Genomic DNA, 144179 nt, shown 5'->3' with positions numbered 1-144179 from the left:
ATGGGTGAATGAGGGGGGGTTTTTTTGTGTTATTTGATGTAATTTGATATTCGGTAATTTCTGTGGTTTTGATAAGGTCCGCGACAAGAAAAAATGAAGTTTATTCAGGAAAGTGGGGTCAATGTTGCACATTCTGTCATTGTTTCTGGTGCCACAAACACTGAGAAAGATGAGGAAATTCTTGATTATTTGACACAATACGGTCGTATAAAAACTGTTATATTCGTGGATGACGCAAATAGTGTTTTTTACAAAAACCTGATCGTTGAATATTGTGATAGTTCTGCGATAACTGCTCTTAATACGTTTTTCCCATATACTCATCAGTCAAAGAATCACTCGGCTTTGACTTTTTGTGTAAGATCGCTTGCCGCAGAATGCACAGCCACAGGAGGAGTCAGGACCCCTGCAGATTACCTCGGCGAGCTCAAGCAACTTGCACGCCGCAGCGGCAGGGATTTTCCAGATATTCTGCGGGAAATGATGGGACAAATCAGTGAGCATCTGGAAGGAATCGAACAAGACAGTGACTTAGAGGGAGCCTCAGTCCAAATTGTGGAGCCTGCATCATCTCTGCCTGGCCAGCAGGGGTCGTTGTCTGGACACTCCGCAATCTCTGAGACAGCTACCAGCAATCCCTCACCTGACCAACAGGGGTCACTGCCACATCCACAAAGATTTTCACTGTCACAGACTGAAATGAACCCCCCGGAAATACAAAAGTTAGTGGTGGAGCATGTTGTAAAAACAGACACCGTATCTGCATTCAGACTTCGTCCTTTCTCTGGGAAGATCCCCAAACCAGCTAACGAAACAGATTATGAGACCTGGAGATCTCACATTGAACTGCTGTTAGCAGATCCAAATTTGGCACCTCTACAGATCACTCGTCGCATCCTTGAAAGTTTGCTACCTCCGGCAGCAGATGTTGTGAAAGGGCTGGGCTCAAACACAATTCCATCCATCTATTTGAAAGTGTTGGATTCTGCTTTTGCTTTAGTACAAGATGGTGAAGAGTTGTTTGCTCAATTCCTGAATACGTTACAGGATCCGGGTGAGAAACCCTCTGCTTTTTTGCAACGTTTACAACTCACATTAAACACTGTGATGAAAAGAGGTGGTATCTTGTCTTCAGACTTCAACAAACATTTACTCAAGCAGTTTTGTCGAGGATGCTGGGATAGCGATATCCTAAACAAACTACAGTTGGAGAACTTGAGGAGCGATCCCCCATATTTTGCAGAGCTCCTCCTACTGCTTCGAACTGAGGAGGGTAGACAGCTGGCCAAGGAGAATCTCATGAAGAAGCACCTAACTGCATCCAAGCCTCGTGCCGCTGTTCATTCCCAGAGCACATGTGCTTGTAGCCATTCAGACACCAAGGCTATTAATGAGCTGAAGCAACAGATGCAGAAACTGCAGAGTCAAATGGCTGCTCTTCTCTCACAGAAATCTCAATTCTCCAAGCCAGCACCACCTCAACTCAGATCAGCACAACCAAGACCCAGCAGCAGTGCAACCAGTTCCCGGCCTAGAGCAGGCTACTGCTTTAAATGTGGAGAGGATGGGCACATGTCAGCAGGATGCGCCAACCCTCCGAACCCGACACTGGTTCTGAAAAAGAAGAAACAACTTGAAAAAAGACAGCAGGCTTGGGACAGCAATAACAAATCGTCAAACTAGAGGCAGTCTCTGTGGAGGGACAGACGGAGGCTGCAATCGACCCATGTCCCAGTTACAAGCAGGATGGACGTTCCATCACATTGCCTAAAGGAGTCATTGGAACCAGAAGCACAGCACAGGTCACGATTGGAGGAACTGTATTCAACTGCCTGTTAGACACTGGGTCTCAGGTAACCACCATCTCTCACTCCTTCCACCATGATTATCTTTCTGACCATGAGATACAACCTCTGAAAAATCTACTGGAGATAGAAGGAGCAAATGGCCAAGCTGTTCCATACCTTGGTTATGTGGAGCTGAACGTCACTTTCCCTCCCGACTTCTTGGGTTCCACCACAGCTGTTGACACACTTGCCCTGGTAGTTCCTGATGTCCAATCAGCTCAACAGCCGTCAATACTGATTGGTACAAACACTCTGGACTTGGCATATGAGAGAGCATTCTCAGACCAACAACCCTCCATTCCAGCCCCACATGGATACAGAACGGTGCTGAAAATCCTTGAGCAACGATACAGACTGGCCAACAGTAACCATCATGGAATCATCAAGCTGCACACTGACGGACCACAGACCATCCCAGCTGGAAAAACTGTTGCCTTGGAGGGGTTAATTTGCGGACGCTGCCTCCAGGCCGAGAAGGCTGTGTTGGTGGAACATCCAACTTCGTCGCCTCTGCCAGGTGGCTTAATGGTCCCGTCTTGTGTCATGGATTTCCCTTCTCACCAGCCATACCACTTACCTGTGGTAATCTGCAACCAGTCTGATCATGACGTAACCCTCCCAGCCAAAGCCATCATTGCGGAGATCAGTGCCATTCAGTCTATTCAGTGTCAGGAAAGGAGTCATGACAGTATGCCTCCTAACCCTGTGACCTCTGGGTTCAACTTCAACTTTGGTAACTCCCCCTTAACACCGGAATGGAAGAGTCGTATTACTGAGAAGTTAAACGCCCTCCATGATGTCTTTGCAAAACACGACCTTGACTTTGGGAAAACCGACAAAGTGAAACATCAGATAAAGCTCTCTGACCCTACTCCCTTCAAACAGCGCCCAAGACCAATCCATCCTCAAGATTTGGATGCTGTGCGCCAACACCTGAAGGAGCTGGTTGACTCTGGGGTCATCAGAGAGTCAGAGTCACCTTTTGCATCACCCATTGTCGTGGTGCGAAAGAAGAATGGGAGTGTGCGGCTCTGCATTGATTACCGGAAACTAAATCTGCAGACCATCAAAGATGCATATGCATTGCCAAAGTTGGAGGATACTTTTACAGCTCTCTCTGGATCAGAATGGTTTTCAGTCCTTGACCTTAAATCTGGTTATTATCAGATTGAAATGGAGGAGGAAGACAAGAGCAAAACAGCATTTGTATGTCCACTTGGATTCTATGAGTTCAACAGAATGCCCCAGGGAGTCACGAACGCACCCAGTACCTTCCAACGACTAATGGAAAAGTGCATGGGAGAAATGAACTTGAAAGAAGTCTTGGTCTTCATTGACGACTTGATTATTTTTGCACCAACACTTGAAGAGCATGAGAGGAGACTACTGAAAGTCCTTCACCGTTTGAAGGAGAGGGAGAGAATTCTCCGATTTGCCCAACAACATCTGGATCAGTCTTCCTCAATTTCCATCGATCAACACACAGTCAAGGCCCTTTGTGACCGGCAGCTCGTTTATAGTATGGCTGAAAAGATGTCCACCACCGCACTCATCCAGTCACTAACTGCCCATGCCGACAGTTTGCCTGACAGCTTCGTCAACGACACTCAGTTTGCACCTCCTGTTGTTCCTCAGCTGACAAATGCTGAAATCGCTGAGAGACAGAGGGAAGACCAGACCCTGAGGCATGTCATATTGCTGCTAGAGACTGGGGAAAGCCCACCTCCCGTCTTGCGGGATGAACTCCCAGAACTGCCCCTTCTACTCCGAGACCAACATCGCCTGGAGCTCCAAAACGCCATTCTCGTGAGGAGGAGGCAAGTTGGGGACCAGCTCTATCACCAGTTAGTGTTACCTCAGAAATTTCGGGCTGAAGTACTGTCAGAACTGCATGACAAGATGGGTCATTTGGGCATCGAACGTACTCTTGACCTCGTACGTCGAAGATTCTAGTGATGTTTGTACTTTCAGCGTTAACTTGGTTTTGAAAGCGCGCATATATATATATATATATATATATATATATATATATATATATATATATATATATATATATATATATATATATGCATAAAAGCAGCTGGATAGCGTAGTGGTTAGACTACACGCCTTTGGAACAGAGGATCGCAAGTTCGATTCCTGCCTGGGGCGTCTGTATCCAGTAAAGGTCCTAAGGCTAGACCCCCTATGCTAAGCAAGCCTACCGCAGACATGAGCGAGACAGATAAATATGAAGGCATGCCGGCTCGGACGTCGCCCGGATCAACAAGGTCCGCGTCAGGTGTTGAGGAACCAGGGCACCCTGACGAAAAGTGGGCTACTGGAACAAGAAGGCATCGGTGGGCAAGAGACGAAAACAGGGCGTTGTTGGAATGCTACTACGCAAGTAACCCCGGCGGAAGGGGCTACATGAATAGGATGAGGGACCTATGGATTCTTCGATACCCAACATCCACAATGACGGCGAAACAACTAGTAGCTCAGTGTTCCAACATTCGAAAGAAGGGACTGCTCTCACAGCTAGAGATTGACGAGGTACAACACAAATGCTACGGCAAGGAGGAGTCAGGACGCCAGATCAGGGGGGCGATATCATCACCCCCACCCGAGATTGGGTACATAGCCCCAAGTGCGATAGGAGAAGGATCGTTGAGTGCGAGAGGAACTGACCTGAAAAATAGGATCATGGCCAAGCTTGAAACCTGGATCCCCCGTAGCCGGTTCCCAAGATTACGTGAAGTACCCTCAGAAGGTCTGCTAGATGATGTTAATGCAGCACTATAATACCGACACTAACAAGCTGATCTACAATACGGCAGCAGTGATCAGTGAGATGCTTGGCTACAAGTTGAACAGCCACAAGGGGCAGTACCCTCCATGGAGAAGGAGGCTAGAGGGCAAGATCAAAGTAGCATGGAGGGAGGTTAGCAACTAACGGAGTTGCAGAAAGGTGCGACAGAGAAGGTGCCTAAGAAATACAGCAAGCTGCCCATACCTGAGGCCTTGGAAACTGCCAAGCAAAGACTCACAGCCTTGGCCAGCCGCTTGAGGAGGTACACCAGAGAGATAGAAGGCAGGAGAATAAACCAGCTGTTCTCCACAGAACCAGCAACGGTGTACTCTCAGTGGCAAGGGAACAATAAGAGAACAGCACCACCAAGGCTGGAGACGGAGCAATACTGGAAGAGCATATGGGAGAAGGACGCAACCCATAACGACAATGCTCAGTGGCTAGTGGATCTGAGGGCAGACCATAGCGACCTCCCTGAACAGGGTCCAGTAACCATCACAGTGGCAGATATCCCAGAAAGGGTCTCCAGTATGAAGAGTTGGACAGCACCAGGGCCCGACATGGTTCACGCCTACTGGCTAAAGAAGCTGACTGCACTCCACGAGCGTCTGGCAGCACAAATGAACCAGCTGCTAGTTAACGAGAGACACCCGGAATGGCTAACCGGATACTGGCTACGGATACCGACTACGGAACGGAGCAGTTGTCAGCCACCTCCTGTACATGGATGACATCAAGCTGTATGCCAAGAGTGAACGAGACATCGATTCACTGATCCACACTACCAGGCTATACAGCAATGACATTGGAATGTCGTTCGGACTGGAGAAGTGTAGTCAGATGGTAACAAAGAGAGGGAAGGTAGTCAGAACTGAGGGGATTGAACTACCAGAAGGCAACATTGCAGACATAGAGGACAGTTACAAGTACCTGGGGATCCCGCAGGCGAATGGGAACCATGAAGAGGCCGCTAGAAAAGCTGCAACCACCAAGTACCTGCAGAGGGTCAGGCAAGTCCTGAGGAGTCAGCTGAATGGTAAGAACAAGATCAGGGCCATCATCACGTACGCCCTGCCCGTGATCAGGTACCCTGCTGGGGTAATAGGCTGGCCAAAGGAGGAGATAGAAGCCACTGACATAAAGACAAGAAAGCTCCTTACCATGCATGGAGGGTTTCACCCCTAAGTCCAGCACCCTGAGGCTGTACGCTAAGCGGAAGGAAGGGGGCCGGGGACTGGTGAGTGTCAGCACCACAGTCCAGGATGAGACAACGAACATCCAAGAATACATTGGGAAGATGGCCCCAACTGACTGAGTGCTCAGTGAATACCTCAGGCAGCAGAAACCCAAGAAAGAGGAGGGAGACGAGGAACCATCATGGAAGGACAGGCCCCTGCACGGTATGTACCACCAGCAGATAGCAGAGGAAGTGGCTGATATCCAGAAATCCTACCAGTGGCTGGACAAAGCTGGACTGAAAGACAGCACAGAGGCACTAATGATGGCAGCACAAGAACAAGCTCTGAGTACAAGATCCATAGAGGCTGGGGTCTATCACACCAGGCAAGACCCCAGGTGCAGGCTGTGTAAAGATGCCCCAGAGACAATCCAGCACATAACAGCAGGGTGCAAGATGCTAGCAGGCAAGGCATACATGGAACGCCATAGCCAAGTGGCCGGCATAGTGTACAGGAACATCTGTGCCGAGTATAACCTGGAAGTCCCGAGGTCAAAATGGGAGATGCCCCCAAGGGTGGTGGAGAATGACCGAGCTAAGATCCTGTGGGACTTCCAGATACAGACGGACAAAATGGTGGTGGCTAACCAACCGGACATAGTGGTGGTAGACAAACAGAAGAAGACGGCCGTAGTGATCGATGTAGCGGTTCCGAATGACAGCAACATCAGGAAGAAGGAACACGAGAAGCTGGAGAAATACCAAGGGCTCAGAGAAGAGCTCGAGAGGATGTGGAGGGTGAAGGTAACGGTGGTCCCCATGGTAATCGGAGCACTAGGTGCGGTGACTCCCAAGCTAGGCGAGTGGCTCCAGCAGATCCCGGGAACAACATCGGAGATCTCTGTCCAGAAGAGCGCAGTCCTGGGAACAGCTAAGATACTGCGCAGGACCCTCAAGCTCCCAGGCCTCTGGTAGAGGACCCGAGCTTGAAGGATAAACCGCCTGCAGGGGCGTGCTGGGTGTTTTTTTTATTTTTATATACATATATATATATAAACCTATATTAATTCTGATTGTAAGGCTGTTACATTACTAGTTCAAGTTGGAGTTATGATCTTATGAACTATGAAATTGAATCAATCAAGTTAGACCTGGCTGAACTGAATTTGGAACCAGATCTCTTTAGGAATGAACTAGCACAGCACTTAAAGTTAACTGACTAAAATCTTTTAATCAACACAATGACAATAAGGGAACTTCACTGGGATTGATAAATTATCTAATGTTTATTTGAAGACTGTAAAATAAAAACAATGTTCATGGAACAAGTCTAGTTTCATACTTGTAAGGGATGATAGCTGACTTCGTAGAAAATCTCTCTCTCCTTCCAGTTCTTCAATTCTCTTCTTTTGCCACTCCAGTTTCTCCTTAACCCTTTAAGACCTACCATAGAACCAAGTCCGCCAGAGCTTATAGTATATTTTTACATGCTGTGGAGCCATTTCAAGTTGCTATACATCAATACAACCATTATAGCCCAAATTTTAATAATATGTCTGCATTAAGTCCATATTAATTACATAAATTGCAAAAAAGTGCAATAAACTACAAAAAAATTTAAAATCGTTTTTGTTTTTTTGTTTTTTGCTTGTAACTTATATCACCAATTATGTTATGAAAAATATATACCAATGAAGTCAGTTATGGCAACTCACCTTTGATTAAATGGTAAATGGCGCTTTTCTAGTCCCTAAGGACCCCAATGCGCTTTACACTACATTCAGTCATTCACCCATTCACACACACATTCACACACTGGCGATGGCAAGCTACATTGTAGCCACAGCTGCCCTGGGGCGCACTGACAGAGGCGAGGCTGCCGGACACTGGCGCCACCGGGCCCTCTGACCACCACCAGTAGGCAAACACGGGGTTAGTATCTTGCCCAAGGATATTTGGCATGCAGCGAGGAGGCAGCCTGGGATCGAACCACCGACCTTTTGATTAGTGGCTGACCTGCTCTGCCACCTGAGCTACAGCCACCCTAGATTACTGACTTGCATTCACTTCATCAATGAATCCAAGTAAACATTTGTTAAATTACATTATTAATAATCTTACCAGTGTAGTCAGTTACCCACCAAATTAGTCTATGCTGGTCAGTCAGCTAAAAGTCTTTACTTTAGCTTACATCTAAGCTAACATTAGCATTTGTTAGCATCAACCAAGAAGATCTGAGGCTAAAACTAGGGTTAGTGTAACTTTGCCTAAAACCCTTAAGTTTACAGTAGTGGTAACTGTGAAATATAAGTATTATTTTAGAACTTATTAAAGTCCTCAAATGATCCCTTTCTATCTCTACATCAATAGAACCATGAGGTTTTTATTTTTCCCTGTTACTTACATCACTGGCTTTAGCTTATTAGCTAGCAGTCACAGCTGTTTAAAACCCAGAGAGAAACAGACATTTAAGTGTAATATTTATGAAAACTGGTCCAGCTACTGGAGGGGAAATCTGGTGATATCATAGCAAAAAATGATTTTATATTAACTCAGATGGAAAGCGTCTGTCATGTTAAACCTAAATAAAGTTGCGTTTTAAAAGAGTCAGTAAAATATTCCTAAATTAACTGGTATTTGCTGTAACCAGATATCAAATAAATTAACAATTCTTTCTTAATTAAAACACTCTTTCACTTTCCCGCCTTTTGGGGTCGTGCTTCCACAATGCATTTTAGTAATTAAGAAAATTTTGAAAAATACTTGTAAATGACTATCACGAAAAATCCCTTCACATTTATACAGTGCATTATATTGTATTTTTTTACAGAGTTTTCCTACAGTATTTATTAAAAAAATCTTTAAACTTGACACATCTCAAGTGTAAAAAAGTACAGACTTTGCTCAAATAAGTAGAAGTACAGATAGTTGTGTTAAAATACTCTGCTTAACAAACTACACGAGGTCGCAAAAAACTAAGCAAAATGGTAGCTGGTACGACAGCAGTCTGTGTCATATTTGTTGAATTATCGTTCAGAATCAAATAATCCCATTTATTATAAGAGATTATACCATTATAACAAATGTCAACATTGCTCATCAGAGTTGTTACATTATTGCAGGAATAGTGTTAACAACATGTAAAATCTCACAAAATGTGTCTATCAAGTAGAACAATCTATTTATTTCAGCTGTGGCCGAGTGTGTGTGTGGCCAGTTTTAATCCAAAGCTGAGATGTGCTTCATGTTTGGGACTAATTTAGAACCATGCACAGCTCACATGGAGCCAGTCCACAAATTACATCTGTACAGCTGTGTAATAAATACAGTTAAACAGCATCTGTTTAGGGGACACAGCGACGTGCCAAATGGAAAACAAAAACACTAAATTTATCTCTTACTACACAGACGACAACAATAGAGCTTTGTGCTGAAGCTTGGAGCCAGTTGGCCAGTCCACAACAGATGTCTCAGGCCTCAAGGTTCTTACTGTAGGACTGGAAACAAGCGGCTCTCTCTTCCACACTGTCCACTACTGTTCTCTTTAAGACCTGTGTTATGACCCAGGTCATATCTTTTGTATTGTGTTCTGTGTTCACTCTCGCCTGCCTCAGGGTGGTGGTGCTTCTGTGTTTTCAATTAAGTGCACTAGATGGCATATGGCCATTTTGAAGACTGGAGGCGTCAACTTTGAGACAAGACCATCTGGGCTCTGCCTACTTCCTGAATCCAACCAGCCTGTGTTCTATGTGAGTACCAGGGAGTGCAGTGTTGTGGGGGGGCATCAAAAGAAGCCCATTAGATAACCTTTCGGTCTATCGGTCCCTGTGTGCTTACAATTATCAATACCTTACTGATTTCTGGTCAGGTCCCTGTTTATTGTAAGACTGCTGTTATTCACCGTTGTTAAAAAAAATCTATGCTTGATGCTTCTCTTCTCAGTAGCTACAGACCAATTTCAAAATTTAGAAAAGGTAGTGGTTAAGGTAAGTCAGACAAAGCAGAGTTGTTCCTAAGAGTTTGCGTCTTGGATCCACTATCAGGGGATACAGAGCAGACTTGATTCTACGGAGAGCACAAAATCAGCTTCTAAGTGAAAGGATAAGACAGGTCCATTTCACTATAAATGCCCTACAGAGCAAGAATAGCCAGACTCTGCAGGAACTGAAAACCCTCTCCTATTTTAGAAGAGGTTTACAAGTTTGTGGACAAGGCTCAGCGGGCCCAACACTCTAAAGGAAAAGAAAGACAATGCAGGAAATGCCACACCTTGCTTTCAAAAACATACACTCCTCAGTCTGAACCGTCACAACTCAGAGAAGAGCACACAGCTGAGGACAGTCAGGAGAAATAGGTGAAGAACTTTTCAGACCGAAATCTCCCTGAACCTGAAAAGAGAGTATTAGCCAAAGGACTCAATTTTGCCATTTCTCCACAACAGTTGCCCATAGTGGACCTCATCACAGCCACAGAATCAGCCATACGGATTAATAAATTATCACAGACAGAAGCAGAGCAAATCAGGATGAAAGTCTCAGCCACCCTCTCCAGTGCCAAAGTCCCTCCATCCAACCTCACAATACAAGAAAAGAAGGCCGTCGCTTCCCTGAGCAAAGACCACAACATCACTGTTTTACCAGCTGATAAGGGAAGGTGCACCGTGGTCCTAAACACTACAGATTACCACACAAAGATCACTACTCTCCTCAGTGACAACAATACTTACGAAGCCTTAAAGCGAGACCCCACAAGCAGCTACAAAAAGAAAGTTATAGTTTACCTTCAAGACCTTGAAAAGGACAAAATCATTGACCGCCTTACATATCACTTTATCCAGGGGATGCCATACCCTGCATTTACGGACTTCCTAAGATCCACAAGGAAGGGGTCCCACTCAGACCCATAGTCAGTAGCATAAACTCAGCCACTTACAACATCTCGAAACACCTTGCTACCGTCCTAGCACCTCTTGTGGGGAACACCCCACATCACATCAAGAACTCCACCGACTTAACCCAAAAATATGGTTTGATAAGAGAATGTAATTTTTGGAAATATTTACAAATAAGGGATTGTGTTACCAAAGGAAAATTTACTCAAAGCTCAAATATGGTGGTGGAGTTTTTAGAATTGTCCAGTACAGCACATAGAGCAGCTGTTTTCTACAAACTGTTTAACAATCCAAAAAAAGAGATATGTGAAAACTTGAGGGTTATATGGCAGAGAGATCTGAGTTGTGCAATTTCTAAAGAAAACTTTATAGAATGGGAATCAGTCCCAGTAATATATGCTGGAAATGTAGTTCAGATCCAGGGACATTTATGCATGCTTTTTGGGAATGTGAGAAAGTTTATCCCTTTTGGCAAAAAGTATTGGACAAAATAGGAAGGTGGATTGGTTTGATGATACCCTTGTCACCAAGACTGTGCTTATTAGGGGATCGGTCGGTGTTACCTGGGGTTTCAAAATATGACTTTGTGGTTATAAAGGTGGGGGTGATCGCAGCGGCTCGAGTTATTCTCAATGTATGGAAGGAACCATCTCCTCCAGAATATAATAGGTGGAAAGAAAATATGCTGAAAATGGTGTCGTATGAAAAATTCTTGGCTAGGATTAATGATGATAGTGTCACAGGCTGGGTCTCCGACCCAGCACTTTGAGTTTTCTTTGTATTGTTCTTATTTTTTGAGATGTTGTTAGTTTTGTGTTATTTCCTATTTGCCTTTAGTTTAGGCAGTTATTGCTCCTGGGTTTTCTGTTTGAGTTCTTGCATTATTCATCACATATTTGGTATGTTAAGTTTGTATTGTCATGTCTAGTTTTAGTGTTTCCTGTTTTATTCTGACAGTGTCATGTGTTCTTTGGTCATTGTATTTAGTTTCACTCCTCCTGGTCCTGTCATTAGATTCATGTCAGTCAGCTGTTTCCTCATGTGTCGCCACTTCCCCTGATCACCTCATGTCTGTATTTAAGCCTTTTGTTTTCTTCATGCCATTGTCAGTTCGTCTGTTTATTCTCACCAGAGTTACAGTCATAGTCATAGTCTTAGCCTGTTTATTTTCCACCTCGGTCATAGTTATAGTTTTTGGTCTTAGTACCTTCAGTGTTTTGTTTCTTAGTGTTTTGCCTGTTTGCTTTGGTCTCTTGGTTCATTTCCTGCCGTCATCGCAATAAAGGTTCACTTTTCTGTTAATCATTACTATTCCTCGTCATCATCTGCTTTTGGGTCCTGTTTCCGCACACATCGGCGCACCCCGCCGTGACAGATAGGGAGGGTTTTGACAAATCATGGGGACGTGTTTTTGGCTGAGATGGTTAGAATTTATTTGGTCAGGGCAATTATCTTTAGTTAAATATTATGCTTGCTGTATTGTATGTTTGTGTAGGCACTCAGTAATGGAATAACTTAAGAATTTGATTTTATTGTCCTTTTTTTTGCGGGTGTACCGATAGTAAGTATTGAAAATAGACCCAAAATACAAAGGTGAATTAACCATGGGATTGGAAGCTGTCTTTTCTTTTCTTTTTTTGTTTCTTTTCTGTTGTTGTTTTGTTTGTTGTTTTGTTTATGTTTTCATGTTGTTAAATGTTAAAAACAAATAAAGACTTCAATTACAAAAAAAAAAGAAAAAAAAAGAACTCCACCGACTTCACCGACAAGGTCCAGAAACTTACCCTGGATCCAGATGAAAGCATGGTGTCCTTTGATGTAGTCTCTCTCTTCACTTGCATACCCACCACGGAGGCCATGGAGACTGTCAGAAAACGACTACAAGAAGACAGCTCCTTGGAGGACAGGACCAACTTCACACCCGATCAGATCTGCACACTGTTAGACCTCTGCCTCACCACTACATACTTCAAATACAACGAAGGCTTTTACAGACAAAAACATGGCTGTGCCATGGGCTCCCCCGTGTCACCTATTGTAGCCAACCTTTACATGGAGGAAGTGGAAAGGAAGGCTCTTGGCTCTTTCAAAGGAAGAGTACCCAGCCACTGGTACAGATATGTAGACGACACCTGGGTCAAAATCAAGACACAAGAAGTGGAATCCTTCACTGCGCACATTAACGCTGTGGATAAAAACATCAAGTTCACCAGGGAAGACACAAAGGACGACTGTTTGCCTTTCCTGGACTGCGCTGTGCACATTGAAGAGAACGGCAAACTCAACATCGAAGTTTACCGGAAGCCCACACACACGGACCAGTACCTCCTCTTTGACTCCCATCACCCTCTGAACACAAACTTGGAGTAATCAGGACCCTACACCACCGGGCAGAACATGTTCCCTCTAAGCCTGAAGGAAAAAAGAAGGAACACACACATGTAAAGGAAGCACTCAAAACGTGCGGCTATCCTAAATGGGCGTTCTTAAAGTCAGCAAAGAGGCACAGAAAAGAAGATCAGACACCAGCGAGGGAGGATAAGAAGGACAGACGCAACAACATTGTCACCCCCTATGTAGCCGGTGTATCAGAGAAACCCGGTGTATTTCAGACCCAGCAACACGCTCAGACACAAACTGGTTCACCCGAAAGACAAAACGCCAAAACACAGACTTAACAATGTGGTGTATGCTGTACAGTGCAGCGAGGAATGCTCAGACCTCTACATTGGAGAGACCAAACAGCCACTTCACAAGCACATGGCACAACACAGAAGAGCCACCTCCACAGGACAAGACTCAGCAGTCCATCTGCATCTAAAGGATAAAGGACACTCTTTCGAGGATGCCAATGTTCACATTTTGGACAGAGAGCCATTAATGAGCGTGGACATAAATGAAGCCATTTATGTCCACTGTGAGCGACCATCTTTGAACAGAGTGAACACAGTAGCTTACAACACCAACTGTCTGCTATCTATAATCCCGTTTTGAGATGCTTCCACTCACATCCTGGGCCATCTGACCTCAGGAAATCACACGATAGGTTGGGGCCAGGTTTCACAATGAGCTCACCCGAAACCCTGGCTGATTGTGACCCACACCCGATTTCACACCTTTGCTCATGTGATTAGGTAGAGGATCATCAGGGGTCCTTTGTCCCTCTTTGGGGGAAACTCCCACTGGGTTTAAATCTGGGACTCTCCACCAACTGAAGAAGCTTCTTGGATGAGAGGTGAAACGTCTTCAAGTAACTTAAAGAAGTCCAGATGCTTTTCTTTCCAAGATCCTTAGACTATGATGATCTGGATGACTGAGAACCTTCACAGACAGTGGCTAAGCAGCTTATAGCTGTTTTAGATGAATACAACATTCTGGATAAATTCCAATCTGGCTTTCGTAGAGCTCACTTTACTGAAACTGCACTTCTTAGAGTCTCCAACGGCATTTTGATGAGATGTAATGCAGGAGAATGCTCCGTTTTGTTGATGTTGGACCTGACCTCTGCCTTTGATACTGTGGACCATCATATTCTGCTAGATAGGCTGAGACACTGGGTGGGCATATCAGGGTCTGCTTTGGACTCATTCAAATCTTATTTGCATGAACGATCCTTTTCTGTGGCTACCTCTAAGTACAGTTCTTCTTCTACTTTTCTTGCCTATGGTGTGCCACAAGGTTCAGTTTTGGGGCCTTTATTGTTTTTGTTGTATTTACTTCCTCTTCAGTACTTATTGAGCACTTTTAAGGACATTTCGTATCACTACTATGCAGATGATATTCAGTTATATATTTCCTTTAAGCCCCCAAGATGTTTCCAAAAAAAAAAAAAAAACAGCTAAAAACTCATCTTTTTAAAACTGCTTCGGTTGATTTTTATTTTTATGTTTTAGCTTCTATGTAGCACTTTGTGATTTTTATCTTGAAAGGTGCTACAGTATATAAATAAATTTTTACTTTTTTACTTCTATACATTGTATGCATAATATGTCTGAAAAGCAGTCCCAGTACCTGCAGGGATAGGAATCCTTTTTCCTTTAACAGCTTTTCATGTGTTGAGTTTAGGCACGTGAGAGACTTTTTGTTTATTTGTTTATTTGTTTATTTAATTGTTGTTTTTTTGGTGCACCTGTCCCAATGTTGTTCTACCTTTAAATGATAACATCTGTTTGAACTACAAAATCTCACAATAGTACTGGTCTTTGCTTGGGAACAGGAGAGTCACATTTGTGTTCCACTCTGTAGTGGTTGGGGAGTACTGCTGCCTTGAACTTTGACCTCAGAGTGATGTGACATTTGTTCACACAACCAATAGAAATGCAGAATGTCCCAGGTTGGGCATAACGACATAAATAAACCGGTGGGGGTCCATGAGTCTTTTGGTACCAGGCCGCGAGAGTTGAGGCTCCTGTGTGAAATTTATGGTTTTCAGGGTTTTTATCACAGTTTAACATAATTTTTTTAATTGTTTTTTTCATTAACTCTGTTTCCCTGGTTCTTTTTCTGTGTGTTATGAATAAATCTTTGTTTTTGGTACTGGTACTGGTTTTATTTTGTTGTATTTATCCACAACACCTTAAAGGCAGGTCCATGAAAATATTGTCAAACATAAACCAGTCCATGATGCAAAAAAGGTTACAATAATGGAAGAAGCTCGCTTCTGCAAAAAGTTCACCTCTCAAAGTGAGAGAAACGGTGCCTGAAATGAAAATCAGACTGTTCTTCAAACTTTCTTTCGGTAACAAAGTAATATTTCTAACTTTAGCACATATTAATCAGACTATTAGAAGTGTTCGAACTCTAAAGAGAATTTGTAAAAAACTTGGGCTGTTTAGAAGGAAGATTCAGTCAGACTAGCCTTTGTCCAACAAGAGATCATGACCAATGCACAGATGCAGCGATGTATTCGTTTCCAGAGGATGGACTGAACCCTATTTTTGTGGATGAGATCACTGTGTGTGGATGAGATCACTGTGTATGGAAGAGTGCACGCCAAAAGGTCAATATTCCTGCAATGAAACAGTCTTTGTTGTCTGCTTATGGTAGAAAATGAACGAGATGCCCCAGGAGATCCACTTGTTGCTGCTGATCTGTATATTAGGTTAAGAGGAGAAATACTGCAAAGTATTTAAGAAATTTCAGTGTCTAAAAGTCCAAATAAAATAAAAAAATTACTCTTTATCTTGACCATGTGATTTTATATAGATACCCTATATGCAGGTATTTCTTCATTGCATTTAATGAAAGACATCTTTTGGGTGCAAGCAAACCATTTTTTTCATGTCATTCTGTCAGAATATGGCCATTCATTACTGCTATAATATAAATTCAGAGTGCTGATAGGAGGTCAGATTAGTCTTCCAACTAGTATCAGTTTATGTTGACCATAGTAGAAAAGTACATTTTCTATTTTCCCCCAGTTCAATTGTTTTTCTACCTGCACACTGCAATTAAAGCATAAATGCTGACGTTGCTTGACGAAGCTGAATATTGTGACTATATTGAAACAAAGCTCTTATAATCATTTACCCATGTGAATATCCAGTTCAGTTTCAGAGTACCAAAGTAATAACCACTTAATATCAAAGTAATATCATGGTAACAACCATGGTTACAGTTGAGTAAGATTACACTGAAATTTATGTAATTGCATAATAAGGGTCCCAAAGCTGGGACCTGTATTAAGTGCTAATAGCAGGATAATGAGGAAGAGGGTCAGGGTTAGTTAGGTAGTTTCTGTGTAATAAGCAGGAAACAGTTGCAAAATGCAAAACTGTCTCTATTTAATAACATATTAATAACCTATTAAAGCAAACTTAAATTATTACCTGGAAACACCTGTGGTAGTTTCTGTGTAATAAGCATAAACAGAAACAGCCTGTAAAGAGCTGGCTGCCAGTAGGTGGCAGACTGGTGCCTACTGTGAGTCTGAACTTTCTATTTTATCCCTGGATAAAGACAAAGAAGAAGTGGGGTGCCAACAGCTAACTTTAAGCACTTTTCCCTTCATTTTTGGCTTGCCTCGTAGAGTCATGGTTGCATAAACGAGAGGGTTATAAAAATACATTTGGAATCAATGAATATTCTAGCTACTGTTCCTTAAGTTATATTTAGGATCACTTGCACACATCTTGCAGGCGGTCTGTCCTACAAGCTCGGGTCCTCTACCAGAGGCCTGGGAGCATGAGGGTCCTGCGCAGTATCTTAGCTGTTCCTAGGACTGCGCTGTTGTTCCTGGGATCTGCTGGAGCCACTCGTCAAGCTTGGGAGTCATTGCACCGAGTGCTCTGATTACCACTGGGACCACTGTTACATTCACCCTCCCCATCTTCTCGAGCTCTTCTCTGAGCCTTTGGTATTTCTCATGTTCCTCCTTCCTGATGTTACTGTCATTCGGGACCACTGCGGCTGTCTTTCTTCTGCTTGTCTACCACCACTATGTCCAGTTAGTTGGCCACCACCATTTTGTCCGTCTGTATCTGGAAGTCCCACAGGATCTTAGCTCGGTCATTCTCCACCACCCTTGGGGGCATCTCCCATTTTGACCTCGGGACTTCCAGATTATACTCGGCACAGATGTTCCTGTACACTATGCCGGCCACTTGGTTATGGCGTTCCATGTATGCCCTGCCTGCTAGCATTTTACACCCTGCAGTTATGTGCTGGATTGTCTCTGGGGCATCTTTACACAGCCTGCACCTGGGGTCATGCCTGGAGTGATAGACCCCAGCCTCTATGGATCTTGTGCTCAGAGCTTGTTCCTGTGCTGACATGATTAGTGCCGCTGTACTGTCTTTCAGTCCAGCTAATCACATGAGCCACTGGTAGGATTTCTGGATGTCAGCCACCTCTGCTATCTGCCGTGGTACTTACTGTGCAGGGACCTGTCCTTCCATGATGGTTCCTCCTCTTCCTCCTCATTCTTGGGTTTCTGCTGCCTGAGGTATTCACTGAGCATGCAGTCGGTTGTGGCCATCTTCCTGATGTATTCATGGATGTTTGTTATCTCATCCTGGATTTTGGTGCTGACACTCACCAGTCCCCGGCCTCCTTCCTTCTGCTTAGCTTACAGCCTCAGAATGCTGGACTTAGGGGGGAAACCCGTCATGTATCCAGATTTATTTACCTTTGAAATCCGATGTGACTGCTTCTTTGCAACCTCTGTTCAACTGTTTGCATGAAGTTAAAATTTGGTTATCACATAATTTTCTTACATTGAACGAGAATAAGACCGAAATCATAGTCTTTGGTAGTCACACTCCGCTAGACCAGTTAGCTGACGCCCTAGGCCCTCTCGCTAGCCATCTTTCGTCCACTGTAAGAAACCTCGGAGTGTTCCTGGATGGCTCTTTTAAACTCGAGAAACAGGTGTCCACTGTGGTAAAAAACAGCTTTTACCAGTTGCGTCAGATTTCCAAAGCAAAGCCGTTCCTTCCTTTAAAAGATCTTGAAAAGCTTATCCACGCATTTATTACATCCAGATTGGACTACTGTAACTCCCTCTACTCGGGCCTCTTTGCCGGCTCCAGTTAATTCAAAATGCAGCTGCGCGTCTTTTAACAGGTACGAGAATTCATGAACACATAACTCCAATTTTAGCCAAATTACATTGGCTCCCTGTTAAATATCGTATAGATTTTAAAATTCTTTTGTTCACTTTTAATATTTTGAATAATTTAGCGCCCAGTTATCTTTCTGATTTACTCCATTCATACAATCCCAACAGGGCACTTAGATCGTCCAACCACAGGCTCCTAGCACAACCTAGGACTCGAATGAAGTCGAGAGGCGACCGGGCCTTTGCATCCGTGGCACCCAGACTCTGGAATAACCTCCCCGTTCATATTCGCACTGCCGAGTCTATCCAGTCTTTTAAATTACGTCTTAAAACTTATTTTTTTACTTTGGCTTTTGATTCTGTCTAGTTGGCTGTTTTAGCTTGTTGCGTTGTTACCTATTGTTTGTCGTCCTCCTCTATTGTTTGTTTTAACTGTCTCATGTTTTTATTGACTGTGAAGCACTATGGTCAACACTGTTGTTTTTAATATGTGCTATATAAATAAATTTTGATTTGATTTGATTTGATGTATGGTCAGGAGCTTCCTTGTCTTGTCAGCAGTGGCTTCTATCTCCTCCTTTTTCCAGCTTATATATCCCAGCAGGGTACCTGATCATAGGCAGGGCGTAGGTGTTGGTAGCCTGGATTTTGTTCTTACTGTTCATCTGATTCCTCGGGACTTGCCAGACCTTCTGCAGGTACTTAGTGTTTGCAGCTTTCATAGCAGCTTCTTCATTGTTGCCATTTTCCTACGGTGCATGTGTGTGTGAGTGTGTGTGTGTGCAGCGGCTCTACTCTGAGCCCCTCCTGGATGGCTGAACTTCTCACCCTATCTCTAAGGGAGAGGCCAGCCACCCTTCAGAGGAAGCTCATTTCCACCGCTTGTATCCGCGATCTCGTTCTTTCGGTCTCTACCCACAGCTCGTGACCATAGGTGAAGGTAGGGACGTAGACCCACCAGTAAATTGAGATCTTCGCTTTTATATTCAACTCTCTCTTCACCACGACGGACCGGTACAGCGTCCGCATTACTGCAGCCACAGCACCCCGCCCCTTTCTCCCATCACTCGTGAACAAGACCCCGAGATGCTTAAACTCCTCCACTCTGGGGCAGGAACTCGTCCCTGACCTGGAGTGGGCACTCCACCCTTTTCCGGCTGAGGACCATGGCCTCAGATTTAGAGGTGCTGATTCTAATGTCCACCGCCTCACACTTGGCTGCAAAGCCTTCCAGTGCAAGCTGGAGGCCACCACCCGATGAAGCCAACAGAACCACATCATCCACGAAAAGCAGAGATGAGATTCTGAGACCACCCAAGTGAAAGCCTTCCACCACTTGGCTATGCCTAGAAATTCTGTCCATAAAATTATTACAAGATTCGGTGATAAAGGGCAGCCCTGGCAGGGTCCTTCACCCACTAGGAACAAGTCTGACTTTTTGCTGGCTATAGGGACCAAGCTCTTGGGCCAGACACCCCATACTTCCACAGCACCTCGCACAGGACACCCTGAGGGACATGGTCGAATACCTTCTCCATGTCCACAAAAAACATGTAGACTGGTTGGGCAAATCCCATGTATCCTTAAGTATCCTTGAGAGGATAAAGAGCTGGTCCAGGGTTCCACAACCAGGACGAAAACCGCATTGTTCTTCCTGTATCCGAGATTTGACTAACGGGTGGACTCCCCTTTCCAGCACCCCGGCATAGACTTTCCCAGGAAGGATGAAGAGTGTGATCCCCCTGCCACAGATGTTTCTGTGGTGTATTTTGCAACTCTTTTTCCTGCTTATTACACAGAATCAACTAATTGGGTGGTAATAACTAAGAAATTACCATATTATTTCATTCTTGTTTGGACCTTGTTTTAGCTGTGGTAGCTACCTGGGTTATGTGCAACTTCAGTATCTCAATGGGGCGATCGTGGCTCAAGAGTTGGGAGTTCGCCTTGTAATCGGAAGGTTGCCGGTTCGAGCCCCGGCTCGGACAGTCTCGGTCGTTGTGTCCTTGGCCAAGACACTTCACCCGTTGCCTACTGGTGGTGGTCAGAGGGCCCGGTGGCGCCAGTGTCCGGCAGCCTCGCCTCTGTCAGTGCGCCCCAGGGTGGCTGTGGCTACAATGTAGCTGCCATCACCAGTGTGTGTGAATGGGTGGATGACTGGATGTGTAAAGCGCTTTGGGGTCCTTAGGGACTAGTAAAGCGCTATACAAATACAGGTCATTTACCATTTACTATTGCTGTGTGATTTATTAGTATTACTAAAGGCTACTCGCCACCGAGCTAACATTGTTAGCTGAGGTTAGTTCATAGACTGCGGACTGTTAGACTTGATGGACAGCATTAACAACCTGCTAGCTGTAAATAATCATGTGCAGTTCTGAAAACAGACAAAAAGAAAAAATATTACTGATACAGAAATAGTTTTCTGAAAGCTGCAACAAGTGCAGTCTTACCTAATATCCACCCTACTGATACTCATTTTATATTAAGATTTAAAAATGTAGTTGGTGGCAGATGGCCAGAGGTTTCTTCCTGTTAAAAGGGAGTTTTTCCTTCCCACTATCACCAAAGTGCTTGCTCATAGGGGGTCATATCATTGTTGGGTTTTTCTCCATATGTATTATTGTAGGGTCTACATTACACTATAAAGCAGCTTGAGGTGACTGTTGTTGTGATTTGATGCTGTATAAATAAAATTGAATTTAATTTAATTATTGGTATGGAGAGTAACCTTCAGTAATAGTAATAAATCACACAGCAATAGGACATTCATGTAGTTGTAAAAAGCATGACAATATATCAAGTAATCCAAAGTATTCAGAAAACGTTACTCACATTGAGTAACTTAATGTAAAATGTTACAAACTACATTTTGGGCCATGTAAACTGTAATCTGTAGTGGAAATACATTTTAAAAGTAACCTTCCCAACACTGGTTATGGATTTCAGGCCTATTCAAATGGATAAGGAGCTTCATAAACATACTCAAAACCACAATAGAAATGCAGTGTGAAAAGTAACATTTTACCGGCATCTTCTTCAGGATCTTTTGGCTTTGTTGCAGTGTAGAAGCATAACATTGTCAGCCTCGCTGCCTCTGGGATTCAGAGATTCTTTTATTGCTACCATTTAATTTGCCTTATGAAGAATGTATTAATAACATGTTTCACAGTATCATTTATCAGTAATACTTCCTGCAGGGTTTATAAAATTGCATTGAATATGTCTGTCATCACATTGACCTTTCTATTTTTACAGGTTGAGTTCATTTTATACACAATGCATAAATGTTCTTGGTTAAGAGTTGATGTTCCATTCTAGAAGGTTTTAAGCTTCACTGGTGAGAGTGTCCAGATGATACATGCTGAGGGGAGATGAGAACATAGCAGGTTAATTGCATGCACGCTTACAATACACATATTAATCTAGTAGCAGGTCTGAGCGAAGGCCTAAGCGTCTTCTGCTTCAGTTTGAGACTGGCTGCAAAGTACTCTACTTAGTGATTAATGACGAGGGTCCATTATTAGCTCTCAGAGATGCTAAGACCTGAAGTTATTACCCTAAAAGGCAAGTAATGTAGAAAAGGGAAGTTAAATGTCGGTTTCACACTCCAGGATAGGTTTCCCTCTATGCTTCTTGGGAGTCAGCATAGAGGGAAACCTATCCTGGAGTGTGAATACCTCTGAGCTACTGAAAAAGACACAACAGAGACTGTACTTTCTGAGAGTGCTTAGGAAGAACAACATCACACAGAGACTGCTGGTGTCTTTCTACAGAGCCTCCATCGAAAGCATACTAACGTACTGCATAGGCATATGGTACGCTAGCTGCACAGTGGCTCAGAGGAAAGCACTCCAGGGAGTAATCAACGCTGCCCAAAGGACAATCGGCTGCCCTCTCCTCAAACTGAAAGACCTACACAGTTCCCGCTGCCTCAAAAGAGCCCATAACATCATAAAGGACACCTCACACCCTGGACACTCCATGTTCGAACTGCTGCCTTCAGGTAAACGGTATAGAACAACATACACAAGGACTAACAGACTCAAACACAGTTTCTACCCAATTGCAATATCATGTCTCAATGCTACTAAAAGTAGATGACTTTCATTGCCCCTGTTGTCATTTGTGCCCTTGATGTTGGAATGCGTTCAGACATGTTTTGTTGGATGCGCTAACAAATTGACTGAGTGATTGATTGTTTGAGTGATATATCAACTAGGTCGTATGTTGAGTGTCTGTATGGGGCCTTAGGCCTGGATTGCTTGGGTGTATTTACTGTATGAGAACACTGTATTTTATATGTATTTCTATCTTTTATATCATATCTATTATAGTTTTTAAGTATTTATCTTTCGTGATGTTGCACTGACCGGAGACATCTTTCAATTTCATTGTACTTGTGACAATGACAATAAAGAATATTCTATTCTATTTATGGTTATTAGAAGTGTACGTGATGTACCCTTGTCTGCACGGGTTGAACTTTTGCCCGTCTGTCACCATGTATTTTTGAACTGTATTGACGTAGGTGTGATATTTTATCCTATAAAACCAGAACCCAATGTATTCTTGTCAGAGCAAAACAATCCGTATGCTGACGGTTGGTTGTTCTCCTGTGTTAATAAAACTCATCGTTTGATTGCACTTTTCCGGAGCCTCCGTCGTTTGTTGTCTGGTCTGAAGTTGATCGATCTCGCAGCATCAGTAAGGTGGTTCTGTTTAAAGTCGCAAACGTCAAACTATTTCAGATACCTTAGGAGATATGCCATCAGGAAAAAAAAATTCCTTCCTGAAAAATATCTTTTAATCTATTAAGTGGCAATTTGAATTTTTCTAGGTCCACCTCCCTGCTTTGCTCTCACCTGTTTGGCTATTTTTCCATCACTGTGTATCCATCCTATCTCAACATTTCATGCTGCTTTTTGCTTCTTTGTCTGCCTTATTCTTGCATGTGCATGTGAGGTGCTCTCCTTTGAACTTTCATTTCTGTTTTTCATTTTCTCACAAAGTTTCTGCAGAAGTCCTAAAGTCCTAGTTTTCTTTTTGTAAGTGGTTGTTTGCTTTTGCAGAAACTGGGGAAGGCAATTTGGTCTCTTTAGGAGATGTAATTTGCCAAAGTTGCATCGCCATCAATCTGCACAAAAGAAGAAAGAAAAGACAGTCATTTTCTTTAATGTCTACACTGCTAAGCAATGTTAAGGTTAAGCTTCTTAGGTCACCACTAATGCCAGTAGGAAAGTACTGACTGTAGTTAGCAGAAAAGCTATTTTATGCGGAGAGAAATACAGTAATGGAAGAAGCGAGCTAAGGCATAGCCTTTCAGTAAATGCGTAAAAGCGCTATATAAATACAGGCCATCTACCATAAATCTGTTAGCTAATATGGTGTGATATTATATATATATATATATATATATATATATATATATATATATATATATATATATATATATATATATATATATATATATATATATATGTGTGTGTGTGTGTGTGTGTGTGTGTGTGTGTGTGTGTGCGTGTTATTGTAAACATTCATTAAAGTCTTTCACTGTACTAAGAGTAACTTATATTATATTATATTATATTATATTATAATATATTATATTATATTATAATATATTATAATATATTATATTATATTATATTATATTATATTATATTATATTATATTATATTACTCATATGGGTAGGCAGCCAGCGTCTGTAATACAAAAACTGCTCATCTGCCGGGACCACTCAGCTCGGAAACGCCAAAAACTCACTGAAATCCGACATTTTTCTTCAGTGAGTTCATTCTGAGATTAAAGTCTTTTATGTCAGATTTCTGCCTTTTTCTCTGACTCGTGTTTGATGACCTCAGTAGTTCTAAAGTCCAAAGCTGATTAGGAGTACTGACTGCTAACAGACTGTGCCTGGGAGGGACTAGTATAGACCTTTATGTGTTTTTCGCTGAGAAACATAATAACAGTGACAGTAAACATGAGGGTTAAACTGCAGCATACACTGAACAGACGTGGAACATCTACTTAACCGGACTCCGGCTTCAATCTGCGCATGCTCTCTGCGGTCGCCAAACCTGGGGTTGTGGACACAGGGAGGGATAGAGAGGGCAGCGAGAGAGCGAGCGGCGACCCAATGAGCAACATGTTGCATTTTCTATGTCTTCTTTTCCACGATGCACTTTAGGATTTCAATAAGATGCGTGTGTGTTTCCAGATAACCAGTTTCCTTCTCGCCGTAAACTTTTACAGCCGGCCAGTGCGAGCTCAGGGTGAGTGTGTGCCTTATATTCTTAAACTCGACTAACTCAGATGTTCGTCTGCTTTAATGTTGTGCTGAAAAAACACTGACTGTGTTTATTCAGTGACAACTGGCACAACTGAGATGTACTAAGACTCCACTTTCTTCATATTCTTACAGCCGGATACTTTAATGTGGGTAAATTTAGATACCACACAAAGTCGTCATTAGGTTTTATTCTGAAACTTTAAAGTGTTTGTGTAAACGTCCAAACGTATGATTACGGTTCACTGTTGATAAATAACAAAGGTTGTACTGCAAGCTACCGCCCACCGAGGAATGTGTAAGTGTGGAAATAACGGTTTAAACACTCACACACACACACACACGCATTTGGAAAGTTGGAGCTCCACAGTGATTGGAGATTTTCCTACGCGACAGGATTTAGTGGTAAATGTTGGGCGTGCGGCTTTTCCGATCATCTGAATAACTTTAATATTAGTGAAAGCATTCAGGCGGGCGTTAGCTTTACCCTCCTGCGAAACGCGACGCATTGAGTTGACGTCCTGTTTTAAATACACAGAAGCCTTCGAGCTTTTAAGGACAAAGATCAAAGTTAATCTAAACTCCTCCCAAAATGTATCCTTCTGTCATTTATGGATATATGCTTTCAAAAGAGCAGATTTGTTCCTTGTGCGACAAATTACAGGAAGGAAACGGGGCGGACATAGCGGGTCGGGTGGGCGAGTTAAAAGCGAATGTGACGAGCAGTTTAACGTGTATATACAGAGCTGTCTGTGCTTTATTTATCAGCAAAATCACTGTTCAGCTCGGCTCCTATAAATGTTCCCCAACACATGTGTACTTTAAATAAACAAAATGAAAATGTAGTCCTGAGTTAGGTCTCTGTCTGTGGTGAGAAGGGCACCACAGATGCTGTTTGAATAAAAGAAAGAGCCCATGTAAACATGAATGAAGAGCCAGTCATTAATGCTTTTCATCAACTCTGTGGAAGTTAGTGTCTTATCTAAAGGGACTCAACTAGCAGTGTGTGAACTGGCGAGCGCTTTGATGTTCAGTGCACATGGGTGCAGGATGTGGATTTGCTCTGGCTAAATATCTGTTTTTTCACCGCTTGCACATCTGTCCTCAACATGAAAGAAACAAAAGACTTAGATCCTCATTCGGGGTGCATATTGTTGGCAGGCTGGCGACAGGAATAAGGCTCTCGCCATGTGTTATAGTGATGACCGGCCTTTAGTTGATACTGTTTTCTTCACACTTTGTGTAGAAATTCCACACATTATACTTGCTCTGCTGAGTTTTTTGCAAAATTTCTCTCGTCTGCTTGCTTGATGTGATTCAGTTGTGGAGGCTGGCCAAGAGAGAACGCATCTGGAACCAATTTGACTCCACGGAGCCCGAGGGGGAGAGGAGGGATGTAAATGGCAGCCCTTTTCTTTCCATGTCCACTGTGAGCAGACATGGGCCTGAGTCTCCGAAGCTTAATTATAGTTTGGTGAACAGCAGATTAAAGTGGAGCACACAGAGTTGCATTTCTTGGCCGGGGTTTGGAATATTGCTGGATTGACTCAGAAATAGATGGTTTCACCCAAACAGAAAAACATTTTTTGCTTTTTGTCAGACTAAAAAATCAAAGTTTAAAAAAATGAGAAAGAAATCCAAAGAAATGATAAAAGTAAACAAGGTTTGATTTGAGTTTAACAGGGCAACGATCTGTTCTCAAAACATGTAGCAGGAATTATCATTTTATGTTGTATCAATCCTTTCCCTGCCGCTTATCCTTTTAAAGGATTGTGGGGGGTCTGGAGCCTTTCCCAGTCAGGTGAGAGGGTGGGTACACCCTGGACCCTGTCTGTGTGTGCTTGTTTGTCTGTGTCTATATGTCAGGTCGGGTCTTACACTCCACCTCTCTGGGTACATCTCAGGCCTTCCAAAGTATGGAGGCCTATCTCCCCTCACCACACTCCCTGCCGGTGACTGATGCCCTCAGGGGTCGGTGCGTTGGTGGTTCTTGGTGTCCGGGGCTGGGCGCTCAGGTGTGTACCAGCTCACTCCCGGTGGCTACTTGGCGGGGCCTGGTGCCTGTTGCTCGGTCAGGCCTCCTCCGGGGTGCGGGGGGCCCTCGGGCCTCCGGCCTCTGGGCCTGCGGCTCGGTTCACTCTGGCACAGCTGGCTGCCGGCAGAGCCGGCGGGCACACCACTGCAGCCCCCTCTGGCTTCTGCTCCATGGCTACTGGGTGCCTCCTCATCTGGGGATCTCCTCAGCTCCTCCCAGGAGGGTGGCATGGATGCCCCTCCAGTGGTCCTCCTTGGGCTCTTGTACTCTGGGGCCTCTGGATGTCTGGGGCCTGGATCTCCTCCATGCCTGCTTCATGCCCTGGGGGGCGGGGCTATGGCTCTCTACACCCTCTAGCAGACCGTTACATGTGGAAACCATTTGAATACAAGCGCGCTGATCCACACAGGTGTGCACACGGGTGTTCACTGTCCATAGACACAAACTACACCTCTATTGGCTGCTATTTCCAAGCACATTGTGCGCTGTCGGTCCTGCTTGCTGCACAACAACATTCAATATTTAGTATTTACTGCTGTTTACACTCAGCTAGATTAACGTGATGGTGTTGTGTTTAGTATGTTGCTCTGTTTTTTGCTTGTTTTCTCTTAAGTTTCCTTTCTCACTGTCCCTCTTCCCTTCTGTTTTTCTTTTCCTTCCTCTTTCTCTCTCCCTTTCCTATCCCTCACTCATGTCTGTCCCGTCTGTAACAACTGAAAATAAAATAAACAATAACAACAAAGGTCGATCAAATGGACCAATACGGCAATGCCATGATGCTCCATTTGGCAAAGTAAATCCATTGGGTCTCCTTGTTGGTCTTCAGACAGCAATTCTGACGGCTAAAGAACCAAATGGGACAGGCAAAAAAGAAAAAGGTGACACTCTGCACTGGTTGCCAGTGTGTCACAGGGCTTTGGATTACTTTATATATTATCATGCTTTTTACAACTACATGAACGTACTATTGCTGTGTGATTCATTACTGAAGGTTACTCTCCACACCAACACCAACTAGATTTAAATCTTAATATAAATGAGTAACAGTAGGTGGACATTAGGTAAGGCTGCACTTTTTGCAGCGATCTCGTATAGAAAACTATTCTGTGTGTATCTAAAACAGGTCCGCAGCTCCGAACTGTAGTAAAGGGACCTCTGGCTGATACGTTGGGTTCGTGTCGGCTCGTAGCTGAAAACTAGCTTTACTTTGTTGTGTGGGTCAATTTTGCTAGCAGAGACAGAGAGAGGTGTTGAAAGGCTGCTCCAACAGAACTTATTGTTTCAGAGGAAAACACGAACACAGCGTACAGTCGAGTCTTAACAGCTTACTCACAGCTGGGCCACACTGCCCATCAGGCTACATTCTTTAGGGCGATGCCTGTAACTCTCTGCCTATTGCCTTCTTATTAAATAATTTTTTGAACAATAATTTTTAAAAATATTTCTTCACATCATTATGCGGCTGCAAGCAGAGGTGAGACAATGGCCGCGAGATTGAGACACGGGCATTTGAGCCTCTTAATGCGTGTTCTGTTTTAGTTTGTACTGGCATGGAATTACCAAAAACAGAGAGGGGACAGCCGAACATATGAAACAGGAAAAGACCGCCGTGTAATCCCTTTATTTCAACAAAGTAACTGTACTCTGAATACCACCTTTTTAAACTGTAACAGAATACAGTTACTCGTATTTTGAATACATAACAGCGGTACATGTATTCCATTACTCCCCAACACTGCAGATAGTTACCCTAGCCTCACTAACTTCATGTCTTTGGGAGGAAGTAGTACACAAACACAAGGAGAACCTGGCCTGATGAGGGAATTGAACCCATAACCTTGACACTGTGAGGTAACAGTGTGAACCACCATGCCATCCGTTATAATTCATGCCATCATACATTTTTTCTTAAAACCCTCACTTTGATAGTTCCAGCATTCCCAGTGTTTTGCTTGGACAGAGACTTAGTTGAAAACACATTGCTATCAAAGGCAGCAGCAGCATAGCTGTAGATTGTAAACACACATTTTCAGAACAAGAGAATGAATCTCAGAGTAACACATTATGACATTCATATGTAGGGTGTCATTAAATACCATTTGGTTAGCAGCTGTATCGCAGATCTACTTCCTGTGCACCTACAACCAATTTCTAAACTCTTTAAAAGTTGTATTAATGACTTTCAAATCATTTTGTGTAGTGACTTTGCACCAGTGCAGGCAGGAGGATTTTGTGGTTGATTCACTTGCAGACAAAGAATCCAGCTTCAAGGTGCAGCTCCATTTGTGCATCTTTATGCTTCAGTAATCAGGCTAAACAGCAGTCAAGTCTAAAGACAAGCAAGCTACTCCAAGGCAACCTAAACAATTCAAAACAACTGACATGCACACAAAGTGAAGCGGCCAACCAAAAGTACACACTACACCCTATTTATGTTACCTTAACGTTTCCTCTTTATTAGCTGAAAGATATCCCACACGACATGCATGCCAGCTGTAACTCCAGGAACAGACATGCAGTTATCCTTTTACATTAAGTCATGATTTCTGCCTCCAGCTGGAAACACACTTTAGTACGGGGCCTTTCTTCGTCAGCAACTCTTCCCATTCCCGTCTTGTCAATGAAAAGAGTCATAAAGTTGTGCTTTATGTCAGACCACTTAGGTCTTTCCTACAATATTTGCTGAAGCAGGTATTCCTTGGAAAACCTCCATGAGAGATCAGCCATAGACTGGACCTATACTCAGCAGTGACGTGCAGATGTGATCCTTTTGAACTTCCCTTAGGAAGCAGGCAGGAAGGGAGATGTCTTTAATAAGAAGAGATGATTGGGAGCAATGTTCCCTGTAATGTTTCATGTGTCTGAGCGAACACACAAACTGAGCGTCCCTTGGACCGCTGTGAGCAACATCAGACGTGTGCACTGTGGTCACGCCAGCATCCAAGTTACATGTTTATTAAAGTAATCAAATTACAGCATTTACATTTATGTTAGACTACTTTTAATTAATGCTTTAGCCCACTTACAATGAAAATGAAAACAATCTTCTTCATGACCTGTGCAGCATGTTAACACTATTGGAAGGAAAAATAACTTGAACTCCAATTTTGAAAGCACAACTTTATTTAAAAAAAAAATAAAGCTCTGACTTGTATTATGAGTCTGTGGTCTGGGAGAGAGTCTGTAACTCTGTCTTCAAATACAGTAAATACTGACCAACGTTGGGCAATTAATTATATAGTTACTTCTTCAAAAAAGTAACTGAGTTATGCAAACAAAGTTTTTTGCAGCTGTTTACCTAAAAATGCAGCCAAGGCTTTTTTAAACAAACATTTCAAACTATTTACAGAACAATCAGCTGTTCTGCATCAAATCTGATGCCACACAAATTATTTGTGTCGCTCCAAAAATAATTTGTGTCCACTATGAGATGAAGGAGAACAACAGCCTGATACCTGCAGGCCTGACAGCAGCAGATGTGTCACTGCTGTAACACCTGTAACACTCAGCAGGCGCCTCATTGTTCTGACACACAACAACACTACTGACTACACTACACACTAACTACACACTCACTACACACTAACTACACAAGATTAGCTTTGTCCGTCAGTTGTTCCGTCTGTCCTGCTCACGTCTCCAATGGTTGTACACGTTGTCATTAACGTGGCTTCACTCCACATCAGCCGCTTTGCTAAAACACCGGTGTCGCACATAAGGACGCTGTCAGAGCCTGTCAGCGACGTTGATTAGCTGCGTATATACGAATGTGAATTGCATCAATGGCTGGACTGTGGGATAAGGTGGCATCGTTGTAATCCCATACTTGAGCAGCCAGTCACTGACTAACACTGCAAAAAAGAATTGTTAACGTATTTATTTTAATTTCAAATCAGGTTAGATTTGTTTTGTGCGCAATGCAGATTTTCTGTGCGCAGAGACGTGCCAGCAGTGCGCAGCTTAGAGGGAACACTGATTGGGGGTTAATGCTTCTAAATCATTGGGGTCTTTACATGGCTTAGTGGTTGTTGTTGGCCCAGACAGGCATTAACCCTTCCACTGCTGCTCTGCTTTTTGCCACTTTCAGTTTGCTCCATGTCTCTTCTGACTGTTTCTCCTCATATTTAGAAGAGTTAAGTTCCAGCTTTTATTCTTCCTGTCAAATCATCCTGGACTCTGTGGCTCCATTAAGAACTAGGCAGCCTAAAGCTGAGCCTAATGACAGAACCTTTGCTGTCAGAAGGCAACGTCACCGAGCAGAACATCGGTGGAAAAAAAGATGAACTGCAGGTGTCATTTCAAAGTTTAAACCACTGCTGGCATCACAACCAAACATGTTGCAAACAGGATTTCTGCCGACAGTCATAACTGTTCTCGTGTGTTATTTAACACTTTTGTTCTTAATACTCCACATAATGTCTGTTTGTACGCCTCTCCAGTCATCTTCAGTGCTTCCTTATTGAACATGTTTCCACCACCAGGGCTGGTATCACAGCTCCATCTGTCTCTGTCCCTGGCACTGCTGCTTTCACTCAGTTTAAGCCTTTGATGCTCTCACTTTTAGAGGAAATGGTTCACCATATTAAGCCCTCAGGTTCGTCCTGTGATCCTGTCCCTAACGATTTTTTAAAATAAATTTAGCGTAGTATAGGGCAGTCTGTTCTTACCATTATTAGCAGCAGTCTGTTCTCTGGTGAGGTTCCTGCAAAATGCAAATGTGCAGCAGAGCAGCCACTGCTTAAGAAGCCTGGCCTTGATCACGCTGTCCTGGCTAATTACAGACCTATTATAAGCTGCATTTGCTTTATAATGTTTTCTAAATATTTATTTGAAAAATATTTTCTAGATGAGCACCAAATCTGCATCAGTAAGGGTCTCTGACAACATCCTTCTTGCATGTGATTCTGGTAACCACGTTGTTCTGGTTCTGCTTGATTTAACCGCTGTCTTTTTTAAAATCTCGATTACATTACTCAGTGGGCACTTAAATGCTTTAGGTCTTTCTCTATTCTCTACCTTCTCTATTCTGAATCATCTGCTGCTTCTCTGGCATCCCAAAGGGCTCAATTTTAGGGCCACTGCTCTTTCCGTTATACCTGCTTTAAACTTTTTACATTTTAATGAAAATAAAATAGAGGTGGTGGTGTTTAGAGCCAGTGGTCCCTGTCAGTCCTCCTCTGTTGATTTGGGACCCCAAACCAACAGAAGTATATTCTAAACCTGTTATTACTGAGCTTGGTTATAAGTTGAAAAGTCAAATCAGAGCTGTGTTCAGTTTTTATCATTTAAAGCGATTGGCAAGGATGAAATCGCTTCTTTTTAGGCAACACTGGCAAACAGTGATGCATACTTTTATGGATTACAGTAATTCACTTTGTGTGACAGTCAATCAATCGTTATTCTTGCGTCTGCAGCTGGTTCAAAATGCAGCTGCATGACTTTAACAGGAAACAGGAACTCGTGAAAGAGAGCACATAAGCCCTGTTCACTGCACTGGCTGCCTGAGTTCATTTTAAAAGTCTTATATTTGTTTTAAAATGTTCTCACAGTCTTGCTGCAGCTTACCTCTCTGAGCATCTTCATCGCTACATGGATGTCAGATTCTAAGGTCAGCTGACCAGCTGCTCCTAGAAGTACCAAGATCCAGGAGAAAGCTCAGAGGGGGCGGGGCTTTCTCTACTGTTGCACGTTAGCCAGGCCACTTTTTAAAACGCATCTTAAAACCCATTTTTATTTGTTGGCTTTTGACCTTAGCAAGACTTCACTTTTTTTTTTTTTTTTTACCTTTTTAATTGGTTTGTTTTATATCTTATGCATTTTTATTTTGTAGTTCCAATGTACAGCACTTTGTGTCAGTTGAGTTCATTTTAAAGCACTTTATATGGTATGGTGTTGTATGGTATGGCATTATTGGATGTGTTAACATCTGTTAACTATAGCTTCCACTTAACAGAGAGCATTTTGCAGTTCCTCTTCATTAAGACTCTAAGCTTTAACAATCGAATTAAGGAGTTTTTGTGTATTTCCAACTACATAGTTTTTACAGCTCTCATATTCACACTCCTATTCAACACTTTTATTTTAGCTGTAGAAGCAGCAATAGCTGTCTCGATCTCAAGCTGTTCCCTTCTTGCCTTTAACTTACATTTTTCAGTGCCTAAGGCTTTTCTTTGTGTCAAGGATGCTGCATATGCAAGCAGAACAGCACACTCTGCTTCCTCTTTCTGCTGTACAAACAATATGGATGAAATTTGATGAGCAGCCACCAGCTGAGCTTCTTGCAAAACTGAGACCTGATTTCTTTTCAGCTGGTGTAGCTGTCAGTGACACGCTGTCATCTGGGCTCAAATCTTCTTGATGCTGTTTTCAGCTTCAGTTATAAAGCCACTGAACTGCTCCTCTTTTAGAATAGAATAGAATAGAATTCAACTTTATTGTCATTGCACATGCACAGGTACAGGGCAACGAAATGCAGTTTGCATCCATCCAGAAGTGCTTTAGTGATATAGATATATTACAATATATATTAGCAATAATATAGATATGTGAGTATATTACAGAAATGGGTCTATTATGGTATGTTATAATGTACACGGTATGAAGTATGTTGTGAATATTCTATAACTATAAGTATGTACAGGCTGTAGTGAGTACAAGCTATGTACAGGATATGAACAGGATATAAATATGAAAAACTATACAGAATATGAAATAAATAACTTTACAGAATCTGAGATATACAGCTATACAGAAATGTGAACTATGTAAGTTATAAACAGTTGTAGGATTAAAGATTATCGAATGTACAGAATGATTATTTACACAGAGCTATACAGTAGTGCAGTTAAGATAAGTGAGGGTGTAGATAGTTTCTACAGAGGCTATATAAAGTGCTAGTGGCTGTGAGTGGTGGTTCAGTCCATGTTATTATTGTGTGTTTGAGGGTACAGTTGTCCATTGTGGGTGTGTGTATGTTCAGTCCATGTGTTAACGTGGGTCAGATGTCAGGAGGCAGAGTTCAGGAGTCTGACAGCTGTGGGGAAGAAGCTGTTCCGGTACCTGGTGGTCTTAGTCCGGAGGCTCCTGTAGCGCCTCCCAGAGGGCAGGAGGGTGAAGAGTCCATGTGATGGGTGACTGGGGTCTTTGATGATTTTCCCAGCCCTTTTCAGACACCGCTTCCTGTAGATGTCTTTTATGGCAGGAAGTGGTGCTCCGGCGATGCGCTGGGCAGTTTTCACGACCCTCTGCAACGCCTTCCGGTCCGAGGCAGAGCAGTTCCCGTACCAGACTGTTGTACAGTTGGTCAGGATGCTCTCGATGGTGCAACGATAGAAGTTCACCAGGATGTCTGAGGACAGGTGGTTCTTCCTCAGAGTCCTCAAGAAGAAGAGGCGCTGGTGAGCCTTCTTGACCAGCTTGGAGCAGTTGGTCGTCCAGGTGAGATCCTCGGAGATGTGGACTCCCAGGAACTTGAAGCTGCTCACACGCTCCACAGCCGTCCCCTTAATGTGGATGGGTGGATGTGGGTCAGCATTCCTCCTGTAGTCCACGATGAGCTCCTTGGTCTTCTCGGTGTTAAGCAGCAGGTTGTTTCTGTCGCACCACTCAGCCAGACGATCCACCTCCTCCCTGTAGGCGGCCTCATCGTTGTCACTGATGAGGCCAATCACCGTGGTGTCATCTGCAAACTTAATGATGGCGTTGGAACCATCAGCAGGTCTGCAGTCGTGGGTGAAGAGGGAGTAGAGGAAAGGGCTCATCACACAGCCTTGTGGTACACCGGTGTTCATTGTGATGGTAGATGAGCAGCGGTTATCCAGCCGGACATGTTGGGGGCGGTTGGTCAGGAAGTCCAGTAACCATTTGCAGATGAGGGAACTGATGCCCAGGTCTGTCAGTTTCCTGATGAGTTGTGAGGGGTGGATTGTATTGAATGCTGAACTGAAGTCTATAAACAGCATTCTGGCGTAGGTGTTGTTGTTGTCCAGGTGTGAGAGGACAGAGTGCAGTGCGATGGAGACTGCATCCTCTGTGCTCCTGTTCTGGCGGTATGCAAATTGGTGGGGGTCCAGGGTGGGGGGGAGACAGGATTTGAAGTGTGCTAGGACCAGTCGCTCTAAGCACTTAGTGATGATGGGGGTGAGTGCTACTGGGCGGTAGTCATTGAGGCAAGATGGGTTGGAGTTTTTGGGTATCGGGACGATGGAGGTGGATTTGAAGCAGGCCGGTACCACAGCGTGGGCCAAGGACAGATTGAATATGTCTGTGAGCACTCCTGCAAGCTCCCCAGAACACGCTCTGAGAACACGCCCGGGGATGCCATCAGGACCTGCAGCCTTGTGGACATTGATCCTGCTCAGCACCGCTCCTACATCGGTGGGGGAGAGAGTCAGAGGTTGGTGGTCTGGCGTCACGTCTGCTTTGGTTGTGGTTGTGGGGTTCCCTCGCTCAAAACGAGCATAAAAGTTGTTGAGCTCGTTGAGGAAGGAGACATCAGAGGATGCGGGGGAGGGTTTGGTGGTCCTGTAGTCTGTGATGGTCTGGAGTCCTTGCCACATGCGAGATGGCTTTTGGACTGAACCAAAACATGTGGTCCACATTCTTTCCATCTTCTGGCAACACATGTGTTTGCACATGTGAATTCTTCATGTAGTTCTGAGAAAATATTTAAATGCTCATCGGGTGGCTGTAGCTCAGGTGGTAGAGCTACAGCCACCTGATGGTGGCTCTAGCTCTGAAGGTTGGTGGTTTGATTCCTGGCTTCCCCTAGTCTGCATGCCAAATATCCTTGGGCATGTAGACTTGGGCAAGATACTAACCCCAAGTTGCTCTCCGATGCATCCATCGGAGTGTGAATGTTAGCTATAAAGCACTTAGAATGATGTGCTGGTGTAAATGAGTGAATGCACAAGTTGTGTAAAGTGCTTTGAGTGCTCAGATGAGCAGAAAAGTGCTATGTAAGAACCAGTCCATTTACCATCAACGATGTCATTAGTCCATCAATTGTATTCATTTTCAAAGTGGACCAAAGCGTGGACCTTTTTGTGTTTATGTGCCTGCCCAGCTGTTCTTCCAGACCCTTCAGGGTTTACCTTTGTGCCCCCTTGTGGCCAGTCACACTACTGCAGCTTGGTTATCTGGAGCTAGACTCTTGCATGCCTTCATCCTTTTACACAGCTTCTAATTTAACAGGTGTTCATGAAAACATGGTCTATGACACAAAGGCTCATTGGCTCATTTTATTAGAAGCTGAGTAACGTAATGAGGCAGAACACTCAGAAGCAGGATGGTTTTACTTAATGTAGTGGCTTATCTTCTTATAGTATATGAATTCCCGCTTACTTGGTTGTTTTGCTTCCACCATGATAAAAATCACCCTTCCTGCACAGCTTTTTCTCTCTCCCAGTTGTACTTCAAGATCAGTTAACCATCAAAAATCTGTTTCTGCATAATTCGCTTGCTTATTATGCACCAGTCTACTGTTGTGTACAGTGCTGTCGCCCGCTGTCTATTTTTGTTTGTTTGTTTTTCTTCAAAAATGACCTCTGACAATAAAGCCTCATTTCTGCTGTTCAGTACCAAAGATGTTGAAACTTTTACAAATGATGCCAAATTGCAAAACTCTTAGCCGTGTCTCTAATGAAACCTCTGTAACTTTGCTCTGCTTTACTTCAGCAGCATCAGGTAATCATGTTCTTATGTTGATTCATGTTTTCTTCAGTTTTTGATCTACTGCAGAACTGACTTTATAAAGCCAGGCCAGGAACATCTCCTTCATATTTTTCTGTCTCTTATCTTCAGTTACTTTGACACAAAGGCATCTGCTGTGGTGCTTACACCTTCGATGAAGTCTCACAAGTGTCAGCTTTGTTTTTATACATAGATATGGATATGTAGTGATAAATGATCATAATTATAATATTTCTGAGTGTCTGAGTCAAAATTGAACCAAATCGGGACCTTGTAAATCCGAATTGAATCAGTTCTAGAAATCAGTGACGAAACCCAGCCCTAGTGATCAGTCCCTTACAGTATGAATCACCTGTTGTTGTCACGCTGTATAAATAAAATTGAATGGAAACATTTAAGATGGACAGGTCCCAGCAAGCCAAATGGAGTGCAGCTCTGACAGTGGCTGATTGACAGTAGCTCAATAAGACTTTCAGTTGGCCTAAAAGTGATTCTGGCAAACCATCAGTCGACTCAGGAGGGGAAAGCAGTGCTTTACTCACATTGTATGCAGCGGCAGTGGGATGCTGCTGACTTCAGAGGATATAAGCAGGCTGTAAAAGGAACACTTTAAAGATCTCCGCAATCCCACTGCCATACCCTTTGCAATGGAAGCAGAGTCTGGGGATCTTCTGGTTGCATGAGCTGGACGAGGTAGCCAGGGTAAGGAAAGTCTGGGCTTCTCTTCTCAGACTGCTTCCCCTGTGACCTGAAACCAGATAAGTGGTGCAAAATGGATGGATGGATGGATGGATGGATGCACGGATGGATGGATGGGTATTTCACATTAACCTGTCACCTCATCTGCACCTTATCTACAGTGGTTATCATATTTACACATTCGGCTGGTCATAGATAAATTAGCACAGGTGTATTGTTTTGACTGGGTCCATAATGAGCTGAGATTATCCTCGTACTAACAAATTCTCATATTGGACCCACTTGGTGGATTTAAATGTCGTCATGTTTACTGACACAGACATGCTCTGTTCCAAAGCTGAACTTTTAGCCGTTTGGTGGTGTTTTTGACAGGAACTCTTGAAAAGGAATGTCTGCCCTTCGGTAGACATCAGTAAACAATGGCATCTGGGCAGTGGATTAAGAGCCAGATTTCTTCCTCCTCTCTGGTGCTCCTCCCCTGGGTGTCGCCCAGGATGCTTTAGTTTATAGACATTTGTCAAGTAGAAATATTGCTGTTCTAACATTTCACCCTCTGCTTGTGCCTGTACTTGTTATGTCATTTCCTGATCCATACACACATGATACACTCAAAAAGCAATGTATTAGACATTATGTTACGTAAGGCCCAAAATGGCCTCCGTACAAGAAAGTAGTAGCTCTAATATTGACCAGTAACGAACCACCACACGCACACTGTAATGGGTTACACAAGATTTATTTGTTCTTTCTCCGGGTAAAACTACTGGCTGAAGACAACTCTGGCCAGGAATCCAAGGCCCAAAGCCACCGCGGTCAGGGTTGTTAGCCTGGTTACAAACAGGGGAAAGGTGGTCACTCGGAAGAACAAGCAGCCAAAACGTATCAATCCTGCAGCTTCCTCAAAAAGGCTTGCCACCCACCTTTTCAGGCCTGACTTCGTTCGAGGCTGGGTCTCCACATCACATCCTGGGAGCTGGAACTTCCCCAAAACTGGTCCAGTTTCCTTGTCAGGGGCACAGAGAGTCTCCAGTCCAGTGTTTGTTTTCCTGCCTTCCAGCACATCCACTCACATCCCAATAAGAATGAGTCCTCCCTCCAACATCCTCAGTTTATTTTAAAAGCAAAACCAGGCCAGGTTAAAAATCTTTTCCATTAAAATGTGCACACTTCATCCTGGATCTTCGAAGCTTCCCTGCTTCACCAGTGTCCTACAAAAAAAAACCAACGACAACCCCTACTTCCTCTTTCCTCTCCCCTTTATAGAGAAGGGCTCCAATCCTCCCCAATCAGCTGCTCCCTGTATTCAACTCCAAATAGCTGGCAGCTGGACTAGAGTAGAATCTCCACTCCCACATGGGTGTGGCCCACACCTCGCATCAAACACAAAAAACACCAAAGCATGCAATTAATACAAAACAAAATCTAAAGAAATGCCAACCCAAAAGCTTAGTGGGGGATTCTCTCCATCCTTTTCCACCATGCTATACTCTGTAACAATTACTCATTACTTTAATTTATAGTAATGCAGTAGGTTATTTAATTATTTACTTGAAAAAGTAATTTGTTACACTACTCAACGCATTGCTTTGATTTTACTTACGATTTTAAACTTTAGGGATGTAAAAACATTTACTGGTATAAATGGATGCTACAGATACAGCTCCTTTGAAATGACAGACTCACGCTACCCTCCTATCATACTGACTTTATTTTCTCTGTAGACAGTGTGTACATATTAAGGGTGTAAAACTATTGCAGTGTGAACTCGTGCTTTTAGATATAGAAACTGTAGTAAGAGAGAGCGAGACAGGAATGATTTCAGCTGGATTTTTATTCTTATTTCCACATATAAGGAGACATATTTGGACTTACATGTGTGCAAACATTGTCAGTTATGAAGTTTAACATATGTAGATACTTACACCCTCTGAGTGACGATTACAGTAATGCAGATGTTCAAACCCAAACAAACTAACTTTGTCTCACTGAGAAAACAAACTGAAAACCTGCAGATGAAGAAATTGACCTACAGGCAGAACTGCAGTAGCACTTTCAGTAAATCTATGACATTTTGCAAACATCTGTACATTTTGTTCACAATGTTCTCAGGAACATTAATGAAATAACAGTGTATACCTGTTTCACATTTTCACTGCCTAACATCTACTCCTACTAGCAGCGAGTGAGAGATCAAATGAGTATTATTTAGTATGATGAATTAATACTGAGCCAGCTGAATTTAGCTTTCTGGTGTGAACCTTCATAACAGTCCCAGGTTCTCGTGTTGCCTACCCTGGTTCAGAATGATTATTACTAACACAGGCATGGTGCTAAGAATAAAACAGGCCCGTGTGCATGTTCAAACATTTTGTATACACCTTTGTTTTTGTGCAGAATAAGAAAGTTGAATGAATAAATTCATCCAATTCTGTTGTTTGAGGAGGCAGACGTTTTCTCCAAGCTAATCTAGAAGTACATTTCTATATTGAGAAATACACAAACCATTTTTTAAATTCCACCTCATGAGGATATTTTTTTTTCCAATGCATTGGGCAGGAAGGAATATGATGCATTTGCTTCCATGTGTGGGCTGCAGCAAACACAATCATGTGGAAAGGTCTTTACGTATCCTCTGCCAGAACCTCTGCACAGGCATACGGGACCACATAGCATGCATGTAGTTCTCAGTGGAAATGCCTGAGCATATGCTTGACTCTGCGTGCCTCACATCCTTTCTTCTGTGTAGTGTGCTCCATGGACAGTTTTGTATTGTATGAGTTGTAAGTTCAGGCTTTTAGTCATTTTGAAGATGTTTAAGCCTCTTTGTGTCCAAAGGTTTGATCTGGATTGATTGATTGATTGATTGATTGATTGATTGATTGGTAATTTATTTCAACATGTGAACAATATACAAGTACATTTAGAAAAGAAATAAGAGAGAAAAAAAATACTATACAAATTACATACAAAAAACCATTCTGATTAATTTACATGTTGAAAGGGAGTGGGAAGAAGTATACACTTATTTAATCCCACCCCTTTGCCATAAATTATCAGTGAATATTTAGTCAGCTTCCTTACTGATATAATTTGTAATAAAAATAGTGAACAGATTTCTGATATACTATATACTATAATATCACATCATGAATTTTTTGTTTGTTTGTTTGTTTTTAAATAGAGACATTCACTTAATTTAAATATTTTCCTTTTCTTTATAGATCGAGAAGATCATATTTTTATAACTCTTTTTGAACAGTTTTATGTTTGGACATTGCTTTAATTCCATATTCAGTTTGTTCCATAGTTTCACTCCTTGAACAGAAACACAAAAGCCTTTTCTTGTAGTACGTACCTTCATTGTTTTGAAGTTACAAAAACCCCTTAAATTATAACTTCCTTCTTTCAAAAAAACATACTCTGAATATTACCTGGCAGTTCTTTATTTTTTGCTTTGAATAGAATTTGTGCTGTTTGGAATTTCACTATATCGTCAATTTTCAATATTTCAGACTGCAAAAATAGTGAGTTTGTATGTTCCCTATAACCTGCATTGTGGATGATTCGAATTGCTTTTTTTTTGAAGAGTAAAAAGTGAATGTAATGTGGTTTTATAGTTATTGCCCCAGACCTCTGCACAATAGCTTAAGTATGGTGAAACCAGTGAACAGTAGAGAATATGAAGTGATGTTCTGTCGAATACCTGTTTTGCCTTGTTTAGTACTGCAATGCTTCGTGATACTTTGGAATGAATATATCTTACGTGAGCTCTCCAGTTAAGTTTTTCATCTATTATTACCCCCAGAAATTTATTTTCACTGACTCTTTCAATATCAACACCATTTATTTGAATCTTTGCATTTGTATTTAAACTACTATTTCCAAATAACATCAGTTTAGATTTATTCAAATTTAATGATAATTTGTTTTTATCAAGCCAGAACTTCACTTTACTTATTTCATATCCTCCAATAAATTCTGCAGATCATCACCAGAGCAAAAAATGTTTGTATCGTCAGCAAAGAGAACCACTTTTAATACTTTGGACACTTTACAGATGTCGTTAATGTACAAGTTGAAGAATTTTGGACCCAAAACTGACCCTTGGGGTACACCACAAGCAATGTCCATACATAAGGAGCAACCACCATTTATTTTCACAAACTGCTTTCTGTCACTTAAATAACTCCGGACCCAATCTAAAACTACCCCTCTGACACCATAACGTTCCAGTTTTCTTATTAATATATCATGATCTATAGTGTCAAATGCCTTTGTCAAGTCTATGAATAACCCAGCCACATATTGCTTTTTGTCTATGGGATTTGTGATGTATTCTATTGAATCTAATAGTGCCGATGATGTTGATCTGCTTGATCTGAATCCGTACTGACTCTCAGTGAGTAGTTTATGTTTATCTATAAATTTTTCCAGTCTGTTTTTAAACAGCTTTTCAAGAACTTTTGAGAATTGAGGTAGTAAAGAGACGGGCCTGTAGTTTGTGAAATGGTGTTTGTTTCCAGATTTGTATAGAGGTATAACTTTTGCTATTTTCATTCTGTCTGGAAATCGACCAGTTTGAAATGATAAATTACAGATGTATGTAAATGGTTTTATAATAGCCTCAATGACTCTTTTAACCACTATCATATCAATATCATTACAATCCAAAGATTTGTGATTTTTACATTTTTTGACAATTTCAAGAACTTCATTTTCATCAACGGCTGTGAGAAACATAGAATATGGATTTCTGTCAATCAGTGTATCGGGTTTTTCCTGTGCTTTCCCAGGATGAGTGATTGTTCTTGCTAAATTTGGTCCAGCAGTTACAAAGAATTCATTGAGACTATTTGCCACAACATCCATATTGTATTCTTCATGGTCATTACAAATGAAATACTTGGGATAGTTCTTTTGTCCAGTCCCACATTTTATAACACTGTTCAGGATTTCCCATAATCTTTTATTATTATTTCTATTTATATCTAATTGCTTCTGTTGGATTGTAGTGTTATTTTATGCCATGTTATACCCCGAATTAAAGATTGTGAATTATTATGTAGTTTAGTTTGCATTTTCCTCCTGAATTAGAAGAAGCTGATAACTATTGCATTAGCTAAACTGATTTGCATTACATTAAACTGCTGACTTGTTGTGAATGAATGACATTGTTTTATGATGCATTATACTGCTGAGTTATAAGAAATACTGTTCGCAGAGAGTTATTGTCTTATTTGTCTGATTAGAAGAGAACAGAATATGCTGGAGTTTTCTGCCCCATCTCAGCAGGAGCAGATAAACAGGGAGCCAAGGTCGTAGCTTAGGCGCTGTGTGAGAGAAAGCATGCGAATGTTTAGGCTTTTTATGATAAGGTGGAGGCACCAGACGCTATAAAAGTTTGAGCAATGCTCCACCATTTTGAGATCTGAGGCTGTCTGCATACAGTGTCCATCTCCCACGCGTGTGATCATTAAAATCATCGTTTGACTCAACCCGGCCGGACCAGTGTTGTTATTGTGGTTTTTTCTCTTGTTTCCATCCCCAATTTTGAACTCGTAACAGTTCTTATAGTATTCCATTTTACTAAATCTAAGTATATTAGTTAACCTATTTTTATATCTTTTGTATCTGATTTCAGCATCTTTAGTTCTCGTTCTTAAGAACTCTCTGTATAGAGCATTTTTCTTTACACATGCATTTTGCAGACCTTTTGTTATCCATGGACAGTCCATATATTTCTGTTTCCTACTATATTGCTTTATTGGACAGTTGGTATTGTACAGTAATGTAAATATTCTAAGGAATTTATTATAAGCACTATTAACGTCCTGTTCCTGATATACTTCACCCCAGTTTTCCTTCAATAAATCTTTTTTAAATGCATTCATTCTTTCTTCTGTTCTTACTCGTCTGTACTCTTTTTTACTGTCCATTTTATTGATCTTGTAATTCCTATCATAGATTGTAAAAATTGGCAGATGGTCACTTATGTCGTTAATCAGGAGTCCACTTACAGTCTTATTTTCAATGTCATTTGCAAAAATGTTGTCTATGAGAGTTGCACAATGTGATGTAATCCTGGTAGGTCTAGTAATTTTAGGGAATAGGTTCATACAGTGCATTGTGTTTATAAATTCCTCAGTGGTTTTATGTTTATTTGGGTTTAGCAAATCAATATTGAAGTCTCCACAAATGAAAACTTTTTTGCGAGCTATTTCAATAAATGTTTCTTCTATCCAGTCTTTAAATGTCTCAATACTACTACCTGGAGCTCTGTATATACAGCTAATGATTACATTTTTACTTTTTTCCTTACAAATTTCAACTGTAATACATTCTAGTACATTATCAATCACCATCGTCATCTTTTCCACCACATTAAATTTCAAGGATTTGTCCACATACAAGGCCACTCCTCCTCCTCCTCTGTTTCGCCTAGTTATAAATGTGAATTCATAACCCTCCAGTTCAAAGTCTGTTCCTTTTTCCATATTGATCCAAGTTTCTGATAAGGCAATGACACTAAATGGATGTGAAAACTGGTTAAGATATTCTTTGATATGACTAAAATTAGCATAGAGACTTCTACAGTTAAAGTGGATAATTGATAATTTATTCTCAGTTTTAATCCTCTGATTGTAGTCTTTATTTGTATAGTAGCAGCAATTGTTATTGTTAGATGAGAAAAAGTTGTTGTCTGGATCTATTTCATATTCCAAGTCGTGTGTATTGTGATCCATATAGTTAAATGTTTTCAGTTCCAATTGATCATATTCTGCAACTGTCTGACTGATGCAGCTGATTCTTCCAGATGTATCTGAGTTCTTCCTTCCAGTGTGTGTCATAAGTGAGTGTGTGGTTGTCTGTTACCTTGTTTGCCGTCCAGATCGTGTTGCTCACTGATATTTTTCGAGATCCGCCATATTTTTAATGGTCAGAACTTTGGCTTCCTCTGGTGATCCGTTTAGTTTAATGAATATTTTGCAGTTCGTCGTCCAAGTGCTTTGGATTTTTCCCAGCTTCTTAAGGTGTCGCGCTTTTTTGGCTATTTCAGCGTTGTGTTTGGTTAGATGTTCATTGATAAAGACATTAGATCCTTTTAATTTTCTTCCTTGTTTCAGCAGCGTAATCTTGTGCTTTCGATTTACAAACCTTAATATAATAGCCGGTATGTTGCCGTTCCTCCTGGGAAGAGGGTGGCATGCTTCGACAGAGTTACAGTCCAGGGCAATCCCTTTGGACCGCAGGAAAGCAGCCACCTGTTGTTCCGTGGAGCTAATGTCAAGCTCTCCAGGTTCCTCGTTGCTGTCAGCGGTCACCGCCTGAGCGTATGACCGGGGTTTAATATGGAGCCCAGTGATGATGACGTCGTTTATCCTGGAGTATTGTTCCAGGTCAGCGACCTTACTTTCCAGGTATGCAATCTTTTTATCTTTTTCGGCATTTTGGATGCGGAGGAGCTTTACCTCCTCCACAATTTCAATGATATTTTTCTGCTGCAACCTGATAGTAGAAATTTCCTCCATTATGAAGTCAAGGGACTTTTTAATGTCCTCGACTTCCTCAGCTGTCGGTGTCCTCTTCGGCCCCATTTTATCTGGTTACCCTGGTAGCAGGTTCAGTCAGCTGATTCCTCAGTCAGCTGTTAGCCTGGTAACGTGTTGGCTAGCCTGCAATTACCTCGTTAAAATGGATGGAAAAGATCTCGCTACCACTTTGTGGTTGGGAGGAAGATTGAATCATCATTTTTATTAATAACGTATACATTTGTTGTAACTATTACCCAAGTAGGTATTTCTAAGTTGAATTGACTGGGGTTAAATCCAGCTGATCACAGGCTGTGCACAGAAAACCTGCTGGATAGAAATGACTGTGAGTTGTGACTCTTTCCCCACACTGAGACACCATAATAAGACACTTTGTAAGCCATATAGGACAACTTTCTGTGGTAAAAACGAACTTTTACGCTTCATATTTCAATTATACGAACTTTAGATTATAATCGTATCACAGTTAGTCGACTAAAACTCAAACTTAAAGAATTTAGATGCCTGAAGTAGTCAGATGTAAAAGTATTTGGACAAACACACTTTTGTAATTTTAAATCAAAAGGGTTGCAATAACACACACACACATACACAGACACGCACAGCTTGGTCTTCATGCAGATCTCACACCTCGTGCTCCTCTGTCCCATATCTGTGGCATTTACGTATTATTTGGCTGCAGCACTTGCTTCAGTACTTGCTAGAGCAGGTCACCTACTAACTTGAAGGCTGGTGGTTTGATCCCAGTCTGCATGCCTGGATTGCTGGTGTGAATGGGTGAATGTGCAAGTTGTGTAAAGCACTTTGAGAAAAGCACCATATAAGAACCAGTCCATTTACTTGGAGAGTTCAGGTTTCAAAAACCAGTTTCAGGCTTTATTGTTAGTTTTAATGAAGGTTTTTGTTTTTATTTTTTGTAATTCATATTTACAGAGCTTGTGTGCGATACTGTGATCTTAGTTGGTGTGAGGGAGAATTGTGTTTTAGCCATATTACAGTCCTAATGATTTCACACAGCAGAACAGTCATTCTCTCTGTTTTTGTAAATATTATATTTAGTATTTTTCCTTTATTGGATAGAGACAGCAAAGAGGAGAGAGAAAGAGGGAGACGTGCAGTAAAGGTCATCTTTAGTAGTTACGTATGTATGGAAACAATAGCAGTGTGTTTAAAATAATAATCATAAAATAAATAAGGAAACTTCATGGGAAGAAGATACATTATTGGCTGAAAATCCTTTTTACACAGTTTATTTTAAATGGCAACTATTTTGAGTAAAGACTATAACAAATATAGAATAAATATTAAACAAGGACAAAAGCGATGATAATCATACCTTAGTTTTATATTTGGTTACAACCTGATTTTTTTATTCAATCAGGAATAACATAATAATCTCAAAGCAGCTATAAATCTGTGCCTGAGCTGAAGTAGGCACTTTGCCCTTCTCCAGCTGAGGACCATGGCCTCAGACTCTTGTCTTCACACTAGGGTGGGGTCTGCTGCAGTGTGGGTTGGAGGCCCCCACCCGATGAAGCCAACAGAACCACATCATCTGCAGATAAGAGGAGATTCTGTGCAGTTAACTTTCTTTTTCTGAATGAAGTTGATATGCTACAGCAGCGGTCCTCAACCCCCGGGCCTCGGACCGGTACCGGTCCGTGAGTCGTTTGGTACCGGGCCGCGAGAGTTGAGGCTCAGGTGTGAAATGTTTGGTTTTCAGGGTTTTATCGGTTTTCAGCGTTATTTTGTTATCGTTTTGATCGTTAACTCGGTTTTCCTGGGTCTTTTCACGTGTGTTATGAATAAATCTTTTTTTTTTTTGGTACCAGTACCGGTTTTATTTTGTTGTATTTATCCGCGACACCTTAAAGGCCGGTCCGTGAAAATATTGTCGGGCATAAACCGGTCCGTGGCGCAAAAAAGGTTGGAGACCGCTGTGCTACAGTGTATTTTATTCCAACTGCTATTGAAGTGAACAGTGTGGCTCTGTGGAGGACTCTGGTTCCTGTGTGGATGCGAAGCTCAAATTGGGCCACCGCTTAACAGCCAGCCATCAGCCCTTCCCAGTCCCTCCAGTTATTACATCACCTGCCATTGTTTGCAAAATCTGTGTGTGTGTGTGAACAAGAGTTTATTTGTTCTGAGGTCATTAGGCCAAACTGTGGACGCAGCTTTAGAAATACTGAGAGGACGTATAACATCAAATGTACACATTCAAAGAGAGAAACAGTTACTGTCCAGTAAACCTAAAGGACACTTCATCATCATCATCATCATTTCAGGACAGCCACATAAATCACACTTTAGGCAAGGCAAGTTTATTTGTATAGCACAATTCAACAACAAGGTGATTCAAAGTGCTTTACAGAGACATTAGAAACAAAAACAAATAAAAAGCATGATTTAAAATTGATTAAAACAAGCAAACAAAAACTAATTAACAAACAAACAAAACAGTATATAAAATCAAAACAGATAAAATCAGAACAGTAGATAAAATCAGTAGTTAAATGTAAGTTTTGAAATTTAAGCTTAAAAGTGTGGATTTGGTGCTTTATTCAAATGCAGCTGAGAACAGGTGAGTCTTCAACCTGGATTTAAATAAACTGAGTGTTTCAGCTGATCTGAGGCTTTCTGGGAGTTTGTTCCAGATATAAGGAGCATAAAAGCTGAATGCAGCTTCTCCGTGTCTGGTTCTGACTCTGGGAACTGATAAAAGACCGGATCCAGATGACCTGAGGGATCTGGAAGGTTCATACTGGGTCAGGAGGTCACTGATGTATTTTGGTCCTAAACCATTCAGAGCTTTATAGACCAGCATCAGAACTTTAAAGTCTATCCTCTGACGGACAGGCAGCCAGTGTAAAGACCTCAGAGCTGGACTGATGTGGTCCACTTTTTTGGTCTTAGTGAGGACTCGAGCAGCAGAGTTCTGAATGAGCTGTAGTTGTCTGACTGATTTTTTAGGTAGACTTGTAAAGATGCTGTTACAGTAATCAAGCCTACTAAAGATGAATGCATGGACTAGTTTTTCCAGGTCCTGTTGAGACATCAGATCTTTTATCCTTGATATATTCTTGAGGTGATAGTAAGCTGACTTTGTTATTGTCTTAATGTGTTTTTCTAAGTTTAGGTCTGCATCCATCACTACACCCAAATTTCTCGCCTGGTTTGTGGTTTTTAGATGTATAGATTGAAGTTCTCTGGTGACCTGTAATCGTTTTTCTTTGGCGCCAAAGACTATTACCTCAGTTTTGTTTTTGTTTAGTTGGAGAAAATTGTGGCACAACCAGTCATTGATTTCCTCAATGCATTTACCAAGAGCCTGTACAGGGCCTCGGTCTCCTGGTGACATTGTGATATATATTTGTGTGTCATCTGCATAGCTGTGATAGTTTATTTTGTTGTTGTTTATAATCTGTGCCAGTGGGAGCATGTAAATGTTAAACAGAAGGGGTCCCAAGATGGAACCTTGGGGAACTCCACATGTGATACTTGTCTGCTCAGATGTGAAGTTACCTATTGATACAAAGTATTTCCTGTTTTCTAAGTATGTTTTGAACCAGTTTAGTACAGTTCCTGAAAGACCTGTCCAGTTCTCCAGTCGTTTGAGTAATATGTTGTGGTCAACTGTATCAAATGCTGCACTGAGATCCAGTAAAACTAGGACTGACATTTTTCCACTGTCTGTATTCAGACATATGTCACTAAACACTTTTGTCAGAGCGGTTTCAGTGCTGTGGTTCTGTCTAAAACCTGACTGGAAGGCATCATAGCAGTTATTCTGTTTTAAGAAGTAACTGAGCTGTTGAGAAACTGCTTTTTCAATGATCTTACTTAAAAACGGGAGATTTGAGATCGGCCTGTAGTTGTTCATTTGTGTCTTGTCAAGATTGTCCTTTTTCAGTATAGGTTTGATTACAGCAGTTTTTAGTGATTCTGGAAACACACCTGACATTAAAGAAAAGTTGACGATCTGTAACAGGTCTGACTCTAAAGTCTTTGAGACCTTTTTGAAAAAACTTGTTGGCAGGACATCTAAACAGCAGGAGGAGGAGTTCAGTTGACCTAAGATGTCCTCCAGGTCTTTGCTGTTAATAGGTTGAAACTGTTTCATGGTGTTTAAACAGTTTTTTGGTGGACACAGTACATATCCTGGATCTGCTGTTGATGTACCAATTGCTTGTCTAATCTTTTGGATTTTGTCTGTGAAGAATTTGGCAAAGTCATTGCAGGCCATGGTTGAATGAAGTTCAGCTGCCACTGACACAGGAGGGTTTGTTAGCCTGTCAACTGTAGAAAATAAGACCCGAGCATTATGGCTGTTTTTAGTGATGATGTCAGAGAAGTAGGACCTCCTTGCACTCCTCAGTTGTAAATTATAATTGTGAAGTTTCTCTTTATAAATGTCATAATGAACCTGGAGGTTTGTTTTTCTCCATCTGCGCTCAGCTTTCCTACACTCTTTTTTCTTTTTTCACCAGTGTGGAGTTTCTCCATGGAGACTTTTTCCTTCCAGAGATAACCTTCACCTTAATGGGAGCAATAGTGTCCATTACATTTAACATGTTAGCATTGAAGCTATTGACGAGCTCATTGACTGACCCTCTGGACAGGTCAGGTGTTAATGGGAAGACCTGGTTAAAGATCTCACTACTGTCTTCAGTTATACACCGTTTTGTGATCACTGCTGTTGATATATTTGTGTGGGCTGAGATTTTACTTTCAAAGAAAACACAGTAATGATCAGACAGGCCCACATCAGACACAGTAACCTCTGAAATGCTCAGGCCCTTGGAGATCACTTTACCATGAAGGTTGCAATTTTTAGGCTACAGCGCAGGTTTGAACTTTACTCAGCAGGCTCTCCACATCACACACTCACAGCACAGCTCCTCTTTAGACACAAGTGTAAAAGACCCGCACACACAAAGCTACAGATCATTTGTTTCACGTCTGTCAGCACACTCACTTTCTTTCACATCTCATCATGCCTGCCAACAGTGGTCATTAAGGAGGGCGCAACAAAAGGAAGCTACTGGCTGGTGCAGGGGTGTACGCGGATTGAAAGACCAAACAAGGCCATGGATACAACAGAATGTACTTCTCATCGTGTTTTAAACACATGCAGTGTGTAGCGTCACACACAGGCTGTGATGAATGCAGTGTCAGTACCCCCCGGTTACTATAGTTCAGCTGTGAGGCAAGTACTTATTCTAGTATTTAGCTGAGTGATACACATGAAAGCTTTCAGCCATGTGTGTAGACAAGATGGGTTTGTTTTTACACAGCACTGGAAATAATTTTCTCACTTTTAGTGTCATTTTTGCACTTTGAAGTCTGTAAAAGAAATGAAATGATTTGAATAATATGCTGTGGCCTTCATGTACGTCAGATCTCATCTGAACTGAGCACCTGCACAAACACGCTGCACTAACTCATGTAATCCCAACTCTTTCAGGCAAAAGTATTTTTGGACAAGATACTGAAACATAAATTACTGTCCTCCTAGCAGACTCATACGTCAGATGGGAAAGGGTGATCGGTCACTCTGTTATTCTCGAGAGCACAGTGGCCACGCGCTTTATTCCACTGAACCTGATGCGTTGATGGGCTTAGCGATGTAAGGGTTGGATGCAACTGGAAACCAGTTCCAAGCAAAAGTTCCGAAGCACACTTAAATACTCACATCAGTGCATAGTGGCGTCTGCTTCATCTCAACCAACCAGTTTAATGTATTTGCATAGCATGAAGGTTAGTGCAACAAAGTCACTCTGAGATTGGAAAGGACGTGTCAGAAGACATCATCGTCTCATGTGGATCCAGTTGAATCTATTGTACTAACATAGACCGCTGTCAACCACTTTCATGTAATCCAACAAATAGTAGAGCTTCCCTTTGTTCACATTCAGGACTCTTTGTCAAAGTAGGTCAGTTTTGTTTTTTTGAGTTTGTTCTCTTTGCTTTTGCGTTTGGTTGTTTTAACAGTCCACGTGCTTCTTTAACTTGCTTGGTACCATCGTAGCATTAAGCAAACTGTACTGACAAAGACCTCACTGGGGCTAGGTGCTGTTGGCATCCCAGTTCAAGCTATCAGGCAGGTAACTCTCACAAGTGCTGTCAGTTTATCTTCTTAGGTTGGTGGTTTGTGTAATCATCTGTTCTCCCTGTTATTAAGCTGCTCAGTGTCATTCGAGGGCTTTAATATATCACACTCTCATAAATCCTGACATCCAGTAACTATGCTGACTAACTTGGCTCAACTGGCATTACCCCAGTACAGTTGGAAAAATAATGCCATCAAATCCCTGGATTTGCCTCCAGCCACAGCAGTGTGATTTGACATCATGTGAGAGCCGTAGCTCTGGGTGAACCAAACACTGATGGCGATGCTCTAACTGACTCTAACTTGATGCTTCTGTCTGCAGATCCCTCCTGTTGCCACCATGCTGCCGAATTCTCACCTTGCAGAGAAGCTTGTGGCCAGGTATGAACATACACATTCACAAACACATAGATGCTTGTTTCATGGCTGTGTCCATTTATGTATTTGCCCTCAGAGAGCCTCCAATGAGAGGTTTTCAACCAAGTAAATGTGCTACCTGCAGTCCTCCAAAACCCCAACAGCATGTAGCTCAGCTGGGCGTAGGTCAAATGCTGATTGGCTTACGAATGACCCAGACCAGGTAAAGGATTATCATGCCCCTCCCAGACAGCACCAGTTGGACCACACACTTTGGACACTGCCTCCATTTGGCAAGAGATGCTCTCTGCAGTTAGACGGGCTTTCATTTGCTCCCTAAGGTCATCTAACGCACTACCAGTGGAACACCATGTTGATCCCACAACAAGCCTTACTCACATCAAATCAGATTGTCTTTGAAGCTATCAACTTCAGTCTCAACTTTTTTTAACTGACAGAAGGTGACGCTCGCTCTCCATCCTCATGTCAGTGAAAGAGGACTAAAGGAAATGTGAGAGAGGCTTTTGCATCAGAGCAAAAAGCAGCTGAGTGTTACAGTTTTATTGCTGCACTTTAAGGAGGTGCTTGGGAAATTGTGGGTGAGGGGTGAGAAGGGGTGATGGTTTCAAGAGAGATGCCGAGTAGACCTTACTGTGATCTTATTGACCAGCAAGTGAAAGTTGAAAACCAGTAAAGAAAAAGCTCAGAAAATGCTGAAAATCAAGTGTTGTAAGATGCACAAAAAGGGGAAGTAGTCTTTGGAAGGGTTAGTATTAGTTTTTGTTTTTAAGTAAAACTTTTTTACATTCAAAGATTTCAGAAAATATAAATTTAACTATTGACTTTCAGTCACAGTATCTCCAAAAAACCAAGCACTGCTCTGACAGAGACGCTCTGCTGACATCACCTAGTGGTGAGCCTCGTCCCACCCAGACTGGTTTGAGGCAGAACAAACCATGTACCAGCTTTGATTCAATTTTATTTATACAGCACCAAAACACAACAACAGTCTCCTCAATGTGCTTTGTATTGTAAGGTCGACCCTACAATAATACATACAGAGCAAAACCCAACAATCATATGATCCCCTATGAGCAGCACTTTGGCGACAGTGGGAAGGAAAAACTCCCTTTTAACAGGAAGAAACCTCCAGCAGAACCAGGCTCAGGAGGGGCGGGGCCATCTGCTGTGATTGGTTGGGGTGAGAGAAGGAAGACAGGCTAAAGACATGCTGTGGAAGAGAGACAGAGGTTAATAACAGATATGATTCAATGCAGAGAGGTCTGTTAATACATAGTGAGTGAAGAAGAAACACCCAGTGCATCATGGGAATCCCCAGCAGCCTACACCTATTGCAGCATAACTAAGGGAGGATTCAGGGTCACCTGGTCCAGCTGATCCAGATTTACGGTGTAGATTGTGTTATATAAAGTCATGATTTTTGCTTTTTCCTGCAGCTCACCACTATAAAGAGTGAGTCACGTCTGAAGCATCTCCTGCAGAGGTTACCTGGTTACTGTCCAGAGTCTATGGTGAGTCCATTTCACATACAGCAGCTACACGTACACTAACCAACAAGATGGCTTCTATTGGAAGCCTTGTCTCATGATTGTATTGTGTTGTGTCATAAGGTTTGAATATATAACACTTAGAAAATGTTGTGAATAAAAATGTTTATTAGCCTCACAGAGTAACTCGTATATATTTTGGCTCTAATATGCACAATTTCTGCAGAAGACTCATATCAGCATCTCTGCAATATAACTGACACGTGGACATGAGTTTGTGTGGATGCATGTTGGAGTGTGAGGGCAGGGTTCGCTCAGGTACAGTTGGCCCTGAAGTTAATGAGAAGCCAGTACAACAGAATTTACAGGATGCAGGAGCGTACTTAGAAGATCTAGGGCCAGAGCTACTGCACATGAGCCCAGTCCCCAAATAGTACTGATCGGTGTGGTTAGTTTTTTGGATCATTTACAACAGGGCTGCCCAGTCCCAGTCCTCGAGAGCTACTATCCTGCAGCTTTTAGATGCATCCCTACTCCAACACAGCTGAATCAAATGGTTTGATTACCTCTTCAGCATGCCATCGTGTTTGGCAAAGGCCTGATAACAAGCCATTCATTTGATTCGGGTGTGTGGGAACAAGGATGCATCTAAAAGCTGCAGGACGGTAGCTCTCGAGGACCGGGATTGGGCACCCCTGATTTACAACATTTGCATTGTTTTCAGTTCATTTTTCTACCAACAGCTGTGCAATTTAGCTCAAACAAATAGATGATGTTCAGCTGCAACACAAGGAGCTGTTGTTAATTACAGTAAGAAAAACAAACAACTAGTACACATGTACGTTAAATTTAGGCCTACGCAGGTCATTATAATGCAAACAGGCTCCAGTAACAACAGGCTCTGATGTAGACTGTCCCCATGTGCCCATGTTCTCTAGCATTCTTGTATTTCGACAACTTGCGAAGGAATAAAACTTTGAGGACTAAAACAAACCATGAACTACTCACTGGCAAAGGTTTATTTTTATGCTCTGCAACCGACGCTGTTGCTACAAAAGTTTCTTCTGCTGGATCTGTTTGCTAAAAACAAAATGGATTTGCAGACTTTGTGAGGGGGTCCGTACTCCTGAGCTGTAAACAGCTGGGAGGGCTGGTGGGCGGGGCAGCGTGGACAGCCAGGTTAATGCGACTCAAGAACAAGATGATGAAGGACTTTGAAACTCATACCATAGATGCATCTGTGAAAAATAGTAGTATTTCAGTATCGTCACCATATGTGTGGTGATTTCACTGACATGTTGTGACACTGGGAGGCAGGTTCAGTTTGATGGTGTTTCACATGTAATTTGACTTTCCTCGTCTTGGTCTCCCTGAGAGGTTTCAGCTAACGCCCAACGCTGTCCTCATCATCTCATACACATGTTAACCTACCCTTATCCTTGTGTTGCTGTGTGAATCCTCTGGATCGTTACTCATTAAAATAACTCTGTTAGGTGATTGCTGGGCTCAAACAAACAGCTTGACCAGCTGGCATTCTCGCCGTCCCTCTGACCACTGAGTCTAGAGCTGCCCTCTGCCCTGTCAGTTAATAAACTGTGGAAATCTCTGAGTGCAGAATAGATTATGGAGATTATGATCTTTGATGTTGTTCTAGTAACCTTACTGTCCTTAGCTTTGCTTCTTTTTTCTTTTGCACAACTAAATTAGATTATTCACCGTCTCATGTATGCTTTCACACCATCCCAAAGGATACCAGGGGACAGGTGATGTGTGGTAGAGTTCCTGTCATTCTGCACTGATGCCTTTGATAATGCCAGAGCTGCAGGAGCTACTGCTGGTATCTGTGTACGTCAGACTGATTGGTGAAGAAACAGATCAGAGTACGATCAAAAAAAGTGTCCTTGGGGACGTTTGTCTGTATATTGCCCATGTGTCTGTCAGACCAGGCTCCTCTAGGTGCTTATCTGAGACATTTCTAAGGTGGGTTGTCTGTGTGCGTGTGTGTGCATCCAGGTGAGATCCACTCCAGTGTGAGTCATGTGACAAAACGATGACTGCGTATGTCCAGAAGAGAAACATGGATACTTTCAGTGGACCTGTTTTCATATTCAGTCTCCTTTCTAAGTCTTTGTGACTGTTGACTGTTGTATAATGAACTTCCCTGTGTGCTTTCCAAAGACCTGAAACTCTCTCTGGGTCTGTGGTTGATTAACAAGCTGTGATGGATAATTGCTGCTGTTCCTCTCTGTGAAACAGAGCTTCAGTGTAAAAACAGATCACAGTGGCTGCTGGGTGGGAGGAGGCAGCGTTCCCTTGTAGTGACAAAAATGTATTCGCTGTACAATTTAAAATAAAATGAAAAAATAAAAAAAGACTGCTGCTGTTCATGGAAACGTTATCAAAAAGGAGAAAAGTGGACACAGAGTGTCGAGTAGTTCAAGAAGAGCAGAGCAGCTCCTGTTTATCCACCTGTGTGTTTGGTGTGTTCACGTTTCAGTGCTCAAGGAATAAAATATTCATCAGCACTGTGAGACGATCCTGGTGAACAGTACAAGAACGGGTAAGCACAGCTGACTACAGAGAAGATAAATGAGGGGCTGGTAGGTTTGAGGAAACAACAGTCTCTTTTTACTCAGCAGTGAAAGCTGGTTACCTTATGGAAGTGAAAGAACCCGAGTTTTCAAAGCCAAACTTTGAGCCCGGTGAGTTTGAAGAAGTGCTTTCTGAAAGCTGTGAAGAGAACACAGCTGACATGTCAACAAGTGTACGTCTTACTGTCCTGTACCAGCTCGACAACATGTGTCTGCGTCCCTCAGCTGTAGGACGCAGAGGACGCAGAGGGCTCTGGTTCCAGTGGGAGTTTCCTCACATTCATATTTTCAACACTCGTCTGTTTCAGTTTGAAATGAAGAATGTAGAGTCTGTTCTTTGTAAAACTGAACTGGCTCAGTTTATTCAGTTATTTTGTAAAGTCATGGGATTTCTGCATAACTAATATAGTGCAGCAGATAACTGCTGTGTGAGCACCGGCTCACTGAAACTGTTGATCCAACAACCAGCGAAGGAGCCGTGCACAGTGTGCTGCATCACGGGTCACACCTGGGCTTGCTGCACATCTGGAGTCGAGTAGACATGTGGTCAGCAGAGCAGCCAATCAGAGCTGCTGATCTGTACGTTTGCTTTACAGCTGTCTCTGAAAATAAATCATTGGTTAATTGTTTCTTTGAAACATTAACACAATCACAAAACTTTATTAATCCCTGAGGAAATGATGTGGGCTACAGCAACAGACTCAGCTAGTTAAATAATCCAATCTGTTACAGAGTTCACACATTTAACAAATAGCACTAATATATACAAATCACTCTATTATAAATATGAAGAATATTATAGAGTGGCCACATAATAACTCGTTCAGTTTTTTGTTAAAGCAACATTTTCTTACATCCAACCAGCTTCCTTCTCTCTTCAGCCAAAGTGTAACGCCCTCTTCTATGGTTGGTGGAACAAGCCAGAAACATTATTCTTATCACCTGCTAATTTCACCCATTTACTTTCATAAAAGACCTGCAGACTAATATATTCACATGGAATTATAAAGTTACCAAAGTTCGTGCTTCTTCTCCCAGACATTGAAGTGGAATTGCAAAATTGCTTTTTTAACAAACCCACGGTGTGTGAGAAAAACAGAGCTACATATCTGATAATTATGCTACCTGAATTATAAAAGCTGTTATTAAGGTTTTTTGTTAATAACCTCTGACATTAACCATTTTTATGTCTTACAGAATGAACTTTGGATGTGCATCAATTCTACACTTCCAGGTAAGCAGGTGAAACCACGACATCCTGATGCTGATCTGCTGTTGTATTTAACCACCAACCAAAATAAAATCTGTCTGCAAACTGTTGCACCGGCATCTGTTGGTGCAGCACATGTCACACTCAAGCGCAGATCAGAGTCCAATACAAGGAATGACATTTATTTACACAATCACCAAGTGCAGATACAGTGGGGCAATTGCAGGGTCCAAGGGAAAAATCCGGGAAGGGAATCTCATTCACACTTGCTCTCCGTAGATGACGGGTCCAGGAAAACTATACACGGGGAAACGCCGGTTACTCAGAGGCAAAAACACACAGGAGATTCACAGAGCTAGAGATTCACTAACGTGTCTCGCACAATCATCCAGCAATGAGACCGTCTGTGTCCCGGCCTTAAATGTCCAACACATAATTGCAGCCTGATAAAGAGAAGGTACGTGAGCCAAGGGCGGGAGCCCGCAATGAGCTCCGCCCTGGCGGGGAGGTGAGAGGAGAAAGTAAACAGAAGCACACGTGGCCGGGCAGACACGGGGACAGCACATGTAAATGTACAGTACATACTGTTTATAGAGGAACATTGATGAGAGATGATAGCAGTGTCAGGTTGTGTACGTCATGTTCTTAACAGCATGGCTTTGTAGCAGTCGGCAGCTTAGCACCAACTGAAAACATTTGGTTGTTGTGGAATCACAGGTGTCTAAAATGTCCCTCTGGGTGTTTTCTGATGTGACACTGTTGAGGGCGGTGTCTACTTCGGGCTATGCAGCACAGTGGCGAGACCGCTGCTGCCTCACAGCGAGAGCGTGTTGGGTTTGAATCAGGCCGGGGTCTTTCTGTGTGGAGTTTGCATGCTCTCCCTGTGTTTGTGTGGGTTGTCTCTGGGTGACTTCCTCCCACAGTCCAAAGACATGCAGTTAGTGGGGTTAGAGTCACTGGTGGTTCTACATGCCCATAGGTGTGAATGTGAGTGTGAATGGTTGTCTGTCTCTGGGTGCTAGCCCTGCGTCAGGCTGGAGACGTGTCCTCCACCCTGCCTCTCGCTCTATGTTAGCTGGGACAGGCTTCAGCTCACCGATGACCCTGACAAACATCAGCAGAAGAGGATGGATGGATGAAGGAATCAAAAAAACCTTCCTCCAGTCCTCTCAGAGTGAGACATCGTCCATCATTGATGTTCACTGATTTCCAGCAACATTCATGGATTTACTCTTAAGCTGGTCCTGCAGGTGTGTCTGTACACGTGCACGATGGTGGCTGGACAGATGGGGGAGAGGACTTTCCACCCACCCCGGACACGTGGAGATAGTGAAGTTCACTCTGCAAAGATCAGAATATACAGCATGAGAAGCACAGACAGTGACTACAGTGAACACCTTTGTTTTCAGACATGTGACAGCAGAGCTTACTGCAGGCAGTGAACTCGCTCGCTCTGCTTCACCATAAAACCACCTCCATGGTGTTATCGCTGCTCTCGTTTGAATATGAAAATCTCAGAATAAGTAAATGTGAATCTGTTTTCATAATTCACAGTAACAGTAAATAAATCAGTGTCACAAAGTGTGATAGTTAATAGCCATAGAAAGAAATCCACGTGGCAAAGAGCTGATTCTCTGGTGTATGATTTGCTTGCAGGAGTATCGAGGAAATCAGAAGGCTGGGTGGGGCTGGGCTGCTGTGAACTGGCCATCACGACCGAGTGTCGCAAGGAATGCAAACAGGTGAGATGCTGTGAGTCCATCCTGGGGTGCGAGCTGCTGTCCCCAACACTGATCTGATTTCTTTTCCCCATGTAGGCATCTTCAAAAAATGATATAACAAAAGTATGCAAGAAAACCACAGAGGTAAGTCCAACAGCTTCAGAGAGGTGAGATTATTTTGCAGTGGCACACTGTCAGACAGATGAAGTTCTTAGCTCTGTGTTTCTGTGTCGCTCACAGATGGATTGTTGCTGTTATGCTTACATCGCTTATTGAAGCTAGCTGTCAGACTGTAAATGTCCTCGTGCTTGTTTCTGTCTCTTCCTCCTTCGACTGCTCCCTTTACAGATTTACAAGAGTATCAATGTGTCGATGAAAATGTGCACGCTTACATGGAAGTTACTAATGTTTCCACACTGTTGTTGTTATTATTATTCCTTCAAGTGTTTTCTTGGTCAGAATCACAGTTTCCTCACGTCTGTTCCAATGTTTGAATGAAATGTGATCAATCACTAAAGCACAAATATAGGTTTTTTTAGTCAAGGGTCAAAGGTCATTCAGTGGTTCAGAGACTTGAATCCAGTAACATGTTTCTGCTGCAGTAGTGTGGTCTGTGTGAGCAGAGTCACCACAGCTTCTTGTTCTCATTCTAGAACTCGCTCTACAGCTGCATCACCAAAAATGAAAGTAAGTCATTCACTCACTTCCTGCCACATTTAGTGTTTTTGTCTCCATCCTTGGTTTGTCATACGTACTATAAATAAACAAATAGCAGAGCATTGTAATTTGCCTACCTCATAACTTCTTGTTTAGAGGATATATCATTATTATTATTATTATTATTGTTGTTGTTGTTGTTGTTGTTGTTGTTGTTGTTGCTGCTGCTGCTGCTGCTGTTGTTGTTGTTGTTGTTGTTGTTGCTGTTGTTGTTGTTATATCTGTTTGTTGTGATTCTTTACAGAATAGTTTGAGTGGTATTCGTTTTTTGCTGTACAGTGCCAGTTTTATTCTTAGTTTTATTTGTCACACTTGCATTTTTCACAGGGTTAAACAAATGTTAATATTAGACAAAGATAATCCAAGTTAATGCAAAACACTCATTAAACAATGGTCTATTGTGAAAACAAACCTTCCTTTCACCGTTAAAGAGTGGCTGCTCCTTGAACCTAATGAGGAGAAATGCAATCGAGCGTTTGTAATAACCAGCAGTGAGTCGTTCATGTTGCTCTGAAGGCTGCTTTTCTTTGCGGAATTGTTTTCATTCAGTCACAGTGGAGGATTTCCAAGAGCATGCCACAGTGTGTCGATACACAGCAAAATCTCCAGTGTTAAATTAATACTAGAGAGTGTCTGTATGTGTCCAATCCTCTGAGTGTTAAATATAAGTGCTGATTTTCTAACACTGGAAAATAACTCAAAATGTTAGAAATATTCCAGTGTTAGAAAATCAGCACTGCTCAGTGTTAGCCATTGTTAATCTTCAAAACTGACTAGGTTACTTTTAAACATATAACACTGTTATATTTAACACTCAGAGGAGTGGACACATACAGACACTCTCTAGTATTAATTTAACACTGGAGATTTTGCTGTGTAGGGTTTGAGTCCAGTCTGTCACTAAGCCTCTTCAAAACCTGTTTGTTTGTTTGTTTGTTTGTTTGTTTGTTTGTTTGTTTGTTTGTTTGTTTGTTTGTTTGTTTGTTTGTTTGTTTGGTTGGTTGGTTGGTTGGTTGGTTGGTTGCTTGGTTGCTTGGCTGGTTGGCTGGTTGGTTGGTTGGTTGGTTGGTTGCTTGGCTGGTTGGCTGGTTGGTTGCTTGGTTGGTTGGTTGGTTGCTTGCTTGCTTGGTTGCTTGGTTGGTGGACCATGCTGCATAACCTGAGGGTGCTTGAGCTTCAGGTGTGGGTTCAGGGTATATGGTTCCATCAAAGCAGAGCCCCAGACCATTACACTCCCACCATGTTTGTCTGTTGGTGCTTTGCGTTTATGAAATGCTGTGTTAGTTTCATGCCGATGGATCGGGACTTTACAACACACAGAAGATTTTATCAAAGGTTTTGGGGCTCGTCACAATGTTTTTTGTCAAATGTGAGATGAGCCTGTGTGGACTTTTTGGTAAGCAGGGGCTTTTTCCTTGGAACTCCTTGATGCCAGTTTTGCCCCGCGCCTTCCTTAATGCTGAATAATGAACTCTGACCTGAGGCGAGTAAGATCTGCATTTCTTGTTTCTCTCTGTGCTTCTGTGCTCTTGGATGAATTGTCCTGGATGGAGTCCTCACTGTTCCAGTTTATCTGTGAATCTGAGACAGTGTGACAAATAACAAAGAAAGCACCATCACAATGATAAACTCTTCATTTCTTTGCAAGTCATGGTATTGTTTCCCTGACTGTAACCAACTGGGATTTTGGCAGAGCTTGAAAACCTCAGGCCCACTTGGCACAGTCACTGCATACTTTGATACTCCTAACCTCAGCCAGCTGTTCTTACTGTTTAACCTGTGTGTGCATGTGTGTGTGTCCCTGCAGTGGGCTCTACATGCTGCAGCTATGCAGGTCGTCACACCACCTGCAGAGAGTACTGCCAGGCCATCTTCAGGACTGACTCGACCCCCACCGTGTCCCAGATCAGCGCTGTCAAAGACTACTGTCAGACTCACAGTGCTCAGCTGATTCACTGTGTCAACAACTTCACAAAGTCCTACCCCATACACAGCCCTGTGGACAGTAAGTCCATCTGCTTCACACACAACAAAAGGAAGTGCAGCTCAGTGTTTGCTATGAAGAGAGTAAAGTGCTGGATTAGAAACAAACTCCATGAGACTCTGCAGATGTCATATGGTGCATATAAAACGATCACTAAGACAGGAAGTTGAGTACAGCTCATCCATGTTTACCACTGACTGAGCTACCATTCACTCCAGAGGTAATACAGAAACATTTGTTTTTAATAATTTCCAAGTGTAAAAGCAGTTATGAATTCATGCTGAAGAGTCGGCAAGTTGGCAAAAATGATCTTTATCCATAACTTTAAAAACTCAGATGAAAGGTTTTTTTCCCCCTCCTGTCCTGTTTGGCTCTTTGCCATCAGAATTATTGTCTAAAGGCAAAGATGCCCAACGGATTTACCTTACCAAATGGACCATCCCGGCCTTGCCGTATTGGTCTATTTGATTCCCCTTTTATTGTTTACTTTATTTTATTTTCACTTTCTACGCACGGGACAGACATGACTGGGGGAAAGAAAGAGGGAAAGAAAAACAGAGGGATGGGGATAAAGGGCAAAAAACAAAAACAAACAAAACAAACCGACAAAAAATACATCTATGAATCACCTGGATCACCTGTTGAGAAAGAAAAAAGAGAAAACAAGCAAAAAAAGACAGCAATATAATAAACGACATCATCGCGATGATCTATGTGAAGATAACAGTAAATACTAAATATTGAATATTATTGTGCAGCACGTAAGATCGACAGTGCACAGTGTGCTTTGCATATGCAATTACTCAGCACTCACCCAACGTGGAGACAGTTAAATAGACACTGTACACACCATCACACTCCCCAAGCGTACTCTATATCCCAGGTCTACGCACCCTTGCTTGAAGGTTTGTTGAATAAACCTTTTGTTGCACCACGTGACCGTCCTGAACACCGAGCACATGGATGTGTTTACCCCACGGAGCCCTGCTGTGCAGCTCAGTGCTGCAGCCAGGCCTGGTGCAGACGGGATCCCCACGACTGGTTCTTGTCTTTGGTTCTGTTGTTCTGTCACTAGTTAGTTAACATGAGTGTATTAACCAACCCACTGTGGGACGTCTGCACTAAACATCTTCCATAAAGCCAGCCTCACACACAGAGTGACATCCTGCACATTTGACTATATATGTTTAGTGTTTCACTTCGTTAAACAGACATACAAATATCTGTGGAAACTCTGTGTGTGCAGTTTCGTGACTGATGTAGTGAGCGTGGGAATTTCAGTGGGCGATGTATAAACTCAGTAACGTTGTCTCACATGCAGGTCTGTACTGCTGCGACAGGGCAGCTACCCACTGCCAGATGGCTTGCCGACAAATCCTTCGCACTATGAGCACAGAGCATGAGATTATGGAGGGTTTGATCAAAGAGTGCGGCTCCCAGCCGCTCCCTCAGGAGCCTATGTGGCAGTGCTTTCTGAGCAGTGTCCAGACTCCTTCCATAACTGAAGAGGATAACCTTCCTGCCAAGATGGACTGTGCCAAGCTGCACTGCTGCTCCAAAGCCAACACCTCACTCTGCAGGTATGCCACTTTTAGTTCTTGACATCAGTGAAAGACGGTGTTTGGGTGTCATTTACAGCGAGCAGAGGTGAACTACAGGTTGATTATAAATGTGTTCCAGGGACATGTGTCTGGAGATCAGCTCCAACTGGGGCAGCCAGACATGGCAAGACTTTGACCAGCTCTGTGAGTACAACCCAGTGGAAACAGAGCTCATCAACTGCCTGGCTGACGTCAGAGAGCCCTGCCAGCTGGGCTGCAAGGACCTCACTTACTGCACCAACTTCAATAACAGGTCAGTCTTCTACTGCTCACCCACTTTAAAATGGCTGTGTTATGGTCACTGCATGTCAGTGACACGTTATCTACATATGTAGGAAGTTCCTCACAGGAGCCTGAATTTGTACTGTGCCAACACAAGCTATGATTTTGTGCCATAGACAAAATCAAAGTGAGGAAATAAAATCTTATTTGGCATGATGTTCTTAGGCGCAGGTGAATAATTCGTACTCTTCGCCTTAGTATCGTTATTAAACTTTTAATGCATATCTGATTTTGTACTGTTCCCACTGACCACTTCTCATAATCACCTGTGTCTGTTCAGGTGTGACATTGTAGATAAACGTGTGGATCCCCAGATCTGAAGCTTGCACACCATCAACATTAACCTCCTAAGATCCGAACTCTTTCATTTCATGCATTTTTATTTTCTCTTTGCTATTTGGGCTGATTGGGACATGATGAATGAGGGTGACCGTGGCTCAGGGGGTTGGGAAGCATATCTGTAACCAGTAGGTCGCCGGTTCGATCCCCGGGCTCTCTGTCCTGGTCATTGTGTTCTTGGGCAAGACACTTTACCTTGCCACCTACTGGTGTTGGCCAGAGGGGCCGATGGTGCGATCTGGCAGCTGTGGCTACAACCGTAGCTGCCTCCACCAGTGTGTGAATGTGAGAGTGAATGAATAGTGGCATTGTAAAGCGCTTTGGGTGCCTTGAAAAGCGCTATATAAATCCACTCCATTATTAAAAACAAAGAATTATCTTTTTACCTGATTTTGCTCTACAAGGGCCTGACATCCACATATGAGGACATTCGTTTTAAATTTTGATAGAGAAGTAGCAGAATAACGTCCTCGTAAGTGGATATCAGGCCCTTGTAGAGCAAAATGTAGTATTTTGGTCTAGACAACCCAAAATGTGATGTCCACATTTGTGGACGCCAGGTCCTAGGAGGTGAAAACTAGAAACTTGTTTCATGCATTGTAATGCCATTTTCTGACTTTGATCTGTTGTTCCTTTTTTTAGTCACTATGTTTTGAAGTGTGATTAACAAGTAAGTCAAAAGTTCTGTGACTCCACCTGAAATACCAGAAATAGGTTTTCACTATGGACTAAATAAACATCAACACACTGACTTAAAGGGAGTCATCTAGAAAGAGCTGATCATGAACAGAGACAAACTGTTCATTGATTTAAAAGTACACTTCTGCAGCTTGTTGATCACAGCTTGTGTGATCTGGATGTCCTCATAGGGTACAGTGTAGTGTAAAGGTGTATCTGTGGGATGGGACACAGTATTACAGGAAATACTGGTACATGGCAGGTTTATTCATATAGCACAATTCAACAACAAGGTGATTCAAAGTGCTTCACAGAGACATTAAAAAACAAAAACAATAAAAAGCATGAGAACAGGTGAGTCTTCAACCTGGATTTAAATAGTTGTGTTTGCTCGTTTTCCTTTTGTTTTGCTTTGTTCATTTGTCTCTTTTAATTCTATTTTGTTGTACTTTTTCAACATGTTCAAAATAAAGATAAAAAAAATAGAATAAATATTAAACAAGGACAAAAGCGATGATAATCATACCTTAGTTTTATATTTGGTTACAACCTGATTTTTTTTATTCAATCAGGAATAACATAATAATCTCAAAGCAGCTATAAATCTGTGCCTGAGCTGAAGTAGGCACTTTGCCCTTCTCCAGCTGAGGACCATGGCCTCAGACTCTTGTCTTCACACTAGGGTGGGGTCTGCTGCAGTGTGGGTTGGAGGCCCCCACCCGATGAAGCCAACAGAACCACATCATCTGCAGATAAGAGGAGATTCTGTGCAGTTAACTTTCTTTTTCTGAATGAAGTTGATATGCTACAGCAGCGGTCCTCAACCCCCGGGCCTCGGACCGGTGCCGGTCCGTGAGTCGTTTGGTACCGGGCCGCGAGAGTTGAGGCTCAGGTGTGAAATGTCTGGTTTTCAGGGTTTTATCGGTTTTCAGCGTTATTTTGTTATCGTTTTGATCGTTAACTCGGTTTTCCTGGGTCTTTTCACGTGTGTTATGAATAAATCTTCTTTTTTTGGTACCAGTACCGGTTTTATTTTGTTGTATTTATCCTCGACACCTTAAAGGCCGGTCCGTGAAAATATTGTCGGGCATAAACCGGTCCGTGGCGCAAAAAAGGTTGGGGACCACTGTGCTACAGTGTATTTTATTCCAACTGCTATTGAAGTGAACAGTGTGGCTCTGTGGAGGACTCTGGTTCCTGTGTGGATGCGAAGCTCAAATTGGGCCACCGCTTAACAGCCAGCCATCAGCCCTTCCCAGTCCCTCCAGTTATTACATCACCTGCCATTGTTTGCAAAATCTGTGTGTGTGTGTGAACAAGAGTTTATTTGTTCTGAGGTCATTAGGCCAAACTGTGGACGCAGCTTTAGAAATACTGAGAGGACGTATAACATCAAATGTACACATTCAAAGAGAGAAACAGTTACTGTCCAGTAAACCTAAAGGACACTTCATCATCATCATCATCATTTCAGGACAGCCACATAAATCACACTTTAGGCAAGGCAAGTTTATTTGTATAGCACAATTCAACAACAAGGTGATTCAAAGTGCTTTACAGAGACATTAGAAACAAAAACAAATAAAAAGCATGATTTAAAATTGATTAAAACAAGCAAACAAAAACTAATTAACAAACAAACAAAACAGTATATAAAATCAAAACAGATAAAATCAGAAATAGATAAGATTAGGGATGGGTATCGTTTAGGTTTTATCCGATACCGGTGCCAAATCGGTACTTTTGAAACGGTGCCGGTGCTCAAACGGTGCTCAAACCGGTGCTTAAAGAATGGAGAACACAAAATTGGTCCAAAAACCTCTCATGTTCAGCTGGTTTTTTGTAAAAAGATAACAACGTTAGCCTTTTCTGCAGCTATAGGGCAAATATGGTATCACTCTTGGCTGGAAGCAGTGCTTAAACAATGGAAAAAACACAAACTTTATCCAAAACCTCTCATGTTTAACTGTTTTCCACTTTTTCTTTGGTCATTTTAGCCTTTTTGGCCAGGGTGAAGGGAGTATCTGCCATCAAACAAGAAGACAGCCGCATGTAGCTATGATGATGTTTGCTAGTTCACCTTACATGCATTAATGTAATAACGTGGTTAGCCTACTCAACGTAAATTACACACGAACAACATTAAGCTACTCACGCAGAGAAGAACGGCTGCTGCTGTTCCACCTCAGACACTTCACACCTCCTCTATTCACCCTGCTCACTCCCCCCCACCCCCAACAACAGCATCCAATACACACTCAACACAAGGCTCCAGCCTGTCTCTCTCAACCACCCAGGTTAGGAGGGAACTGAGGAGGATTAATGGCAAGAAGGCAGCGGGTCCAGATGGCATCAGCTCGAGGGTCGTCAGGTCCTGCGCGGACCAACTGTGTGGGGTGATGGAGCACCTCTTCAACCTGAGCCTGAGGTTGGGAAGAGTCCCACAGCTCTGGAAAACCTCCTGTGTTGTACCAGTGCCAAAGACTTCACGCCCCAAGGACCTCAACAGCTACAGGCCGGTGGCTCTGACATCCCACCTGATGAAGACCCTGGAGCGGTTGGTCCTGGCTCAGCTTCGGCGCCTAATAAGCTCATCACTGGACCCACTTCAGTTTGCCTACCAGCCTGGCATTGGCGCGGATGATGCTGTCATTCACCTCCTACATCGTTCCCTCGCTCACCTGGAGACCGCTGGAAGCACTGTGAGAATCATGTTCTTTGATTTCTCCAGTGCCTTCAACACCATTCTTCCCTCGGTTCTAAAGGACAAGCTGGTGAACTCTGGAGTGGACCATCACCTCACTACCTGGATCCTGGACTACCTCACCGACCGACCACAGTATGTGAGGACTCAGGGCTGTGTGTCGGACAGGGTCGTCTGCAGTACGGGGGCCCCACAGGGAACGGTTCTGGCTCCGTTCCTCTTCACCATCTACACTGCAGACTTCTCCCACAACTCCACCCAGTGCTTCCTGCAGAAGTTCTCTGATGACTCTGCAATAGTCGGCCTCATCACTGATGGGGACGACAAGGAGTACAGAGGTCTGACCCAAGACTTTGTGGACTGGTGCCAGCAGAACTACCTCCAGATCAACGCCAGTAAAACCAAGGAACTGGTGGTAGACTTCCGCAGGCACAAGCATTCTCCACTGCAACCACTGAACATCCAAGGTATGGACATTGAGGCTGTGGACAGCTACAGGTACCTTGGTGTTCATCTGAACAATAGACTGGACTGGACTCATAACTCAGACGCCCTCTACAGGAAAGGGCAGAGCAGGCTGTACCTGCTGCGGAGACTCAGGTCGTTTGGAGTGGAGGGCCCACTCCTGAAGAAATTCTATGACTCTGTTGTGGCTTCTGCTATCTTTTATGGTGTGGTCTGCTGGGGCGGCAGCATCTCTGCTGGGGACAGGAAGAGACTGAACAGGGTGATCCGAAGGGCCAGCTCTGTTCTAGGATGCCCTCTGGACCCAGTGGAGGTGGTGAGTGACAGGAGAACGGCGGCTAAGCTGTCATCCCTGATGGACAACATCTCCCACCCCATGCAGCAGACTGTGACAGCACTGAGCAGCTCCTTCAGTGGGAGACTGCGGCACCCACGGTGTGGGACGGAGAGATTTCGCAGGTCTTTCCTCCCCACTGCTGTCAGACTCCATAATAAAGACTTTAACTGATCAAGCACACACATCCATACATATGCAATAATACTAAGTGCAATAATCCTTTCTGTCATCGTTGTATTTTTACTCAGTTGTATATAGTATTTGTATTTGTATTCTATTTTTATCTTATTGTATATTTATTTTATTTTATTCTACTGTATATAGTATTTTATTTTATTCTGTACAGTTGTGTACTGTATTTATTCTTATTGTATTCTAATTTTTGCTATATAACTCTTGCACTGTCCACTTCCTGCTGTGACAAAACAAATTTCCCACGTGTGGGACTAATAAAGGTTATCTTATCTTATCTTATCTTAATAACGTGGTTAGCCTACTCAACGTAAATTACACACGAACAACATTAAGCTACTCACGCAGAGAAGAACGGCTGCTGCTGCATCATCATCCTCATCATTTCTGATACACTGGCAGGGCTAGGGGCCAGGACTCTCCTCTTCGGGGTTTTTGGGGGATATTGCTAACTCCGGGTCAGATAACAGGCAACCCACGCACAGTAGATGCGCTCAGTGTGAGGTCTCGCAGCAAGCTATCAAATACGGCACATTTCTGGGCTTTTTAAAAAAAACGCTATGCGTCGCCAGGTGTTTCATCGGATTTGAGGTGTTACCTCCTTTGACAGTATCACAGTATCAGCTTAAAGCACTTGTTGCAGGCTGCTGAGTTTGCATATTTTGCTGTGAAGTACAGCCAGACTTTTCGCCTTGGGCATTTTAATCTGTAGCTCTGCTCTAAAAGAACGTACGTACCTGGCCCCGCCTACTATCCTCGGAAACGTAAAATTATTGGCTAGAAGTGTATCACAGCTCAGGAAAAAAAAGCACCGAAATAAAGCACCGAAATGTGCGCTGCTTTTCGGTCTGGTTACTACCGTTTATGTCAGAACCGGTGCCATCATGGCACCGGACACCGGTACCCATCCCTAGATAAGATCAGTAGTTAGTGTAAGTTTTGAAATTTAAGCTTAAAAGTGTGGATTTGGTGCTTTATTCAAATGCAGCTGAGAACAGGTGAGTCTTCAACCTGGATTTAAATAAACTGAGTGTTTCAGCTGATCTGAGGCTTTCTGGGAGTTTGTTCCAGATATAAGGAGCATAAAAGCTGAATGCAGCTTCTCCGTGTCTGGTTCTGACTCTGGGAACTGATAAAAGACCGGATCCAGATGACCTGAGGGATCTGGAAGGTTCATACTGGGTCAGGAGGTCACTGATGTATTTTGGTCCTAAACCATTCAGAGCTTTATAGGTCAGCATCAGAACTTTAAAGTCTATCCTCTGACGGACAGGCAGCCAGTGTAAGGACCTCAGAGCTGGACTGATGTGGTCCACTTTTTTGGTCTTAGTGAGGACTCGAGCAGCAGAGTTCTGAATGAGCTGTAGTTGTCTGACTGATTTTTTTAGGTAGACCTGTAAAGATGCTGTTACAGTAATCAAGCCTACTAAAGATGAATGCATGGACTAGTTTTTCCAGGTCCTGTTGAGACATCAGATCTTTTATCCTTGATATATTCTTGAGGTGATAGTAAGCTGACTTTGTTATTGTCTTAATGTGTTTTTCTAAGTTTAGGTCTGCATCCATCACTACACCCAAATTTCTCGCCTGGTTTGTGGTTTTTAGATGTATAGATTGAAGTTCTCTGGTGACCTGTAATCGTTTTTCTTTGGCGCCAAAGACTATTACCTCAGTTTTGTTTTTGTTTAGCTGGAGAAAATTGTGGCACAACCAGTCATTAATTTCCTCAATGCATTTACCAAGAGCCTGTACAGGGCCTCGGTCTCCTGGTGACATTGTGATATATATTTGTGTGTCATCTGCATAGCTGTGGTAGTTTATTTTGTTGTTCTTTATAATCTGTGCCAGTGGGAGCATGTAAATGTTAAACAGAGGGGGTCCCAAGATGGAACCTTGGGGAACTCCACATGTGATACTTGTCTGCTCAGATGTGAAGTTACCTATTGATACAAAGTATTTCCTGTTTTCTACGTATGTTTTGAACCAGTTTAGTACAGTTCCTGAAAGACCTGTCCAGTTCTCCAGTCGTTTGAGTAATATGTTGTGGTCAACTGTATCAAATGCTGCACTGAGATCCAGTAAAACTAGGACTGACATTTTTCCACTGTCTGTATTCAGACATATGTCATTGAACACTTTGGTCAGAGCGGTTTCAGTGCTGTGGTTCTGTCTAAAACCTGACTGGAAGGCATCATAGCAGTTATTCTGTTTAAGAAGTAACTGAGCTGTTGAGAAACTGCTTTTTCAATGATCTTACTTAAAAATGGGAGATTTGAGATCGGCCTGTAGTTGTTCATTTGTGTCTTGTCAAGATTGTCCTTTTTCAGTATAGGTTTGATTACAGCAGTTTTTAGTGATTCTGGAAACACACCTGATAATAAAGAAAAGTTGACGATCTGTAACAGGTCTGACTCCAAAGTCTTTGAGACCTTTTTGAAAAAACTTGTTGGCAGGACATCTAAACAGCAGGAGGAGGAGTTCAGTTGACCTAAGATGTCCTCCAGGTCTTTGCTGTTAATCAGGTGAAACTGTTTCATGGTGTTTAAACTGTTTTTCGGTGGACACAGTACATATCCTGGATCTGCTGTTGATGTACCAATTGCTTGTCCAATCTTTTGGATATTTTTCTGTGAAGAATTTGGCAAAGTCATTGCAGGCCATGGTTGAATGAAGTTCAGCTGCCACTGACACACAAGGGTTTGTTAGGACTGGTTCTTATATAGAGATTGAAAATGTGACGTCACTCAGGGGTAAAACCGCAAAGGATTCTGGGAACTCGTGGCAAGAGGTACTAGCGCACGCAGGCTTTCAATTGAAATCAGTTACACAGCGATAAAAAGAAACACAAAAAATGTCAAGAAGCTGTTGTGTTATTAACTGCAATAGCCAGTCACATGACAGCCACGGGAAGCCGACGGGTAAAGAGATCGGTTGTTATCAGATTACGTCGTTGAAGAGAAATTGTTCGAGCCGTGTTTCCGAAGTAACAAAGACGCGACTGGATTGCAGCCATTCAAAGACCAAATATAACGTCCCAGAACACTCCAGCTCACAGGTTAGTCTGCTCCAAACATTTACACGAAGGTCAGTCTGCTGTTGTAGTTAATGCGTCATTTTTCTTAACATAATTGGTGATATAGGTTACAAGCAAGTCTGGCGCTGAACAGAAATTGTCGCGCTATGCTCCTTTGTTTATTGTGCATAAATAGTGAATTGTCCTGACACAATATTGCGTTTCGCTTCTGTTATTATGGTACATTGACAAAAACATATACTTTTATTCACAGGATAAAACAGTTGTTTTGTATCACTAATTGTCCAGTACGATTACAACATACAATATTATTGTCACTGCTACATTTCTGTGATGCTACCAGAAATTATTTCCACTACTAATTAATTACCGTTGAGCTCAAAGGTTATATTAATAAACGGTTAACGAATGTGTATTTATGAAGACGATTTGTGAGACTGGTAAACTTATGATATGTACGATGGTCTTTACTTTCTACACGGTGCATTTCAAGGTCCTGCACCCATCCGTCGGTAAACTGTACCTGGGCTTGTTGCAGTGACCTGAAGTTACTAAACTTCATGAGTGTGTGCACTCACTCCAAGAAGCGTATAATTATAAATATGAGCGTGGTGAAAGTTGGGCAGCACGCTAACATCTTTTGTCCCTCTGTGTGCTCGTGAGGATCTAACCCTTTCACTCCTTTGATTTTTTCCTCGTATCTTTTCTTTGTCTTTTCATCAAGTCTGTCTTTGTACGGACCGGCATTGTTCTCCTTCGTTTTGTACATAACTTATTGGGGGGCAAAGAAAAAACAAGAAGGTATTGGAACCGGAGAATGAACGTTTTGCGGTGCTGCAAATGCTTGCATTTGATGCAAGTACTTGGATTGTTTTGCCACGAGTTCCCGGCATGCAATGCGCGAAAGTCACGTGGTCTGTCAATCTCTATAGCTCTTGGGTGCTCAGTTAGAGTAGAAACAACTCGCCTCATCCATACATGCACTTTTTTCAAAGTGCCTCAGACAACAACCTGGGGTTAGTATGATGCCCTAGTATACTTGGTGTGCAGACTGAGGCGGTCAGGGATCGAGCAGATGGATAATCAATAAACTGATGTCAAATAATCTGTTTTATCAGTTGTATAAGAGCACCAAACAAACTCCCCTCCAGTTACCAGAAGTAGAATAGAAAGACCTTGGTGCACGATGGAGGCCATGTCCTGGCCACGTGTTCGCTGTTTTGTTAAAAATCAGATAACCACAGAATATTGTCTAACTAAATGAGTTCATTAATTATTAGTTAACTAAGCAACTTATTAACTGCTGCCATAAATGTGACTGGGAGTAAAGGGTCAAGAAAGAAACGTCCTGTCATGGTATCTGGGTCATTTTCACATTCGGGCAGGAACTGAGTGGACCGTGTTGAACTTGAGGCAAAGAGCCACCATCAGTGGTGTAAGCCAGTGAGATTATTCCACAGTAGTGTGGGAGAGCATGTCCTCAGGCAGCGCTTTACCTCTGTTAAACTGCTGAGTGTGGTCCACGTAGAACAGCCTCCTCTGCAGTTTGAGCTTCTGAGTTCTTGTATGAAAGAAAATGTGTATAAATAGACCCTGTGGGTTCTGAAATGGAGACACAAATGTATGAATAGACAGACACACAGTGGTGTGTGAATGGGATGGTGGATGAAGTGAAATGGGGCCACTCTGGGAGAATTCAAGAAACATAGCTTCTGACTTAAAGGTCCCCTTCAATTTATAACTGAATAATTATGTAATTAATAACATGAAAATATAAAAAAGACGTTTTTAGCTTCATTTGTTTCTTAAGTTTGAGTAAGAACAGGCTGTCGCTCAGGTTCATATGTGTGTTTGCAGTATAGTGTGTGTTATTTGTACACAGTGTCTCCTGTTGTGAAGCCCACACACAGAGCGTTTCAAAAACAGGAAGTACATGATGAAAAGTTATTTCCAAGTGATTTTATATGTTTATAAATACTAGATACAAAAAAAGTATTTCATTGGTTTTACTGGTGATCCAAACTTTTGGATGTTTTACTTTATTTTGCATATCCAAGTATGGCTGTCCAGATGTTGTTATTGACAGCCTGACAAATACAAACATAACAGAAATACCTTCCCACGTTGTCATACTGCACTTCCATAGGATAGAGGAGCCAAGCAGCCACAGCTGGATAGTTTGTATTGTAGACTAAATGTAGGAAGACTGAGACGTAGTGGGCTGCACCAGTGCAACACCATTTGTTTCTGCTGCTGGCAGTAATTACTGTTGGTGCATTTTCATTTTTGTGACTAAAAGTCGTGCATGACTGTATTTCTGCAGCTGGGAGAAGATTTAATGAATCACGGTTTAGTAAGGTTGGCAGCAGACTGTCCACTGCAAACTGGGCTGAACTGAGCACAAGTCCTAGCTCCCACGATAGTATTATGGAGGGCCATGACTGCCAAAATAAATCAAGTTCATCATTAAATAATTTGTTGTGTCATGAATTCATTAAAACTTGTAATAATTAATTAAATATATACGTTGCTTTTAAAGTATCAGTTCATTTAATTTAAAACGTACGATGCATTTTTATTCATTTCCAGTCTAACTAAGGTGCGGCTCGGTGGCATCTACAGACACGGCAGCAGCTCTTCCAGGCCGTCCTCGTGTTACCAGCTGCAGACCTGTTCTGCGTGAAACCTGATCTCATGAATAATTACCAGCTTCTCTAACCTCACTGCTAAGAGTTTTTGACAGTATTTTCCGATCAACATATTTTGGGCATATGGGTCTATAATTAGCTGTTACGGTTTTGTTCTTCACTGGTATCAATGACATCATAGATCCTTTAAACTTGTTTTGGTGTGTCGCACATGTGATCAGTCTGTAAGCACAAACGTTTGGACACACCTTCTCATTTAATGGTTCTTCTTTATTTTCATGACTGTTTACATTGTAGATTCTCACTGAAGGCATCAAAACTATGAATGAACACAAACAAAAAAGTATGAATTAACTCAGAACGTTTGATATTTGAGATTCTTTGTAACATCCAGCCTTTGCTTTGATTCCTGCTTTGCTCACTCTTGGCGTTCTCTCCATGAGCTTCATGAGTCGTCACCTGAAATGGTTTCCAACAGTCTGGAAGGAGTTCCCAGAGATGCTGAGCACTTGTTGGTCCTTTTGCCTTCACTGTGCGCTCCATCTCATCCCAAACCATCTCCACTGGTCAGGTGACTGTGGAGGCCAGACCACCAGCACTCCATCACTCTCCTTGTTGGTCAGATAGCCCTGACACAGCCTGACATGTCAGTTGGCTACCTATTTCATCTGCAGGATAAGGACACCTGTCAATACTCTCTTCCCCCCACCATAACTGTTTTTTTTTGTGGGTGATTGTGAGTGTGCAACACCCCCAAGCTCCATCGTGGACCTGACACAGAGCAGCTAGACATTTTAAGTGGCTGTATCTGAACCTCTTTTTTTATTTAAAAATATAACAGCACTAGAAAAGGCACTATAACACTTTTATAACACTTTGCAGCCTGTCTTTTACTCACAGCAATAAGTATAAATATCAGGAAGGTAGTTCAACCAGTGTAGGCACAGTGGTAGAGGCTAGGAGGCTTTTTTCTGGTTTATGCTTTTGTTTTATTTTTTTATTCATATTATTGTCTTGTGGATGTTATGCTGGAGCAGGCGGGGTCAACGCCAGACTGATGAAAGATAAGAGAAGAAAGCAGAGAAACAGGAAAAGGAAACGGGAGACAGAAAAAGAGAGGAATGCTGCTTCTGTACACAGCACCAACACACACAGGGAGGTACACACACACACAGAAAAAACACTATTTTACTCTGTGTGCGTGTGTGTGTGTGTGTGTGTGTCAGGATGTGACACTGCAATAATGAGACGCAGAGGCTGATAGGGGAAGACCCAGGAGATGCTGGCCGTCCACAGCAGCAGAGCTGTATCAGTACCTGTGGAGATTTCAAACTGCACTCTTTTACGCAGCAACCACAGTGCAGACTTCCACTGATATTTGCCACATTAAGAATAAATTCCTCTCAGAGAACTCTGTCAGAAAATGATGGAAAAGCCTGACTCTGTACTGCTGCACTCCTGCATGGACTAAGCTCCTGTTAGCCTGACCCCGTGCATTACCACATTTAGTTTTGCTTTGGAAGTCAAACCTAAGTTGGCCATGATGGTTACAGAATCCCCACACACACAGAGTGATAGAACCACACCCAGAACCTTCCCTGTGGAACCGTCGGTATTTTAAACCACCAATTAGCTGACTCACTTGAGACTAAACCCACCAATCAGACTCCACAGACGATTCCTGATGTGGTTAAGAAGGGAAAACCTGTGTGACGTTTCTCAGAGGATCTCTGGCTCCCTCTGTGGGAGCTGCTGCACGTGCACCGCTGAACAGCTCATTGACTTCCTGTTGTGTTTCTGTGTCTGTCCACAGGCCGACGGAGCTGTTTCGCAGCTGTAACATCCAGTCAGACCAGGGTGCCATGAATGACATCAAGCTGTGGTCTAATGGTACAATTAAGATGCCCTTCATGAACATCCCTGTGCTGGACATTAGGAAGTGTCAGCCCCACATGTGGAAGGCTGTGGCCTGCGCCCTGCAGATCAAACCCTGCCACAGCAGGTCCAGAGGGAGCGTTATATGCAAGTAGGTCTCCTCTCACCTTCACATGACTGTTGTTGTACTTCTCTCTGTTATATCTATAATGAATGTAAAGCTCTGTCATAATACAACCAATAAGAAACGAATGTGAGTCCTCAATGACTTAACCCCTCACCCTATCGCACCTGTGTTGAATAAAGATGGCGGCTGTGTGTGTGGCGTGCCGTCAGCTGTTACCTGCTTTGTAAATTGATTAACACTCTGCATCACAGCAGACGTGACACTAGTTCGTCTGTCCTTCTCCCACTCCCCTCTGCCCCTGAGATACTTTTATTATCCTCTCCTTGGGGCAGCAACTCATCCCGACCCCAGAGTGGGAACGACTCCCCCTTCTGGCCAAAAAAACCATGGCTTCAGTATTAAAGGCACTAAATGTGATATCTGCCACTTCAGCTTGGCTGTGAACCACCTCAGTGCAAGCTGGAGGCCATCAGCTGATGTGACAAGAAAAAAATGTTACACAGCATTGTTACTTTGTATTTTGTTTAAACTTGTACCCACTTTATTTTATTTAGAATTCGGGTTCAGTGTTACCTTGGGATATTCCTCTTGTCATCCATCCATTCTCTTCCACTTATCCTTATCAGGGTCGCGGGGGGCTGTAGCCTACCCCAGCTACCATAGGGCAAGAGGCGGGGACAGGTAGCCTAATAAAGGGCGAACACAGAGAGAAATAAAACCATTCACACTCACTCAGATTCAGTTTAGATTGACCTAACCCCACTAACTGAATGTGTTTGGATTGTGGGAGGAAGCCAGAGGGAACCCAGGCAAGCACGGGAAGAACATGCAAACTTCACACATATTTTAGTTTATTTAGAATGTTTTTACTGACTTTAACTAAATCATTTTAAAATCTCGAACAAATAAAGTATTGTTGTCTTTTCTTGTCTTGTACGTACCAGCTGTTCTATTTGTTTTATCTGTCTTCAGATCAGATTGTGTGGATATCCTGACCCAGTGTGGAGATACAAAACGTTTTCACGAAGGACAAACACCAGAGAGGATCTGTGAGCTCCTGTCGCCTATTGATGACCCTGAACACTGCATCCCTCTCTACAGATACCTTAGTGAGTCAGGTTACTCCAGCGTTTGTTTGCATTATACAGAAACAGAAGGGATCAGCTGTAAATGAAACAGATGCAGTCTTGTAATTCAATAACAAAAGAAAAACTTTTGAAAAATCAATTGAGTTTGCCACTAGAGGGCAGCAGAGCACAGATGCTCAGAAGCTGGTGGATACAGTACATCCTACAATGTTGTTTTGAATAACATTTTAGCAAACACGTTGCTGCTTGTAACACAGCAGACTTAAAGAAATATTATCATCCCGATCCAATGCTCAGTGGTTTCAAAATGGGCCTTTCAGTGATTACAGTCACTAGTGTTTGACATTTTCTGTGTCGCTGTTTCCTGTTGCCAAGGTAATGCACTGAAAACAAGAAACTGAAAGAGTTATTATCATTATTATTATTATTTTAATTATTGTTATTGTTTGTCTGCACACTGGGAACATTAGCCAAGCTAATGGTGTAGTTCAGTTATTCTTAACAGAAATGATGCCTAAAACACAAGCGTCTGTGCCCCTGACGTTACCAGTAGCCAAGATGACTGAGTTGCTTTTTTTTTCTTTAATTACCTTCAGCTTAAGGCTAGTTTTGATGATATGGTACAAATGTAAATAGATTCACGCGTTGCTTTATACAATAAAAAAGCATACATTATACACATGCACAGTAGAATGTGCAGCAATTTTCTGTAGTTGTTTTGTCAGTCTTTGGCTCCTAGTCCCAAATCATGGATGTTAGAGCATCCAGTTCATGCCAAAAATGGTCTCTAATAGTTTCAGCTTTTAATTTGAAGTTCATGTAGACCTTTTTTACAACAACAGTTGTCCCAACACTTATTATATTTGAAGTTACTGAATGATCTGATCAATAAGCACATGTGTCCTATTTAATGGAAAGACAGAGTCAGGCTCAGCTGGAACTGTCTTTCCATTACATAGGACTAAGGGCTGGACATCGAGCCTCTATATGCTACGTATTAGAATTCATAGTAGATTTGCATTAGGTCTCTTTTCTCCTGATGAGACTTTTCTTTTGAAAACACATATTCACATTCTTAAAAACAGAAAGCATTAATGGTACTTTCCTTTTCCACACACCATTAAGCACCCAGCTCCCTAGGCAGCAACACTGTTAAGGAGGTTATCCATCCATGCAATCCTAACCCCTGTCCAAGCAACCACATATGCCAGGTGAACAGGAAGGGCTGCCTCGATGAGCTAAACTGTCAGCCATACCTCTGTGTGCCAGGTAAGACAAACTACAGTCCGTTTCTGCAGCTTCACATTATTCACATTCAAGAGGCTGAAGTCTGTTTTTATGTTTTCAGGCTGCAAAATGGGTGAAGCCTCTGAGTTCTTGGTGCAACAGGATGCTCGTATCCAAGTGCCTACGCGCACTGATCCTACGGTTTGCTTCGAGGTGTGCAGCTGTGGTCCCAGTGGGCGACTGGAGAACTGTGTGGAGATGCCCTGCATGGACACCAGCAAGCCCTGCATAGTAGGAGGACACAGGAAGAGTAGGACTCTTAAAGACATACAATTCTTATAGTATACAGTTAGTTTTTAAGCATTTGGACAATGAAGCAATTCTTTTAGTAATTTTGCCTCTGCATACGAGGAAAGAAGATTTTAAATCAAACAATCCAGATGTTTTTGAAGTGCAGGCTTTCACCTTTCATTCATGGGATTTAACAGAAGTACTGCATTAACTGCCATTTCTATTACATATCTCCCAATTTTAAGAAGCTCAACAATAATTATCTTGATGCATTGCTAATTCTCATTCCTGCCTCCTCATACTTGGCTGCAAACTCTTTCAAGGTGAGCTGGAGGCCTGATGAAGGGATCTGAAGACTGCACCGTAGGTGGCTGACAGTTGGTGTCATTACCCACCCTTCTGTTCAGTGACTGTCGTTCAACAGAGGAGGTGGCTTACAACAACATAGATGGCCTCTCTCTCCTCTGGTCCAAAATGTGAACATTAGCATCCTCGCCTGTATCTTTTAAGTGCAGATGTACAGCTGACTCTTGTCCTGTCAGAGGTGGCTCTTCTATGTTCTGCCATACGTTTATGGAGCAGCTGTTTGGTTTCTCCATTGTAGAGGTCTGAGCATTCTGTGCTGCACTGCATGGTGTGAACGATTCAGACCCGGCATGGCGTTAATTGGCTGTTTTCATTTAATTCAGACACACACACACAAAATGGTTCGACCAAATATCTCTGGCATGGTCAGCTTTTCAGCTGACCCCACACTTCTTTCTTGTCTCCAATCTCTGGCGACACTAAAAAGGGAAGAGAGTTCATCAGTCTGACTGCCTCCACCTGGACCTCAGCCTCCCTCCCCCACCCCTCCTACACTGCAGCAGAGCCAAAGGCCACACCCCTGCCACACCGACCCACTGCCCGACTGAGGCTTGGGCCGCATCTGGCCAGAGCCCTCTGTTTGAGGCATCTGTCTGCAGGATGAAAGTGAGGCAAAAGTTAAGTGTGTTGAGCAGCAGCTCCCCACAGAGAGCCTTTTTCAACGGCACAAACGCACCGCTGAGCCAGATCTTGGACACAAACACGGACACGAACCGGCGATAGTACCCAGCCAGCCCCAGGAACCACCTCACCTACTTTTTGGTCTTGGGGCACGGGCAGGATCCAATGGTGGCTGTCTTCTCCGCCTGTGGATGCGCCTGCCTGCCTCCCAAGTGGTACCCCAGATACTGTACCTCCCTCAGTCCAACTGCGCACTTCTTTGGGTTGGCCGTGAGCCCTGCCTGCCTCAGGGAATGCAGGACCGTGCCCACCCTCTGCACATGCTCTGCCCAGGTGTTCCTGTGGATGATCACATCAGCCCGGTAGGCAGCAGAATATGCAGCAGGTGTGACCAGGTGCAGGCGGCGCCAGCACCTGGTCCGTGAGGCACTGGACAGTGGCAGGGGCTCTGAACAAGCCAAATGGAAGAGAGACAAATTGGTACAAACCATGCAGAGTGGAGAATGATTTTCCTTGGACTCTGCAGACAAGGGAATCTGCCAATAGCCCTTGGTTAAATCCAGTGTCGTAAAAAATTGAGTGGTGCCTAACCAGTCCAGGAGTTCATCAAGCCGGGGCATGGGGTAGGCATCAAACCGTGACACCTTGTCCACCTTGTAGGTAGACGACACAGAACCATATAGACCCACCTTTCTTCATGACCAGAACTATGGGGCTACACCAAGCTCTGTGTGACTCTTCTATTACTCCCATTTTCAGCATCTCTGCCAATTCCTTCTGAACAATTTGCTGTTTATGTTCAGCTCAATTCATCTCTGTCCTTCACCAGGCTCATTGGAGAAGTGATTTCAGCCTCTCGCCATCCTCTAAGGAGGTTGAGGTGATATACCTGTGTGGCTCTTCCCCTGCCGATGTTGACTTCATAGTCATTATTGCCAACCCATGGTGTGACCAAGAATGGATGTGTATGTGTGTTGCAGTGCTGGTGGCCGGCGGGCTGCTACTCCATGCTCCCTCTGCCCCCATGGCCAGGTGCTCCTCTGCTAGCGTGACTGCAGTCTCCACTCTCATCGTGGCATATCCCCTGGCAGCCCCTCCACAGTCCTCCTCATCATCTGACTGGCCCAGAACTGCAGTTAATGATACTTCGAGGAGAGGCCCAAACGATCCAGCACAGCGCTGTGAATTTCCCTAAAGCTACCTCGGTACGTTGGTGGTAGGCTCAGAGACGCCGTGGGAGACCCTCCAGACAGCAGTGGAAGCAGCCACCGCGCCTACTCAGTGGCAAGCCACTGACATGCCTCTGCTGTGGCCTGGAAGGTCTCCAAAAAGACCTGCAGGTTGTTGCCCTCCGCCATCCGGTGCATCGGGGTGGCTCCATCCACCCTCTCCAACACCTGCGTCTGCCGCTAAGCTTGCTCACGGTGCATCAGCATTTGAGCCAGCAGCTGAAGCAGCTGCGTGGACTAAGGGCTGGACATCGAGCCTGGATTTGGGCACCACTGTGAATGGTTCAATCCCGACACGGCATTAATTGGCTGTTTTGCCACTTTTATTTAGGCGCACACACACAGAATGGTTCAGCACCAAACATCTCTGGCATGGTCAGCTTTTCAGCTGAACCCACAATTCTCTCTTGTCTCTGTCCCCGGTGACACTAAAAAGGGAAGAGAGATTATCAGCCTGACTACCTCCACCTGGCCCTCAGCCTCCATGGCACTGCCCTTTGAACCCACTGCACCACCGTCCCACTGCAGCAGAGCTAAAGACCACACCCCTGCCACACACAGATTACAGTTTGCTGCTTAGCTTGTGTGGGAGTTTGAGAAAAACCAGTTTTTAACTGGGAGTGAGTCTGAAGTGCAATGGGATGTGCTGAGGAAAAACTTTGAGTTTCTTTGTGTTTATCCAAGTTAATATAACCACATGTTTTAAGAGCATGTTCCTTTTCTTTCCCTTCTGCCTTAGAGGGAATGTTTTCTTCCTGCAGTTGCAGGGTCCTGATCCTGGTGGTAGTCAAACAGTAGACACTTGTCTTTGTGTGTAGGTTTCCAGTAAACGTCAGTGTTGAGGCTTCCAACCTCTGCAGTGCACAGAGCACGTTCTAAAACAAAAGTCTTTGTATCTACTCCGATGAACTTTGTGTTTCTATCCACTGAGATGATGTGAACAGTGAAGGCTTCTCCTTCTTGAGTTTTGATTGTAACTTAGGAGTAATCCTTATATCTGTACCAGTGGGTAGCTGCTATCCCTTTGATAGAGCCAAGATCTTTACTTTCCACTGCCTCCATGGCTACAGTGGATCTAAAAGAAAGGGTGCAAATCTGATCAGGGTCAAAGCTGGTTCTGTTGTGTAAGGAGCTGTCTCACTATGGCTGGTCTCTGGCAGCTCCACTGCCTCCACAGGCCCAGTAACATTACTTACTAACAGTTGGGAAAGGTATGGATATTCTGTATTTAAGTAGAAGTATAGATACTAGTGTTAAAAATTACTCCTGTAAAAGTTGAAGTACTCATTCAACTTCTTTACTCAAGTAAAAGTAAAAAAGTACAGACTCTGAAATATGCTCAGTGTAAGAAAGCAAAAGATAAGCTTTGGAGGACATTTGAAGCTAACTGAGCCTCACAGTGTTATCGTAATGATTCAGCTTAAATCAGAAGAAAGAGAAGGAAAATTAAATTCACCAGGTGGGGAACCCTAAAATCAGTTGTTGTGGCTCAGTGTGGGGAAAGAATCATAACTCACAATTATTTTTATTAAGAGCTCCAGTAGATTTTCTTCTTCACTGCTCTCTGTGGATGTACACACCTGAATTCAACAAGGTGGAAGCAGATGGTTCACGAGTTCATCCTCTACGCCAGTGTTTTCCAACCTTTTGGAGCCACGGTAGATATTTCACATTACAAAAATCCCACGGCACACCACCAAACAAAAATATCACAAAAAGGACATTGATAAGATTTCCCTGCATAACAGTCAGAGCAGAATTGGCTCAGTTTGTCCCCAGTGTACCTTTTGTGCTTTCTCCTGACCACTGCTCATGCTAGGGCCTTCATCTAGCTCGGAGTTTTCTCCAGGACCAAGGTCAGACTGACTACTTTTTCACATATTTATCTATTGCTATGTACTGTCCTCCCGTGACTCATGCCAGTCGCTTACTAATCTAATCAGGTGGACCCAGATAGTCTTCCATGGCACACCTGGTCACAGTACACTCACAGTACACTGTTTATCCTGTCTTTTTTCTAGTTCATATAAAGTTGGTATGAAGGTGGAATTCAGTGAATGAATATCAGCATCATCAGCTAAAATGTATATGAATCTCTGCTGCACATGATGTACGCTAACTGTGACCATGAACCCACTGCCACTGTTCTTTAATTTGAACCCATCACAGTGCAGTGAACTAACCTGTTTATCTGACACTAACCTGCAGAGGATTTTCATGCAGCCTTTAAATAACACAGTTAGTCTGCCTCAGTTTGAGTTTTTTCATATTGTGAAACAAAACAAATCAGTGTCACATGTACAGACCCATTTAAAAACAAGGGCTTACATGCAGTCTTTGCATTTATAGTTTATTAAATACCACTGAGCAGCCCTTTAAAGCTAACCCTATTTTTCTTCATCTCTGAGTAAAGTTAGCCCTCATTCTTCTCTCTCCTTGTGAAGACAACACAAACAGTTTGTGAGTTTGCTGATAGAAAAGCTGCATTTGAAATGACCTGCTACTTAAAAAGCATCAGTCACTTTATGCTTGCCTTCTGTAGGGCTAGCTACACTGCCACTTTAACCCCTGGCTTTGGCACATGTCATCTGTTTTCATGCAACATCCCCTGGTGTTTAGGCTCAAATCGGTTCGATGTATGAAGGCCCACAGCAACGAAATAATAACTTAGAATTCATTAAGCCTAAGGTAACCAGCCTGTTTTGAAAATGTAATCAGAATCAGAATACTTTATTGATCCCTGGGGGAAATTATTTTTTGTTACAGTGCTCCATTATAAACCAACATTAAGACAAGACAGACAATACGCTAACTAAGAATAGTACAATATATACATATATATACATACATACATACATACATACATACATACATACATACATACATACATACATAAGTCACTCATAAATAAATAGCATGTGTAGTTGTAGCAGCAAACAGTGTGTTAAGTGGATGCGTTGTACAGGGAGATGGCCACAGGCAGGAATGATTTCCTGTGTCGTTCAGTGGTGCTTTTCGGTAATCTCAGTCTCTCACTGAACGAGCTCCTGTGACTGACCAGCATGTCATGGAGTGGGTGGGAGGTGTTATCCAACATTGTCTTTATCTTGGACAGCATCCGCCTCTCCGACACCACCTTGAGGGTGTCCAGCTCCATCCCCACAACATTGCTGGCCTTACGGATCAGTTTATTAAGTCTGTTGGCATCTGCTGCCCTCAGCCTGCTCCCCCAGCATGCAACAGCATAGAGGATCGCACTGGCCACCACAGACTCATAGAAAATCCTGAGCATTTTCTGGCAGATGTTGAAGGACCTCAGTCGCCTCAAAAAATAGAGACGACTCTGGCCCTTCCTGTAAAGTGCTGTGGTGTTTTTAGCCCAGTCCAGTTTATTGTCAATGTGTACTCCAAGGACTACAAAGTACAGATATTTGTTTGAAAATGTAGGAAGTAAAAGTACAAAGTTATCAGAACTACTGAAGTAAAGTACACATACCTGAAAATTCTGCTAAAGTACAGTAATGAAATATTTTTACTTAGTTACTTTCCACGTCTGCTTACTACTAATTAGCAGTGTTAATTGTCATTCATGTTAATGTTACTAACCTATACAAAGTTCAGAGTTGAACGCGTTAGAATGCAAACATAAGGTTACAATAATGTAGAGCTGGGCGATAGAACGATAACGATATGTATTGCGAAATAACTTTTTCTCGATAGAAAAATTAGACTATTGCGATAGACCTCGCCGCTCTTGTCCTCTTAAAAAAAAAAAAAGAACAGCCAATCCAAATTAAGTAGCGCAGAGCCGAACCAATCACAGCCGCAGCGTCACGTCACGTGACTTGTTACGTACAGCACAAGTGCCAAGCCGCACATGTGTATTTGTTTGGGAAGCAGCCAGCCACCGTGCCGCCCGGTAATGGAGGAAATGAGTGCGCCGACTAGAGAAAAATCAACCGAGAGCGTGACCGAAGGTTACCGAAGAGAAAACAGATGATGGTTCCAACGCCGGAGAGATTGTCGAATGGAAGAGCCATAGAAGTTCCGTAGTGTAAAAGTATTTCGGCTATTTCAAGTCTGACAAAAAACAGAGCACTGTAAATTGTGCCGAAAGCAAGTCTGGAAATACAATAAACTGGTGCATGCTCAATCTCTTTGATATTGACAAAAGTTAGTCAATTTTGTCTGTTCTTCTGTAAAACAAACTAAGATTTATTTTTAGAATTAATATTTTGTTTCTAAGTGGAATTGACAGTTTAGTCTGTTTCGTTTGTTCTATTTTGAAACTTTATTTATCTGAAAAAGTCTCATGTTCCTTAAGTACATCTACCCTGTTGAACTTATTATGGGAAATAAATATTTAAATAAAAACAAGCTGCTGATTATTTCACATTTTACCTGTGAGCAACGGCACATTTAAATCTTACAAATATAGTTATTTGGCTTATATCGTGATAGATATCGTTATCGCGTGATATGAAAAAATCTCATATCGCCCAGCTCTACAATAATGCACTTCAGTCTACGGTCTGAGCACAGTGATGAGTTGGTGAGTGCTGTTGACTTATTCCAAGTGTCACTGGTAGCAATGGGTACTACAGATACACTATTAATGTAACTGAACTCCTGGTTGTGGTTACACTGTGAAATCTGAGCGATGAATCTTGCACATTCAGTTCAGCAACTTTCTAACATGTTTTTGGTCGATATGTGTTACCGACAGGCCATGGGACGTCTTTCAAGACCGACTGCCACAACTGTTACTGCTTTGCTGGTGAGACCGTCTGCTCCACTAAAGAGTGTCTCAGCTCTGGATACACAGATGACAGTCATCGACACTTTACTGGTTAGTGTTTCAATAGAGTTTGGACATTTCTGATAATGAACTACAGGTTAATCCATCCATCCATCCATACTCATCCGCTTTATCCGGGGCCGGGTCGGGGGGGCAGCAGCCTAAGCAGAGAAGCCCAGACCTCCCTCTCCCCAGCCACCTCCTCCAGCTTATCCGGGGGAACACCAAGGCGTTCCCAGGCCAGCCGAGAGATATAATCTCTCCAGCGTGTCCTGGGTTTGCCCCGGGGCCTCCTCCCGGTGGGACATGCCTGGAACACCTCATCCAGGAGGCGCCCAGGAGGCATCCTTGTCAGATGCCCGAACCACCTCAGCTGGCTCCTTTCGATGTGGAGGAGCAGCAGCTCTACTCTGAGCCACTCCCGGATGGCTGCACAGGTGGTGATCAGTTGACAGCTCAGCCCCTCTCTTTACCCGAGTGTCCAGAACATATGGTCGCAGGTCTGGTGATACAATTACAAAATCGATCATCGACCTGCGGCCTAGAGCGTCCTGCTGCCACGTCCACTTATGGACACTCTTATGTTTGAACATGGTGTTCGTTATGGCCAAACTGTGATTTGCACAGAAGTCCAATAACAAAGAACTGCTTGGGTTCATGTCAGGGAGGCCATTCCTCCCAATCACACCCCTCCAGGTCTCTCTGTCGTTACCCACGTGAGCATTGAAGTCTCCCAGAAAGAAACAGAGTTTCCAGGTGGAGCACCTTCCAGCACCCCACCCAGGGACTCTAAGTAGGCTGGGTACTCTGAACTGCCACTCGGCGCATAAGCGCAGATGACAGTCAGGACCCGTTCCCCGACCCTAAGGCACAGGGAACAAACCCTCTCATCCACCGGGAAGAACCCTAATATACCGGCAAAAAGCCGAGGGGATATTAGAATACCCACCCCAGCCCGCTGCCTCTCACCAGGAGCAACTCCAGACTGAGACAGAGTCCAGCCCCTCTCCAGGAGACTGGTTCCAGAGCCCAAGCCATGCGTAGAGGTGAGCCCGACTATATCTAGCCGGTACCTCCCAACCTCACGCACAAACTCAGGCTCCTTCCCCACCAGAGAGGTGACATTCCATGTCCCTATTGCCAGTCTTGGCAGCCGGGGATCAGTCCGCCAGGGCCTCCAATGCACCCGACCCCTATGGCGCCTCCTGTGGGTGGTGGGCCTGCGGGAGGATGGGCCCATGTCCCCTTTTCGGGTTGTGCCCGGCCGGGCCCCATGGACTAAGGCCCGGCCACCAGACGCTCGCCCTCGGGCACCCTCCCCAGGCCTGGCTCCAGGGCGGGGCCCCGGTAACCCTATCCAGGGCAGGGTAAACTGTTCCCTCGATGTTTTTCTCATAAGGGTCTTCTGAATCGCTCTTTGTCTGGTCCCTCACCCAGGACCAATTTGCCAGCCCCCAGACAACATAGCCCCTGGGATCCGTGGGACAGACAAACCCCTCCACCATGGTATGGTAGCGATTCACAGAGAGGCAGGTTAATGCAATATTATTTTATTAAATATAAGAGATAAAAGTGGCTTTTGTTGGTTATTAAAACATGTTAGACATGTACGATGGATTATCCCCAAATTCAGTGTTGAAGAAAAGAAAAATCACACTTGTCCAAGAATATTCCACGCAGTAACATCCAGAGCCCAACAGGAAGCCGATGTCAAAGCACAAAACTAAACAAAGGTTTAAAATACCACTTTTTTAGCCTTGAAAAGTTTGCAATTTACAGCCTTATAAAAGCCTCTTCATAACTGTTGTGGCTTCTGACTATTTTTCACCACAAAAATTCTGCACACCTGAATGGGCATCATGTGGCTTGAAGGAAAAAAAGACAATAAAAATAATTAAATACAATTCCTACGAACTGCCTCACTTACTGCTTGTACATTTATAAAATTATAACATTTATTTCCATCTGAACTTCATCAGGTATACCTGGACTATATATTCCCAATAAATGTGTGATACAGTGCTTCTGGAAAGTATTGTAATGTTGTAGCCTTATTTCAACATGAATTAAATTCACTTTTCACCAAAATAATTAAAGAGATAAGGGTTGTTTTTAGAGGTGTTTAACATTTAAGAACATTACTAATTATTTGCAAGAGCCAAACTGAGTGACATTCACTTTTGACATGCACCTCAGGTGCATCGGCCCAACCAGGGGGCTCTCTAACTGGTGGGGAGGTTGTCATATCTTTGCAGGTGGTCTCCTCACTACAGGAGCTCACTCTGCAGGTGGGGGAGAGATATAGGAGAGGTGGAGAATGAACTCAACCTGGGTGTCTATTGTCTTGTGTAATTTGGGAGATGATTGGATGATGGGGTGGGTGCAGTTTTCTCTGGGGTGGAGTCGGGTGGGCTGCCCCGGACTCTGTGGGGCTGGGCGGTGCTGCTGCTGCGGGCCCCGGTCTGGATGGGCCTGGGCCCCCTTGCCCTGGTGGGTTCCAGAGTGTGAGGGTGCCTACTGGGGTCAGCGGGGGAGCTGGCCCCAGGGAGGGGCCGCTTGCCCCTCCCTTTCTTCCCTCCCCATCCTCAGCTGCCTCCCTATTCCCGCTCTACCACACCCACCCACACACGCAGGGCTTGGGGTGCAGGTATGTCACCAAGGTGCAGGGGGGGCACTCCCCCTCTGTCCCCTTCTGGCTGCCTGTGCCTCAATTTTATTCTGCAGCCTAGACATCTACATTACTCACACTCTCACATAACACATACATATAGGGCCTTGGGGGTGGGCACATTTTACAGCATCCAGAGGATGGTCGGTGTACTCCAACCCACCTCTGGCGCTGGTGCCCTACCCTCAATTTTAAATGCATGTAGACACTAAGGGTTTTCGGGAGGAGCTGTGCTGCTCTCTGAGAGGAAGCTAGTACCATGCTCTCCTGAGTTTTAAATGCACTTTAGAACAGCACACAGCAACACTACATATGAGCGGGCGTAGGGAGGTTTGAGGTCTTCACTCACCCCGGTTCTGTTAGCCGTCAGGGCTGGGGGGCTGGGAGGAGGTGCTGGCCGTCAGACTGGGGTCTGGGATGCGGGGCCTCCCTGCTACTGCAGATAAGGAGGTGGTCCGCTTGCCTCCACCCCAGAGAGAAGGGTTACATCTCCTGGGTTTAGGTGCGGCTTGCCCCTCTGAGGGCGGGGGTACCTGGACCTGGGATATAGAGTATGTTTGGGGAGTGCGACTGTCTGTGCAGTGTCTATTTGTGTCTGTCTACACGTTGGGTGAGTGCCGAGTATTTGGTTGTGTATATGGGGTGGGAATGCACGTCTGTGTCCGCGTGTGCCTGTTCGCAAACCTTTGGAACACAAGCATGCTGATCCACACAGGTATGCACACAGGTGTACACACGGGTGTTCACAGACGCGGACTACAGCTTTCTTGGCTGCTGCCTCAAAGCACATTGTGCGCTGTCTATCTTGCGTGCTGCACAATATCGTTTAATATTTAGTATCTACTGTTATCTACTGCTAGCTAGTTTATTGTGATGGTGCTGTTTTTATTATGTTGCTCTTTTTGTTTGCTTTCTCTTCTGTTTTTTATTTTTCTCCATACAGGTGATCCAGGTGTTTTGTTTGTTTTTCTTTCTTTCTTCCCCCCCTTCTCACCGTCTCTTCTCCCCTCTGGTTTTCTTTCTCTCCCTCTCTTTCTTTCATTCTTTCTCCCTGTCCTGTCCCCCAGTCATGTCTGTCCCGTTTGTAGGAACTGAAAATAAAATAAATTCATAATTATAATAAAGGTCAATCAAATGGACCAATATGGCAAGGCCATGATGATCCACTTGGTAAAATAAATCCGCTTGGCATCTTTCTTGGCCTTAAGACAACAATTCTGATGGCTAAAGATCCAAACGGGACACAAAAAAAGGAAAGAAAAAAAAAGAGATATGGGTTTATGATTAGATTGCTAAAATTGCATCCGGTGGGTTAAAAAGCAAGGCATGGACAGAACTAAACCCCAGTATTCTGAGATGTTTGCCTCTACTTTGGAGAGTATGATGGATTAGAATACAACCCTAACAGGTTATTTTCCTTAAAGCAAATTGTTTCTTTTAGCTTTCTGTTAACTCTTGGTTGTATATAAGTCACGCTTCTCAGTGAAATAGTGGTTTCTGTCTCCCTCTGCCCTCCCCTAGGTCTTCCCTGTAGCTGCCAGGACCGCTTTGTTCCAGTGTGTGCCTCTAATGGGCGGACATATCCCAGTGCCTGCGTTGCTCGATGTATGGGATTCAAGGACAGTCAGTTTGTCTTTGGCCCGTGCCACCTCAGTAAACCATGTGCCAGCAAACCCTGCCAGAGAAACCAGAGGTGGGTTCAGTACATTTTACTTGCTCTCTGTCCTTGTCCCAACTAGGGATGGGAATTGATACGAATTTTGGAATTCTGATTCCATTATCAACATCACTTATCAATTCAATTCCTTATCGATTCTCTTGTCGGTTCTATCAAGGTCAAGGTAACTTTATTTATACCCAAAGACAAGGTAAATTTGCTTTACAGAAAAATGACAGCATTTGGCATCCCTTTAAAAAAACACACATACCTAGTAAATATATAAAGCTCACTGTGGCACATATATAGTAATTTTAATATTTCGAATCAAAAACAGTTCCTATTTAATTCAGTGACAGCAACAGGGACAAAGCTATTTTTATAACGCTTTGTCCTGCATCTCGGAAATAGAAACCTCCGTCCTGAGGAAAGAAGCTGAAATTCACCCCTTAGAGGATGGGAACCATTTTTAAGGATTGATAAAGCCATCCTCTGTACCTGCTTAGAATACAGGGAGGCTAAACAAGACTGTGGCTCACCTATCAGACGACTATTTGGGTGGTCTTTAGGTCGGCTTCACCACTAGAAGACATTATATTCATGCAAATTAACTGCATGCTGTGTGGTCAAATGTTTGTGCATGTTGGAAGTTGTCACAGTGGGCTGCGCTGGGGTATTTTGTGAATGGGCCCAAAAGCAGATGCAGAGAGGTATAGCTGGTTTCAACACAAAGTGAGCCTTTATTCAGGCTGAAGGCAGCTGCAAACATGAAACTATAAACAAACTATGACTGACTGTGAAAACTGATGAGTATTCACAAAACAGGAACTCCAGCAACACTTGAGGGAAGATGAACAACTTTAATAATAGACCAACGCGTTTCGGCTTGTGGCCTTCATCAGGGTCATGCAGTACCTTACATTACTTCGAAACATATTGCAAATGCAGGACTCAAACTGCAGGACTCTGAAGGGTTACGATTAAAGTGGATTTATTTACAGAGTGACACCTGGTGCTTTATACAGTGGCTAAGGGGAAAGGGCTCTAGGGAATCGAGGAAAGGGAAACACGTCCAAAAGCTCTTCACCAAGACAGTCACCCACAGGTCCAACTCGCAATCTATGCTGACGCTCACTCACGACACACTCGCTCGAGTGTCCAGTCACAATGGGACTAGAGAGGTAAGGTTTGAGCTGGAAGACAACATGCATGTGCATATTGCGAGTTAACTTCAGACAGGCAGAAACAGGGTTAGGAGGGTTGAGAGCCAGTTTTCTAGAATCTTTCCAGATTCTACTAGCCCTCTGCTGGGCTAATGGGGAGGTCAAGGGTCCGATGTCGGTCTGCCAGCTGCTTGTTCTGTTCCTTGGTTGGAAGGAGAGCGGCTCAGGTGGCCCTCCATAGGCAGCAAAACCTGCGCAGATGATGAATGTAAGGGACTGAAGCCACGGTCAAAGATGATGTCCAAAGGATCCCATGGAGCCGGAAGATGTGGTTCGTGAAGAGTTGGGCTGTAGGGAGTTTAGATAAGGCCACAAAGTGAGCCACTTTAGAAAAGCAATCAACGATAGTCAAAATTACCGTGTTCCTGGCATAGGGAGGTAGACCGGTCACGAAGTCAAGGGCAATGTGTGACCACGGTCGTACAGGGGTTGGCAAAAGTTGAAGCAGGCCAATGGGGGGAGAGCTCTTTGACTTGTTTTGAGGTAGTGCTGGCAGAAACATACTACCTTGTGTCCTTGGCCAGCGGTGTTCACCAGAAGAGGTGTTAAAGGAAGGAGATAGTTTGGTGAATCCCTGGACGGCAGGTGAACTTGGTATTATCTGTCCAGTGGAGTACCTGAGGCCGGACAGAGGATGAAACATAAAGTCTCTTGGTGGGCCGGGTACAGGGTGAGGTTCCAACCACTGAGCCTCCCAAATAGCTGATTTGGTCTCCCAGGTCACCGCTCCCATGATGCAGGTACGTGGGAGAATCCAGGATTCTTGGGAGTGTCTTCAGAGGTCGAGAATTGCCGGGAGAGCCCGTCGGGCTTTATGTTGCGTGAACAAGGCCTGTAAGTGTTGGAAAAGTTGAAACAGGTGAAAAACAGAGCCCACGTGGCTTGTCGGGCGTTTAGCCAATTGGTGGACTGCAGATAGGCAGGTTCTTATGATCGGTCCAGACGATGAATGTTTTTGAAGTTCCTTCGAGCCAGTGCCGCCACTCCTGCAAGACAAGCATTACGGCTAGGAGTTCCCAGGTCCCCTACTTCATAGTTATGTTCTGCAGGAGTAACAGTAGTAAGCACAGGGGTGGAGCTTACCTTCATGGTCTTTCTAGCGCACAGCTCCCACCCCAGGGTCGGAGGCATCCTCCTCCATGATGAACTGGCGTGTTAGGTCCAGTAGTGATAGGATAGGAGTAGAGACGAAGGGTTTCTTGAGGTGGTTAAAGGCAGTCTGAGCTAACTGGTCCCACTGAAACAATACTGTGGCAGAAATCAAGTGAGCGAGAGGCAAGGCAATTCTTCTAATGTCCCGGATGAAACAGTGATAGAAATGAGTGAATCCTACGAAGCACTGGAGTTGTTTTCAATTAGAAGGCTTGGGCCAGTCAAATACTACTTGAACTTTAACCGGATCAGGCTTGAGATTCCCCTGCTCAATGATGTAATCCAGGAAAGAGACCGTTTTCACATGGAATTCACAATTCTTCCCTTTTACAAACAATTTGTTCTCCAACCCGAATGGCATCACCAAGTAATCAAAGCAGTTCGTGTGACAATCATCTCCTCACCCAGAGATGTAATCTTTCCTCCGGTCAATATTGGGATCACGTTGCTGGAGCCAGGGATAACCTAGAACGAGCGGAGTGAGAGGAGTCTTGAACACGGAAAAACTGATCAGTTCAGAGTGGCTGCCAGGGAGGGTGAGAGCGACCGGTTCAGTTATGTGAGTGATATCTGGAACCTTCTGATATCAGCTTGGCTATCAGTAGATATGTGTCTCATCTAAGCTAATAATCAGATTATGAGCAAATAACTTTATAATTATTATTGATTATTCTATTTTAAAACTGCATCCTTCTTCATTTTGTTACTAATACAAGATCAGCATGTTTAAAATCAAATTCTGTATTTGTGAAGCATCTGTAAAAGATGCTGAGACCAACAAGAATTGCAAAACAGCATTGATTGTGATACATCAGCTCATCAGCTGTGTTGGTGCAACAATGGTGTAATAAAATGTTAAACTAAAATGAGCACACACACACACACAGAGCGAGCGCTGAAGCTCTTTGCTTTCTCAGAGTAAACAATGCAGTGAGTGATCCACCTCAGGTGTGTGTAACACATGATTCGCCCAGCCTTGAAGACTTTTCCGTTGCTATGGTAATAGAGCAAGGTTCTGTGTGTTCAGAAGAAAAAGGTTTGCTCCTGTTCATTTTCTCTTTTTATTGCAGCTTTGGAAATTGTGTACACATAGTTCCTTAAAGAACAGAATGGAGTTATATACATGCAGTGCTGTGATGAAGGATTTGCCGTTGTGATGATTTTTTGCATACATTTGACTTAGTGGTCACACTAGCACAAGCACATTTTAAATGATTATTTCATTTATTAAGGGGAAAGAGTTATCCAGGCTAATCTGCCCATATGTGATTAAAGCTTGCGTCTTTAATCTAATTGTATTTATTTTGATGACCTGTAACATATAGGTGTGGCAAATATGTAACAGACTAAGAAATCAGGGGCGCTCAAGGGGCAAATACTTTGCCGTGGTACTATATGTTTATGTGTGCTTTGGCAGGTGCATCCCAAAGTATCGCGTGTGTCTGAGTGACGTGTCGGACTGTCCGCAGTATGAGTGCATCGGGCACGCGGCAACCTGCGACAAGAACAGCGAGGACTCAGTCTGCGACACTGAGGGCATCGACCACCGCAGTCTGTGCCATTTGCACCAGGCTGGGAAAATCTTGGCCTACATGGGTCGCTGCCAGGTATGTTCCACAGAAAGGTTCAGACAGAAGTTTTCAGGGGGATTGTCCTCACCTTGAGAAACTGGAAATTGCTGAGCTAAGAGTTCAGAATCTGCTGTTGTTGTTGTTGTTGTTTTTGTCACTTTATTTTAAGCAGGAGACTTAATCATGTGACTTCTTCAGTGTTATTAAAGCTAAAAGCTTTAATAACACAACATACCCTTCGTAAATACTAATGTATAGAAACCGTTACCAGCAATCATTCATTTTTTGTGTGGCTTTTTTCACGGTTTGTTAACATGCTGTGTAGGTGTGTACTTGACTAGCTGATCTCGACATAACGGGGAAACATCTGGTTTGACTGTTCTTCACCTGTAGTTTGAATGCTGAACATTTGCCTGTTTAATTCATAAGACCAGTCACTATGCAGAGATGTGCTTCTGCATGTGGACGATGTGTCTTCTGCTGCAGTGATGCAGTTCTGCTTGTGTTGAGTGATGTAAACAACTGATCGATCTAAACTCTTTAAACGTCAAAATTGATCATTAGATTTTTTATGACACAACAGCGGTGAGTGTTCCCACCTTCTCTTTGTAACTTAACGCAATCTTTCCGTTTTCGAGTTTTGGACATGATTTTGGAGGATATCGTCGCAGTAGCGATTGACTGCAAAGTAAAGCTACCGGAAATGTACAACCCCACATCCGGTCTCAAACCAGGAAGTTAGCATTTTCTCGTGCACAGGGTCAATGGGGCTATTATTTTCTCTTTAAATAGTTTATAAATATCTATCGGGAGCCCATCTGGGCCAGCTGTTTTACGTCCTTTCATGCTTGTGATGGCATTAGAGACATCATTCAGATCCAAATCCTTCTCCAAAGCAATTTTTGTATCTTCAGAAATACAAGGGATGGTCAGGCCATCAAGGAAACTCTGCGTTCAGAGTCAAGTAAGCCATCTGAATTATATAGCAATTTATAATATCAGTGATTCCTGAGATTAGGGACAAAACAGGTTTTAATTTTCTAAAATATATTTTTTGTTTTTTCAAAAACATATTTACTAGGGGTGCAACGATACACAAAATTCACGGTTCGGTTCGATACTTTGGTGTCACGGTTCGATATTTTTTCGATACAAAAAAAATGTTCATGCCTTTTTAATTTGTCATTTATTAAAATTATAAATATATATTTTAACTCAAAAGTACAGTTTTTAAATTTAACCCTAACCCTTGTGCGTGTTTTTTATTTTGACAGCGAATGCGCACCTGCGGGCCACTTATGTGCAGCCCTGGTTATTTAGCTCGTCATATTGCAGCCACAGAAATTCTTTTGTCCATGAAACCATGAACCTGCACTTTCTTTTTGCCTTATAGTCTGATTTGTCATAACTTCTCCGTTTTGTGGTAAGCTTTTCTTTGGCTGTCACTTCTTCACCCTGACCTGTCTTATTTGGCTCAGCAGAACTAAAATATATATCCTGCTGCTTTTACACACTCACTCACATAAGCTCAGCGATTCTCTGCGCGATCAACCTCTCACATGTTTAAGCTGCGGGAGATTTCACTTGTCATGTTTGCATAGTAAGCTAACGATTGATAAGACGATGTCAGAGGAATTGGTGCACAAATTATCATCACTCACAGATCAGTGCTGTCGCTCTCTATACACAGTTTGCGCGATTGCAAAGTGAAAGCAAAAAACAAGCGCAAATTCAAACGCGATTTCAATATGTCACATATTGACAGTGGCTCACCGATGCCAATGACATAATTACCCAGCTACATTTCCGAAAGAATGCAAAAGCATTGACATATATTTTTCCTTCCTACGATAGCCCGACGGGCACGGCAGAGATAGATTTTGGTAGCCCGACTGGAAAAATCGCTAGCCCCAGGACGTCGGGCTAGCGATTTTGTGAGCCTTGTATCTGATTGAGGAATCACTCATCTTTGGAAAACAGAGTTTATTACAGATAAATGGCTCTTTCCAAAATAAAAGCTATACTATCCGCTTCTTCTGGGCTATATTCTCAGCAGCATATTAAACATATCAGGTCCCCATAAGGAGAATCCTGTGCTAACGGCTGTCTAAATGACTCGGGTAAAGTTTGTAGCATGCATGCTTGTTGTTTTTGTCTGCTTCCACTTGTCTTTGCACTAGGATGCTGTCGGAGTAAATGTGCAGTCATATTCGTTGTGTTCCCACTAGTGCTTTCAGGTTAATCTGAAATGACATTAACGCCACAACACGGCAAATCTCCGTTAACGAGCTACCGCGGATCGCCCCGTGCGTGGGGCTGGACGGCCAACACGTTAACGAGCTAACTGCGCTAACACACTAGTTCACACCAATGTAATTGAGCATTGCATGGCACATCCAACATACTGTTTTACTTTAGTCCATGACTCGCTTACCTTCAGGGTCATACTTCACATAAAAACCAAAATAGTTCCAAACGCCAGATCTGAATGAGGGTGGGGGAGGTTCAGTTTGCCATGTTGCAAAGAGAGCTTAACTTCTGTCTTGCTAGCTTGCCCTGCGCTCTTCCTTCTGACTATGCTGTCTGTGTTGAGCGCTCAGTGGATCTGCGCTCGACAGTGCAGCCTAGGCGGAGTAGTCGAACGCAGATTCACTGAGCGCTCAACACAGACAGCATCGTCAGAAGGAAAGTTGATAAATGTACTTGTATATTGTTCACATGTTGAAATAAATTACCAATCAATCAATCAATCAAAATAAATTACAAATTTTGTATTGTTCGATAGATATGCGTACCGAACCGAAAGCACTGTATCGAACGGTTCAATATCGATACGAATATCGTTGCACCCCTAATATTTACATATAATTGTTACACAAAGTTTTGGCTGTCTCACCATGTTTTGGTCTCCCATTTTTTAATAATTTATGCTTTTGCTGGAGAAGTGCAAGGTTTTTGTCAACACCATCAGACACAAAGAAATGCAAAAATATATATTTTAAATTAAGTTGTTTCAGCAATTTTGACTATTAGCAGGTTCTCTGTTCTACTGTTTATGCACATATGTTTTCAAACTAATTATACCACGTTTAAAAGTTAGATTGTTTTGGCTTTTTATTATTAGAGTTACAGTCATACATATTTTCAGAAGCTTGTATTTAATCTCTATAAGTCGTGGCTAACACCGCTAGCATGAGACACGAGCGTGATGCTACCGGGATTCCAGCTGCTGCGGGCGGACAGGACGAGAGAGAGCGGTAAGAGGAAAGGAGGGGGAGTGGCAGCGTTTGTGAACGACAGATGGTGTAACCCTGGGCACATCACTGTGAAAGAACAACTCTGCAGCAGAGACATTGAGCTGTTAGCTGTTAGCATGCGTCCGTACTACCTGCCCCGGGAGTTCTCGCATGTTATCGCGATAACAGCGTTGTCCCCCCCTCGGCCAACGCAGATGCAGCCTGTGACTCTCTCCACTCTGTGGTCAGCAGACTGCAAACACAATCTCCGAGAGCCCTTCTCATAATATCAGGGGACTTTAATCATGCCTCACTGGACTCCACACTGCCCACCTTCACCCAGTATGTGACCTGCCCCACCAGAGACAATAAAACACTGGACTTACTGTATGCCAATGCAGAAGAGGCATACAGTTCATCACCTCTCCCTCCACTGGGCAGATCTGACCACAACCTGGTGCACCTTGTCCCTGTGTATGAGCCCTTAGTGCGCAGGGAGCCACCAGCACAGTACAGAGATGGTCGGAGGAGAGCGAGGAGGCTCTTAAGGACTGTTTTGAGTCGACTGTGTGGGAGGTGATCTGTGACGACCACGGAGAGGACATCGACAGCCTTACTACATGCATTACTGACTCACCCACCCCCACTACTGCTGTTCCACCTCTGACACCTCAGACACTTCACACCTCCTCTATTCACCCTGCTCACTCCCCCCCACCCCCAACAACAGCATCCAATACACACTCAACACAAGGCTCCAGCCTGCCTCTCTCAACCACCCAGGTTAGGAGGCAACTGAGGAGGAAAGGAAAGCTGTGGGTCCAGATGGCATCAGCTCAAGAGTGGTCAGGTCCTGCGCGGACCAACTGTGTGGGGTGATGGAGCACCTCTTCAACCTGAGCCTGAGGCTGGGAAGAGTCCCACAGCTCTTGAAAACCTCCTGTGTTGTACCAGTGCCAAAGACATTCCCTATTCCGAGCAGGGTAAACTGTTCCCTCGATGTTTTTCTCATAAGGGTCTTCTGAATCGCTCTTTGTCTGGTCCCTCACCCAGGACCAATTTGCCATGGGAGACCCTACCAGGAGGCAAAAGCCCCCAGACAACATAGCCCCTGGAATCCCTGGGACACACAAACCTTCCACCATGGTAAGGTAGCGATTCACGAAGACGGCCCTGGTGGTTGCATTTGTTTGATTTCTATTTATTGAGAAGTAGAGATCCATGTTTTCTCCTATGAATTTTATGAAGTCAGAATCTTGTAACCAAATTTTAGGGTGTAAGCACCAGTTAAAATAGTGTTTGTTCACTTGTACAACATTATAAAATAGCGAGACTGGGGCATGATCTGACAGAACAATACTACCGTGAATACTGTCAGTTACACTAGGTAACAACGATGAGGAGATAATAATCTATTTGAGAGTGGGTTTTAAATGTTGAAGAGTAGCATGAGCATTCCGTTCTGGTAGGACTTTGAGAGATTCAAATCTTCTATGTATCGAAGTAGTTTCTTTCTTGTTTGAGAATGTGAGGTATCTGTCCCTGACGAGCGATCAGTCTTTGGGCCCAAGGTACAATTTAACCCTTTACAGCCGATCGGAGCGGGCACGCTCTGTTTTGCGTAACTATTTTTAAATCCCGGTAGCTCTGCAACCACGTAAGCTAGCGCAATAATTTTTTTTGCATATGAAACTGGAGGAGTTGTACTTACATCTTATGCCATCAGCTTGTCCTAGGTCACAGTTTCCTTCCACATATAGCTTTGCAAAAACTGCATAAAAATCACTTGCAGCAACAAAAACATGATATTCCAGAAACACGCTTCGCCGATCCAATCAGCTGTTTGTAACACTTCCTACGTCCATCAGCGTGAACTATCACATGACCGCATGACCTGCCCGAAACCGGAAGTGACGTCATTTTGCAGAAATGTAGTTTTTTTTTTACCATCGTACCTCATGAGCTTATACTTGTGTTTTTAAAAGTTATGTTTGACTTCATGACTTTCTGTGTCGTTTCTGGGATGCTTAGGACTCATATTGCACTGCTGGAAATAGTTTATTGTGATGCATATGCTGTTATTTTGCAAATTTGCAGTATAATATTTATTTTCGTTTTTCCTGCAGTATATAAAAATTGGTGTATTTCAAAAATAAAACTATGAAGACACTTAAAATAAATTTCCTGTGGTGGGAAACTAGTTTGTGCAACTTTTTTGTATTTACAGTTTTGAGGGATAAGCCTCTTAAATTTCTCTAACTAGAAATATATGTTAAAAAAACAAAAACGATTTTCAATTTTTTTGTAGTTTATTGCACTTTTTTGCAATTTATGTAATTACTATGCACCTAATGCAGACATATTATTAAAGTTTGGGCTATAATGGTTGTATTGATGTATAGCAACTTGAAATGCTCCCAAAAATGGCTCCACAGCATGTAAAAATATAATATAAGCTCTGGCGGACTTGGTTCTATGGTAGGTCTTAAAGGGTTAAGTCACCTGCCAATATGATCTTACCAGGAAGGGTGGCCATTAACAAAAACACATTCTCAAAGAACAATGGGTTGTCATCATTGGGGCCGTAGACATTAAACAAATTTATATTTCCTTTCAAGAAGGTACCCTGGACCACCAAAAATCTACCCGCACTGTCATAAATAGTGTTATTTACCTGAAAAGGCACTGAGTTGTGAATTAACACTATAACCCCTCTAGAATGAGATGGGAAACAGGACGCTAGTACTTTGCATGGCCATCTCCTTTGTACTTTCACCAAGTTGTTTCTGAGTCGATGGGTCTCCTGGATAAAAACGATTGAGGACTTCAGATGCTAAAGCCTGGTAATAACCTGCTTTAGCTTAGTCACTTTTACCATCCCCCTTACATTCCAAGAAGTAAATTTAAACTTCTTATTTGGAAGCACCTCATGTTTTGAGGAGTATTGAAAAAACAAACACAAAGCTGAAAATCTGCCATAAACAAATCTCCTTAGCTATCACCCCGAACCAGACAGCCCTCCCTCCTGTGCACTCACCGATCCAGTGTAAATAAGGGAGCAGTTAGACCAAACCAAGCAATCTTAAAAGAACAAAATACAACTAACAAGTTCTTCATGTCTCCCAGCGATAGTAAATATTTTCACGAAAATGTATATCTGAAATGTTCATTGGAGTCTCTTCTGCAGCTTATAACACAAGTGAAGAACCGATTACTTCTTGGGACAAAAGTTTATTTGTGAGGAGAGCTACCTGTTTAACAAGTGCATCAGACTTGTTTTTCTCTGAGTTAACTGTCTTCTACGTTGCTAATTCGCACTTCTGCTTCATCCATGCGTGCCAAGAAGTCCTGCCTGCACGTCCCTGTTAACGTCCTGCATGGCTTCCAGCACCACATCAATTTTCGTGGAAAAGTCATTTCTGATCTCGTGGAGAATCTGAATGACATCCATGTTGTGTGCCGTTCCAGTATTTTCGCCTACGCGTGGCTCAGGTCTAGCATCATCTGCTGAGTTAGCTTGACTACTAGCATACGATACATCGTCTTCCCCATTTGGAGAAGGGTTAGTTTTAATTTTAGTGCCTTCTTCGCTGGCATATTTTTGCATGATATTATACTAAATGGCCACAGGTGGTAAATTTCACTGTTCGTGGAGTAAAAGTATAATTCTAAGGCTTTTATGCCGGGAGCTCACCAAAAGCCATATGTTTAGCCACGCCCCCGACATTTCACTGTTTTACTCTTTGGTTTGGTGTTGTTCTGTACTCTATTCTTTTTTACTCATAACTAAAAGAAGTTTAGTTATTGTTGTTTTTTTGAATTTGCAAAATCTTCTTGTTGATTGATCGAAGATGACTCACAGTTTTGTCCATTTGAAATTATTTCAAAAACACAACAAAGGTACATTTTAGTTTTGTCTAGTGCTTTTTATCAGACTAACAGTACCTTAAACATAGCTTTTGTTTGTATGTATGTATAGTACAAAAAGAAGACAATCAAATACACTTCCCATAATGTAAATAGTGCCTGGTGTGTTCTGTCCTCAGGAAGGCTGCAGAAAGCCAAAACAAGTCTGTGGCCATAATGGCGAAACCTACATCACGGTGTGTGGCGCCTATTCTGACCGTGTCACTGTGGACTATGAGGCCCCCTGCAGAGCTGTGGGAGCTGTCTCTGACGTGGCCCCTGACTCAGCCTGCAGTTTGGTTTCATGTCCAAGTCTGTCCACTCCAGGCTGCCACCCTGTCACTCCACCAGGTGAGTGGAGTAGCACCATACATGAAAAGGTTAACTGGGGTCAGCCAGCAGATAAAATTACACCGTGTACATGACATTTATGTAGCGTCATGGGCAGTACGGTGGTACAGTAGTGAGGACTGGTTCCTGGCAGGGCCTTTCTATGTGGAGAGGGCGTGTTCACCCTGTGCCTGCATGATGACTGCAGCTCCCTCAGGCCAGGACATGCATTTTAGGTTAACTGGTGATTCTAAGTTGACTGTGGATGTGAGGTAAAGTGGTTAAAAATGTCTGAAACACTTTTAACTGTCAGTACAAGTAGGATAGTGTCACATAAAGACGTTGCATTTTATTATAATATGTTCTCTGAACTTTATCCAGGAGCCTGTTGTCCCATATGTGCCAGCATCCTGCAGATCCTCTGGAGCAAAGAGCGAATGAACACGTTCTCAAAGGTATGGACGGTTCACAGCTGTTTGTTTGTTTAGGTAACAAATCCACTGTCCAGTATGATATGTTTATGAATGATTTATGCTGATGACAAAGGGAGTTTCAAAGTACTATTTTCTTTAATCAGTGTTGTTAGGTTTGACTTATAGGTAGGGTATGAAAGCTAGAGCAGGTAAAATCAATATTGACCAGTTTTCATGGTGATGTGTCGTAACAACCAGTACAATCCACACATTCAAAGAAATCAGACATACATGTCCATAAGTTATGTGTAAGAATGAGAAATGACACATGTAAAATGAAGAAAGGGAGGTGCAAAAAGGCGTGGAAAGTTATGACACCAGCTGAAATCTGTCAGTAAATAGAAAGCAGTCCTGCAAACTAATAGAAGCTGGTTCAGTCCCCACTGATGGCCTATAAAACGCTGTCTCATTACCGAGATGTACACCAGAAACATTTCATAATAGATAAAACCGTGAGCTCTCTCAAGATATTCACATCCTTATTTTTCAAAACATACTGAAAGCACTGTTTAGAGAAGAACTACTGAAGGTTCCAGTGGGCACTGTTGGGACCACAATCCCAAAGCATCCACTATAAACTGGCTACAACCAGGCGCTGCCCTTAAGATTTCAGGTAGAGGAGTAACAAGAATGATCAAAAGGGTTGTGCAAGAGCCAAGGACGACTTGTGGAGGGCTACAGAAGGACCTGGAATCAGCAGGTACAACTGTTTCAAAGAAAACAATAAGCAATTCACTCAGCCGCCTGTATGCACACTCACCATGCAACATGCCATTGTTTAAGAAAAAGTATGTTGAAGTCCGTTTAAAGTTTGATGAAATTTGCCTGTGAAGTACTGGGAGACTATGGTCTGGTCAGATGAGACCAAGATTGAACTCTTTGGATGCTATGTCATGTTTGGAGGGAAAGGGTACTGCATATCGCCCCAGAAACACCATACCCAAACTGAAATTTGGTGCTGGGAACATCATAGTGTCGGGCTGTTTTTTCTCTATACACCACTGGCATTCTTCATGTAATTGAATGAAGGATGAATGGGAAAATGTACCAACACATTCTTGATAAAAATCTGCTGCCAAGATGATGAAGATGAAAAGAGGGTCGTTGCTGCAACAAGACAATGATCCCAAACAAACAGCCAAAGGAAGGAAGCTAAAGCTGCTGGAAGGGCCCAGTCACCTGACCTGAATCTGTGGAAAGTGCTAAAGCTAAGAGTTCATACAAGGGGCCCACAAAAGCTTCAGGGTCTGAAGACTGACGGCCAAAATCAGGAGGACAATAAATGTTCCCCATGTGGATCAAATAAGCAAGTTCAGTACTTTGTGTCTGTGTCATTTCTCATTAATATGCCACTTAATTGGATTTCTCCGTGGATTGGATGGGTTGTTAAACACACCTGGTGAGAATTCAATAGCGCCTTTAGAGATAGATTTACTTACAAAATTTGTGATGTGTTATTCCCACACAGGGATGCTGTGTGAGACTTTGTCTGAGCCACTCTAGCATTGTCCTCTATGGGCAAGGGAGATGGAGGAGGCTGTGCTTATGACATTCATGGGAGAACTGTAAATCCTGTCTTGATGAGACTGACCCTGGATGAACGAGAAGGATGGTGGCTACATTTTGATGTATATATTATACCAGCGGTCCCCAACCCCCGGGCCTTGGACCGGTACCGGTCCGTGAGTCGTTTGGTACCGGGCCGCGAGAGTTGAGGCTCAGGTGTGAAATGTCTGGTTTTCAGGGTTTTTATCGGTTTTCAGCGTTATTTTGTTATCGTTTTTATCGTTAACTCGGTTTTCCTGGGGCTTTTCACGTGTGTTATGAATAAATCTTTTTTTTTGGTACCAGTACTAGTTTTATTTTGTTGTATTTATCCGCGACACCTTAAAGGCCGGTCCATGAAAATATTGTCGGGCATAAACCGGTCCGTGGCGCAAAAAAGGTTGGAGACCGCTGAATTATACCATCAAACCCATAAATATTTGGACAGAGACAGTTTATGTTTTTTTTATTTTGGTTGTGTACATTACCACAATGAATTTGAAATGAAGCAACTCAGGTGCAGTTGAAGAGCTTTCAGCTTTAAGTCAGTGCAACTGCCTAAAACTGTGAGGACCCAAAGCATTCTTCTAATGCAGTCTCTTCATTTTAGGAGCTCAGAGTTGGACAGATTGGTGCAGTGTGCAGCACTGTAGCCTCACCTGAGTTCAGTTCCACCATCAGCCTTTCTGTGTGGAGACTGCATGTTCTCACTGTGATGGCGTGGGTTCTCCGGGTACTCTGGCTTCCTTCCACAGTCCAAAGAAGTGCAGTTAGTGGGGTTAGGTTAACTGGTAAATCTAAAGTACCCATAGGTACGAATGTGAGTGCGAATGAAAGACCAGACAAAGAGCGATTCAGAAGAACACCATGGGAACCGTTCACCCTGCCTGAGATAGGGTTACCAGGCCTCGCCCTAGAGCCAGGCCGGCAGAGGGTGCCCGAGGGCGAGCATCTGCTGACTGTAGAAGTAATATTCATCCAGGAAGGTCTTTTCATTGGCCTTCAGGTCAACGGTGATCCAGGGTTTCTTACTGGGAAAACAGACATACAGTCCTAGTTGGGAGGATGTATCCTCACAGAAATGTGTATGGTCAGTGATGCAGTCTGTGCTGCTGTTGATGTCTTCCCCATATGGATCATCCCAGTCTGTCGCATCCAAGCAGTGCTGCAGGGTCTGGCTGGCATCCTGACTCCACCTCCTCACAGACTTGGTGGAAACAGGAAGTCTTTGAACACATCAACATGCATACATCCTGTGCGTTCTCAGAGGTTTATTCATTTTACAGACTGCTGGGAGGTTGTCAGAGTCAATCATCACAAACGTCTCAGGGTGTTTACACTGTAGGTCAGCTACAGTCGTGTGGAAGAGGTCACACAGAGGTCATCAGCTGATGCTGGTACATAAACACCAGTCAATAAGCTGAGGGTGTACTGAGTGATCAGCACTAGGTTACTCTATAAAATTGTCTTTCTTTTCCCAAGCACATCAAAATAGTTTACAACATAACAGGTTACACATCACACCACAAACAACGTCTCTATAAAAGCATGATTGGGAATCCTAACATCCAGAAAATATAGATCGATATGTAGAAAAAATCAAACCCAGACACTCAGAGGGAGCCATGCCTGCCTGGATTACTTCATGTCAGAGGAAGAGCACAGCCCAAATGTGAGTGAGGGAGACAGTGATGTGGAGCTGCTGATGGATGTCCTGATCATAAATCAGTAAATGTTGTGGTGTGATGAGGCTGTAGTAACCTGTGCTTTTCCCAAGCACAGGTTACTACACTGGAACGGTCACCACACAGTCTCTTGTGTTATAAAGTGCTTCACAAACCTGAACATTACGGCTAACAGCTGTAGATTTTCCTGTTTCAGTGAAGCTAGCCCAACAACAAAGAGCCACTTAGTGTTTAACACAGTGACAGTGGACAGGTTACCAACATAGGACTCATAGTTGCAGCTGGGGGCGGCACAAACGTGACCCCCTCAGTAGCTGGCTAACATAAACTGATGTACTGACCCAACCAACCAATCTGGTGGCATCACGCTCTGTACTGACACAACATGGTGCTGAACATGTTCTGTAACCTTTCATTTTAAGCACTTTGGTTTTTAAATCCAGGCAGACAGACAGAGTGAAGTCTTTTTTTCATGTAAATGAACTACTGCTGTCAGCGTTAATCTCGTTACAATGACGTTAACGCCATAACCGCATTAACGTAGCAAATCTCCATTAGTGTCAACGTGTTAGCGCGGTGACGCGTTAGCGCTGTGCAGCCCCACAAAGGGGAGATTTGCTGCGTTAATGTGGTTATGGCGTTAACGTCATTTTAACTAGATTAACACTGACAGCGCTACTAGAAATGCATCGATTTCTGTAGTAAGCTCAATGCTGTCATTATATTTGTGTCAGTGTTTTCCAGTAAAGACAGATACTGTGGTGCTGTGCTGGGAGCATTTGTTGCCCTCATTAAAGTGTCACTGACCTGTTGTATGAAAGTTGGACAGCAACATGAATGTAATGCTGTGTGTCGCTGCGTGCAGCTGAACAAGAAGCAGCCGGTGACGGTCCACGATGTCCTTCAGATCCTGCGGCCTCACATCTCAGTGCCGCAGTGCGATGTTTTCGGCTACCTGAGTATTGACCACCTGCTGGTGGTCATCATCGCCCCAATGGACCAGCAGCCAACACCTCTGCAGGTAACAAACACCATCGTGCACACACACAGATATAGTCTGTTATATCTGTTGTTCTGCACACGCTTATGTGTTCTTTACTTTGATGAGAATGTGTGAACATTGTGTTCACAGTGTTTGCAGTGAAAGGCTACACTTTAGCTGTGTGACGTTCCCCTGAATGAATTAATAGCATGCATTTGTGTGTGTTGCTGTCACATGATCTTTTAATCACGTGTTCTGTTCGGCAGTCGTGACGAGCGCAGTTCAGGTCTCAATGCTTTGCTGTGCCAAACACATTGTTTCCCCAAGAAGAGCAGCTTTGGCGCTCTGTAGGCTTTATTGGATTTATTTATGTTATATTATTATCTGTGTGGATGCTGCAGTCGACGGGGTGAAGGCTGAGGGGAACGTTGGAGATGAACCAAACACATCAGGTCTCCAACTTTATTTCGTTACGGGACCAGTTGATCAAATCCATAATAATCCATCCTTTAGGTTTTAGAGAACAAGACTGAGGAAATCTTTGAGGGTTAGAGTTAGACGAAACTAGACAAAGACATAGAAGCAGCAGCAGGGAAGATAAGGGAGGGAGAGGGTGAAAGATGGGCCCTCCTCCTCCGAGAGCCAGAGAGTCATGAAGCATGTAGTTAGGCCTGGGTAGTTGAGGTTCAGTGGGATTAGGCCTCCCCATGCAGTATTTCTACCCAACTCACCTTTTTCACTCACTATGTGTTTATGTGTGTTTCGTGACTGAGTAAAGATGGCGCCAGTGTGTGCGGCAGGCCGTCCTCGTCTCTGTTGTCAATCTCTTTTCCTTGATATTTGTTTATTATTTGTTATCTTTCTGGCACTATGCCCCCCAGATGGTTATGCATTAATCACCTATGACGGGGATACTTTGTTAAATCTTTGTTTCCCCCCCTATGCTGGGTTGGATCAAGGCTGGAATTTGGGAGATGCTACCTTTCCACGTATCATCTCTTCTACTGGTTCATACGGTTCCCCTCTCTGCTCCCCGCCTCAGAAGCGCTATAGGAAGTGGGGCAAACGGAGTGGGTTTCAGGTTCGCTTAAAGGCTTACCTTAAAGCATCAGCTGCAGCTAATTCCCTCACCACCGCGGGGATTATACGACTTCCATCTGCTCGGGATCCATCATCCTTCAGGCTGCTCAACCATCGCTGGATCTGTCCGGTTGGTAAACAAGCCTGTCCGGTTTCTCCGGTAGTCTCTCTGCCTGTTCGTGTTTGGATTGGGTCCCCCAGTGATGGTGTACGGCTCAGGCATTTAAGCCGGCTAAGACGTGCTTCCAGCAGAGATAAGATGCCGATCTCTCGGATGGCTTTATTAAACGCAAGATCGCTGGTGAATAAAACCTTCATCTTAAATGACCTCTTCCTCTCCTCTCGGCTTGATGCTCAGTTATTGACTGAAACTTGGATTCATCCTGGTGAGTCCTCTTCTTTTTCAGAGCTACTACCCCCGGACTGTGTAGTCTTCAGTTCACCGAGGCCTTCGGGAAGAGGTGGAGGCGTGGCCTCTGTTTTTAAAAACAAACTTAAAGTTCGGCAACTGCCCTCTCCTACCTATTCTAGTTTTGAGGTTCAGCTTGTGGAGCTTGCCGGACCCCCAACGATTCTATGTGCTGTGATTTATCGACCACCTAAATATAATAGGTCTTTTATTTGTGAATTTGCTGACTTCTTAGGTTCATTTTTATTAAGTTATGACCAAGCTCTTATCACTGGAGATGTTACCGTACATATTTGTTGTGCTGATGACCCCCTAGCCAAGGATTTTCTTGCCCTAATTGACTCTTTTAACCTTACACAGTGGGTCAGGGAACCAACTCATCTTAAAGGTCATACCTTGGATTTGGTCCTCCCATATGCTTTGGATATTTGTACTATGGACATTGATAATGCTGGTATTTCTGACCATTTTTTGGTTATGTTTGATGTTGAGCTATGTGCAATTGATTTAAATTCTAAAGGCTGTCATCGCCCTGTACGTATCATTAACTCTGAGACTGTGGCTAACTGCATTACGGCCTTTCTAAACTTTGCCTTTTTTGATCCAGACTTCACTGATACAAACTGTTACACACTTCCATTGGTTGATGATTTTGCCAACGCTATGCTATCCACCTGTTGTTCCATCTTAGATACTGTGGCCCCTATAAAGATGAAACGTCCCAGAACTTCTCATCAACCATGGCTAAATGACACTATACGAGCCTTACGTCGTATTGAGACTAATAGCCACAACGCCCGAATGTTATTCAAAATTTTTAATTCAGTGATAAATCCCTGTCCGGACTCTTCGAGCTCGGCCTCTCAGGCTGTCTGTGAGCAATTTCTTAATCCCGCTTGTACCATAGGCCTACTAGTACAAGTGGAAATACACTAAAAATTACCTCCAAGTGTTCAATACTGAGTATTGTAAAACAACTGACATCAAAATTTAAACAGGAAGCAGGATAAAGTCTGCTTACAATTATCTCTCATAAAGTTATTTTTAGCTGCTTTAACCATTTACAGCTTTTCACATGTTAATGACTTAGTTAATGATCTAACTAGCATAGCAACAGCATTTCAGGGACATGCAACAACTGTACCCACACTCCGCACATCACGTGTCTGATTAGCCACATTTAGCTTACCGCCGTCGAGTGGATGCTCAGCATTTACGTGGAGCCACAGCTCAGTAAACCTTCCGGTTTCGCTCTGCCCTTGACAACAACAAGTGCAAATACATAGTTTGTGAAAAAGATCAGTTTAGATCGTATTTTTTTTAACTCGTTAGAGGTTAATTTCTCCAGCTTACCGATAACAAAAGTTTTAGTCAGTCTGCTCTGTTCGGCTGTAGAAGCAAGAGACTGAAAACTTGGGAGCTGGTACTAAGGAGGGACAAGAGCTGCCTAGAGCTTCACCGATTGGCTGACATGCGAGGAGTGGAGTAAAACAATAGGCTCTCATCAGAGCTCATCAACCCTCTGAGAAAACTTAACCCTTGTTTGACCAGAGCATATCATATATAATCTGCGTCCCTTCTATGTTTAAATAAATATTTTGATCTCATTTCACGTTCATTAACAGGGACAGTAAGAACAGGACAATGAACATTAAATGTTTTAATTTTTCTTCTCTTTTTGTTTGAGATGATTTTAGGAACTGGGTTACACTAACTCTCTCCCTGATTCTATGCGTAACCTGGGTGTCTATTTGGATAGCTCCTTTAAGCTCGATAAGCAAGTATCATCTGTAGTTAAATCTGTTTTTTTTTTTTCAACTGCGCCAGATTTCTAAAGCTAAGCATTATATACCACACAGGGACCTGGAGAAACTTATCCATGCTTTTGTGACCTCCGGGTTAGATTATTGTAATTCTCTCTACTGTGGTCTCCAAGCCTTCTCTCTTCGAAGCCTGCAACTCGTTCAGAATGCTGCGGCTCGCCTTCTTACTGGCACTAGAAAATTTGACCCTATTACTCCGGCTCTTGTTGATCTACACTGGTTACCAATGAAATATCGCATTGAGTTTAAAATCTTGCTACTCACTTTTAAAATCCTGAATAACATTGCGCCCAGCTACCTCACTGACCTCCTCAATTTGTACACTCCTTGTCGTGCATTAAGATCATCAGGTCAATTACTCCCGGCCCAACCTAAGTTTAGACTGAAGACCAGAGGCTATCGTGCCTTTGCTTCAGCTGCACCCAAGCTTTGGAACAGCCTCCCTGCTTCTATTCGAGCCTTGGACTCTATCCAGTCCTTTAAATCAAGATTAAAAGCATATTTGACTTGGCTTTCCCGACCAGTTAATACCCTTTTAAATCTTTTAATTTTTAAACTTTTAAATCTTTTATTAGAGTTTATTAAATGTATTATTTTTATTAATTTTACTGCTGTTTTTGCCTTCGTAGCATATTTTGTATTTATCTAACTCTCCTGGTCTGTTAGTGCCTCTATCCTGTCTGTGCTTGTGCCTGATTTGTACCCTGTTTTTGACTTATGTTGACTCTCCATATTACTGTGAAGCACTTTGGTGTGCCTTCGGGTTTTTAAATGTGCTATATAAATAAAATCTTATTGTATTATTAATGTGCAGCTTTCTTACATAGTGGGTCTTCCTCCAGCAGCCACAGCAGTCAGCTTTCCCTAGGATCTGCTGCTACCAAGCCCTTGCTCACAGCGTGTTGTTTTTTGGGCCTTTTCCATACAGTATAAAGCACCTTGTGGTGACTGTTGTTGTGTATAAATAATGTTTTGTTTTGCAGATTGAAGCCTGCAGTAAAGAGGCTGAGAAGATTGACTCCCTCATCAACTATGCCAGCCCCACTCTGGTGTCCCACGTCCCTCTGTCTGCCTTCCTCACCTCTGAAATCAAGACATCTTCCATCCACTCCTCAGGGAGCACGCCATGGTCACCTCTGACACCCGCCCTGTGTTTCCTTCTGGGTCTCCTTGTTACACCGGCTCCAGTGCTCTAAGTGCCAGCCTCTGTGACTCCCAGTGCCAAAGTCAGGATGGTGGGCGTGTTCTGGCAGCAATGAACAGACGATCGTGATGACAATCATTCCTATTGACTGACCTGCGTTTCAAACAATCAGGCTGGTTCAAAGCTTTTGTATCAACTGTGTTTAGTGAATAGTTACTCACTGGATTTCCCAGCCAGTGTGTGTGTGTGTGTGTGTGTGTGTGTGTGTGTGTGTGTGTGTGCGCGTGTGTGTGCGTGTGCGTGTGCGCGTGTGCGTGTGTGTGTGTGCGCGTGTGTGTGTGTGTGTGCGCGTGTGTGTGTGTGTGCGCGTGTGTGTGTGCGTGTGTGTGTGTGTGTGTGTGTGTGTGTGTGATAGACACTGTTTATCCATCCGTCCCAGGAGCACCAGGAGGGGGCGCTGATGTGTATGTTTGATTCAAGACTGCACGAAGTATCCTTGTTAAGCAGGACATCACACACACACACATCATTTTTGGTGTCACTACATCCAGGTATCTGTGTACATTGCAAACATACATTGGAACATATATAATGAAGGGCACACGTTTAAAGCCTGTGGTGCATGACAGTGTGCCGCATGTGGACCTGGTGATTGAACCTCTAACCTCAGCAGTATTATTGCTCAAACTGAGCCCAACTAATCCAAACACAGTTTGAAGGACTGGCTAAACAAAGTCTCCAAAGTCAACTTTCCCAGGATATTTAGTCTGTGCCATCGGCCCGTCTTCTGTGAAAAAAGCTCCCAGTTTGGACTGGGGAGACAGACACCCAGGCAGTGGTCTATTTCACGTAGCAGTGATCTAAAACCTTGGTCAGTTTCACCTGATCACATAAAGCTTTCGTCCAAACAAACCTGGTAACACTATACTTGAAGTGGTGCTCATAAAATATCATTATTAATAGATTGTATTATAAGGTAGAGAACCTGCAGTAACACAAAAAAAGCACCTGCTGACAGTGGAAAGGAAACCCCCCCCCTCTTAACAGGAAGAAGCAGGGAGGGTTAAATAAATAATAAATATAAATAATAATAAAAAAGTCAGAATAACTTGACCACCTTGGATTTTTGAGCACCAGCTTTGGTCCCCACATAACGACATGAGGATAAGAATCATGTCTTTGTTGCACACCATTGGCTGCCTTTCCCACGGGGGGCTAAACGAGCCCGGGCCACTCCTGCCTGGCCCCGTGGCACATGGTTACCTGCTCACCCACTGAGCTAAACTGACACCTCAGCATAAATATTAAAAAGAAATATTGTTTGAATTTTTAATGCCTTTTTCTGGTATTAGAACATGTAATAACGAGTTTAATGCCGTCAGTTAAACTGATGTATTTTATGAGCGTCACTTCTAACAAAGTGCTGCCTTGACATTCCTCAAACTCAATGAGAATCAACAATGAACCTTACAGCAGCAGAAAGGCCTGACCATCACTCCCTGTGTGATCCAGTAGCTCTGAATAGCAAAAGGGAAGTTTTCTGTTTATATATATATGAGAAGCAATAAGCCATTCACTAACAGAAAGGACAATCAGTTGCTACCCACAATCCACTGGGGGCAGATTTTCCACAGTATGCCTTATGTCTTATATGAAGTATTAATAAAAATGCAATATAAGAAATATCTCTATATTTTATATGTATCTGTCTGATTATGTGCCATGTTTCTGAAATAAATAGTTTCTATTCTTTGTTGCATGATGACAATTATAAAATGTGTTTACTCCAGAACATAATATAATATGTTTTCCCCATCTCTATGTGTGTATCTGCCTGTATAGCACAATGTGTCTCTATATCTAACAGTATTACTGTGCTAGGCAGCTCTGTAGCAGGGAACCCATCCGTCTGTTATTATTAGCATTATTATTATTACTAAGTGTTTTTTTTCTCTTACTGAGCCTGGGCTGCTTTTTTATGGTAAAAGTGTTTAATTTCAGTTTACAGTAAAAAAAAAGTTCTAACTAAGCTGCAACAGTTCAACCTTTTGGAAGTACTCGCATTCACTTTGTTGACTCACATGATGCTTCTCTTCTTTAATATGAGGCCTGTTGTCCTGATGTTTAGCGCTATATTTTTATTTTTGTAGATTTGCTTTATATTCATCTGTTTTCTACATGAGTTTCAATTTAATTGTTTATGTTGTACTGTCCCCTCTTTGCTAAATGTTTGAAACATGCAGTCTTTTTAAGGATCACGCCCTCAAAGATGCTGTGTTCTCATTGGCCAAGGAGAAGTGTCTGTACTTTGTAATCATTCAGTGTCCGGAACACAGAATTTAAAGAAAGCACACGAGGAAATAAAAAAATAAAATTGTATGGACAAATCGAAGCCTTTGGCTTTTTACTGTAACAGTTTTGTTTAAAAGAATCTGTATATTTTAGATGAACAGAGGGCATAATAGTTCCTCTTTAAGTCAAAGCTGGCATGATTGATTTAAATGGAGTCTGTATAGAAATAAAAAATGCACATAGAAACATACTTTATTTTTAGCAACGTGTACCTAATGATAAATATTAAAAAAAACCCACATAGTTTGTCTTTTTAGGGTAAGGTAACTCATAAGGCTTTAGCTTAATTACCCGTAAGAGTCATCAGTTAGCTAGTTAATCTTAACTTTAGCTAGATAAACCGGCTAATATCTTTGTTAGCTAATTTGTCAAGTCTTGAGTTTAAAACTCAGTTAAATGACCTTTTTTGTTGTTCTAGTTCACTAGAATCTGCAAAACGTATATTTGATGACTGCATACATGATATATGAGCATAGCATGTAAAGATTAAAAAAGGCTAATGCTAGGAGAATGCTAAATGGTTTTTCTTCAAGCTTTCTTCAAATGGGCAGACAATGTTTTTCATTCATTGTAGGATAAAGACAATCATCTTCATTGTTACTACATTGTATTCAAAAAGGAAAAGAGATTGTAATTTGTATAGTGTAACATGTTCTGAGAGGCTAGCTTCTTACTTTGGGCAGCTAGTTAGCTAGGTTTGCTGGGTAAATAGCTGCTGTATTGTGAGATGAATGTTTATGCGCCATGTTCAAGTTAACTTCCCTTCAGGAAAAGGAATTTTAAGCTTTTAATGTTAAGGCCTATTTGGAATGGGCTAGAGTAATCAATGTACTCAGCAGAGATGGTTTCTGTAATTAAAAAAAATGGCATGACCTCTCAGTCTCTGTTACTATTCATTATTCCTTTTACCAAATTGTTGTCTTATCTGTTTTCTTGAATGGGTTTGACTCCAAAGATACCGTAAATTAAAATTTGAGGAAATATGAAAGAGCAGTACCACCTCTTACAGTGAATGTGTTTGCAGAGTAGCCTGAAGGCTGGAAAGAAATAACACAACCTCTATGTCATTTGCTGCAAAAGTGATCAAATCTGCACTGACATTTCCAGACCTCTCTAAATAGTGAACAGCGCAGTGAAAGATCGGTCGTTCATATTTAACCCACTGAGGTTCAGGATTTATGTGTTTATGTTAGATAAACACATAAATCCTCAGAGAAAAAGGCAGAATCCAACAGTCCAGCTGCAGGTGGGCCGCGGTGGGTAGATCGGTAGATCGTGCGCAGGTTTAAGCTGGTCCATTGAAACCACCTCCTGCCGACCCCCGAAGTCCAAAATGAAATGCTTGTGGCCTGGTTTAAGAACTCTATATGGGCCATCAAGGGAGGTTGATGGGCATCGTGCCTGCAAACCAAGAAGAGTCCAACGACCTCGGAACAAAAACGTCGGCCAGGCAGTGGTGCACTGGGCCAGGAACAGAAAAGGAGCCTCCTGAGGAACGGAGAGACGGCACAGAGGTATCGAAACACAGAGGGGGGCTCTCAGGCAAAAATTCTCCAGGAACTCGGAGGGGCTGCCCAAGAACGAGTTCGGCCGGAGAAACTCAGAGGTCCTCCTTAACCGCGCAGTGCAACCCCAAACAAAACCCAGGAAAGACAGTCGACTGAGTTGCCGCCCGTTAAGGAAGATTGGAGCACGGCCTTGAGTGACCGGTGAAACCGCTCGCACATTCTGTTAGCAGGTGGGTGGTATAGTATAGTGCGGTGGACCTTGACCCCCAGGCCGTCAGCCATGGCAGACCAAAGCTCCAAAATGAACTGGTGGCCCCTGTCCAAGGTAATGTCAGCGGGGGGGGGCAAAATACGAAACCCACGTTGACACAAATGCCCTGGCCACCACCTCCGCCGTCGTGGATACCAGGGGAACCGCCTCCGGCCACCTGGTCGTGCAATCCACCACAGTCAAGGTGCGTGAAACCCTGTGACTGCAGAAGAGGGCCGACCAAATCGACATGCACATGGTCGAAATGCCTACCAGGGACGTGGAAAGGTTCGAGGGGTGGCTAAGTGTGTCTATGGATCGTCGAGTGTTGGCATGGAACGCATGCCACAGCCCAGCTCATCACAGATTTCCGCAGGCCTGGCCAAATGAACCTGGCGTTGACCAGCTTGACTGAACCCCGTACACCCGGATGAGAGAGGGCATGGATGGAGTCGAAAACACGATGGTGCCACAAACGTGGAATGATAGGGCGTGGGTGACCGGTAGAAACGTCGCACAACAAACGCGGACTGCCATCCCACACCGACGTGCCCTCCAGCACAAGGCCTGTCTGCGCGGACCAAAGGGCAAGGGCGTCCGGGTCGGTGCTCTGCTCAGCGGCCATGGCAGCGTACTCGACACTGACATACACGGGAGAAAGCAACATGTGGGGCAAAGGCCTTTCCAGCGGTGCCGTCGTGTAGTGATTCCCACTGTCAGCGCCAGATCTGCCGCTCCGGGGGAGGCAGGTGGAGGTGCTGTCGGCAGGTCCGTAGCAGGGAGCTACGGACCTGTTGATGAGGCTGGCCCCCACGGCCACAGGCAACTGTCAGAGGAAGAGATGGATGAAGAGCAATCCCCCATCATCTGAGACGAGCAAGGACAACATGCTCTCCATGAGTTCCAGAGCCATCACCCCATACAGGCCCGAGAGCTCCCTCGGCATCAGAGAAGGTGTATCGCCGAAGCAGCAGGTCCTTAAGGGCGACATATTTCCTGTGTGCAGGTGGGTCCCGGAGGAGGGTCATTGCACGGTGGGTGGCTAACAGGTCAAGCGAGGCCACCACATGATGAAACTTTGTGTCGTCATCTGAGATGCCGCAAAGAGCAAACTGAGCCTCCACGTGAACGAACCATGATGGGGGATCGTGGAGCCAAAAGTCCGGCAACTTGAGCGCTACGGCAGGAGGCAGAGGGCCAGCGGTCACTGGTGCATCCAGGGCGAGGCCAGCATCATCCATGGCCTGCAACATGTCCAAATCTAGGGTCACCAATGTGGAGCTATGGTACAAACGACACAGGAGCTCTAACTTTCCACTCCGACTTTATTCATCACCACACATCAACTGAACACATCATGCCACACAACAACACAAAACCCTTACTCTCAACTCACTTGCGAGTGGAGACCCAAGTGGGACGCCACAATGTGATAATTGTCCCATTATCCTAAAGTAGACATGAACCTCGTTTTGCACTATCTAATGGTACTTATTGAAACTGCAGAGGCGTGTGGTGATTTTTATAGAAAGCCTAACAGCACCACCACCACCACCACACATACACACACACGCGCACGTAGATCACACAAGCAAAAACACGTTCCTGCACTATTTAACAAGATTAACTGGATTAGATTAAAGCATGTCACAGCCAAACGTGAGTACAGGGACAGGGTGGAGCAACAGTTTGACAACCCTCGGAGTATGTGGCAGGGACTAAACACGATCACAGACTTTAAAGGGAAAACCAGCACACCGCAGACCACGGCCTCTCTGTGTGAGGATCTAAACGTATTCTACGCTAGATTCGACACAGCGAACACCATGAGACCGGACAGTGTGCGCACCGCGGATGACGTCAGTGCGCACACTGTGTCTGAGGAGGATGTGCGGAAGTGCTTCAGGAAGGTGAACGCGCGCAAAGCTACAGGTCCGGACGGGATTCCCGGCCGCGTCCTCAAGTCATGCGCGGCTCAGCTGGCTGGAGTGTTCACGCACATCTTCAACCTTTCCCTCTCTCTGTCTGTAGTCCCAGCCTGCTTCAAAATGGCCACCGTCGTCCCTGTACCCAAATCCTCCACCATCTCCTCATTGAACGACTGGCGACCTGTAGCCCTGACCCCCATCGTAAGCAAATGCTTCGAGAAGCTGGTCAGGGACTTCATCTGCTCTGCACTACCCGACTCACTGGACCCTCTACAGTTCGCATACCGCCACAACAGGTCCACTGATGATGCCATAGCCCTGACACTACACACTGCCCTGTCACACCTGGAGAAGAGAGACACGTATGTGAGAATGCTGTTTGTAGATTACAGCTCAGCATTCAATACCATCGTTCCCTCGAAGCTGGACAGGAAACTGCAGGATCTAGGACTGAGCAGCTCCCTCTGCAGCTGGATCCTTAGCTTCCTGTCTGACAGACGCCAAGTGGTCAGACTGGGCAGCATCACCTCATCCCCCGTCACACTGAACACTGGTGCTCCACAGGGATGTGTACTGAGCCCTCTCCTGTACTCACTCTACACCTACGACTGCACAGCCACTAACAGCTCCAACATCATTGTGAAGTTTGCGGACGACACTACAGTGGTGGGTCTTATCACCAACGGTGATGAGACGGCTTACAGGGAGGAGGTCAGCGCCCTGACCCAAGACAACCATCTCACCCTCAACGTCGCAAAGACAAAGGAGTTGATAGTGGACTTCCGGAGGTGCAGAGAAGTACACACCCCCATCACCATCAACGGCGCTGCTGTGGAGAGAGTGAGCAGCTTCCGGTTCCTTGGTGTACATCTGGCTGAGGATCTTACGTGGTCAGTACACACAAACAAAACAGTGAAGAAGGCGCAGCAGCGCCTCTTCTTTCTCAGGAGACTGAAAAGATTCGGCATGAGCCCCCGCATCCTCAGGACCTTCTATCACTGTGCCATTGAGAGCATCCTCACTGGATGCATCACCACCTGGTATGGCAACAGCACCGCCTACAACTGCAAAGCTCTCCAGAGAGTAGTGCAGTGCTCTGAACGGATAATTGGAGGTGAGCTTCCCTCCCTCCAAGACATCTACAGGAAGCGGTGCCTGAGGAAAGCGGGGAGGATCATCAAGGACTCCAGTCACCCCAGCCATAAACTGTTCAGACTGCTTCCATCAGGAAGGAGGTTCTGCAGCATCCAGTCCCGTACCAGCAGACTGAGAGACAGCTTCTTCCACCAGGCCATCAGACTGCTGAACACGTCATAGACACCTCAGCTTCACTACTGGAACTTCAACATTATGCACTCCACACTGTATATAAATGCCACTGTTTTGCACATGTCTCAACTCTGTATATTTTATATATTTTATTTATTGTTTACTCTATTTAATTTGTAAAATATGTGTACACACACACACACACACACACACACACACACACACACACACACACACACACACACACACACGTAGAAAAATATTTAGTATACACATCCAGAAATGCATACACTATTATATATTGTACATATATTTATTAGTTTCAGATGTAGCCATTCTTGTATTTTGCACAACTCTGTTGCTTGTGAAGCTCGCACACAAGAATTTCACTCACATGTGCTGTACCAATGTACCTGCACATGTGATGTGACAATAAAAGTGATTTGATTTAATTTGATTTGGTGTTCCCTGTCTGCACTCCTTCCTGGCCAAAGGACTGTAAAGTATGATTAACTCTGTAGTTGAAGAAGTATCTACCATATTACCAAAAATGATTTATTATTGGCTGAACGTGATGAGTGGCTGAGAACATTTTCAAGCTATTCTTTTTTTTTCTTTCTAAAAAGCAATAAAACACTATGAAAACACCTCAGTACATATAAGACTGGATTATTGGTGCATAAAGGATCAAGAGTCAGAGAGAAGTCATTAATATTACTGCTGTTTAAGATTGAACTCATTTTAAGGTCTTTATATTCTGTTTAAGCTCCGGCATCATCAAACTGCTGTTTTTTTTAAAGTATATTAAAACATATAATAATAATAAATCAGCTAAAAAAGAGGCAGACTGCAAGATGACCAGCAGCACAGAGATGTGGAGTCAGTATAGCTGCTGAAGATGGGCAGTGGCCTGTATTTACTCACTGTCTCAAATAAAAATGTGTTTGGTGATCTGAAACAAATGAAAATGTCAGCATGACAAATATTTGAAGTAAGAAATCAGGAGGAGACTAACAGCACTGTAGACAAAGACAGTGAGGAAGACTGAGGATTGTTTACAGGCCAGGAGTCAGATGAATGGCTAATTTGGATTAGAAATCATAGAAGCAAAGATGTTGCTGGCAGAAAATAACATGATCAAAAAGGCAAATGAAACACATAAAATTACACAAATATAGATTCCATGGCATGAACGAGCGTCTGAGGCAGAATGACAAGAAACACACACAGAACAGACACTGAGGTGGATTAGTAACTAATGGGTTTAGAGTGATTAAAGCAGAACTGATTTTGACAGCATGAAAAAGAGGAAGTGGTCAAAAGAATAGACTAGATGTCACAGCCTGCAGAGGCAGACTGTGGACTGTGTGAGGAGGACCAGGAGCAGACACAGGCAAGGAGAACTGAACGTGAACGAAGGGCAAGCCTTTATTATGGCTGATTACAGGTAGTCAAAAACAAGACAATGAGGACTCTGGTGAAACTTAGACTGGGACCTAAGAACTGTCACTGAACTATAATAACGATGAAGACTATGGTTGTGATGACAGGGAGGTAGGTAACACAGACGATGTGACACTGAACACAGGAAGACTTAAATACACTCAAGGGAAGTGGAGACACACGAGGAAACAGCTGACTAGAATGAACATAATGACACCACAGTGGAAGTGAAACTAAAACAACATGGACCACAAGACGCCTTTAAAGTAGAACAGGAACCATAAATAAGACGCAGACGTGACATGAGCGAGACAACATGAACCACACAGACTTGAGACATGACAGATTAGACACACTAACCAATAAGGGAGACTTATTGGTCAGACATAAGGGGAACCATGAACTGTAACTGCAACCTAAGCAAGCTGAAATGAAGCTAGAACACAAAGGAACAACAAAATATAAAGAAACACCGGTCACATGACCCAGGACTGTGACACCAGAGCCCAAAGACCTCTGAATATAGGTAGACAAGTGGCGATGGATTAATTCATTATAATTGCGATCTCTGTGGTATTTTCTTTAAATAGGTAAACAGTCCACCTGTGGCATATTCACTTGATAGACATGAAGTGAAAAAACACACCTGTCTACATGAAGTCCCATAGTCAGGGGTGCACATAAGTGGTCTGCAGGTGCACGTGCACTGTCATAATAAAAGATAAGAAGATAAGAAGTTGTCCACTAGAGTGGGATTTTCACGGCATACTCTGCACCACATCTCTGTGCGTTCATCATTTCTCTCCTTCTGACATTTCTTTGGAGGTGGAGGAACACCAAAGTAATTGCTTAAAGGAGCTTCTTCGACATCTTTAAGAGTTCTAAACAAATGTCTGTCCTCCTCCACAAAATCTTATGTACGCAAACGCGCGTTGCAACTTCTTATCTGGTGCGCGTTTTTTGTTTTGACAGCGCATGTGCACCTGCGGACCATTTATGTGCAGCCCTGCCCATAGTTAGCAGTGCATGTCGTAAGCACAAAGAGACAGGATTGTATCGAGGCACAGTTTCGGGGAGGGTAGAGAAAAATTTCCGTAGTACTGAATAGGGATGGGTATCGAAAACCGGTTCTTGTTGGTTCCCACTGTTTCAGTTCCTTGGAATCGTTTGCCATTTTTGCAAACGATTCTCTTATCGATTCCAGTCGCCCCGAATGACGTCACCACGTTGTGGAGCGTCATTTACCTGGCAGGAAACGCGGCGGCTCAAACGCTCAAAAGTTTGGTTAGACTTTACGAGAACGGATGACAACAGGGCAACTTGCAATACTTGCAAAGTAGATATTTCATTTAAGGGAGGAAACACTACGAATATGCAAAAGCATTTGCTCACAAAACACGCGATGACCTTAAATGAATGTCGTGTTTTTAATTCGGTGAATCTCAACCCAGCAGCAGCGGTAACGTTTGCACGTCCTCTCCCGTTAATGCAGCAGGTAAATAATCAACTAACAGTGCATATTATGTTAGCGCGATCTGCCTTATTACAAAACCATTACTGTGCATTTAGTGACCATGATGACAGACAGAGTCTGGCTCAGATGCTGGCAGCTCTCGCTGCAGTCTACCGGTAGCGTCTCCTTTCAGGCCAGGATAGACGAATGTCACCGAGCAGTGACTCAGTTTGTGGTCAAAGCCTTGCACCCATTTGCCACAGCAGATGCCCCGATTTCACTTTGGTAAGTGAATGTGTTTAATTGTAGGCAGGGACATTTCTGGATATTCTTGTGTAATTGCTACAGAACAATTTATGTTATACTTTGTTATTGCTACAGAAGAATATTTATTTTATTATTTTACATTTACATTTTTTTCCTGGGGACCCTGTGACACCCCATTGAAGAGCCGTAGGCTGGATCTCTTAAGATCTCACTGTTGGGTTTGTAAGGCCATGTTACTCCTAAATTTCTACCTTGTTCAAAGAGAAGATATAAAACAAAGTTCTACCCATATGGAAAAGATATATATAAATCTTATAAAGTTTTTATCTGTCTTGTATGAAACTTGTATGAAAAGCATACAAGAGTGAAAACACATATAAGATCCCTTGAAAAATTATATAATGAAACTTGTATGTTTTGTATACTTACTAAAAAAATATATGAAAGTAATGAGAAAGTGGCCACTTTCATGAGTAAATCATATATGTTTTTATTATTTCTTTTCCATATGGGTAAGCTAATCGACCTTAGTGTTCTCCTTTTTTAAAAATAAGAATCGATAAAGAATCGAATCGTTAAACAGAATCGAAAATGGAATCGGAATCGTTAAAATCTTATCGATACCCATCCCTAGTACTGAAGGTCCCAAATGAGCACAGTGACATCCGTCATCCATAAATGGAAGAAATTTGGAAACACCAAGGCTCGTCCTCGAGCAGCTGCCAGATCAGTCTGAGAGATCGGGGAAGGCCTGAGTCAGTGAGGTGGCCGCGAACACGGCAGTCACTCTGACAAAGACCAGGCATCGTTCTCTGGAGAGAGGAGAAGCTTCCAGAAGGAAAACAGTTTCTGCAGCACTCCAACAATAAGTCCTGTTTGAGTGAGTCGTCACAGAAACCACTCGTCAGTGATCACAGTCCGCCTGGAGTTTGCCCAAAGCCACCACAAGGACTCGCACACCATTTATCCATCAGCTTTCTTCTGCTCATCAGGGCGGGTCAAAGGGAAGTGGGTGATTGTCTTAGTCCCTTTAGAATAGGGGAATAACATGACCCCAGTGCCATGTACACCAGTGGAGTGGCTGGTGGAGTGAAAAACAGGCGTACATCTGGATTGTTTCATCATCTTCAGCCTCAGCTGATTTCTCAAAATTGTATTAAAATATTAATAACAGAAAAATCAGGTGAATTCAAAGGCTTGATCCGTGTGTGACATGGCCAAGTGTCAGTATCAAATCAAATCAAATTAAATCACTTTTATTGTCACATCACATGTGCAGGTACATTGGCACAGCACATGCGAGTGAAATTCTTGTGTGCGAGCTTCACAAGCAACAGAGTTGTGCAAAATACAATAATGTAAACAAGCAAAATACAAGAATGGCTACATCTGAAACTAATAAATATATGTACAATATATAATAGTATATGCATTTCTGGATGTGTATACTAAATATTTTTCTACGTGTGTGTGTGTGTGTGTGTGTGTTGTGATATTATTCTGTTATCATATGTTACCTTATATATGTAATCAAAGTAGTTGAAGTATGATACTGCTGTAGATCATATTATACCCTTTAACATAGAGTGTGTGATCAGTATGTCTTAGTTTGCATTATACTTCTGACTTAAAAGAGTGTGAAAATCATTAGATCTATTGGATTGACCTGTATTACTCGACACTGTTGAATGTGTTACACTGTTTCTTGACATTTCATACTGCTGAATCATGAAGAGAATGTTGTGTGCAGAGGACCTTGTGCCGATAATAGAAGAGACAGACCACATTCCACACCCCCACCTTACAGAAAGCAGAGAAAGACAGGGAGCCGAGGTCATAACTTAGGCGCCGTAAAAGAGAAAGAATGTGAATATTTAGGCTTTTACGACTAGGTGGGGGCCACTAGAGACTATAAAAAGCTGAGCAACCCGTCACCATTATGATGGTCCTTATGCTCTTAAGTGTTGAATTGTATGGAAATAAATGATTGTTGATTGAGCATAAATACACCGAGTATTGTCCTTCCTTCAGCCCAAAGATTCAAAGAATTGGGAGATTTCAACAGTGTGTACACATATTTTACAAATTAAATAGAGTCAACAATAAATAAAATATATAAAATATACAGAGTTGAGACATGTGCAAAACAAGTGGCATTTATATACAGTGTGGAGTGCATAATGTTGAAGTTCCAGTAGTGAAGCTGAGGTGTCTATGACGTGTTCAGCAGTCTGATGGCCTGATGGAAGAAGCTGTCTCTCAGTCTGCTGGTACGGGACCGGATGCTGCAGAACCTCCTTCCTGATGGAAGCAGTCTGAACAGTTTATGGCTGGGGTGACTGGAGTCCTTGATGATCCTCCCCGCTTTCCTCAGGCAGCGCTTCCTGTAGATGTCTTGGAGGGAGGGAAGCTCACCTCCAATTATCCGTTCAGAGCACCGCACTACTCGCTGGAGAGCTTTGCAGTTGTAGGCGGTGCTGTTGCCATACCAGGTGGTGATGCATCCAGTGAGGATGCTCTCAATGGCACAGTGATAGAAGGTCCTGAGGATGCGGGGGCTCATGCCGAATCTTTTCAGTCTCCTGAGAAAGAAGAGGCGCTGCTGCGCCTTCTTCACTGTATCTAGAATAGAATAGAATAGAATAGAATTCAACTTTATTGTCATTGCACATGCACAGGTACAGGGCAACGAAATGCAGTTTGCATCCATCCAGAAGTGCTTTAGTGATATAGGTATATTACAATATATATTAGCAATAGTATAGATATGTAAGTATATTACAGAAATGGGTCTATTATGGTATGTTATAATGTACACGGTATGAAGTATGTTGTGACTATTCTATAACTAAGTATGTACAGGCTGTAGTGAGTACAAGCTATGAACAGGATATAAATATGAAAAACTATACAGAATATGAAATAAATAACTTTACAGAAATCTGAGATATACAGCTGTACAGAAATGGGAACTATGCAAGTTGTAAACAGTTGTAGGATTAAAGATTATTGAATGTACAGAATGATTATTTACACAGAGCTATACAGTACTACATTAATCTACATTAAGATATGAGTAAAAACTGAAGGTAGAGCTTATTTACATTTAGACATGGTCCGCGTTAAAAATGGCCTGTTGGGTGCATGTGCTGGTGTATGATTGTGTGGAAACTAAACGGCTGTTGAGGGAAGGGATGCAACACGAGCATGAGACTGCTGGACAGCAGTGCTCATCGACCCCCAAAGAACCCCTCAGTGTCTAAGGTGCATGTACAAGTGAGTGAACAGTGAACAGGTGACTGGGACTGCCTCGGCAGGACAAGGGCTCGCAGCTCCAGCATATTTTATGTGCTGGGCTGAACAGTGGCTGTTCCAGTGCTCACTGACCCCACAACCCTCATGGACCACACCGACTGGGTAAGCGTCTGTGAAGACCAGCTGATGGTGAGTCACCAGGCCCACTGCATGGCCCTTCTCCATGTCGGTCCAGTCCTTCCAAACCAATGGAGAACTCAGTAGAGTCCCTGTGAGACCAGTCAGGCGGTGAGTTTGAAGTGGGCACAGCTCAGCAGGTAACATTAGACTGGTCTCATGCACAGGAGAGCTAGCGGCCAAGGCAAAGTGGTACCAAGGTAGCATGGCTGCAGTACTCCTCTTCTGATGCAGCAGAACCCACCAGACCCTGAGGCCTCACAGCCTCATAGGTGCAAAGACTGCATCCATGCATCCAATTGAACACCTTCCCCTGAAAGCTGAAAGGCCTCCAGCCAAAGGCCTGTACATATGTAGTTAGTGTGTAGTGTGGTTGTTTGAACTTAACAATGAGGGCACTACTGAATCTTACAGTTGGTGCCAAAAGGCCATCAAAGGCAGGTTACAATGTAAACACTGTGTCCAGGTCTGAAACATGAGGAGTGTTATCAGGCCTGACATGTGCTCCTCTGTCCTGCAGTGGACAGAAACTCCTCTTTGGAGTGGCATAATTAATGCGTATAACATCATATTGTGACACATAATTGTTCTGTAATTTTAATTTCAGTAGTAGCATTGGCTACATTTTTGGGTAAATAGTCGTATATAACTTTGCTTTTTGCAAAATATCTACATGGTGCAAAATATTTTTACATTTACGAATACATTTGCATTTCAAGTTATAAGAATGATGCATTAAACATATTTGTAGTATTCACCTGAAAAAATATAACTTTTTCCTATCAAATTTGATGATTTTTGTGTGATTTTAGACCAATTGTGTTAATACAGTGTGGCATGAATAAGGCACGGCGGGTCCAAGGATCACAGTTTTGAGCCATCTTTATTTCACGCGGCTGCAGCTCTCAAGCTGCCAGCCGCAAATACACCACACCACAAAACACACCAACCGCTGAGTCCCCGTGTTTTTAACTAGGCGGGCGTGATTAAGGATGCCCTGCAGGTGCGCAGACCACGCCTCACCACATACAGTATGTCAAAAGAAAAAACAAACAAACTATAAATTCAGACATGTGCCGAAAAGAATTAATGTGGGATAAATAGTTTCTAAAGGTAAAATCAAACGTAGTGAAAAACCAGAGGGTTAAAGAGGAATCCAAACACCCTCACAAAGGGGGGTCATTTCCTCTACATATGGAATATGGAACAGAGTACAGAGATAGTCTCGGTGTCATAGAGAAGCTTGGATCATCTGGCCAGAGTCATGAACCATTGTGCGACACACATGGAGCCAGTGAGGAAAAGAGGAGCCCGTTCCTCATAAAAACCAAACAGAATAACCTCATGTGTTGTTGTGATTTTACTATTTCATAAGCACATTCTAACCCCAGGCCAAACATACATAAAAATACACTATACATATGAATTACATTAAATGTAACTGTCCAATGGCTAATAACCTAACATAACCACGTGAAGACCGGGAGCTCATAGCACAAGCATGCACCTACTGTAACCCATCATAAGACTATGTTATTATTATATGTAAAGTATTTTTAATCTATTGTGTTTACAAAGAAAGGAAGATCACAGCAGGGCACGTGTTTAAACATGATTTCATAATCAAATACATAATTCTTCACCATATAAAATACATGTTCAACGCACCACAACAGTAGAGTCATCACATGATATTAAACAGAAGCTGCCACTCAGTTCTCGAGGTCTCACAGTGAAGCGGTTCATGTTCTTCTGTAGGTTCAGGCTGCGCTTCATATTTTGGCCACCAGATGTCATCAAAGAGAACTGTGTTGAAAAGCTTTGAAAAGCTCAACGAGATGTAAGCAGATGTTTCATTAGCTTATTTCCATCCTCTACACTTTGTACTACCTTTGTACCAGACAGCATAAAGTTTGTATAAAGGCTGAAGGTAGTCAATGAAACTAAGCGTCATCAGCGTAATCTCAGCTACACGTGATGTAACTGAACACTGACCATGAATACCACACCAGTGGCACCAGTGCAACACAGCCTTTATTGTAAATTCATCACAGTATGAAAAGCCAACCTGTTTATTTTGCACAAAACTACCCAGTATTCTAATGCAACAGTTGAATAACACAAATGAAGTATAGTCTAGCTTGTCTGTCCTGGTCTCATCTGTGATATGTCCTTTTGTCTCGAGTATTTGATTTTGATTTTGACATCTTCTCCTCCTATATCAGCACTTATGTTTCAGTCTCTGTCTCAGTGTTAGAGCTCATGATCAGTTGACCTTCCCTTGTCAAGGTAAATATATTTCTAAAGATGCCATTGGCATAAAATTCTCTGTAGATGTAAGTAACTCATCTAATCCACACATGCAAAGAGATTAAAGCACAGATGTCCATAAATTATGTGTAATAATGAGAAATGACAGAGGGAAACACATGAAGAAAGGGGGCTTTAATGGGCAATCCTGCCACTTAGTGCAAATTAATATTATCTGCTTTAGTCCCAAGTGATGTGGCCTATAAAACAGTATAAAACTGAAAAAAAATCTCATGATAGGTAAAGCCAGTGAGCTCTCTCACAACACACCCTGATGGCATTGGCTATAGAAGAATTTCTAAACGCCCACCTCTGCAGCTGTTTATTGACTCTGACAGTGAGCTATGCTAAAATAACAATAGATCTCTCAGCTTCCCTGCCCAAAATAAAAGTCAAACCAAAGACAATTTGCTTACCTAAATTCCTATCACAAAAAACAAGAGAAAACAGGTTTCAACAGAAAAAAACTTGTCATTCCTACGAGGCTGCAGCAGTGTTCGATATATACAGTGAAAGAACACGAGTTCTCTAATTTACAGAACTATTTACAAAGGTCGCATCTAGCACTCATATTACCACACACACAAATTGACTTATTCTCAGTAACAACACAGAAACACTCGGCTACAATGTTCCCGTGAACTTTCTTAAAGCAGATTTCAGTGTTGAAGTCTTGGAGTAACAAAGACCTGCACATAAGGTATCTGCATATGAGACAAAAACACAAGAGGGATATAGTCAGAAAACACAATGATTGGGATAGGGCTAGAGCCAAGATACACTCTGAAGTGTTGTAGTGCTAACACGTTTTCAGTTGTGCTGTAATGTAGTTGACGCTTCTTGAACTTTTGGGAAAAATAACAAATTGCATGGCCCACATAATGCTCATCCCCCTGTAGGAGTGCTGCACGAATTTTGGTTGCTTCAAAACCAGCTTGACACTCATTGGACCACCAGAGGGGGTGATATAAAGTCAAAGCTGCCAAAGAAGCACGATGCACATTGTCACTACCATACCTAAGACTACCTAAGATACCTATGAATCAATCCATTGTGTTTGAGTAGCAGGGAAATCCACTATTGCTTGCACTTTAGCAGCCACTTGAAGGATTTGCCCTTGCCCTACCTGTTTACTTATATGAGTAACTACAGCTTTACCAAATTCACCTTTGGCCAAGTTCAACATCAGAGAATTATCAAAATACACTGCACAATTACTTATCCCACACGGATCAGTATTCATTAGTCACTGGAATGTGGCTGGCGCATTTTGCAATCCAAAGGCATCGCTGTATGTTGTAAGAAACGGTCCGGTGTAACAAAAGCACTGATTTCAGCTGCATGGGTGGTTAGTGGGACTTGTCAGTATCCTTTAACGAGATCTAGTTTTGTGACAAACTTGAGCCGTCCACACAATCATCCATATATGGAAATGGGAAAGAGTCGGGTTTCGTGACAGCATTAACCTTACGTCATTACAGAACGGCACCGTTTGATCAGGCTTTGGCACAAGAAGTGATGGAGAGCTCCAAGGACTACTACTGGGTGCTGCAAAGTTATGATCAAGGAGATGTTTTACTTCTTGTTGCATCAAACCGCTTGGGGTTTATTTGGTAGATATGCCGTTTAACGGTCACCCAGAGCAATTAACACAGTGGTTTGAGTGGGAATGTCATTAAACAGAGTTGGGTGGCTTTGATACGCTTGTGAATATCTGCCTGAGATTAACACAGGTGTGATAAGTAGGAATCTCGAAAGTCGGTCAAGATCTCAGAGTTTCAGAGAGCCATACCAAAAACAGAACTGTGTTTGTCATTCAGCCCATCATCACAGAGGTTAAAGGGAGTGACCAACATTGACGCAACATATACGGAAGACTGGCTATTAGCGCTATCGGTACTTTTACAGTCAATGTAAGCCTTCAGCACATCGATGTGGCAGGCACGACTTTAATTTTTACGTTTTTTTATGAGATAAAAGACAAATATGCTCCAATTATAAGTTTTCACAACATATTATCAAAACAATAGAATTTCATGTTAGTTTTACATGGTGCCATGCACTTCCTGTTCCTGGCTCAGAGCCTAAAGGCAGCTGCGCACAGGCAGTAAACACTTTTTATCATGTGTGATAAACAGAATACTAAGGTGATTGGTCAAAAGCCACAGTTCTCCTTTTTGACTGCGATCCAGCACTTCGGCTCACCTTTCTTCTTCTGCAGCTTTCTGGGCATCTCCTTATTTGGAGATGACCCTTCTGCCGGCAACGTTCCCATTACCATGACAACCATCACAGTTAAAGGGGGTATAGTGCATACCATAATAACAGATTTATGATCAAGGCCATACTCCTGTGAGGAGGTTGTGAGGAAGTGTTGTCTGTTAGTATCAGAGTGAATTCAAAACTATTCTACAATACACTCTGCGCAATAAAAACACTAATATGCGATGCTAAAAATGAAATATTAGCCTTTAAGACAAAAATAAATCCCAACAGGTAAGCACAACATAATCTGTCTCACTGAGTTTGTGCTCTACAACATACAGACCTGAAGACCTTGCATGTGGGGTCGAGCCAATGACAGGCACTAAAGCGAAAACACGGTCATGTGACTGAAGGACTGTGTGTAGCCCTGCTAGAAAAAAAAAGAGCAGCGGAAAGGTGTGTATGATGTAAACTATTTAGTCATGTCTTTTTGCTTTAAATAAAGATGTGGATGAATAAGATGATTTGTTGTTGTGTAACTTGGCCAATCAGCAATGAGCTCCCAGTGACCCTTGCTGTTGTCCTTGATCACATGACTTTCCACAGTCGCCATTGCGTTCACGTTCACCCAACGTCATGTGCTCAGCAAACTGTTACCGAAGCCGAATCACTGCCCACATAGCAAAATTGCTATGGCCCGGATCACACAATGTGCTTATACATGGCCCACATACCGCAAAGGATGACAGCCCTTTGGTGGCCCAGATCTGGTTTTCTAGAGGTGGCCCACACATGGGCGAGCAGAAGGCCAGTTGCAGACACACTGCTGGCCCTGTGCTGGCCCAGAACAGTTTCAGCTCTGGCCCCTGATGTCAGTCTAATGTGTACCTTAATCAAAGCATGTAATAACAACATGTTCCGGAACATAATAGTGCAAAAGTAATGTGACGAAACTCTGTTCAGACAGGAAGTGGACTGTTTCCTGTAAAGCACTTTTCTATTCTCCCAGAGCTCTATACAACAAACCCACACTTTCTCTAAACTGAGTGCTTCCTAACTACATTCATACACATTCACTCTTGACATTCAGACTGGAGAAGCCAGGGATCAAACCACTAACCTTCCTATCAGTAGGTGACCTGCTCTACCTCCTGAGCTACAGCCACCCAGTGGTAAACATGAGTAACCCCTCACTAGGTTTTGGATAAAGTGTACACTCACAAACCTGTCAAACCTGCATTTGAAATGTTGGCTACCATAGCAGTATAGTTTTGCAACATGGAATTTGGATCTTCTAACTAAAATAGGAAAATATGAATATAAATAGTGCCATCATTGCCAGACCTGGCCCACATATGGTTGATATACACCCTGCCATGACACCAGTCAGTCAGAAGTGCCAGTTTGATTCCGGATCCGGTCCAGACATGTTTCCTATGAGCCTGGGCGACATAAACCAAACCACAATCAGGCCAGATGTAGCATGCTATCACATGAACAGTGCTGTCTACACCAGGCCTCACCCATATCTGGATGGTATACGACTTACCATGCCAGCAGTGCCAACTTGACACCAGCTCCGGGCCAGACCTGTCTGCTATGTGGGTGGAGTTCCAAGTGACTCTGCTGCAGTTGTTTGTTGTTCCGAATGCCACCCTGTTCATCAGTCAGGTTTTTATTTTATCTGGTAAATGATGACTCAACAGACGAAAACCAGTCTGAAGCAAGCCTCCATTGACGAGTAGTGATTCCACAGTTCCAGTTAACTGGATGGCAAGCCAACTCAAGAGTAGATAAGACTGCTGAGGCTTCGTTCCCATGACATGGTGGGGAAGATACCTGCAGGACTTCAAAATTTCCTTCTTCACTGGAGTGTGGAAGATCAAACAATTAGACAAACACAGACCGGCCCCAACCATCCATCAGTTATCAAACATTCATTTATTCATTTGACTCAGAGTGTAACGTTGGGTTGTGTTGTGTGGTTGAGAAGAGGCGGCAAAACACCTAGCAGGCTAGTCAGAAGAACACACACCCACGCTGGTATCGGTAATCCACGGTGGTTCTTTAATACGCCTTCTTCAACAACCATATAGAAGCCCGGTTGAACGGCTGCGGCTTAACAAACATAGCGCACAGTGTTCGTACAACCCATAACGTTGCAAACAAAGGTGTCTGGAGAGGTAAAACATGAAATCCGTCCCTCCTCATGCACTAGCGTGCAAGCACATGTCCACACAATCACAGAGACAGAGAGAGAGCAGTGGCACAAACTGATGACACAATCAACCCTCGACTTGGGTGTCTTAAAGGGACACCACACCATAGTGGCTGTTACAAGAGGCAAACTGTAAGCACGCACTTTATTTTAGTTTGTTATTACCGGGAAAATAGTTTGTACTTATTTTATTGTGTTAAGTACATTTCTTGGCAGCTGCAGTGTTTCAAATATACAATTTTGTGCACTGTTACTCTGGTGTGGTTCTTCCTTATTGATGCCTTGGGCTCCTGACGATCCCAGATTCTCTGGTGTTGGCCTAGTGACAGTTTAGTTGTTCTTATTTTTTTATTTTTTTTATTTTTTTATTTTATTTTTTTTTTTGCCTGTCCCGTTTGGCTCTTTTGCCATCAGAATTATTGTCTAAAGGCAAAGAAAGATGCCCAACGGATTTACTTTACCAAATTGACCATCCCAGCCTTGCCGTAATGGTCCATTTGATTCACCTTTTATTGTTTATTTTATTTTCACTTACTGAATACGGGACAGACTTGACTGGGGGAAAGAAGGGGAGAAAGAAAGAGGGAAAAAGAAACAGCTGAGAAGAGGGACGGGGGAGAAGGGCAAAAAACAAAAACCAACAGAACGGGCAGAGAAAAAAAAATGCATATATCGATCACCTGGATCACCTGTTGAGAAAGAAAAAAGAAAACAAGCAGAAGAGAACAAGAGTAATAGAATAAACAACGTCACAATGATATATGGGAATATGACAGTAAATACTAAATGTTAAACATTATTGTGCAGCTCATAAGATCAACAGAACACAGTGTGCTTTGAGGTAGGAGCCAAAAAGGGTGTAGTTTGTGGGTGTGATCACCCGTGTGTACACCTGTGAGCATGGACGCGCTTGTTTTTTGTTTTTAAAAGGTTCCTTCATGTAATGATCTGCTAGAGGGTGTGGGGGGGCCACAGCCCCGTCCTCCAGGGCATGAAGCAGGTATGGAGGAGATCAAAACTCCAGACATCCAGAGGCCCCCAGAACACAAGAGACCAAGGAAGACCAACAGAGGGGCAGCCGCGCCACTGTCCCAGAAAGAGCTGAGGAGAGTCCCAGATGAGGGCTCACTCAGCAGCCGCGGAGCAGAAGCCAGGGGGGGTGGAAGTGACGCGCCCGTGAGTTCCGCCGGACGCCAGCTGTGCCTGAGTGACCGAGCCCCAGGCCGAGAGGCCGGGGGCACCCCACCTTCGAAGTGGCCCGAGCGAGCCCCAGGCTCCAGGCCCCGATAAGCGGCCGCCAAGGAGTGAGCCGGTGTGTACCTGGACGCCCACCCCCAGACACAAAGAACCACCAACGCACCGACGTCTGAGGGAGTCTGCCACTGGCAGGGGAAGTGGTGGTGGGGGGAGAGAGACCTCCAAACCTTGGAGGGCCTGAGATGTCCCCAGAGAGGTGGCGTCTGATACCCAACCTGACATATAGACACAGACATACAGGCACACACAGATACAAACATCCATTCCCACCCTCATGCTCTCATATGCACTTACTCCACACTCAACCAACGTGGAGACAGACATAAAGAGACGCTGTACACACGATCACACTCCCCAAGCGTACTCTACGAACCGGGTCTAGGTACCCTTGCCCCTGGAGGGGGGAACTGCACCCAGACCCAGGTGGTGTTACCCTTTTCCCTGCGGTGGGGAGAGGCAGACCACCCCGACTCCGCAGCAGCAGGGAGGCCCCACACTCCAGACCGCAGTCGGACGGCCAACTCCTCCTCCTAGCCCCCCCGCTCCAGCAGGTCGCAGAGAATGGGGGTGAGAGAAGACTCCAAACCTCCCTCCACCCGCTCATTGTAGTGTTGATGCATGTGTGTTCTAAGGTGCATTTAAAACCCAGGAGGGCATGGAGCTACCTGCCAGAGAGCAGCAGGTAAGCGCATGGTCCCTCCTACTAGCCCTCAATGTCTACGTGTATTTAAAATTGAGAGGTGGGCAACGACGCTAGGGGTGAGGTGTACACCCTGATGGTCTTTTGGAGTCCGTGTAGCGTGCCCACCCCCAAGATCCTATATGTATGTGTAATGAGAGTGTGAGTAATGTGAATGTCTAAGTTGTGGGATAAAATTGAGGCAGAGGCAGCCAGAAGGGGACAGGGGGGGGGGGGGGGGGTAGCCTCCTCTGCACCCTGGTGACATACCCCTACTCCAAGGTCCTGCATGTGTGGGTGGTTGTGGTGGAGCGGGAAGAGGGAGGCAGCTGGAGATGGGGAGGGAAGGAAGGGAGGGGCAAGTGACCCCTCCCTGGGGCCAGCTCCACCGCTGACCCCAGTAGGCACCCCCATACTCCGCGACCCGCCAGGGAAAGGGGGCCCAGGCCCATCCAGACCGGGGCCCAGTGCAGCAGCGCCTCCCGGCCCCACAGAGCCCGGGACAGTCCACCCAACCCCACCACAGAGAAAACTGCACCCACCCCACCATCCACTCATCTTCCAGACTACATAAGACAATAGACGCCCAGGCTGAGATCTTCCTCCACCCCTCCTGTATCTCCCCTTCCTGCAGAGAGAGTTCCTGAAGAGAGGAAAGCTCCTGCAAGATGTGACAATCTCCCCCACCAGTTGAAGAGCCCCCCAGGTGGCTCGACGCACCGGCGGCACCCTGTGCCAGGGCTGGGCCCCCTTGCACCCACCCGCCCACAACCGCGGCAACACACCAACCAGGACCCAAGCCCCCGGGGCCCAGCCAGGGCCCCAGCCCAGAGATGGAGCGCCCCCAGAACCTCACGCCTATCCCGGACCCACCCAGGGGCAGCCAGGCTACCAGGTCAGTAACCCACGTCCGTCAGCACAGACCCTCCCCTAGCCCCGCTGCACGCATCCACGAGGAAACAGTCACCTGAGAGCCAACAGAGCCCCTAACCGGACATGACCGCTACCCCGGGTTGAGCCCCCCAAGGAAAATGCCTCCGGGGAACCCCCCGACGCCCTAAGCCTGTCCCTACCCCCACACCAATCACAACAGTGAAGGCGGGACCAAACTAAGACCCCCCCACCCCCACTAGGTGATGGAGCTGATCAAAGGAGCCCAGAGCAATTGATCTGATGTGGTGGCAGAGGCTGTATCAAGACTAATGTAATCTAATAGATAATTTCTATATTGGTTAGAATTAAGATTGTTTTTATTTTTCCAGTTCATGAGGACTGTTTTCTTGGCTATGCATAGGGCAGTGAAAACCATGTGGGCTATATTCTTTTCTGAAGTGACATTATTTAAGCTGCCCAACAAACACACTAAGGGGGAAGTTGGAATGTTACATTTCAGACACTTTGATAAGTCTTCACATATCTCGCGCCAAAACTTCTGAACTGGTGGACAGAACCAAAGAGCGTGGATATAATTGTCCGGTGAATTGGTTTGGCAGTGTGAGCAGTTGTTGGTAGACGTAAAGCCCATCTTGAACATCCGATGACCTGTATAGTGCACTCTATGTAATATTTTGTATTGAATTAATTGAAGACTGGGATTTCTAATTAGATGAAAGGTTTTTAAGCAAATCTGAGACCAGAAGTTTAGGTCTAAGTTAACTGATAAATCCGCTTCCCATTTTGCAATAGGAAGTGATATTGATTCATCTGTTTTAGAAAGCATTCTGTATATTTTGGATAGTAATTTGGGGGTTTTAAGAGTAAGAAATTGAACCACACTTGGTGGTGTTTGTAGTTCAACTTGACCCGGTTTAAATTTCTTTTTTACTATGGATTTAATTTGTTGATATTCTAAAAATCTTTTCTTGTTGATCCCATATTGTGTAACTAGTCCATCAAATGGAATAAATTCTGTTCCTTCTAGTATATGTTCTAAATATTTGATTCCTTTACCACTCCAATCTGAAAAGTTTATCATATTATTGTTTTGTAATATGTCAGGGTTGTTCCAGATAGGTGTACGTTTGCATGGGATTAATGAAGACGCCGTCAATTTTAGAAACTCCCACCATGCTGTCAGAGAAGAGCTGATGTTGATGCTTTTAAAGCATTCATGTCGTTGGATGTTTGAGCTGATAAATGGTAGATCTGAAATCTCTAGATTATTGTGCTTGTTCTACATCTAGCCAAGGTTCATCTAAGAGGGTATGTTTTAGCCATCCTGAGATAAACTGAAGCCTGTTGGCTAAGAAGTAGTGCTGAATGTTGTTCTAGTCCTCCTCTATCCTTGGTCATTTGTAGTGTTTTTAAGCTTATACGTGGGGGTTTATTTTTCCAAAGGAATTTGGACATGTATGAATCTAGAGATCTGAACCAATCTTGTGGCGGTTTAGTTGGGATCATTGAGAATAAATAATTAATTTTTGGTAAGACCATCATTTTTATAGCGGCAACCCTTCCCATGAGTGATATGGGTAGACATTTCCATCTAGCCAGATCATCTTCTACCTTCTTTAAAAGTGGGATATGGTTTAATTTAGTTAGATCTGCAAGCTTGGGAGAAACATTAATACCTAAATATTTTATATTTCCCGATTGCAGTGGTGTAGAAGAGGAATTATGGAGGGAGCAATTAATCGGTAGGACTGTAGATTTTGACCAGTTAATTGAGTAATCTGATATTCTTGCAAAAGAGTTTATCAATTCAATCACCCCAGAGATATTGGTTTGTGAATTTTGGAGAAAGAGTAACACATCATCCGCATAAAGGCTGATTTTATGTTCCACGTTCTTGCATTTTATGCCCTTAATTACTGAATTCTGTCTGATTGCTGCTGCTAGTGGTTCAATAAAAATTGCAAACAGTGAAGGGGAGAGTGGGCATCCCTGTCTGGTGCCCCTCAAGAGACAGAAGCGGGAGGATGTCTGGTCATTTGTTCTGACACAAGCTGTTGGGGAATTATATAATATTTTTAACCAGTTAATGAAAGAGGATCCAAAACCAAATTTGTGTAAAGTTGCAAATAGAAATTTCCAGTTAACTCTGTCAAATGCTTTTTCTGCGTCTAAAGAAAATATTGTAGTTTCTAGGTTTTTACTGTATGAGTAGTCTATCAAATTAAGTAATCTGCGTGTATTTGTTGATGAGTGCCTACCTTTTATGAAACCAGTTTGGTCAGGATGAATTAAGAGGGGGGTTATTTTCTCCAGTCTCTTTGAGAGAGCTTTGCAGATTATTTTAAGGTCTACATTTATAAGGGATATTGGACGATAGCTTGAGGGATATACAGGGTCTTTGCCTGGTTTTAGCAGCAGATTAATGTTTGCAGAATTCATATTTGATGGAAGTCTGCCCTTTTCTTTAATTTCCAACAACGTTCTGTAGAAAACTGGTGCTAGAATCGACCAGAATTCTTTGTAGAATTCTGCAGGAAAGCCATCTGGACCTGGAGCCTTATTATTGGGCATACTTATCAGGGCTTCCTGGAGTTCACCTGGTGTCAGTGGTGAATCCAGTGCCATTGCTTGAGTGTCCAATAATTTTGGAAGAGTTATGTTGTCCAAAAACTGATCAATTTCTTTTTTAGATGGGTTTATTTGTGGTGAATACAACGTTTTATAGAAATCCCTGAAAATGTTGTTTATTTGTTTCGGGTCATATATTGTGTTCCCAGATGAATCTTGAACAGCACATATAGTTGTTTTTTATTTATTTATTTTTAGCTGGTTTGCTAGAAATTGACCGGATTTATTACCATGTTCATAATTTTGTAGGCGTAGTCTTTGTACTAAGAATTTTGTTTTGTTTTTATCAATTATCTCATTTAATTCTAGTTTTGTTTTGCGTATTTTGTTCAATGTTTCCTGATCTTGGTGGGACGCGTAGGCTTCTTCTAGTGATTTGATGTTTTTTTCTAATTCCTGAATATTTTTGTTTTCTTTTTTCTTTTTATGTGATGAGAAAGAAATTATTTTACCTCTCATCACAGCTTTCCCTGCTTCCCATAGAACAGAAGCTGATGTTTCGGGAGTGTCATTATAGTCCAAATATGAAGTCCACTCTTTTTAAAAATATTTAATAAAGTCTTCATCTTTAAGTAGTGATGTATTAAATCTCCAGTTTTTTCTTGGTGTAGTATTATTCTTGTGCATTAGTGTTAAAGATACAGGACCATGATCGCTGACAGCTATAGGGTGAATCTCAGTGTCTGAAATGTCGTTCAGCAGTGAGCTGCTGACCAAAAAATAATCCAGACGAGAGTAGGAGTGATGGACATGTGAGAAAAAAGTATATTCCTTACTGGTGGGGTGAAGGGAGCGCCATGCATCGCAAAGACCAAAGTCACTCATATACTGTTTGATTATATTTGTGGACTGCCAATTACGCTGAGTTCCCGCTGTGTTGAGCCTATCCATGTCTTCATTTAGTCCAAGGTTGAGGTCGCCTCCAAGAACAAGTGTGCCATCTAAGTGTTCAGAGAGTGCACTGAAAAAACCGTGAAAGAATGAGGGATCATCAACATTTGGACCATATACACTTGCAATACAGAGCTTTTTATCAAGTATAGATAGTTTAATGATTAAGAATCTGCCCTCTGGATCTATAACTGTATCGAGTACTGTGAAATTAATATTTTTATGTATTAAAATTGCTGCTCCCCTTTGTCTAGAATTATGACAAGCTGAGAACACATTAGGAAACTCAGGTGTTTTAAGTTCATTCGAACCTCTAAGAGGTCTGTGGATCTCTTGTAAAAGGACAACATCTGCCTGTAGTTTTTTGAGTTGGTTAAATATTTTTAACCTCTTTTCTCTGGAGCCAGCTCCATTTATATTCCATGTAATGAACCTCAGTGTACCCATAGATGTTTGTGTATAACTAGGGATGTATGCTGTGTGCGTTGCTTAGACAGGTGGAGAGAATACGTCACTTGTTCATAAATAAAGAGAAGGAGAGAGAGAAAAAATGTGTGGCGAGATGCTCCCTGAGTCTGACTTTGTGTATGCATAGTTACTAATATGAGTAGGCTTGGCTTAAGTTTGTGTGTATCTTATATGACTGTGTGCGCTGTCTGACTGATGTAAATGTGCTGCCGTTGAGCGCATGGTGCGTATGTGTCGAAATAAAGGATGTTTGTGGATGAGTGTCAAAGCAGGTGATCGAGGCAGTGAAAGGAATAAAGAAAGAAACCAAGGACAGGGGTGAGCAGCATAAAACCAAGAGGGGGAAAAGAGAGGAAAAAAAAAAACGAGAAGAAAAAACAAACAAAAACAAAACGTAAACATTCCAATTAAATCACTGACGGAGAGTGACGGTGTTAATTCTGCTATGAAATCACACTTTAAGATGCGATTTGATACTGGTAAGTTAAACAGATGTTAATGCAAGTTAGTGTGAGTGGATAGGTGTAGCTGATTCTTATCTGGTGTGAGGTTAAAACAGCCACGGAGTGATGTTGGGGTCGCGGTGGAGCTGTCCGTCCACGTACAGCCGGTCCACAGCGATGACAGCGCGGGAGCCCTTCTGGATGAAGCCGCGTCGGATTGGGAAGAGGACCCTGCGTCGTTCCAAGATCTCTTTGGGGAACTGGTCGTTCACGCTGAAGTCCGTTCCTTTTAATTTCAATATCTTTGCCGGCTGGCGATGTTGAGCCGGGCGTTGTCTTTTCGACGACGGCGTCTCAGGTTTGGCCGGGGAAGCTGCACACTGGGTCTTCTTCATCACGAGATCCTGAAAGCACTGATCAATATAATCTTGGAGAGTCTCTAAACTCTCCCCGTTGTTCTCCAGGGTGTTGGAGATTATTTAGACAAATATTGTTAGTTATAAGACAATTGATAAGTGTATTTGGTAATACTGAAGCTTAAATGAATTTGTTCAAATCTAAACTACCATTTGCTTTAATTTTCCGCCAAAATCTCCGGCGTCTGACGTCAGTTACAACATGAGTCGCTTACCTTGTCCGTCACTTACCTCCTCCTCACTTCAGTTTCTATGTCATTTAGTTGTTCTTATTAATAAACTGTAAGTAGGGTTACAAGTGCAACAGATGTTATGTCAAAGTGTGTCTTCATTTTCATCTGAGCACCTGCAAGCGCATTACAAGCAAGACTGGCATGGCACTATACAGTCTCTCTTGGGCCATGGTGCATCATTTCACCATAAACTGGCCATGACGAGTTGCTTCCCTCAAGTTTTCAAACAGAGGACTACAAAAAAATGATCAAAAATGTTCAGCCAAGGAGCACGTGTGGAGAGCTCCAGACAGACCTGGAATCAGCAATTTTTTCAAACAACAAGTAATGCACTGTATGCATGTTCACTACGCAAAACTCCAATGCAGGTTGAAGCACGTTTACTTAAGCCTGTAAAATACTGAGTATGCTCTGGTCAGATGAGACCAAAGTTGATGCCATAGTACACGCCATGTTCAAAAGGCATGGAGTTTGGAGGTAGGAACATCGTGGTGTGGGGCTGTTTGTCAGCATGCGGCCCTGGTACACTTTATATAACTGAAGGAAGGATAAATAGAAAAATATACCAAGACATTCTTGATAAAACTCTCTTGCCATCTACTAAGAGGATACAGACAAAATGAGGGTGGATGCTTCAGCAAGAAAATGGGCAGGAGCCTGTCTCAGACACAATAGGGTGATAGACAGGGTAGACCCTGGACAGGTCGCCAGTCTGTCGCATGGCTAACACAGAGAAACAGACAACTATTCACACACACATTCACACCTATGGGCAGTTTAGAATCCCCACTTAACCCCACTAACTGCATGTCTTTGGAAGCGGGAGTACATGGACAGAACCCAGGCAAACACAGGGACAACATCCTCCATACAGAGGTGACAGTGCTAACACCACCATGCTGTCCTACATACATCACAGTATTCAATAATATAAATCTATACAAATATAACTGCTTTTCTTCCTCTCCTGTCCTGTCTTTCTGATATCTTTCTCCATCTCTGAGTGAAGTTATCTCACACTCTTTTCTTTCTCTGGAGATCACCACAGCTGTAGCTTTAGCTAGCAACACACTGTGCAGCACTGTGTTTTCTGTTTGTTGAGTTTATAGAAGCATTGAATTTGAAAGGACCTGCCACTTATAAAACGTTATTTCCTTTATTCTCTGTCCTGTTCAGTAGCACTAGCTCGATGCTGAAGTAGTGTAATTCCTGCACATTAAATTGTCCTTTATAATTAAAATTCTTGAATTGATGCTCGAAGTCTGGACTTGAATCACCGCTTGAATGTCAGACCATCACAGTTGTTACGCAGATGTATGATTTAAAAACCTTTCAAAAAATTGTTTGTCATTGATCAAAAGTTTATGGACCTAGCTGTACCAGCAGAGATGGGCAATAACGAGTTACTGTAATCCAATTACTTTTTCCAAGTAACGAGTAATGCAAGGGGTTACTGTTGCAAAAAAGTAATTACATTACAGTTACGTTCCTGTACGGACGCTACGTTACTAAACTGAGAGTGTCTCATGACAATGACATACGAGCGTGCAGCGCCCATGGCAGCATCAGACGTGTGTAGATCAACAATATGGAGCGCGGGATAGAGTGTGACCATGCAGCGTTTAAAACGTGGAAGTACTCGCATTACTTTAAGTTTTAGTCCGTAAAAAGTGACAAAAACATCAGCGTCTGCTGTGCACTCTGCGTGGGAAGAAAGCTTGTTTCTACAGCGAAAAATTAAACTTCAAATCTGAGCGAGCACGCTGCCACGGGAATGTGACACTCACAGAGAAACCCCCGGATCCCCCCACTGACATCACCACTGTGGGCAAACCTCCACCTGCCCCACTCCTGCTAAACACAGACGATAGATCTAAGAGCGACAGGACTCAGAGCTGCTGAATCGTTGATTTTATTTATTTTCTGCTGTGTTTTACTTTCATCTATTTGAAAGAGTGAGTGTAAACACAAAAAATTATTTTATTTTATATGCTGGAATATTCAGAAAATAGGTTTAAATGTTAAACAAATTTTTTTTTTTAATTTTTGTTTGATACAATGTGCATAAAGTTAAAAGATTAAAACGAATAAAACATGTTTTAAAAATAGACTTTTTCATTTGATTACATTTTATATGATTTATTATGCAGAAAAAATAGAACTGTGCTGAAAGATCTATTGCTTTATTACATATTCAGGTTGTGTATCATGTTCAAGTAATAAATTAACTAATTACTTTTGAAAATAACAAATTAGTAAAGTAACAGGATTACTTTCTTGGAGAAGTAATGAGCAACTAGAAAAATTTGCATTTCCTGCGAAAATGCAGTGTGGATGCCTTAACGGCTGAAGATATCTGCTGAAAAAAGCTGAAAAAGTTGAAACAAAAAACAAAAAAAAAAGATGCCCTGAGCAGGATTCGAAAATGGCCCTCCTGATCAAAGGGCAGCTATTTAGCTCACTGAGCCAAACACTTTCTCACAAAGAAAAGGTGGAGAGATTGACAATTGTGCTAGCAGAATTTGGGCAAAAAAAAAGGGGTGAAAATTCTGCTGAAAAGAGTTCCATCAGCAGAATTTCTGCTGAAAAGAGGTGAATGAGCAGAATTCTGCTGAAAAGAGTTTTTTTCTGAAAACAGCAGAAAAAACTGAAAATTTTGCTGAAAAGAGTTGAATGAGCAGAATTCTGCTGAAAAGAGGTTTTTGCTGAAAAAGAGCTGAAAAAGTTTGGATTTGTGCTGAAAAGGGGTTAAAAAAACTGAAAATTTTGCTGAAAAGGGGTGAATAAAATGAAATTTGTGTTGAAAAGAGTTTAAAAAAAGTTTAACTGTTAAGTGAAAGAAATGTTGCCATAAGCTGGATTTGAACCCAGGCCTCCCAGTCTGAGAACGGATGCTTATCTCACTGAGGTAAAGCACAGCTCAGCCCATCATGCAAAATCAGTGACCACATTGATAATGTGTTCCATTCATTTCAATGGTCAAAAGTCATAACACACATCAGCAGAAATAGCAGAATTTTTTAAAGTTTAAACATAGCATTTCTGCTAAAACTTAGTATTTATACTAAATAATATTTTTTTCCTGCCAAATCATAGCATTTGTGCTGGAACACAGAAAGTTCCACCAAATCATACAATTTGTACTAAAACATTATTTATGATTTAGCAGAAACATTGGGACTTGGTAGAAATACTATGATTTACATGAAATACTTTGACTTAGCAGAAGTACTACAATCTAGGAAAAAAGTACTAAAGCATAGCAGAAATTCTATCATTGAGCAGAATTAGTAGGATTTAGAAGAAATACTAAGATTTGGCACAAACACTGATGTGGCTCAAGAACCTTTATTGTGCAGTTATACTATGATTTGGAAGAAATACTATACTTTGGCACAAATACTATGATTTGGAAGAAATACTATGTTTTAGCACAAATACTATGATTTGGCTCAAATACTATAACTATCCTCGGTCAGAAGGAGAGGCTGACATCCAGGGATTAGATTACCACAGGTGGAGTTTATTGCGGTCAGATGGATGGTACAGGGAGGTATGGCATACAGTAGGAGGATGTGGAGAGGTGATATGGTGTGGTTTCTATGATTAAGAACAGGGTATGCATTACAACATGCATACAGATTAAAGATTAAGAAAACTGGTAACAAATTCCTCCACTACAAATCAGTCTGATGCCACTTTTTACAGGGTTCCCGTTTACTAAGGCACTACCCAAAAGGCGCCACAAGAGGGCACTCCAACACAAGAGATGACCTATTTACACTGATGCACTTAGTAAACAGCCCCTACTTAGCCACTACATAATACAGTGATATTACAGTATACAAATTCACACGAATACTATGATTTGGCAGAAATACTATGACTGAGTAGTAATACTATAACATAACAGATTTCCTAAAAAAAACTATTAAATTGCAGTAATTCTATGACTTGGCAGAGATACTACGTTTTAGCACAAATACTATAACAACGCAGAAATACTATGACTTAGTAGTAATACTATAACATAACAGTTCAATGTTCTTGCACAAATACCACAATATGGCAGAAATACTATGTTTTAGCACAAATACTGTGATTTGGTATAAATACTATGATTTGGCACACATACTATATTCCGCAGATACACTATAACATAACAGATATGCTACAACTTAGTAGTAATACTATAACATAACAGAATTATTATTTGGGCACAAATACCACGATTTGGCAAAAATACTATGATTGGGTACAAATACTATGATTTGGCAATAATACTGCATTTTAACACAACTACTGAGATTTAATTGAAATACTATGATTTAGAAGAAATACTATTACTCCATACAAATACGATACTTTGGGACAAATACTATGTTTTGGTTCTAATACTATGATGTGCAACAAATACTATGATTTGGCACAAGTACTATGATTTAGTACAAATACTATGATTTGGCAGAAATACTATGACTTAGTAGTAATACTATAACATAACAGATTTCCTAAAAAAAAACTATGAAATTGCATTAATTCTATGACTTGGCAGAGATACTACGTTTTAGCACAAATACTATAACAACGCAGAAATACTATGACTTAGTAGTAATACTATAACATAACAGTTCAATGTTCTTGCACAAATACCACAATATGGCAGAAATACTATGTTTTAGCAAAAATACTGTGATTTGGTGTAAATACTACGATTTGGCACACATACTATATTCCGCAGATACACTATAACATAACAGATATTCTACGACTTAGTAGTAATACTATAACATAACAGAATTATTAATTGGGCACAAATACCACGATTTGGCAAAAATACTATGATTGGGTACAAATACTATGATTTGGCAATAATACTGCATTTTAACACAACTACTGAGATTTGATTGAAATACTATGATTTAGAAGAAATACTATTACTCCATACAAATACGATGCTTTGGGACAAATACTATGTTTTGGTTCCAATACTATGATGTTCAACAAATACTATGATTTGGCACAAGTACTATGATTTAGTACAAATACTATGATTTGGCAGAAATACTATGCCTTAGTAGTAATACTACGACATAAAAGATATACTATGGTTTTGCAGACATACTATGATTTTGCACAAATACCATGATTTGGCACAAATGCTATGATTTAGCAGAAATACTATGATTGGGTACAAATACTATGATTTGGCAATAATACTGCGTTTTAACAACAACTACTGAGATTTGATTGAAATACTATGATTTAGAAGAAATACTATGACTCCATACAAATACGATGCTTTGGCACAAATACTGTGATTTGGCAGAAATACTATGACTTAGTAGTAATACTATAACATAACAGATTTCCTAAAAAAAACTATGAAATTGCAGTAATTCTATGACTTGGCAGAGATACTACGTTTTAGTACAAATACTATAACAATGCAGAAATACTATGACTTAGTAGTAATACTATAACATAACAGTTCAATGTTCTTGCACAAATACCACAATATGGCAGAAATACTATGTTTTAGCACAAATACTGTGATTTGGTATAAATACTGCGATTTGGCACACATACTATGATTTGGCAGAAATACTATGCCTTAGTAGTAATACTATAACATAAGAGATATACTATGGTTTTGCAGACATACTATGTTTTTGCACAAATACCATGATTTGGCACAAATGCTATGATTTAGCAGAAATACTATGATTGGGTATAAATACTATGATTGGGCAGAAGTACCATGTTTCAGTACAAATACTATGATTTGGCAGGAATACTCTGGTTTAGCAGAAATACTCTGATTTAGCAGAAGTACTATCTTTTGGTAGAAATTCCTGCTAAAAGGTACTATTTCTGCGTTTTAGCAGAAATACTGTAATTTGGCATAAATACTATAATTTGGGATAAATACTATGATTTGGCACATATAATATATTCAGCACATATATTATAAAATAACAGAAATATTTGGCCCCAAAACCATGATTTTGCACAAATACCATGATTTTGCAAAAATACTATGAATTGGCAGAAATACTATGATTTAGCAGAAATACTATGATTTGGCAAAAGTACTTAGATGTAGTAGAAGTACTTTGCTTTA

At 42.9% G+C, this 144179-nt stretch overlaps 1 protein-coding gene across 1 annotated transcript; it reads left to right on the top strand.

Annotated features, from left to right (window-relative positions):
• The first annotated feature begins 24214 nt into the window (after window positions 1-24214).
• reck (reversion-inducing-cysteine-rich protein with kazal motifs) lies at window positions 24215-111890 on the top strand. The gene is made up of 21 exons (XM_085362571.1): window positions 24215-24540; window positions 50960-51018; window positions 52452-52526; window positions 56291-56327; window positions 57960-58045; window positions 58121-58168; window positions 58678-58711; window positions 60549-60746; window positions 62047-62305; window positions 62406-62579; window positions 74819-75031; window positions 75980-76116; window positions 77221-77364; window positions 77444-77632; window positions 84556-84678; window positions 88817-88988; window positions 92745-92934; window positions 100181-100391; window positions 100752-100825; window positions 104939-105094; window positions 109351-111890. The coding sequence occupies exons 1-21, from the start codon at window positions 24468-24470 to the stop codon at window positions 109561-109563; spliced, it is 2865 nt and encodes a 954-aa protein (XP_085218697.1). The 5' UTR covers window positions 24215-24467; the 3' UTR covers window positions 109564-111890.
• Window positions 111891-144179: the final 32289 nt, after the last annotated feature.

This window comes from Diplotaxodon limnothrissa, linkage group LG9, assembly GCF_057381915.1.
Source record: "Diplotaxodon limnothrissa isolate DT_005_m linkage group LG9, D_limnothrissa_male_GT1.1, whole genome shotgun sequence".
Lineage (NCBI taxonomy): Eukaryota > Metazoa > Chordata > Actinopteri > Cichliformes > Cichlidae > Diplotaxodon > Diplotaxodon limnothrissa.
This window is presented reverse-complemented; position numbering and strand designations above follow the sequence as displayed.

Bases quoted from the DNA above. Each gene is read 5' to 3' on its own strand.
- reck (XM_085362571.1), top strand. From the start codon at position 24,468: ATGCGTGTGTGTTTCCAGATAACCAGTTTCCTTCTCGCCGTAAACTTT. The intron at 24,541-50,959 runs GTGAGTGTGTGC...TTCTGTCTGCAG, and splicing joins CCGGCCAGTGCGAGCTCAGG to ATCCCTCCTGTTGCCACCAT. The intron at 76,117-77,220 runs GTGAGTCAGGTT...CACACCATTAAG, and splicing joins CCCTCTCTACAGATACCTTA to CACCCAGCTCCCTAGGCAGC.